Consider the following 115,864-nt stretch of genomic DNA (forward strand, 5'->3'; position numbering starts at 1 on the left):
AATAGCAAATATTCTCTGCACAGATACTCCTGTGCAATTCCACTAAAGGCAATTAGTTATGCTTGGGCTACCTCCCTGCACACAATGAGCTGGCCAGATATAATGGAGGGCATAATATGGCCAGTCAAAACTGTATCACTCCTTGGTGCATGGATCTTTCCGAGTGCAGTTTGAATTTGCAGGACCGGTGCTTATTCCTTCTAAATTGGACCCATTTGATCCCAGAAATCTATTGAGAGACAACAAATCGAAAAGCCCATCCCGTGTCATTTTGTAAAGTCGTTTTTCAGAGTAGAGTTGCACTTTAAGCTAAAGGAATTTGAAGGGAAGCAATCAAAGAAAAAACTGCCTCTCCTCCTTTCCTCCCTCCCTCCTCCATGCCATTTGTAGAGGTTCTCTTTCATAGTATGGACTATGTTGTAACAGAGAGCTTGTCTTTTGGACACTTCCCCTCCCATTTGTGATCACATGGACCTGCCTCTCGTTGGTGATTGCATTATCCCTGTAGCAACTTCAGAAAATTAATCTCTTTCTCTTTTCATCTGCTATGTGCTTTTAAAAAGAGAACCTCGCTGCCTACTTTTGCATTTTATTTCATCTGCCCTTTCCATCTGTTCTGTCCCTCTCCCTCCACTTCTCTGTGCATACTGCCTTGTGGCCTCATACTTCTCTCCCCCTACACATTGTGCCCTGCCACTTGGTTGCCCTCTCTCCTGAATATGCTGCCCTATTCCCATGCATGTTCACTCTGGTTTGTAAAGATGGCTTCTTGTCCTTTTACATAGAAGTGGCCCACAGCAGGGACAGCTAAACTGACTCCTCATTTTCAGGGACTTTTACAGGCTTCCAGGCACTTTGCAATGGAAACAAATTGATCTGGTGCCACGTGATCAGCCAATTCTCTGCAAACAATCGGCAAGTGGTCTCTAGCACCACATAAGAGAAGTATCATATAAGTACAGTTCCTTCCTAAAACTCTTTTCTAAGCATACACTGAATCACATGAAGAGTGGGTTATGCAGTCAGTAATTAATAAGATTCTCTCTTCAAGTTCTGGTAATTCAGTGACAAGATCACCAGTTGTGGAATATGCATAGATGTTCTCCCCACTTCCTATACATAAATAAATAATGCTTGTGTGTATAACTGTCCTTGTGCTGTGTAGGAAAGACAGCTGAATGGCATGCGTTCAGAAACTGTCCTTCAGTGATTGCTTCTTGAAGTAGTATGGCTCCTCTGTAAGAGGCGTGGGACTGCATCCAGCCAGCCCTGGGAGAGGATGCTGAGAGCATACTGAAAAGCTGTCTTCAGCCAGGGCTTGCCAGTTTAACAACTCAGTTCACTGTTCCTATTGCACACTAGGCTCTTTGACGCAACAGAAAAAGCTGCCTTTTTTTTCTTTTTGCTTCCTCTTAAATCTGCCTGGCCAATTTAAAGCTTGTGGATTCTTTCTTCCTCTCAGGGAAAGCTTATGTGAGGATTTTCTTTTTTAACAGTTCATTCCATGAAACCATTTTTTTCCCCTGTAGATTGTTTGCTGTCAGGAAACGTTGAAGCTGAAACAAGGCTTTCATTGCAGGTCAGTGGCTGAACTCCTGACCGAAGCATTTAACATTCAAGTGTTGTTTAGCAAGTACGATTGGTAGGGAGAGACAAGTTAGAAAAGTTGCATCGTTCCAGCCAATGTGAAGCTGCCTTTTTAGTGAAATTTAGTTTAGCTCTTCAGTGGTTTACAGGATTAGTTTGTCATCTTTGTCTTGGAGACAGATGAGTCAAATTGATGCCTGTTGTCACTCTATTGAGAACAGTGGTGTAACGCTAAGGATCACTCTGTCTCTGTGTTGTTAAGTGAATGAAGCCATACAGTAATTAAACATTTAGTAAGACCTACAAGGAATTTTCAGGACAACAATCTTCTGTTTCTCTTATTTTGTAAGAATTATATTTTTGAGTTATAATTTGTTCACTCACTTTTTGCTGGTGTTCCATCGACCGCCTATTACTATTTTGTACAGGCATTCTTCAGGTAAGGCAGTTATATGCAATTGTCTTTTGTATTTCCTTTTAGATTTCTATCGAAAGACCTAAAATTAGTTGTACCGGAAAGGAAGGATGTAGGTGTATCATTTATTGCCTCTTTCCAACCTGTAATTGAGGTAAGTCACTCATTCTTCTTTCCCTGTCTCTGAAATTAGTTTTTGAAATGGACTCGTTGCTCTTCTCTGTACTGTATTTATGGACATCCTCCTTTTATTTGCTATTTATTCATTTTTCCTCCAGTCTGATTAAAAACAGATGATTGATCAAGTCAGAATCATAAAACTGTTTAATTAAATCCTCTATTTGTTTATTTCAATACTATCTACTATACTAATAGTTAAATAGGAATGCACACTCACCCTGGGTAATTTTCCCCCCTCCCCCTCATTATCATCATGATAAAGAATGTGGGTTTGTGAATATTGTACTGGGTTGGTTAATTTTCACACCAACTTTGCCAAATGGAAAAGATTTTAACTCCAGTATGCAGCACTTTTCTCCTGTGGGAGTGTGTAAATTGAATTGGATTGTTTCACAATACATTGAATGCATTTCCTACCAGGCACATGGTTTGTTTGTTTGGTTTTTTTTTAATTTTTTTTTATGGCATTTTGAAGCTAAACAGGCAGCCCACAAAATAATAATTTCTGTCAGGCTGTGGATTTTCTTTCCCCTCAATATCCCCTGGGATTATGAAGAAATACATAACTTTCCAAAATATCAAGTCAATATTGATGGAGTCTAGTTCAGCTGACAAATGTTGTGGTGGCACTGGCTCTACAAAATTGTTGAAAATAAAATTGTAGGGAAGGCTGCTGTTAGTCTGAGTGATTATTATTGTCTGGGGAACTAAAGAATTGTTAACTTAGTTTTATTTTTCAAATGAGTTGTGCTGTGGTTAGCACTGTGGAGAGACTGATTGTTCTTCCAGAGTTAACATTGTAATAAGCTTCTTGTTGTTATGAGTCAGATTTTGATTTCATGACTGTTACATCAATTCATTGTGACCTGTATGTGGTACATCTTACCCAGGGAATATTTAGTTTAAGATGAACACTGTTGTGCTGAGATGGGGGTTGGGAGTGTGGGTCAAAATACTTTCAGTTTTGAAAACCCTTCTAACCCTTTCTTTTGGATCCTCAGACCTCTGAAATGGTTTGCTCAATGAATTCCAAACTAGTCTGACCTTACTCAGGAGAAGTGCTTTTTATTGTTTTGTGGGGGTTGAGGTGCAGTGAAGATTAGTGGAGGAATTACAAATAGAGCTGTTTTCAAATACATATATTAAAAACCTTTATTAACTTAAACATTTGTAATATCTCCACGAGTCATTTAAGAAAAAGATAGTTCTAAAATCTCTTGAGCCTTAGCTCTCTTCAACCAACACCAAGCCAAATCTTTGCAACCCACTCCATCATATATTTTGGAGGAAAAAAACTCTCATATCCTCTAACCCAGTGTTTCTCAATTGGTGTTCCGTGGAACCCTGGGGTTCCACGAGATGAATTTCAGGGTTCCGCGAAAAATTGAAATCGTGCCGCCGAAAACACCTGACAGCATGCGCCGCCGAAAACAGCTGACAGCGCGCACCGCCGAAAAGGGGAAGATGTCCTGGATTTTTCAGCGGAGGGTATCGCATGGCCCTGCAGAAGTTAAAAAGGGTTCTGCGGCCAAATGTAATTGAGAAACACTGCTCTAACCCAAAATATTACAAATTCTAAAAATGCACAATAAAGGATTGCAGGCAGTTCCCCAGTGACAAGTAACATCATATTCATTATTATTGCACCAACCAATTTCCAGTACACTCTTGACTTTTAACTTCGCCTTATTAAATCTTGAAACGCAACAATGTAATCAACTAGTGTCAAAATATAACACCCATTCTGTTGAAAATGCATTTCAGAAAAGGTGTATCATTCTCCAATGTATTACATCAGCCTGGAGCCATACGGGAGCAAGGATGCTAGGATACATCTCCTCCATGCAAGCAGCTTCAAACCGGGTCCCTATGCTGCCCGGCTTTGCGCTGCTTTGATCCCCGCTCAAGTGATTGCCAATTAGCATGGGAAAGTGACCTACAACAGGGGCAGAAACACAGCTGCTTTGCCCAGGTAGAGCAGAGAATCAGGGAGTACCTCCAAGGAAGTTTCCTAGAGGTCACACCGGAGGATACCCACGAAATATTCACGTGCATTAACATGCTTCTCAACTATACTGCCTAGATGCGCAAGGGAACAGGAAAGCACATGCAAACGCAGCCACTCCTGTGCATTTCTATCCCTTCAAGCACCTGCATGTTTTAGCCAAGCTAAGGACCCCCATGCCTCCAGCACACAAGCAGCATCAGCTTCCAAACACTTACCAGAGCTCCCCTCTCCTGCATCCTGAGCGCCTGAGCTGAAGGGCTGGGGCTGGCTGTAGCCTTCTGGGGTCGAGAACAGCTCCCGACTCCCAACCTCAGCACCAGACTGTTCCCCGGCTCCGGGTCATCCTCCAGCTCCACTTCCTCATCGATGACCTCTTCGTCAGGGTTCAGTCCAGTATCCAGTGGCCTCGGAGCTGCGGAGGTGTCTACAGGCCTCTTGGGGGTGGATGTGGGGTCACCACTGAGGATGGATTCCAGCTCTTTGTAGAAGCAGCAGCTCATTGGCTCCGTGCCAGAGCCTCGGTTTTAGCTGAGTACTGCAGCATGTCCTGCTTATAGCCCTTCTCCGCCATGGCATGAGAAATCTGACCGTAGGTATCAAAGTTCCTTTGGCTGGAGTGGAGCTGGGACTACACAGCAGACTCCCCCCAAATGCTGATCAGGTCCAGCAGCTCCAGTGTGCTCCAAGCAGGAAAGCGTTTGCTGCATGGAGCTGGCATGGTCAGCTGGGAATATGAGATGCAAGCTCTCCACGCCGACCGAGCAAGAAGTGGAATAAAAATTTCAATTTACCACCACTGCAAACGGGGAGGAGCGGGTGGCTGCAGAGCAGCGAAGTGCAAACGGATGTCCAGAGTGGTCATAATTGGCAATGTGGGACCTTTCTGGAGGTCTATTACTGTGACAAAAGCATAAAGCAGTGTCTACACTGACGATTTGTCGCTAAAAGTTTGTTGCAAAAAGCTCTACTTCTCCCATTGAGGTGGGTTTTTTTGTTGACAAAACAGGGCCCTTTTGTCAACAAAAGGGTCATTGCAGCGTGTACACCAGGATTGTTTCTCTAGTGAAGACCAGGCCCTAGGCTCAAGAGTAAAGATTTAGATGAAAATCCCATATGGTGAAAGACTTTTGATTTGTCATTCAACGAGCTAAGCCTCTCTACCAGCCTCCAGGGAGCTTGAGCAGTTCTGTGGCAATTGCCACTAGATTATCTGCTTCCAGAAGTGCCATGAGCTTGTTTGTTCAAGTTGAAGGAACTTTATTCACTGTGTTGTCTCGGCTACTGTGAAGTTTCTATGCATCAGTTAGAGGATTAATAGGGAAAAAAGTGTTCCTGGGAATCTTCATATCTTAGCCAGTCCATAATTTTAAGATTCCTCTCAGCAGTAATTAGTAACTGTCCAGGGGAGAGTAAGCCTGTCCTCAGTCTGGCCTCTGCCCTTAGAATTGTCTCCCTTCTCTTTTTCGTGCTGAAGTGTTAAAGTAACAACAGCAGCCTCTTTTTCCAGAGGTTGTGTTTGGAACTCCTGGCTATGGTGGCATTCCTAATACAGTGACTAGCTGATCCACGTGTGGTCATCTCAGACGCATTAGAGAAATTAATGAAGAAATTTTGGTAAAGGCTTTGCTGTTTTTTTTCTTTTTCTTCTTCCAAAAATACTAATTTTTGAGTCTCTTGTCTATAAAGTGAATTGCAAGTCAAGGATAAAATAATGTATTCGGATGCTGATCCTGCTCTCATTAGAACAGTGAGACTGACAGAGAGTTGTCATTATTACACAAAGTAATGGTGTATTTACCACAGTGGTAAATAGGTTGAGAAAAATAATGGTGTTTACATTTGTGGTAAATACCACGGCTCTGAACGGTTCTAGGGAGGAGATGTGATAATGACAAATGACAATATTCACACAAAGTACGGTACTACCGGTATGGCCCTGAGTGGGTTGAGAACCATTGAGTCAGAGCAATACCTGCTTTTTCTAGGGACAATATGTGTGTTGCTCTTTACTCTTGTTAGGCTTGCAAACCCAGAACAGCTACAATTTGAGTGAGTTGGATTTTGTTTCACTTTATGCATCATCAATAGAATTTGTTTACTGCAGGCCAGACTGGAATACTATGAGGCAAAGCTGCAGCTGGACCAAGGCTGCTTGCTCAATAGGTACAATGACTCCCCCCTCCAGCAGAGCCTGCCATGACTCATTGCCCAAACATGCTCCAGCAAATCAGCTGTATTAACTCATCCCTCAAGCAGGGCCTGAAGTGACTCAACCTTCAGGGATGGTGCAGCAACCTATCCATAGGTGTAGCCCTAATCAGATGACTCCAGGGCACAGGTATTTCACCCTCACCACCCACCTGATACATTGTGGTGGTACAGACTCCCTAGACTTCCAGCCAGCCCTTGATCCTCCCCCAGCCTTGTTCCAGCCTTGTCTGTGCTATATTCTGACCCTGCTCAAGCCTGTTCCTGATCTGTTCCAACTCGGCATCCGCCTCTTGACCCTCAGATTTTTGGATTGACTCCAGCCCCATTTCGATCTTTGGCTCGCTTCCGGACTCTGACTATGATCCTGATTTGGCTTGCCTATGGACTCTGACCCTGGTCCGATCCATAGCCTGTCCCTGGACCCCAGTTTCAGCTCTATCCTCAGCTAGGGTGACCAGATGTCCTGATTTTATAGGGCTGGTCCCAATATTCAGGGCTTTTTCTTATATAGGTGCCTATTATCCCCCCCATCCCATCCCAATTTTTCACACTTGCTATCTGGTCACCCTACCCTGGGCCCAGTTCCGACGCTGGGTCTGGCTTCAAAAATGCTCGAACTACCAGGACTGAATGCCTAGAACCCAGAGCATGACAGACAGCCTCACTCATACTGAATAGTGCTTTAGTCCATGGCATGTCCCACTGGTGTCAGTAGGACTATGCACAGAGTAAATGACTACTGAATGTGAATAAAGGTCCTAAATTTGAGTTGGCTACATCTGAGCACCCCATTAAGGGCCTGATCCGACTCTTGGTGAAAGCAGTGAGTCTTTCCATTGACTGAAGTGTGAGGTGGATCAGGCCCTAGGGAATGGGGTTGCATAGCAGGGTGCACTGGGATGTCCAGGGTATCTGATGTGGTGGGTTTTGGGTTTTTTGCCATGCAATATGTTCATTCTTATTGGTGGTGATGCGTGGGCTGGAAAGAGCTTATCCTGACTTTCTGATTCCATGCTGTGTGTACGAGACCGCCTGTTTACAAAAGCTGTCTTGCTCCATTTACAAACTGAAAGTTTGACATGGAGATTGTTAAGAAATAATAAAACTTGGCCATTTTTCTGAAGTCCCCTTTTCAGACCAGTGCTTAATGACAGTGTTAGTCTATGGAAGGGGCTCTCCAAGGGAAGTGTTGTGAGACCCATCACCAGAGACATTTAAAACTAGAGTGGGCAAAGCACCAGAAAATATTCTGCAGGGAGTGATCTGCCATTGTCAAGTGGGTAGCACAGATGATGTGATTCATTTATCTATAAATGTTTATGGTGTATTAATGGAATGGGCCATCCCTTCAATTAACTTTAATGCCTGTGGCCTTGAGAATACAGAAACATGATCCAATTACCTATGCACGTACATCTGCCCGGCATTCAGGCAGACAAGAATAACATGACTATAGCGGAAGCAACCTGGAATCCCTCTGAAATGAGACTTTTGAAATGAGACACCCCCTCCACATTCTGACTCCCCCCTGCTGTTTTAAAGCACAAAGAGAAAATTTTGGGAAGGAATCAGTCTACGGATGTGCCTCTCTCGGGTAGTCGTAAGCTGGCATAGCTGGTACTCCTAACAAGTAGTAGTGGGCATGCCACTGGCAGGAGGGGGCATGGCAGGAGCACAGTGAACCCTATCGATCCTGGAAGAGTGTTGGAGTGAACCTTTGGGACCATTTACAAGTTAGAGGAGCTGTGAGGGTCTAGCCTGTTGTGTCTCAGAAGTTGGTAATTTTTTTTCTTTTTTTTAAAGCTATGGCTATAGAGAGGTGACAATTTCTAAGCCAGGCTTTCTTTCTCTTCCTCTTTGTGTGGGAAAATATCCTTTGGACGTGATCTAAGATCTCTCTGTACTACCAAATGTGACCAAGCCTCGTTCCTTAACCATTAAAATGCAGGCCAAATTTCAGATAGTCCCCAAAGACGTTTGACGGGGAGGCAGATAAAGAAGAGAATATCCGTATAAAAGACCATATCAATCAGAAGTAATTCAGAGACAATCTTTGTCTCACAAGTTCCTAAGGCAAAGGGAAAGTATTCATCAGCTCCCATATTCCATTTGGAGGAATGAATCACTCATTCTTCCAGGAGATTATGTCAAAGCAGTGGTTGCTTTGGCTTATCACTTGGGTCCGATGTACATTTTCAGAGGTTTGCCCATCAGTAGGAGTTTAGTCCAGTCTCTGCGCAGAGACTGCTTTTTAACATACAGTGCAACAACTCCTTAAGATCAATGTGATGCCAGGGGCTAACTTGACCTTGGTCTTAGGTTACAAAGAAATGGACATTTTTCTCTAATTCTTAAATGCTGGCTTTTTAAAAAGAAATGGGTGAAGGCTGTGGCTCCACAGTTTACTCTCCAGTCAAACAAAAGTTATGGATCAAGATCTTCAGAAACAGAAGCCTATGGTTAGGGTATAAAGCCACCTTTAGGCCCTTAAATAAACAGCCTGATTTTCAAAAGCATTAAGCACCCAGCACTGTCCACTAATTGGATGGGAGTTCTTAGGTTCTCAACACTTTTGAAAGTCAGATCACTTCAGGGATCTGAGTAAGGATTTAGATATAAAATTTTCAAGAGCACCCGAGTGATTTAGGAACTTGATTACCTAACTCCTTTGAAAATAGGACTTAGGCTACTAAAATTTTGAAAATGTTACCTTAGGTTCCTAAGAAAATCTATTTTATTAAATCCTCTAGAAAATCTATTTTATTAAAATCTTGGCCATTGTGATTAGAGCATGATCAAAAAGTATTGTATGAACCTGATGTCTGTGTCAATCACTCAATACTGGAGAGAGGGATTAAAAAGTCATCAGTTCTGGAGGATGTCTTGTGTGGATTGATGCTGCTCTAATGTACATTGGGGACTGGACCAATCTCTAATCAATCCCAGAATAAGGTGGGCATACATGTGGTTTATATCCATCTTTGCTTCTATTCCCATCCTTCCATCCTGTCATTGCTATGCTGGGTGCAGCTTGGCCAGACCAGAAAATCTGGCCCTGTATCCTTAAAGGTTTGTCAGCATTAGGGATTTTTGCACTACACCAACGCACTTACTCAACACCGGAGGGGTGGTGAACATTCTAGTAGTGACATTTGGTGTAAAATTTCCTGATGCAGGTGAGCCCCTTTATGTTCGACTGTTGACTCCCCCACTGCTCCCATGCATTTTATTGAATAGTAATTGGAAGTATATATCTGCCCAACCCTCTTTTCAGTTTGGATGTTTTTGTTCATTTAAGAGAGTCTCCTGTGAAGAGCATGTTTTAAGTCTTTTTTATATATACATGATGAAAATGAAACCCTTGAACGTTCAGGGAAGCATTTTTAAGTGAAGTAGTGAATTATTGCAAAGTTTATACACCGATATTGACAAGCTACACAGTATTGTTCAGTGTGACATAAATTACCTACATAAAATTGTTTTTTCATAAATTGTCCTTAGATAAGGAGTTTCATAAGGGAATATATAACACACCTGAATAGTGCTTCAGGTGCTAGAGAATTAAAAATAAATAAAAATTTGAGATGAACCAATTTACCATGAAAATGGTGGTGGCTGGTTCAACGATATATAATAGGCTGGTTTTAGCCCATGGAGGCACAAAACAACCTAAAAAGAAAATATCACCCATCCTCCACCTTGTGTGACTGAAATGTGATTTTATTAGTGGTCAGGCTCTGTGGTTTCCTCACAATTAACCACATCAAAGAACCACATCCCTGTGAATGAACTGTCCCTCAAGTATCGCAGTTCTCTCAGACCATTTGTCAGAAAATGGAAAGCATTTATTTAATGCAAAAGGAATGAGAGAAAAGATTCTCAAAGCTCTAAGAGAGGGGAAGAAACAACCTTTCACTCTAAACCCCTCAACAATTAATGTTACTAAGCTACCAGTGTATTTTAACTACAAAATCTTAGTGCAGAAAGGTCTTTTACTAAATGCCTGTGGAAAACATCTCAAGTCGATGAACTATTATTGCATAAAGAAATTCTGGGCCCCTGGTCTTTAGCTGTGGCCAAGAAAGAGTTTACAATGGTGTGTGTATGTGTGTAGGTCTCTAAAGATGTATTTATAACCATTGTGCTCTCTTGATCTTGAAGCTGCTCTACATTCCTTGCACAATCATTTACCATGGTTGTCAAAGGTTTCCAGGGGCCAATACATTAGCCAGGAGTTGCTGGGGCCCATGGTATCCCTGAATATGCCCCTCACAGCAGCTGCAGGGATGGATTTGTGTAGCAGCCACTGTACCAGTTCTGTGCCACTGGAGGAATCCTCTAGGTGGAGTGATCATCCCCAGCTGTTTACATTGGTCTTAGGGCCACTCTTTACTAGTGGAGTAATACAAGGCAGCCCCGCCCCGGGAGCATGTGGCCCTGGGAATTTGATGTGTGATGTAGGTGTTTCTTCAGGTCATTCCCTGGATGTGGTGTCTGATGTTCTTTGCAGGTCACCATTTGGTTCATCTGGTGAGTCAGAGAGTCTAGGCCCATGTGGGGAAATTTTTTTATTGGCAGGATATAGCAGTGGTTCTCAACCAGGGGCACATGTACCCCTGGGGGTACTCAGAGGTCTATCATGGGGAACATCAACTCATCTAGATTAGTGTTTCTCAAACTGGGGGTTGCAGCCCCCAGTAGAGTCACAGGATGGATTTAGGGGGGGGTTGCAAGTGCAGAGCCAGCATTAGGAGATGGCAGGCAGGGCCACCCCCAATGCCACAGGATCCCCCCCACAAAGCTAAATTACATGCTTCAGCCCCGCTGCCGGGGGGCTCAGGCTTCAGACACGGTTCATAAGTACAAATCAGGCTTAAGTATCACACTGAAATGTAAGTACAATATTTATATTCCAATCAATTTATTTTATAATTATATGGTAAAAATGAGAAAGGAAGCAATTTCTCAGTAATAGTGTGCTGTGACACTTTTGTATTTTTATGTCTGATTTTGTAAGCAAGTTGTTTTTCAGTGAGGTGAAACTTGGGGTACGCAAGACAAATCCGACTCCACAGTAGTGTGGAAAGGTTGAGAACCATTGGGATGCAGTACAGTCTATTAGTTTCTTACATGCTGGGTTGAATTGCTGCTGACACTGGAGTGCGTAGAGCTTGGGCTGGTTGGTAAACTGATAATACCATGATTCTTTCCACACACACAATACTAAGTCTGGGTGATTTTTGTCACTAGATTTTGGAATTAGTGCTCATGTTCTGCTTCATTTCTAGGCTGAGAGCCTAGAGTGCCTGGCGGAGCCAAGTTTTAAAGAATGCTACTGCAGTCTTTCCTTTGGAGCCCTTGCGGATTTCAGTGATGGGCATGTTTTTACACTGATCCCTGATTTTAAGGTCTTTGAATTTCTCTGATAAATGCGATCTTACATGCAGATGAGTCTCATTTGCCTTTTTAACTGTGCCCTATATTTCTCTTTCTGCTTCTGGTACTTCACCACAGCACAGCTGAGGGCTTTTTCCTCAATATCTACGTTGGTATAAGATGAGTAAGATTCAAGTTTTAGAGGAGACTGATAAGTGGGAGGAGACATTGAGAGGGAAAAAAGGCTGAGTAACAGGAGTGGGTGTACAGATAGAAGCCTGTGTGGAGGTTGCACAGGTGTCACTGAGAACATAATTTGGAGACCATAGGGTGTAGAGACTGGTGTAGCTAAACTTCTAATACTCACCATGATGCATTTGATGGAAAAATCCAGCATTGCTCTCAGATCCCAGGGTGAGGTAGTCCAAAAACAACATCACTTTGCCTCTACAGTGCATGTTTGTTCAGGAAATCACTAAGAGATGATAAAAGATGGGGACCCACAATGCAATTCTTGAGTCACTTTTCAGAGTAGAACTGCACTTTAATATCTAGTTCCTTCTCTTGCAAGGGACTGTTCTGCATTTGTAGGATGATGGCCTCTATAATCTAAGAGGATTTTTCTGTCTCTAAATTCTGAGAGTCTATGGAAATGGAATCCCTCAGGAGGAGGATGGCATTACCCAGTGGAGTAGTCCTCTTGGTCCAGTATCAGTTGATCAGAATGCTTCTATATTCCAATTATCAATAACTCCCAGATGTTATTGCAGTTATTGGCAGACAGCTGTAATTTCCAGAACTCCTCCCTGTCATTTGGTCTGGCAAATGTCTTATGAGTTTCCTTTTAAACTTTTATAGAAACAGCACAGTCCTCAGGGAGGCTAAATTTTGGTAATTCCCTTCTTTCATTAGTATTTGAAGGCACCAGTGGCCTGCTCTTGCTCCCATTGAAGTCAACGGTAAAACTGCTGTTGGCCCATTGCAGGATCAAGCGCCAACCTTCCAGGAGGCTAGATTAGCAGTTTGTCAGGTGATATTGCTGCTGTCTCCTCCACTGAATTGTGCTCCCTTGAAAGAATCTTTTCACATTCAGGATGAGGTCATGTTTGGTTTTGTTTTAAATTTAACCTTAACTCTGAATTTTCTAGGGTTGTAATCCTTGGTTTTGGGGTAATTACAACATGCATGCAATATTTTTTTTAAACCCTTAATTTACTGATCTATACTAGAGCTGGTTGAAATGTCAGAATTTGGAAGGTTGCAAATTGTCAAATGTTGACCAAAAAAAAAGCGGGGGGGAGGGGGGGTGTTGAATGGGGCAGAATTTTCAAAAGTGCTTAATCCCCATTTTCAAAAGTGAACTAGACACACCGCGAACGGCCACACTGCAAGTGGAGGTATGACTGTAGCACATGCAGACATACCTGCATTAGCTTTAATCCAGCTAGCACAGGTAGTAATAGTAGCGAAGACATGGTGGCAGTGGCTTCAGCATGGTCTAGCAACCTGAGTACGTACCCAGGGCCCCTGGCAGGCTTGTATTCAGGTGGCTAGCCCAAGTACCAGGCCAGGCCACCACGTGAGATGTGACTGTGTCTAGCTGTGCTACAAACACATCTCTCTGCTGAAGTATCGTGCAAAGCCAATAGGACTTAAGTGCCTTTGAAACTATGATCCCAGATCTAATACGTACTCTCACCTTTAACACCACTTTGGTATAGCTTCTTGTCTGGGAATATTTCTAAAACCATGTGGAGCTGCTGAACTAGGAGATGTAAAGATCTTTCAATACATGCACAATGAAATTCTATTAAGTGCTGTTCGTGAAAGCTATTAGCACCCCCTCTCCACGTCTGCTCAGCCAGAGCAATGGGAGAAGGTGGAGGAGGAGAACTGGAGATGTTATACATAGGGAGATAGAAACGGGCCTGGTGAATCCCCCCGAACTGGTGCTTGCAAGTACCAGGTCCCATCTGCCACAGTGGGCAATCAGTGATGCTTCAGAGAAAGTCAGTCCTCACCTGCTTCATATTGCTTCTGCCCAGTTGTGCGCTGATGCATATTTCCTTATTGAGAACTTGCAGGCAATTAGTCTGAGATTTGATTGGTGGGATTGGCCAAACAGGTTGTTGAGTCTCCAGGGGGCCTTCACAGCTGTTCATCTCAATTTCACTAATAAAGGAAAGTGCTGCTTGCTTCAGGAAACCAAGGGGAAAGTAAGAGGCCATCCCCTGCCCTAGGGAAGCTCAGATTGGGAGTTCCTTCTTCATTTTAGGGGAGCTGGGTGAAGACAACTGGGCTGCCCCTTGCCATCAAGGGGATTGTAAAGTATGGACAAGCTTTCCCTGACAGTGACAAGAGGACTAAGGGAGACTGCTGAAGGAAGGCTTGGAGGGGAATTGTTCATAGAATAGCTGTGTCTTAAGCCTCTAGAGCGCGTCCCTTTCTCTTTGTTGAGGATTATGGGGTCAGCCAAACCACAAGCTTTGCATGACAACTTGGGTTCTTTTGTAGAACCCCTGGGACCAGATCCTCAGTTGGCATCCATTAATGTGGCTCTGTTGAAGCCAGTGTCACTATCCCAATGTACATCGGCTGAGAAGCTGGCCTGTTGATTGTCCAGGTTATGCCCATGATACACACAACAGAAAAGTCTTGCTAAGAGGTAGAGGGATTGTCTTCATTTTTCAAAGGGAGTCTGTTGTAAATTCAGAGGGATTAGGGCCAAGGCCTGGCTACAATTCCCCTTTTCTTACAATGTAGAACTATGGATGGTGGTGGTGGTATAATTATCTGGCTATTAAACAAAGCCAACTGCGATATTTGATTCTGATTTACTGTGGCAGGCTAAAGGCTTTAGTTATGATCTTATTGGCTTATGCTCATTCCACGGCAGCTGTAACAGGCAAATCTGGCTGCTGGTTCCAGACTTTCGTTGTGTCTGAGGCAGGGAAAATCTCTTGATATTGTGCTTGACAATATATTCAGTGGAAAAACTGCATTTTCTTTTTGGTATTTGGCATGACCATTGTGGAGATGCAGTGTCCAGCACATTAGTTTAGGCTCTGCATCTACCAGTTCATAATGCGAGTGAGAAATGGCTTGCACAGGCTAAATGATATTCTATTACTGAGGTTCGAGTCATATGCCATAATCGTTGCTGCTTTTCCCCTCATCTGCCAATTGATTTAAGCTGTCTTCCAGACCAGTTTGCTGACCTCATTTGCCCTGGAGGAAAGATTGAAATCTGTATGTGCTATCACAGCAGGTACAATTAATGCTTGTTAGCATTTCAGAAATGCTCTGACATTTTTCATCTCAATGCCAAGCAGCCAATTTATTTTTTCTCTCCTCTCTCGTGATGCACTCTTGATCTTCCCTACACTTCACCTACTGATAAGCATCTCCAGCCAAACTGTTTAGTGTGGTCAGTAGCAGATCTACATAAAAAATTTAGCTCTTCTAGGCTTGATTCAGCAAAGCATTTAATCACGTGTAAAACTTTAAGCAAGAAGGACAGTTGAAACCAATGGGATTATTTACATGCTTAAACTAGCACACCTCTTTAATTGCTTTGCTAGACGGAGCATCAGATACTAGTAGGTGAGCTTGGGACATGCTCATTTGGGAAATGCTAAAGTTTTTAAATGGGAAATATGAGGTGTGCTGGTGAGTAACTAGGGTTGCATCTGGCTTTTGCCTTTGACATGACCATAGAAGCTCACAAGATGAAAGAGTGACTTAGTTTACAAAAGAGAGAGAAGTGGAAAGTGCCTTCTGTATGACCCCACTAGATAACTCCCCCAGTTTGACAGCAAACCATTGATAACTTCTCTTTGGGCACGGTCTTTCCACCAGTTGTGCATCCACCTTGTAGTAACTTCATATTTCCCTAATTTGCTTATGAGAATGTCATGTGGGACTGTGTCAAAAGCCTTACGACAATCAAGATATATCACATCTACAGCTTCTCCCCCGCCCCCATCCACTAGGCCAGTAACTCTGTCCAAGAAGGAAATACAACAGGGCTTCTCAATGTTCCTAGTGTATGACAGACAGCGGCAGCACACTTACTCACAGGCCTCAGCAATAATGAGCATGTTATGCCCACGCTGTGTTCTTCACACCAACTGCTGGGAAAGAGGCAGATTGACTGTAAACTTCATGGTGTAGGCTCTGGCTGCATTCCATCCCTCTTGGAGACGGTTTGTTTCTGATGTGGCTCTGTGGACACCACCTAAGGTTGGCATGCCATTGTGTCTTTGTTGTGACGAGCCCCTAAAATCCATTTCAATCCATCTGAAGCACTTTAAACAGCTTTCTTCAATGGTATTTGGGAATGACCACTCTGCCATCATACTGGATTTATTGCCTCCCCCTCCCCTGCTTTTTCCTCCTCCTCTTATAGTGGAATTTCTGGTTTGACCCTTTTAAAATTCAGCCCTTTTAGTTGGTGGTGGCTGGTTTGGGGCTTGGAGGCAGGGAATATTTTCTACATAAATTTATGGCTAGTATCTTTGCTTCTGCACAGCTGCTCCTGTACAGTGGGACAGAAATTGATGCTCCAAAAAGTGGGTTTGTGCTTTGAGTGATGGGTCAGTTTTTCTATTATTCAAAGCAGTTCTCCCATCCCTCGTTAAAATAATCTTTTTTCCATCTTCCCTCATTGAGGCACAAGGTCCTTCAGAGCTGGCTATTAAAGGACACCAATGTTGAAAATCACATTTCCATCTGAAAATGTTGTAGCTGATATTGTTAGAAGCAATCCCCCAGAGTACCAGAACAAGGCACAGTACATGCTGTTAATATGTTTTTGTCCCATATGTTGGTGCATAGTAGCAATATGTGCAACGCTTTAATTAGTGGGAGTTGGATTAAGGGTTGGAAAACAAAACCACCTTCTATTTTTGTACAAATAAACTTACCTTTGCTTGGTTACTGGGCCAGATTCTCCCCAGCAGGTGTAAATTGGCATAGCTTAATTGAAGTCAATTGAAGCATTCACCTGATACTCTTTCCTTAACACAGAACAGCTTGTGTTGAGTTAAGCTTTCTAGCTGATTGAGTCCTTAACTTTCCTTTTTCTAAAAGTCTGTGGTGCTCCTTTTTTTTTTTTTTTTTTTTTAACCTGATCTTTTCACACCTTGCTACATTTTCCATGGAACAGATTAAAATCTACCTTTTCCTCCTTTTTGGCTGTCAAACCAATGTGACAAACTCGAGAAGGGAAGGAGAGAGGGGAGGAAATTTGGAAGTTCAACAGCTCAGAAGGCAATTTGCCAGATCAGAAAAATGCTGAAATATGGAGAAAGTTAAATAGAGAATGATTAAATATATAGGTGAAAAAGACAGACAGGGTCTCTGTACCAAGCACCTAAATCAGTGTTAGTCCCTAATTCTGCATTTGGATGTGCACAGGCTTCAGTCAGCTCCAATCAGTGAGTGGGTATCCTGAGCTAAAACCAGCGTGAAGATATTTTTTGCTTTCATCCAACACATAGGCCCATTGTTCCTCATAAGGAAACTGTTCCATACCCCAATCACTTCTGTTGCCCTTCTCTGTACTTTTTCCAGTTCTAAATATCTTTTTTGAGGTGGGGTGGCCAGCACCACATGCAGTATTCAAGGTGTGGGCATACCATGGATTTATATAGTGATATTATGATTTTTATTGTCTTATTATCTATCCCTTTCCTAATGGTTCCTAATATTTTGTTAGCTTGTTTGACTGCCACTGCACACTGAGTGGATGTTTTCAGAGAACTATCCACAAGGACTCCAAGATCTTTCTTGAGTGGTGACATCTAATTTAATTCCAACTATACATACAAAATGAGGGAGTCTATATTTTCCAAAGTGCATTGCTTTGCATTTATGAGCGCTGGATTTCATCTGACAGTTTGCTGTCCAATCACCCAATTTTGTTGGATCTCTTTGTAACTCTTCGCAAGGGGGGGTGTCATAGTTGCCCCTAAATATCCATTGTTTTTCGTGTATGATTGGAGAGATCTTAACTGGCCACTTCACATTGAATGATCCCTTGAAATATGTGTTAACTATTTATGCTAAACAATCCGTTCCACCTTGTATTTAGCTGTGACACTCCGAATTCCTTGCCCAGACCTGAAGAAGAGCTCTGTCAAAGCTTGGTCCAATAAAAGACATTACTTTACCCACCTTGTCTCTGTAATATCCCGGGACCGACACAGCTACAGCAACACTGCATGAACTTTCTGAAATGGAACCAAGTCTTTCTAATGAGCAAAACTGCCTCCTCTGAGCCATTCCAGCAGACTTATTGCTTACTTAGCATCCCAGGCAAAAGAGAAGATTCCATTTCTCTCTCTTTTTTTTTTTTAAAGCTTATCAAATGTTTGCCCAAAGCAGCAGGAATTATACAGCCCTATAGTTAATTGAGCACATTTTCCTCTTTTGCACCGTGTTTTGTAGGAACATGAATATTCCTTGTGTAAAATGGCAAAATACATTTATGAAACTAGTGTTAATTTCAGCAATTACTACCGTACCTCTGCAGTTTGGCAAGGAAAAGCAGGGCTGCTTCCACATCAGCAGAGGTCTGATATACATATTATGATTGCTTTTAATTTTGCCAGGCTGTGGTCAAGAAATGAAAAGCTCTTTCTCCACCCAGGATCAATTGCTCCTTATGCCTAGCTTCGTTTAGAACTTGGTCATTCACATATATTCATGAAAGAATCATTGTCCCTCCTTCGATTCCATTTTCATCTTGTCTCCCCCTGGATGCTCTGTAGCTTTGCTTAATACAAACAATTGTTTAATTTATGTCACAATACAGCCACTTTCTAAAGCTCCCATCCCACAGAGGGGATCGTGGGCCTTAATTTCCCAATGGCAGGCCTGCAGAACTCCTGCAGCTCTTAGGATTTTGACTCCTGCTGGCGGCGGTTGAAAGACTAAATGCAAACCGTAATCCTTACGGTATTTTGTGCATGTCTCCACCATATGTGTAAACTCTGCCCTCCCCATGTCCCAGTCAGTCTCCTCTTGACTGTCTTCAGCAAAGGCGCTCCCATGCTGCACTTCAGCCTGGTTCCAGCTCTTCACTGCATTGGTGTCCTTTCTGGCACCCTCCTTCCATTTGGTTCTGAGCTCTGTTGAAAATGTGAGGTATTTGCTGGTATTCAGCCTTCTTTTCTGCACCCCTTCAGCAGGTGTTGTTTGCTGCTCCAGCACTTTGGGTACTCCACATCCTCCAGCATCCCTTTGGCATATAATTGTTCTCTCTGCTTAGAGATTTTGCCTTTTGGGGCAAGTCTTTCCCTTTTTAAAAAAAAAAAAAAAAAAGAGGACAGCTTAGCTTCAAGCCACGTCCGTGCATCTGGACTATGTAACCAACGATCTCATCATTTGGCTAGGCGTTAGCCATGATGTGCAAGATGTGAAATTGGCATGTAGCTGTCACCCCATAAATGGTGAGTGAGGTAATATCTTTTATCAGACCAAACTGTTCAGAAGAGCTCTGTGTAAGCCCAAAAATTTGTCTCCTTCCCCAACGGAAGTTGGTCCAATAAAAGATATTACTCCCCCACCACATCTGTCTCATATCCTGGAACTAACATGGCTACGGCAACACGGCAAACAATGTATATTTAGCAATCAATCGTCAAGATTTTGTTCTGCTTCCTAGTAAAGCAGGCTATTTTATGGGATATGAATGTAAAGCAAGTTTGCCTCCTTCTGAGACTGCATTCAGATGTGCTTTTATGGTGTGTGCATTGATCTAAAGCCAATGGTGACCATGTGACATTTTAAAATCAAATAGATGAATCCAGGAGGAAAAGGTCTGGTTATAATAACTTCTGATAAAGCTTTGATATGGACCATCCTAAATAATGCTGACTCCTATCCCTGGCATCTTATTAAACTGTCTGCTGACCAATAATTACTCATTAATCTCAGTTGCTACCAGTGCAGTGGTACATAGGATTGACGTGACACCTTGCTGTTAACTGATGCCAAAAACCAGTGTGCGATTAGCTATTCAGAGCAGATGTGCTGCTTTGAATGGAGAATAGTCCTTTTTAATTTTCTTTTTCTTTAAAATGAAACTGACACCTACATGAAAGTCAATATGATTTTTAATAATAAAATGCCTTTTTTGTGTGTCTGTACATTGAGTGTGTACATTAGAATTGTGACTTTTTTCCAGGCTGATTGTCCACTGGGCAAAATCTTATTGAGCACTGATGTGTTTGCAGAAGAAACTAGCAAGAGATTGATGTGTTCCGCTTTAATGCACTCTTGCCATTCTGTGTGTGTTTGGTTTCATGCTGTACCTACCAAAGGTCTGGAATGTAAGTGCAAAGCATCAAGCACAGGTCCTAGAGTCTTTGAAGTCTATCAATACAACTGACCACTTATGTTTTTGGTGGGAAGCTGTAATTTTTAGAGGCTCTCTACTCGTGCTGACTACAGGTTGTTGGAAACAGTTTTGTACTTTTAGTTTTGTACTTTTGCCTGCATGCTTTCTTCACAAGCAATGCTCTGCTTCCTGTGATAGTTGTTAAATCATAGAAAGGTGGGACTGGAAGGGACTGCAAAAGGTCGTGACAGCAATTAGAACCACATGCAATATCTTTGGGGGCTATTGTATTACGTTTATCAGTGTTCTAGGGCCTGTATTCTACTGCTTGGAGGAGGGTACTAGAACTCCTCCAGGAACTAAAAAGAGTGATGGGTGGCTAATTTCTGCAGTCCCTGAGATTGTAAACTGCTCCAGAGAACTACCACTTCCTGGGGTGGTTTGCATATATTGGTTCATCTGGGTTTCTGGAGACACTGGAAACAAAACTTGGTGCATGAGGGACCACCCTGAACTGACAAAAGAGCCTTCCTTTTGATTCAACAAACGGATGTGACCTTTTGTCTGAGGGAAGGACCAGCCCTGTGGAAAGAGACCTGCTGGACTCCCCCACACGGATAATGGGCAACGTCTGGTATGTTTACAGTGCGTTTTTAGACAGTCTTAGAGTGTTACATGTTTTCCTGGTTAGCCTTTGGTCACCAAATAAGTGTACTCTGCTTTGGTAGAGCTGTGTGGACACTTGTAGCCACTGGCATTCCTTGGTCATTGCCCTTGCAGTGACAGCAAAGTGCGGGGCTGGACGTTAGTCAGACCTGCTGGGATAAACACACTGAATTGCAAGGGAACTGCAAGCCTAAGCCCCTGGTCAGAAGGAAGAGGGGTGCAGGTCGCCACCCAGAGAGAGGTGATGGCTTGAGGCCTGAGACCTGAGAGGGCATTCCTGGAGCAAATCATGAAGGATGTGTGTATTAGAGGTGCACAGGTATTTGTCTAACTTGTTCTTAAATACTTGTGGTGACTGGGATGCCACAACCTCCCTAGGTAACCTGTATCAGTGTTTCCCTGTCTTTTATGGAACGCTTCTGCCAGGTGATGGCAGCAGCAAAAAGGACTGGGTTCAATATTTAAGGGTTCCTCATAACGATACAAAACAGAACTGGCTCAAGTCCCCCACCCAGTAATCTGGGAAAATTTAACACACACCCCCAGGCACCTCTAAAAGGCAACACTTCCCCTCTCACAAGCAAAGTCTGTGTCTGAATAAAAGTTCTCGTTTTCTAAAGGGAAAGGTAACTCCGCATTCATTTGGGAAAACACCACAACCCCATTCAAAAGCATGTGACTATAAGGAAACCCCACCCCACAGTGTGCTGGGCAGTGTCCTTTGCTTCAGTTTCCCACCATGTGGTGAAGTCCAACGAGCAAATGTCCCTTTAACACATCACTCCCTTTTTCCTTGATCAGCGAAGATCCAGAGTTCAGAGAGCGCTGATGGAGATTCATCTCCCATCCCTGGGAGGGGGCATCAAGCAACGCCTGTGCTGCTGCCTCTGCAACTGGCTCACAGGCGGCACAGAACCCAGTCGCCGGAGGAAGACCCGGCACCGCAGAGTTTGCAGCGCAGAACCTGGTCGCCAGAGTCCGGCTCAGTTCTCAGAGTCCGGGGCAGCACCAACCTCAGTCACTGAAGATGTCTGCAGGGCTGCAAGGCAAGTGGCAGCAGAAATCATCGGCACCGGGACGATGCTACGGTACCTCTAGCTCTTTGGAGTGCACCCCCGCTCAGTGGCACCACTTGCAGTGACAGAGGCAGTCCTCATTGTCCTCCAGGGCAGAGGCGTCGAGAGGGCGGTCTCCTGCACGGAAGGGTGCCCGGGACCGAGGACGAACACGGCACCGCCAGTCTAGGGCCTCAGACGATGACAATGACTCGGGGTCTCCCAGGGGGGACAGTCAGCCCCGGGTTGGCCCCACGGACAATGGCCGCAACAATTGCCTTATTGGGCCCCATTGGGTATCCAGGTGGGGCCGGGGCCCCAATCCATTATGTTGTCAGGGGTGCAATCCATGCCTCCGGCACAGGAGAAGAACCATAGGCACCACTCCCCAGATGAGGAGTTGGACCCCCTGCAGGGAACCTCAGCGGGTACAAACCTTCGCCAGGAGGGGGCACACCCACAGGCTGCACCTCGGCAGTCCTCTTCCTCCTCACCTGACAGAGGCAGTCTCCTGGGACCACTCGGCACCACTGGAGGATTTCAGGGCACACCAGGAGCTGCTCATGAGGATGGCCTCCAACTTGGGGCTGGAGGTGAAGGAGTTAGAAGAGGCCGAAAATAGCTTCTTTAATGTACTGGCGACGGCTGCCTCAGTGCGAGTGGTCCTTCCAGTCCACGAAAGGGTCCTTAAGATTGTAAAGGCCCTGTGGCAAACCCCGTCCTCAGTCGCCCCACGTTAAAGGTGGCCGAGAAAAAATATTACATCCCGGCCAAGGGGATTGAGTATTTGTTTACTCATCCTACCCTGGGAACCCTGCTAGTAGACGTGGCTAACCAGCGAGACAGGTAAGGTCAGCCAGGGTCAACTCCCAAGAACAAGGACAATAAGAAGCTGGACTTGTTTGGGAGAAAGATTTATTCCACGGCAAGCCTGCAGTTCAGGCTCTCCTGTGCAGATATAATTTCAACCTGTAGGACTCCCTCAGGCAGTTTGCTGAGGCCCAGCCCCAGGACCAGGCTGCAGACTTTAATACTATCCTGGAGGAAGGAACCGCAGTAGCTAGGGCAGCGCTCCAGACATCTCTGTGATGCTGCTGACTCAGCGGGCAGGGCCGTAGCCTCCGCCATCTGTATGAGAAGGTGCTCACGGCTGCAATCCTCGGGCCTGTCCCAGGAGGTGCAGCAGTCTATTCAGTACCTCCCTTTTGATGGATCGTCCCTATTCTTGGACCAGATCGATGCAAAGTTGCATGGTCTGAAGGACTCCAGGCCACGCTTTGCTCCCTGGGCCTTTACACGCCCCAGTTTTCCAGGCGTCAGTCACGACCACAGGTGCAGCAGCAGCCGAGGCTTCCACCCAGGCCTTTCCACCCCTATAGGAATAAGGATAGGAATAGGGGGTTGAGAAGAAGAAATCTGGACTCCCTGCACCTCACGGCCTGGAGGCTCTGTGGCTGACGGAGGGAGAGAGAACCTGCTCAGCGCAGGTCCAGCAAGTCCTGCTTAGCAGCAGGAAGCCCTCTGCACAGGTCGTGTATCGGGCTAAGTGGAGGCGGTTTACCTGTTGGGCAGAGTCCCGGGGTATTCCGCCCAGCCTCTCACCCATATAGGCTATCCTGGAGTACCTGCTCCAGCTAAAGCTCCAGGATCTGGTGCTGGCCTCGTTGAAGGTTCACCTGGCAGCCATTTTGGCCTTCCATTTAGCTGCTAGAGGAGAGATCACTGTTCTCCCATCCCATGTCAGTCAGGTTCCTCAAGGGGATGGAGAAGCTTTATCCACAGGTCTGTGACCCGGTGCCTCCCTGGGATCTCAACCTGGTCCTCTCAAGACTCACGGCACCCCCCCCCCCCTTTGAACCCAGGGCTTCATGCCCTCTGCTCATACTTTCATGGAAGGTAGCCTTTCTGGTAGCCATTACCTCAGCCAGGAGGGTCTCCAAGATTAGGGCCTTGACCTTGGAGGCCCCTTATACAGTATTCTATAAGGACAAGGTCCCGCTGAGGCTGCATCCGGCCTTCCTACCCAAGGTGGTTTCCCAATTTCATTGTAATCAAGACATTTTTCTCCCCGTGTTTTTCCCAAACCTCATCGTTAGGAGGAGAAGAGATGGCATTCGCTGGGTGTGAGATGAGCCCTGACCTTTTACATCGAGCATACAAAGCCGTTCCGGAAATCGATGAACTCTTCGTTGCAGTGGCTGACCGGATGAAAGGCTCACCTGTCTCCACCCAGCGCATCTCCTCATGGATTACATCATGCATCAAGTTCTGCTATGAGCAGGCGAAGGTGCCACTTCTGGGAACCATCACCGCACACTCAACCAGAGCTCAAGCCTCATCTACAGCCTTCCTGGAGAGAGTGCCCCTGCAGGACATCTGCAAACTGCCACCTGGTCATCAGTGCACACCTTCACGTCCCACTACGCCATTGTCCAGCAGGCGAGAAAGGATGCAAGATTCGGCAGAGAGGTGCTGAGGGCAGCTCATTGGTAACTCTGACCCACCTCCAAAGGTATTAGTTATTAGTCACCTATAGTGGAATGGACATGAGCAAGCACTCGAAGAAGAAAACAAGGTTACTTACCAGTAACTGATGTTCTTTGAGATGTGTGGCTCATGTCCATTCCACAACTCACACCCTGTCCCCGCTGCTGGAGTTGGCAGAAAGAAGGGAGTGAGGGGGCATGGGGCCAGCAGCACCTCATATACCGCGGCATGTGCGTGGGGCTCCAGGGGGTGCTGGAGCCAGCCCTACGGGATCTGCTAAGGGGAAAAAAGTTCTGGGTAACTGTGCACGGAAGCGTGCACACATCTATAGTGGAATGAACATGAGCAACACATCTCAAAGAACATCAGTTACTGGTAAGTAACCTTGTTTTTTCACTAGCTCATAACTCTGGAAAATTTCCCCATTCAGGCTGAAATTTTCTAGGCTTGGTCTCTGCCAGAATGTGTGTTTTTTGGTTTTTTTTTAAATAGAGTGTTTGAACGGAACAGGTTGAGCTGTCTTTCTGTGTGGAGAGGAGGTTTTTTTCCAATTTTTTTATTTTATTTGATTAAATCTTTCAATTTTTTAACACCCTCCAGCCAAATTAGCTGCAATTTGTCATGTAACTAGTCGTTGTTTAGGAGCAGTGTATGACAGTGTTGCAAAGGAAACTGATTTTGATTTGGCTGAGGTATGACTGCTTGGGTAAATAAGATTCTGAGCATGAATGGTAGGATTTTTTTTTTTTTTTTTTTTTGCAAGTCATAAAGGGTGCTTCTAAGAAAGGATGGCCTACACATGCATGCATGGATAGTTTTAGGTTCTCAGTGTATGGGTCCTCACTTGAATTTGCCCTCAAGAAAGCTGCCTAAAACCAAATTGTTCCCTCCAGCGAGCTGTGTTTATGCCTTTTATCCCCTTTCTATGATTTGTTGCTGATTCGCTACATCGGGAGCCCCTCCTTCCAGGATTAGCAGGATTTGAGGCTGCTTTTTTGGGGGGTGAGGGAGTCTGTTAACCCCTTCCTGTCCTGGCTGATGTGAGTGCTATATACTAAATTCTCATAGCCCTTCTTTGCACTTTCTAAGAATAGAGGACAACATTTACAAACATGTCTGCCTATAGACGGCCACCTTTATCTATTTAGTTTGCAGCTCACGTTGAAGTCAACAGAAACTGTGGGTGCTTAGCACCTCTGCAAGTGAGACCATTTATTTAGATTCCCATGTCAGCCAGCAGATGAGCATGGAAGTTGCACCTGGAGTGTCTGTGTGTTGTGCATCCCTGGATCAGAACTCTGACACTCAGAGTGTGGCCTGCATGCTTGGCTGCTGGTGTCCAGGCTGTGCGCCACCCCAGCAGAGCATTTCAGGCACTTAGGGTTACAGGGCAGGCAGGGACACACACTTCTCACTGGTCTGGATTGTACCCAGAAGATGATAACTGGTAAGCCAATAGGGTCCCCACCCATCTCCCAGCAACAGCTGAGTACTCAGAGAATCAACAAATGACCACCCATAGGGTCTGATTTTTACTAAACAACAGGTGATTCTAAAATAACACTACATGACCCCCACCTAAGCCTTTCCCCAGGTCTGGTGCTCTAGGGTTCCTTCTCTCAAGGCCTGTCTGGTCCAGAAATCTGGACCTGTTAATAGTAGGAAAATCCTGCTTACATATCCAAAATATGAGTTTTGAAAAATGTCCTAAGTGCTCAACAGTGTCCCCAGTATTCTAGGGGAGGGTTAATCTAATCATCCTCTTCTTTGCACTGTTATAATGCCCCATTATTCATCCCTGTACTGTTCTCCTTGCTGTGGAAATTCTCACTTTCCTGGTATTGCTTATTATTATCCATGAAGTCCTTTAGCTCCACAAAGTAGGTGCCAGATTGTGCCACTCTACCACATTTCATCTAGTGCCTTAACCTGCAGGCATATCTAGTTTGAATACTCTCAGAGGAAGGTGTTACTCAACAAAAGTCAAGGAGGTAGAATCTGGAGTTAAATTTGAATTTTCTTTTGTCATTAGTTCTGCCCAAGTGCATGAGTTAAACTGCATGAGCATCCTATGACAATGAATTCCATTCGTTGCCATTTATTCATTCGCTTACTTCCCCCATCTATCTCTAGTCCTCCTTTTTGTCTGCCAACAGCCTCAGCTATATCAATTGTCCCCCCTATCATGGGATTATCTGTGACTATAACACTAAGCAATTTGTATCTGCTTCAAAATTAAGATGTCAGTTAAACTGGGTCTGGACACTTTTCCCTTTGATATTATTTGTGTTGTCTAAGACAATGCCTTATCACACAGCCTCATTTTAACATTACAGTGTTAGACCTTTAAAAGGGAAAATTTGAAATGAAGGACATTCAATTGCCCATTCTCTTGGTCTCTTTCCCACTCCCCCATCTCCTCTCTAGCACTATATTCCAAACCTTTCAGTCTACTCCTTCCCTCCTATCTCCATTTATTAGTAAACAGAGAATCTGTTTTTGCATTCATAGTGGAGGGTAAGTGGTATGACCAGTGACAACCTAGAACCTCGGTTGAAAGGTAAGTGAGCAAAAAGAAACCCTTGCTTGGAGTCTCTAAATTGAGTTTTACTGCCATCTTAAAAATTGTATGTTTGGGGGAATGAAAACCTCATGGGCTAGATTCTGATACCATAATTCACATTGAATAGAACTTTACTCCATGCTTCAGTGTATTTGTATTACAGCTTTACTGAGATTGGGGCCCCATTGTGCTAGGTGCTGTACAAACACAGAGAAATAGACAGTCCCTGCTTTAAAGAGTTTACAGTCTAAATAGACAAGACAGACATATTGTGGGAGGGAAGGCTCAGAGGTGAAATGACTTGCCGAAGGTCACAGTGCAGGTCCGTGACAGAGCCTGGGACACAGCCTAGTCTTCTGTCTCCATCCATAGACAATGCTGCCTTTCATTGAAGTTAGTGGAAACGTTAATTGAAGTTAATGGGAGCAAATGTGGCAGAATCTGTCCCTATACTTGTGCAGGGACAAGTTTAATTAAGCATCTGTTCATATTAGATTCTTTTATCTTTTGCTCTTTTATCCAAGATTGCTTTTACTGGAATATGCCATGAACTGCAGTTTTAACAACTTCTCAAAGTGGTTCTATTTTTAGCCATGTAATAATGGATAAATGTATGACTCTTCAACTAACAAGCTTCTTGTTAGCTTAGATTACTGTCTAATTTGAATGGAATATTACTTTATATATGGAATCAATTATAAATATTAACTTATGTATAAGGTTTAGGATGTAGCTGAGACAGGCTTATAAAATCAAATGGAGAAAAACTTTTTCCATTTCTTTAAACCTTTTCTTGTCTTAGCTACCCTCTCTTGTCTTTGTGTTTTTACCTCTAGTGAGTTATCCCTGCCTCAATGCCTCAATCTTCTGAACAAAACCACTGCTTATAGTTGCTGAAATACTGCATGTAACTTATTGCTACTGCTTTGTGTTGTGTTTGGGGGCTAGACAGCATCTTCAGGCACAACCCTGAGCAAGGAATAGTGTGTGAGCTGTGTCACCGCAGGCGTAGCCCTGGGAGGCGCTATGACTCACAGAAACCCTTCTGAGTCACCAGATTCCCTGTGCTCCTGGGGGGAATCATTTTGGGCTAGATTCACAAATGAATGTAGACGTCACAATGCTCAGCATCACCACATCTAACTTTTAGGTGGCTAGAAAATTGCTGGGATTCACAAAGCCTGAGTTCAGTGCTCCTTTATAACTTTTTAACCCAGTGGTTAGGGTGCTCATCTGGGATGTGTGAGACCCCTGAGTCAAATCCCCTCCTCTGCCACTTATTAGGTGAGTGCCCTAGCCACAGATCTATGACATGTTTTGATGCGGCCTCCCTCCCTATAAAGGTGTTACAAGCAAAGAAGAGATACATAATATCGATACACAGTGTATGAATTTGTGATTACATCTTGCCTCAGTGGATTTGCAATATCTACCCATGAAATACTCACTTTTATGTTCTTCCAGGTGCTTGATTATATTACTCATTTTTGAAAATAGGTGTTCTATTGTGCATGCCATCTTAGTTATTAGAGTGTAACTTCTGGCGTAACATTTTCAGGAGGAGCTGGAAGAAAGTGATTAAATAAAAAGAAACTAGGCACTAGGAGCAGATGGTAGAAACCTAAGGGCATGTCTACACTGCATATGGGAACAAGCCTCCCTGCCTGGGTCCATAGACTTTAGTTAGTGGGACTTGTGCTAGTGCTCTAAAAATAGCTTTATAGGACAGTACTTTGACCTTGCGGCTCAGGCTGGAGCTCAGTGTCTTGAGCCCCTCTCGCAGACTTCAGAGCCTGAACTTCAGCCCAAGTCGCAACAACTACTCAGCAAGTTTTAGAGTGCAAGTCTGTGGACCAGGGCTAGGCGGCTCCCTCCCAAATGCAGTGTAGACATGCCTGGAGTTTTGGGGGAGCTTAAGAGTGAAGTGTGAAGTAACAAAAATATTCAATCTCTCATTAAAATCTGCTGCTATACTGGAGGACTGGAAGGTGGCAAATGTATCAATCTTTAAAATGAGTGGTAGGGGTGATCTGATGAATTATTTACAGGAGGATTCAAAGAAGAATTATCCATTTACATAGATAACCTGAATATCCACCATTGTGCTACATAGGATAATTTTATTTGGGGTATTTTTGTTTGTTTTGTTTTTTAATAGTAGGGATACAAATCTTCATACTTCAGGGAATAAGCCAACCACTGACTGACAGGGATTAGGAAGAAACTTTCCTTATTTCATGAAATGACTTATCTAAAGGGAAAGTTTCTTCCTAATTGTTTGCTCCAGGAGTTCTTCCACCTTCCCTTGATGGTACTGGCTACTATCAGAGATAAGATACTTTACCAGATGGCTCACTGGTACAATCCAGTCTGGCAAATTTCTCTGTTCCAATATAAAGTCTCCTTCTTAACAAAGTATTGTGCATTCACTCAAAGGTAGATAGCAAGCAAATAAAAGGGTTAAACTAATAAAAGGCTTACCCAGATGGGTCTCACCTAAACCTTTTCCATTCCTTGCAAGTTTTGGCAAGTTCCACTTATCCCAGGTACCCCTATTTCTGGGCTGGGAGGGGCAGCTTCTCTCTCTCTCTCCACAGTGCCTCCCCCTGGGAAGCTGTTTCCCATACATCCCTCCCCTCCGCTTTCTCTCTTGGCAAGGATTTTTAACAGGTCATTGTGCTTTTGATTTTATGCCCCCAGCACTAGAAAAATAAACCTGTTAACCTGGCTAGAGCCAGGCAGATAGGTACTTCCCAATTCATGACACACCCACTGATCTCTTAAGGACCCTAGATGTATTTTCCACAGGGATCGCTCATCTTTAGCTATTGTTTTATTTCCTGCTTCCTCTTCCTAACCACCACTTTTGATTTAACTCCATGTGGTCAGACAGAATAATATCAAGCAGGTAAACTGATGTACATAAAAATTCATATAAAATAAGTATCTCTTTCACTCTTCACAATGTTACACTCAGAAATCTTTGTGCATTGATCAAAGATTGTATCCCTCAGGGGCCAGATTGGGGAGCCCTTATTCACACTCACTCATTAGGTGAGCACGTACTCATTCAATAATAGCACTATTGAAACCAGAAGGACTAATTGCAAGAGTAAGTGTTCCCTGATGTGAGCAAGGGCTCGAAGTGCTTGTTTTTATAATGAGTAAAATGCTGCTTAGCACTTATAAGCACCCCCAGAAGAACCAATGATGCAAATACGAGCATGGACTTTTTTAATAGGCTATAGAATCCAGTCACACTTTTTGCTTGCAGTTTAGAAAGCAGGCAGATCAGCGAGCAGATGAAATCCTTGAACTGATATGAAAAGAGAGCAGCTATTAGCTGTATCTTTCTCTGACTTAAATTGCTTTGGAAATGGGGTGATTTTACATTCTGCAGAAAGATTTTTCCCTGCTTTAATACAGTGTATCTCAGCATCATGGTGATCACTTCTTTTCAACTCCACTAGCATGCATAGCTGTGCCAGCACACATTCTAGCCAATCCTTGTTAAAATAAAAAACATGCTGTCATTCGCAGGCAGGTTTCCATATGAACAGAAACATAAACTTGCTAGCATAACCCACCACCTAAAGAAATCTCTTTCTCTCACCAGTTCTGGTAGGCAGTACTTATTTTTCTGCTTTTCATGTATATGTTTGAATTTGGAAATACTAATCCACGTATATTTTATTTCAGGAAACTATTTTTTAGAAGGACAACTGCTCTAAAAAGTTGGATTTGTGTCCACTTTGAGTCTGACTTGCTAAATAGAACCAAGCCAGGTATCTTTTATGGTGGAATTACAAATGCCATGGCATGGTGGCTTGTTATCGAAGTGTATGTTTGCAACTTTGCATTTAATGCTAAGCACACATTTTTGTTAGTAATTTAAAGTTGTGAGATGCTATTTTCTTAGAAACCTTTCAGGAACTGTTGATTGGTTGTCCTGTTTTGCACAGTTTAAAAAAAAAAAGAATCCATTTGTTACTAGAGAAGGGAAGCTGACTCTCTCTTCCTTTGGGCAAGGAAGCAAGATGTTATCTGGATGAACTAATGACATTTTAACTCAGATTCTAAGTTGAATAACTAACAGTTTCAGTAGCTTTTTAACATTCATTGTGTAAACTACAGTTATAGATTTGTTTTTTGTTTTAAATCTGGGGACTAATGAAAGCCAGTAATTCAGGGAATTACAAAATTCTTGATGCTCAGCTAGAGTATAAGACATTTATGTGACTATAAATTAGTACAGTAGGTTATGCATGTTTGATCTTGGGTGAAATTTTCAAAAGTGCCCAAGTGTCTTAGCAGCCTATGTCTCAATTTCAAAAATGACTTAAACACCTAGAGAAATCTAAATATCACAGACTTTCAGTGATACTTAGACTGAAAAGGATCAGATTTTTAGAGTTATTTAGGTGCCTAACTTCTATTTAAATCAATGGGAGTTATGTGCCTAAACACTTTTAAAAATGAGACTCTTAATGCCTAAGTCAGATTTAGGAGTGTAAGTCCCATTTTCAAAAGTAACTGGTTGAAAATATGCTACTGAAATGTTTTTCCACTGGAAAATGCCATTTTGTCAAAATTGAGATTTTCCATGGGAATATACTGATTTTGATTAAATTTGATTTAAAACAAATTGAAACAAAGCATTTAAATAATGTCAAAATGTTCCATTTTGACATCAGAATGGAACATTTTAATTTTTCATTTTGAAACAACTTTTAATTTAGAAATCTATTTTATATTATAAATTATAAAATAAAAAAGTTGAAATTGGAACAAAACGTTTTAATTAACCCAAAGCAAACTTTTTTGTAAATTGTTTTATGGGCAATTTTGAAATTGTTGGTTTTTCAATTCTTAATAAAACCAATTTTTGAAACATCTGAATTTCACATAGTGTGTAAATTTCAAGTTTTGACCAGTTATACTCTTAAGTCACTTACATGCTTTTGAAAATTTTACCCCAGTTAGCGTGACCCGATAGCAAATTGGAACAGAGGGTGGGGGGTAATAGGCACCTATATAAAACAAAGCCCTATATATCAGGACTGTCCCTATAAAATCGTGACATCTGATCACCCTAACCCCAGTCATGATCTGTGTTGGAAGTCAATTGTCAAAGATTATCTATATCTAAGTCTGTGCAGGGTGTGTGTGAGAGCGAAGGAATAGTTTCTTATATATAGGTAGAAGTGACAATATCCTTTTGGAACAAAAAAATAAAATGGACAGATACACACATACACGATTTTGAATGTAGAAAACTTCCCTTTCTCCTCCATACCAAGCTTTCCTGATAGGTATTCTCTGGCCACCACTGTGGTTCACCTATTCCTTTTTCCAGTAGTTACAAACTAGTTAGTACAGCTTTCCTGTTTTAGCATTGTCATTTAACTACCTGAAAGGGGGTTCCAGGGAGGATGGGGCTAGGCTGTTCTCGGTGGTGGCAGATGACAGAACAAGGAGCAACGGTCTCAAGTTGCAGGGCGGGAGGTCTAGGTTGGACATTAGGAAAAAGTTTTTCACTAGGAGGGTGGTGAAGCACTGGAATGGGTTACCTAGGGAGGTGGTGGAATCTCCATCCTTAGAGGTTTTTAAGCTGAGGCTTGACAAAGCCCTGGCTGGGATGATATAGCTGAGGTTAGTCCTGCTTTGAGCAGGGGGTTGGACTAGATGACCTCCTGAGGTCCCTTCCAACTCTAATATTCTATGATTCTATGAAAGTGAGCAGACAAGATCTGATTATTAGCTGAGCTTTAAAAATAATTTAGAAAAATGAACCAGATGTCTGAGAATCAGAGCAATCAAGAGAAACACTCTGCTGAGCTAAAGTAATGATAAGTAGTTACTAAAAGTCTGAACTTTTTATGGCTTCTGTCAAGGTTCATTGCCAGATTCTTTCTTGATCTCTCTCAAAAGAATAGTCCAAATGTATCTGAATAAATCAAACCTGGAGCAATGGACCATGCTGGGCTGTGATTTTTATAGTAGGGGTAACTTAACAGTGTTGACTCAGGCTTCCCTCCGTCAGTACTGACCAGAGAAACGAACATACCAAAAGGAGCTGACAGTCATGGAGTCTGCTATCTGATTTGACCACTGGAAAGGTCAGTTGTTTTAGAACTTGTGCAAGCTGTGGCAGTATTGCACAATGAAGGAAACAACCTCCTGATGCCTGGTCATGCCCTGAAGAATGAGAATTAGTTGTTTTTGTAATTTTGTCTGTGACTAAATGTTAGACCCATTCATGTGTCTCTAACCCTTTCCTGGAGAGTATTGCCTCATTACTATCCCAAGATAGGTTTTTCTTTTGTCCCCTTTTGCATTAGTTGCTTTTTTAAATTTCAGGTGCTGCCTTGTTCTAGGTGGCCCTACTTCTCCACAGCAGTCAGAAACAGCAAACGGTGGTAGACTTGGAGAGCTAGCTGCATCTCCTTAATCCCCGGCTGTTCCGCCCCACTGGAAACTGGAGCAGCAGGGATCAGACTTAATGGCGCACAGGTCTACCATGCCCTTACCCATCCCCGACACCTTCCCTGTCCTGCTTATGGTGTCAGTAATGCGGGCTGGCACCTGGTGTAGGAGACGGCTACACTGTCTCTAGTGACTTTGCACTCGCAGAGATTCCCACTACCCAGCAGGAATTCTACAGGGGGAATCTTTGGCTAGTTGAAGCATCCTGGAGAACCCAGCCCTGTGTCGCTATCCGAACTCCTCTTATTGTTCTTTAAGGACTGTTTATAAAAAGGATTTGTAATGAGTATCTAAGTAATATAGAATAATAATGTAAAACCTTTTTTCAAGATAGTTACTTTAATTCCCTGTCTTCAGTTCCAGCGAAATGTTGATATGGTGGCATATAATTGAGTGCTATCTGTCACTTCTCTCAACCCACTCTGAAAGTGTACACAGCATTCCACTCTAGGGATAGTTAGGTTTTCCTGCTTCTGGGCACAGCTTATGACATACAAGATCTATTCATTTTCCATGTACTGTACGTGCCTTGTATGCATGCCTTCCAAGTATGCAGAAAGGTTTACATCTATAATAACATCTTTCTTCTGTAGTTTATCTTCCATTCCAAAGTGCACTGAAGTCAATGGGAATGCTCACATGCTTAAAGTTATGTGCGTGCTTGAGTGTCTTGCTGAATCAAGGCCTAAACCCTGGCCTTATATGTATGCCCAGGATCTATATTTCATCCATGTTCTGGCACAGACCCTCGATCACTTAGCTTCTGGTACCTTATGATGTAGAGTTGGCAGAATCCCTAGTGCTGCTGGCATAAAATGTACTGACTCAGTATATGCAATGTTAAAAACAATTCTAATTTATTAGTAGTTACAAAAACACCCACTACAAAGACAAAATTTGGATAGAAGCCATGAACAACAAACCTGCTTCCCCAGATGGACTTTGTCCTTCATTTTCTACATAACCTACTTCTACCAGGGGGAGCTATTTCTGGTAAGATTAGTCATTATACTCTAAATACCATCATGCCTCGCTCTTAGAGGCCACAAATTTCTTTCCTTGATGGAGTACAGCCACTTTTTCCCTATGTGGAATCACACTATAGAGAAAAATAGAGTAGAACAGAATCAAAGAGCATTTGTGATTGATAGTTGGGTGGAAAAACCAAGCAGTGGCTGTGCCGTTCTCAAAGGAAAGGGCAACCACCCCATCAGAGACCAAACAAAAAAGATACCCCAAACCCAACCCAGGATGATTCCTTGCCTTAACCCACAGAGGTAAAATAATTTTGTCTTGTTTTTAAGGCATCTTAGCGCAGCCCCAGCCACAGTGACCATCCAAGTCATGTTAAAAACCGGTGTAGTCGGAACTGTGTGTTTAAATCCAATTTTAGCTTGACTTCAACCCCTTTGTAGATGGGTGGTCCCTGACTTGTGTCCCAAAAGGAACTAGATAACAACGTATTCTCTTTTAACAGAGCAAAAATGATGAATACCCATCTCTAACCCTCAGAGTTCTCAGTAAGCTCATTGATACGGTTGATGTTTTACAGGAATATTGCATGTGCTCTTCCTTTTATGGGATAGGGGCTACGTTGCACTGAGAGTTAAGCTCTTCTCCTTGGCACACACATGGGTTTGAGATGTCACTGTTGCATTGACACCCCATGTGATATCTAACAAACAGGTTGGCTCTGCAGTTTTCCAACAAGACTGATATCAGTCAGCCATATCAAACTGCAAATGATCAGCCAAATAGTTTAAATTTCACATCTGCCAGAGGTTTATTAATTTACTTTTGGAAAAACTTCAGCCAAGTTATTGGGCTAAATTCCAGGTCAGTCAAAACCTAGATTGTGAAAAGTTAAGATGATAAATAATGGTTCACAACAGTTTAGGAACAACCTATTTCTTAGAGTTTTGGCTGACAGGCTGTTAATCCTATACAGGCTATTTATAGAGAGGCACCATCATTGTTCCTTCCTAGATTTGCTAAGGGCTACAGCTTGAGAGGCATCTCAGAGTCAACCACCACACTTTTTATATGTTGTACACATCTTTTCCTTGGAGTTTGGTAGATGTGCTCTCACACATTGCATAGTGGAAACAGAATGAAGAAAGTGGCTGAAACTTCTTGAAAAAAACAGTGACAAGTGTGATGTAACAATATAATGCTACACTGGTTGGCTGTGAGTATTGAACTAGAGACCTTTGGATCTTAAGGCATGAGTCTTTACTGCCTGAACTAAAACAGTCCTCTGTATTAACCACTGCTGAAGGAGGCTTATCAGCTTCTATATGGGGCTCAGCCTCCTCATGAAGGGGACAGCGCATTTCATAGAGTGGGCTGTGTTGGGATTCTATGGTTTTCAGCTGCCCATGGCTTACCAGGTGGTAGGAAGCTGGGGGATGCTTAGTTTTTCCAGTGTGAGCAGTGTTCTTCGTAGTCTGTCCATGGTGCAAATACAGCTTGGAAGTGGTGCAAGTGCCAGATGATTCCTAAGAAACACCCTGGGGAAATTATGGGAGTTTCCGAAGGGATGGTGGGAGTTTGGCACCTTTCTCCCACAATTTTCTTAAAAGAATCTCACAATGCCTTTTGAAAATTTTCCAAAATGCAGCGACCCAAGGAGCTGTGCTGAGACTTGTGGGGACAGACCCAGTGGGCATTGAGGCTCAGTGAGTTTAGTAGAGTGATCATGTGGATGCCTGGGGAAAATCCAGGTGCCTTGATCACAGTTCAGTCTGATGAGTATGGATGCACCCAATTGTCTGTGCTTTGAACTGCGAAAAACAGCTGAGTCCTTTACAAATGGCAGTGTTCTGGGGTGGAGGGGGTCATTTGGAGAGTGTCATTACGATAAAATAATAGTTCATGTTGTAAAGTAACAGGCATGTTGAAAATTTTTGCGGGGGGACCACACACAGCATCTAAATGGAAAAACCTTCAGTTTTGGAGGGATATGGTTAAGAGTTAAATCATCTCCCCCTAAGCGTTTGTTTTTCTTAACCTTAATTTTGAATGTCTTGACTTTCAGACTTGTTATACCCTTGTGCTACTAATTTAATTGGTTTCCCATTAGTGAGATAACATTCTAATAATGTTATTTTATCCAAACTGAGTAAATTGCTGCAATCAATAATCTACCTAGACTGTAAGATCATTGGGGCAGAGACTGTCCTCTTTGTTAACTACCTGTACATTGCCTAGCACAAGGAGGGACTGATATTTCATTGAGATTCTGTAATAGAAAGAATACAAAGCTTTTTCCCCCCTGGGAAGAGTTTGCTTTTCTTGTGAAAAATGTTTTTGATATTAAAAACTGCTTGTTTGCTGAAGGACACCCAGGATGGTAGCACATTTTCCAGTTGCCCCTTTGCTGCCTGTGTTAGAGAACTGCTTCAAAAAACATTTAGGCTGAATCTAGTCTGAGCAGAATACACTCATGGCCCAGAACTATCATCTTTTCTGAAATCTGTAGCAGACAATGCAGTGGAGATAAAGTTACAGTCCTATCTCACTAATGGGAAACCAATTAAATTAGTAGCACAAGGATATAAAGAGTATTGATGGAAGGAAAAGCAGCCTCTTCTATGCTGACTTTGTGCCTCGCAGAATTAGAAACTTATTGCAGTATGTTGAATTTAAAACCACTGTCTTTACTTCCAATTTCCTGACTGGACAAAACCCCACAGTAATATATTTCATGGTCAGGGACACACTTGTGTGGATTTTTTGATTGTTTTTAAAACCACACTATATCTTTATTTGGGAGGAAAAGACCCGACTGTAACTGTTACTTACAGGAAGAAAACAATGTAATTGTCTCTCTGTGGGAGGAGTCAACTACAGAGCATTTTAACATACACGCACAAGCAGCGACTTCTCTTTCTCCTTGGGGTTACGAAGGGGAGAGCATAATTTGCTTTTGGTGAAGAACTCTGGCTCTAAAGATTAAGAAGACTCTATACAGTAAGTTTTTCTCTTTTCTCCAGAGGTATGCTATGTGCTATTTTATACTTCAGTTCTGGACAATTAATTTTCATAACAAGCCTTCATCTGCATATCAGTGCTCTGTTGATTCCAAACCAAGTGTGGTAGAGTTTGACGTGTCCAGGTGATCAGTGCTGCACGTTAATAAGAGATCAGTATTCTAGTGCATAATTTATTTTAGTAACTTTGTACCCTCATCTAACATCCTACTGCTTTGTGAATAGAGCAGTTTGCTTCCAGGGGCAAACTTCTCAGAAAAAAAATATGTGATAGAAAAGAAACTTCTTAATTTTTTTAATTATTGCCTTGAGTCAAAACAAAAAACAAAAAAGCTGGAACAACTGAGAGAACACTTTTAAAACGGTGTGGATGCACTTTCATTTTACATTTTGATGGCAAGTGTTATATGCTGTGTGTTCATGTTATGCAAACTAATGATATTATCTGTGCAGTTTCATAAATACACATGGAACTTCTATAGATTGTGCACAAGGAGAAAGGGCCACGGGTCCTCAGCCGAGATGAAGCTGTAGCTGGCAGATGTCAATGAAGCCATGCTGATTTACAGTAGCTGAGGATCTGTCCCTGTGCCAAAGTGCTTGCGTTGTAACTCAGACTAATAGAATTCATGGGAAAACAGTTCAAGAAGGAGAAGTTGCATAGATATTATAAATAAGGGGATCGATATACAAGGAGTCCCTTTGTAAGGAAGGATCTGAAGGAAGAGCATGAGGGTAGAGTAAATTTGTCAAAGGGATTTCTTCTTTCCCCTGCCTTCTGTTCAAATTCCGACCCTCACCTCTGCACATACAATTTAGACAAGGCAGACAAGAAAGACAGGACTCACTTGGCAGAGACGTGACGTGAGGGAAAATCCTTGGTCAGCTAGTTAGGAGAAGTGATTTTTCAGGAGGTTTTCTCACCCGGTGAAGGTATTTTTATGTTCTTTGCTCCCAGAGGGCCTGACCCCTTACTCATAGTGGGAAGCACCTCACTCCACATGTAGCTCCAGTGGCTGCATTTTACATGTGAGCACTGGGCATTGAACTGTTGCACTTTGTTAAAGTATTTAAAAGTTCAAGCAAAATGCCAAGTGCTTAAAGGTATAGGACAGTCCTAGCGCCTGGAGAGGTTTGGCTGAGTGAAATGAGCTGGGAGTGGGGGACATTATCACTTCCTTTGTGGTCTTTTACTCATAGATAATGATGCGTGCTGTTCATGGTAGAGGCCTCCCAAATGCCCCCACCCAGAATAATCACAGCTTCTCTTATCTTGTGCCCATTTTAAAAGGATTTCAGAAGCTTTAGGGGAATAAAGTGAGAGACTAGCAGCAGTCACTTGGGGCGATGGTGGAGCTGCCTGGGCCTAAGAGCTGTGACATGAGCAACAGCCACTGTAGGAATTACACTGCTGAACCTGTTAAAATATTTAGCGTTCTCTGTGTCCCGGTTGCTGGGAGTCTACTCTGCTCTGCAGATAGTGTTCCGTATGTCACTGGGTCTTCAGTGGAACAGCTAGAGTTTCACCGGCAGTATTTTCCTCTGGGCTGACTCAAAAGCTTTGCAGTGATAACACTAGATCATGCTGCAAATTAGTATTATGTATGCTGCAGTAGTGCCTGGAGAGCCTGATCAGGGTCCCTTGGTGCTAGGGGCTGCACACTTGTAATGAGAAGGAGATCTCTGCCCCAAAGAGCTCACAGTGCAAACTGAGGAGATCCTGCTCACTGGAGGGTATGACATGTACCCCAAATGTGTGGAATTAGAGGCATTTATTCCTTTCCTGGGAAAGGAGTTTGGGCCATTGTGGAGAGGGCGGGAGAGGTTGTGGCTAGTCCAGCCAATATATCTGCTGGGAAAACCATGCAGAATGGCACACCCCCAGCCCAGCCTGTTCCCAGGGATAGCCATCTGCTCTGTGTGGCCCCTTTCCCCTCTTTGGAGCTCTGCTGTAATTGTCTCTGTTCCATGCTCCTGAGACCCAGCTATCCTCTCTGGCTGTAAGTCCTGCTCAGATCTCCACTGGGAATCCGGGTTTCTGCAGAGGGAAGGAAGCCAGGCTGCCCTCCCATTTCCATCCCTAGAACACCCTTCCGAGCCACAGAGCCCCACCCCATGCAGAAGGTCCCTGCACTGGTTGGGGACAGCAGGACTGTGCCGCATTGCCCTCTCTCCCATGGACCGAAGGGCTCTTCTTCCAAACTTGGCTGCCCACCCTCCCCTATAGCAGAGGGCATCGCATGTAGCTTACAGTTTGTTGTTCTCTCTGTGATTCCGTGGTTGGTATTGGGAGCCAAATGGCATATCTGAAGTGCCTGGCTTGCCACATCATGTGTAACCTCCAGAGACCCACCCCTTGTCATTTGAAACATTTCCAAAACTCCAAATGCTGGGAAGAAGCAGCAGGGGGATGTGTGTTACCCATAATTCCATGCAAATAAAATGTGGCCCAGATTCCGCCTCTGAGTAGTGCCTTATGCTACTAACAGTCCAAATGGTTCTAGTGAGGTTAATCATCACATAAGGCCTTGCACACGTGAGGAAGGGTGGCAGCATCTGGCCCTATGCTGACAGTAGTGCTGTGCACTGCTCTCTGTATGGCACTCAAAGTCCATCAAAGTATGTGGAAAAACACCCGATAAACTGTGCTTGAACAGCCTCTTCCCAGTGTAGGCTAACAATGCAGAGTAACAGGGAAAACGGTTGTGCAGATGTAGGGTTTTTAAATTAAATTATAAGCATCAACACTTTCATTGACTAGTCGTGATCCGTGGGGTTTCATTCATGCTTCTTGCTGCAGATAGACTAATGCTACTGTCATGCTGTTTGGAGTGGCTCACCATTGTGAGTGCTGACCTCCGTGCAGACTGTCAGGAAACAGGACAGACATCCCAAACTGTTGGTGTATTCTATTATTAGATATCACCAAGCCAGTAACAAATGTGAACTCCTGCATCACTCTAACAGTCTTAGCACGGAGTCATAGACAGTCCCCTTAGTATCTCTGGTCTATTGTGCCACTCAGGCAAGCTGGATAATGTGAAAAACGGTTGCTTACACTGAAAATCACACCAGTCAGTTGCTCCCAGTCGCAAGAGACCAGTCACTTACCACAGATCAATTGATCTTACACCAAAGACAACATTGGCAGCCAATATAGTAAAGTAACTAAAGGTTTATTAGCTAAGAAAAGGTTAGGAGAGTCAGAGAGGTTAAAGCAGGTAAAATATATGTATACAGGTGAGTCATAGTCCATAATTCCAAATGGTAGCAGAGATGTAGTAGTCTGCCAGTTTCCCAAAAGTTTCTCAGGGCTATCTAGAATAACGCTGGGGATCTCCACCCTGGGGAGGACCGGCTACCCTGTGTGTTCCTCTTGTCCAGATGTGTGTGTTGTCACTGCATACATTGGAGACATTGCATCTCCCATTAGTGAGAGAGGGTCACTGTGTGTTCCCCAGTAGATTCCTGGGGGCTTTGATGCCTGCTGTCAGGATCACCGAGCTAGAGACTCTGCACGTTCTGTAATCTGCTATCAGGCTTGTCCCCCTGGAGATCCGCCCCACAAGCAGTTGTAGATCCACAGCTCCTGCTCTAAGCTTGAGGGCTGCTGCCCAGAAAATGGTACCCTGAAAAGTGGATGGACACTCATTTCATTTCCTGCTGCCAGCTATACAAGCAAGGCAGCAGAAATAGAGTTTGTGGCATGTAGCCCTGAACTGATCTCATGGGGCTGCTCAAGAAGTTGAGCTAATCAAGGGAGCTGATATATTTAAATGAGCAGATCTGACAGATTCTAGGCAGTTGAGGACAGTCCTGACTCCCAACTCCTCCCTTAACCCCCCAACTCTCCCCGACAGCGCAGGTCAGTGTGATACCATGACGGAGTTCCCACAGAATCCTTTTCTTTCCTGCTATTGGAGTGCTGGTTCAGCGAACAAAGTGGTTCAGACCATGTAATGTCCTTGAAGTGCATTTAAAGATTAATGTCTGACAAATGAGATTAAAATCCAAAAAAGGAGATGGAGGAGGAGGGGACCCCTAGACAAAGAGCTATAGGTTTGAGCAAGCATAGCTATAGATACATATTTCAGGGTCAACATTGGAAGAGCTCTTTCACCAAAGCCCTAGTCTGATGCCTCTTTCAGAACTAAAATGGTGTGTTTATCTAAGCCATGGAGATGTAATTTCAGTTCATGCTCTGTTAGCACAACTAATCCTTTCACTGACGTTTCAGTTTAGGCCAGTGCAGTCAATGGACTGATTGTGCGAAGTGAAACATACATGCACAGTAGTGTTTTATGTACTACATCCTACCACTTCCTGCCCTCACCTCACTGCCCACTCCCTTCTTGCAATCCTTTGGCCACATATGTCGTAGAGTTAAAAATGCCCAAATGAATTTCCGGGCCTTGAATAGCTCCCTTGCATTTCAGGAGACCTGTTTTCACAGCGCATCTGTAAGAAGCAGCTGTGCTACAGTCTTTTGCAGAACAAAAGGCAGATTGAAGAGGCAGGCAGTTGACAAATGTGAAAGGAATGAGGAGGTGTTACCATGTTGACAGCACCTAATACAATATGTGCCTTTCCAGTGTGGGTGATGGGAAGTTACTTAAAGAAGAGATGATTATGGCCAAGTAAGGATTAGCTGGAGCTGAGTCAGATGCTATTGAGAAAAGGCAAAGGACAGTTTGATCCACAAGCTCCTTTCTGCACTCTCTTCCTGCTGCTCTGAATATTTTCATCATTTGCAACCATTCTCCATTGAAATCACTGGCATTTTGTGGGAAATCTTATGAATATTTTATCAGCAGTTGAGTGTAACTGAAAAAATAGAGCAGTATTTTTATAACTTTCCCCAACCCTTTCCCCCAAAACAAACCTGCATGCCTAAGTGATACACACAGCTGTACAATACAGATAAAAACTAAAGGGCCAGTCATTTCACTGGAGAATTGCTGCTGCATAAGGCACCAGGAACAATAGAGAGATGGAAAACCAAGGTTCAGACCACACAAAGCTTTTGTGTATTTGCTTTGTGGCTGTGCTTGCAAGACAATTTTGCAACCTTCTCATTTGCTTTCTATCCAGGAATGATAATGTGGGAGATGGCTTGAGCAAACTATTCACAAACTCAGCCTGCTGAAATTCATCTTGAACCTACAAGCTTCTTCCTCCCATTATTTAAGAGAAGAATGTGTGTAACTAGCTCTTTTGGTTGACTGTAGCTAGGTAATTTGATTGGCAGGAGCCTTTTGGAGTTTTTTTCCCCCCACCTTTCTCTGCTGGCATCTTCCGGGCATATCACACTTGATCCATTCCCAATGTCCCCATGGGCACCTTGATCCCTCCTATTCTCTGTCTGTAGCAAACAGTTTAGTTTCCTGAGGACTGAAATGTTTTGGTCTAACTAAAGCTTAATACATAGGGATATCAGGATGAAAAGTAAATCAACTGTGATATGCAAGAAGTCAGACTAAATGATCTGATAGTCCCTTCAGTCTTCAACTCTGTGAGATTTGAAACTTGCGTTCACAGCTTTTTACTCATTGTCCCTTAAAGACTGTTCCTTCTTCCTTGTCCCGCCCCCCTCCATCGCATGTAGTAGCCTGATACCAAGCCTGTTGAAGTCGATAGAAAGAACCCCATTATTTACAATGGGCTTTGGGTCAAGACCTAGCAATGGCCCCAGAAGTTCTATGATTTTCATTGATTAAATGTATTTTTCTAAGGGCCTGTCATTGTGGGGATATTTGTAGCTGCTATACTGAAGCAGCTGCATGTAACTGAAGACCATGTCACAAGGCAGACATACAAGGGGTAGCGTTCAGGCTAACTTTGATTTAATAACTTCTAAGAGCTTAACAATGCAAATTTAGAGTGGAATTTTCAATAGCTCTGCTCCCAGGGAAGACAATGGTGAAATACTTCAGTAGGAGAAGAGTTGGGCCAACATTGAGTGATTTTGAAGGTCCCATCAATAATCTTCTCTTAACATAGTTTTTTGTATGGCATTTCCTAGGATTATGTTCTAAAAGAACAAAAAATAATCAAAAGATTCTTCCGTTATTTACCTAGACAGTTTTCTTTAGACATTACAGAATGCCAAAAGTGAAACTGGGGCTGCAAGCTATGCTGCTGAAAATGTTTATGTAACCTGCAGATAAAATCTGTCCATAAGTATCACAGTAGGGACTGCAGGGCTGAGTCCCTTTGAAAATGTTAATTAGGAACCTGTATGGGAGCTAAGCGTGCCGATTGTGGGTGCTGAGGACTTGAAAATCTGAGTTTGTGTTCTTTTGAAAATCTGGCCATGGGATGGCTACTGCAGACTTCCTCAAGTGTTTATAAGGTTTAGTAGACTTTTAAGCCCAGACCTGTTGTCCATAGTCAATGGGCTTGTCTACATGGCACAGCAGTGTGCACTACGGGGTGTGATTTTTAAAGAGGACCAACGCTTTGCACACTAACTGGCCTGTGCAGACCCTGGAAGCGTGCAGGAAAAATTCCCTAGTGTGCTTTAACTGGGACTACTCACATGCCTAAAGTTTCATAGAGATTAAAGCCAGAGTGATCTTATTAGCTCATCTACTCCGACCTCCTGCACATCACAGCCCATTACATTTCACCCTGCTAACCCTGTGTTGAGCCCCATGACTTCGGTTAAACTAAAGCATTTTAGTCTTCAGGAGACTGAATTGTTTGTGTGTCACAGACTGAGAACAGGAGAGACCAAGGTGCCACCAGTACCCAAGGCCCCTGTACAGCAGGGAACTCATTAGACCTACCCAGATAATCCTAGCAGGCCATCCGTGCCCCATGCTGCAGAGGAGGTGGGGGGAGGGGAAATCCCAAGATACCACATGGGTATGTGCTTTCTGGTGCCAGAGTTATAGCACCCTCCCCGATGAGGCATCCTCCAAAGCTGAAGAGTACTTCACAACATTCTACGCTGCTGAGGTAGCTCTAAAACGCATAGTAGGAAACGCCACTGCCCATGCATGCATTTACAACCCTCGTCACTTCTCGACCTCTGCCCAGATTGTGTGGAGTATGGATCCATAACTGGTCTTTGTCACTTGTCTTTCAGGTCACCCTTTGCCGACTGCCGCAAGCTGATCAGATAGCCATGGGAATGACTGTGGGGAGTGGCAGGTGTCCCTCAGCACACTGCTTCTCCTTTGTAGCTGGGTTCTTAGCACTGCCAAGTACGCGTGAGGCTGTGCCTGATGCCCGAGCTGGGCATGCACTTTAGAAGGAAACTGCGAGACCTGCTTGTGCACACACATGCGTCTGTTTAGGGGCCCAGTTCGCACACACACACTGATATAGGTGCTGACGTACCCACACCTGCTCCTGGAGGGATGATGGTTCGACGAGGACTGAGTGCCTGGCTCCCTCGGGTGGTTGTTCTGCTTGTAGTCCTCTGTTCTGCTGTGTCTGTCCTCTATATGCTGGCCTGTACACCTAAGGGCACCGATGAGCAGCTTGCATTCCCCAGGGCCAACAGCCCGACGGGAAAGGAGGGGTATCAGGCCATCCTGCAGGAGCAGGAGGAGCAGCACCGCAATTACATCAATAGCCTCAAGAAGCAAATTGCGCAGCTGAAGGACGAGCTGCAGGCGCGGAGCGAGCAGCTGAAGAGCCTGCAGGACCACTACACTGTCTCGCTGGGCCTGGGGCTGGAGCACAGCAGCCCAGAGAAGACCCGCACCGAGCTGCTGGAGTTCCTGCACGCCCAAATTGACAAAGCTGAGGTGCATGCCGGTGCCAAGTTACCCACGGAGTACGCAGCGGTGCCCTTTGAGAGCTTCACCCTGCAGAAGGTGTACCAGCTGGAGATGGGGCTGACGCGCCACCCAGAGGAGAAACCCGTGAGGAAGGACAAGCGGGACGAGTTGGCAGAGGCTATTGAGTTGGCACTGGAGACTTTAAACAGCCCCGGCAGTGACAGCAACACTCGTCATCCCATGTATGCAGCCTCTGACTTCATAGAAGGTTTGTACCTGTAGGAACAGGACTCCTTGTTAATGAAGGAGTTTGATGCTGGCGAAAGTCTCTGGTGTTACCATCTTGGTGTCTGCCCATCCTCTGTCTGTCCACAGAACACCTGTACTTCAGGCAGCTTAGACACTGCTTCCCAGTGCTATCCCCAGCCAAAGTGCCTCACCCCTGACCTGAAGGAGCTCCCTCTAGAGATCATGGGTAATGTAAAGGGCATTTCTACTAGGAAAGGTGACTTCATAAAAAGTGCACCTTTCTCCCCAATCACAGATCTGCGGGCTGTGTGCATGCACAGGCTTTTACTCCTGCTAGCACTTCAGAGCCAACGCAGCATGGGAGAGTGAGCTGGACTCTCCTGGCTTGTATGTAATCAGTAATGGATTGATGCCGTACAGGGGCCTCAGGTATTGGTGGCACTTTGGTCTCTCCTGTTCTCTCTCTCTGGCACACAAACAATTCAGTCTCATGAAGACTAAAATACGTTAGTTGAACCAAAGTCATTGGGCTCAACACAGGGTTAGTTTCAGAGTTCAAGGCCAGGAGGGACCACCAGATTCTCTAGCCTGACCTTCTGTACATCACAGGCCACCAGCACCTGCACAGTAAACCCAACAACTGAAAATGAGACCCACAGGAGTCTAGACTATTATGTGCCACAGGCAGAGAATAGGAGGGACCAAGATACACCAGTGCCCAAGGCCACATCTATGGCAGAGAATTAAGAGAGATATACCCTAATGGTCCTGGTGAGTGACCTGCACCCCACACGGCAATGGAAGGCAAAAATCCCCACCCAGAACCTTGCAACCTGACTACAAATGTCAGGTATGGGTGACAGTTCTCAGGAAACTCAGGACTGAGAGTCACCCTGTTAGTCACGGTCGAGTGTAAGTGATTGTTTCCCTCTATTCAGCATTGGTGAGACCACATCTGAAGTATTGTGTCCACTTTTGGGCCCCCCACTACAGAAAGGATGTGGACAAATTGGAAAGAGTCCAGCAGAGGGCAATGAAAATGATAAGGGGCTGGAGCACATGATTTATGAGGAGGGGCTGTGGGAACTGGGCTTCTTTAGTCTGCAGAAGAGAAGAATGAGGGGCGATTTCATAGCAGCCTTCAACTACCAGAAAGGGGGTTCCAGGGAGGATGGAACTAGTCTGTTCTCAGTGGTGGCAGATGACAGAACTAGGAGAAATGGTCTCAAGTTGCAGTGGGGGAGGTCTAGGTTGTGATATTAGGAAAAGTTTTTTCACTAGGAGGGAGGTGAAGCACTGAAGTGGGTTACCTAGGGAGGTGGTGGAACCTCCATCCTTAGAGGTTTTTAAGGTGCGGCTTGATGAAGCCCTGGTTGGGGTGCTTTAGTTGGGGTTGGTCCTGCTTTGAGCAGGGGGCTGGACTAGATGACCGCCTGAGGTCCCTCCCAACCCTAATATTCTATGATACCCTCTGCCTCTAGTGAGAGGGACTCTTGCATGTGCCTAGCTGGGTGTCACCACCCGCCATTCAGTTCTCAAGCACTCTTCTCTGGGCCGTGCCTGCTCTGTCATTCATTGCCTTACAGGTTAGCAATAGATGCATTCCAGTCCCTAAGTCCCTTTCAAGCATTCTCCAGCCCCGACACTGACTGCTCACAGAAATCCCAGGTTCTGTACCCCCAAAGGAGCAGTGTACCCGAGTTTACCAGTTTTACCTTAAATCCCTGGTCCTGTATAACATGCAGCACTTGTGGTGAAACAAAAGGGTTATTTAAGAAAGGATAGGGAGATAGTGATGGAAACTAAGAGTTGCAATACAGAACAAAATAATAAAATGTGAAGCTAGTTCTACTCTCTTTAATACTCATTCACCTTTTCTGTTGAATAAAGTAGGTTCTCCCCAAAGTTCATCTGTGGCAGAGCTCGCTGGTTTCACAAGAACCAGGATCCAATTTTTCATGAGAACACCCCCGCTCCTCAAACTGTCTCCTCAGTGAAAGGATAGAGTGCCTTCAGCCCTCTGTGTTATACTGAAGCAGTCTTTTGTCTTTATTCACAGACAGGGCCAACCCCTGTGTGTTATGTTCCTTTTTAACCTCCAAGAGTTTTGATTGTTTGCAGCTGTCTCTGCTATTTTTTCATTGACAGTCTTAAAATGGAGCAAGGCTAGACAACTGAGCCTTGCATTGCATCACCGTGTAAACAGGGAGGGGTGACAGCCCCCTCCTGCTCGAATGGGCCATCACTGAGACATATTATCCCTTTGTAACTAACTTCCACTCCAAGTCCATAAAGCATACTTTCCATATAGTTATATTGTTCCTTAATTTCATACATCTCATAATGATTATGATTTTGATAAGTCACAAACTTTCTGTAGATACCTTACATATTACTCTTTATGGGTAAATGTCATGCAAGGTGTAGCGAGTTTGTCAGGTCTGACGAGAGAGTTGTTTTGCAAAAAACAAGGGACCCTTTGCCCAGGATCCTCGGTGTCACACTCAGGTTGGCTGGGGAAACAACCAGACTCGTTCAGGTCGGGCGGGCTCTCATCCTTCTGCCTGTGGGGCAGTGGCTACGTGGCCTGCTCCCACTGGCCACTGTCACCTCGCTGTGCTCTGTGTGCTGTGGAGTGAGTGTGCCAAGGAGTCCCAGCTCTTCTCACTGTGCTGTTCACATGCAGCACAGCCACCACAGCGCTGACCCCCCAGGCAGGAGAAGGAGAGCAGAGTTGGAGTGATCCACCCCGTCTTCTGTGTTCTGGCTGTCAGAGATTTAGGGTTGCACCAAGCATGGGATTGTGTCCCATTCCATCTTGGTTAATATCCATTGATGGACCTATCTTCTATGAATATAACTAGTTCTTTTTTGAACCCAGTTATGCTTTTGGCCTTCACAATATCCTCTGGCAATGAGTTCAACAGGTTAACTGTACCTTGTGTGGAAAAGTACTTCCTCTTGTTTGTATTAAACCTACTGCCTTTTAATTTCATTGGGTGACCCCTATTTTTTGTATTGTGGGAAAGGATAAATAACACTTCTCTGTTCATTTTCCCACACCATTCATGAATTTATAGAAGGGCCCTGAAGGCAAATAAAAGATCTGTGGCTAATGTGCCAAGTCCATTCCCCAGCCATTAGGTTTGCTCTCTTGGGTCATTTAAAAATAGGGTGTGACTTTTGCAGCTGTGGTTTAATCTCAAGGATAGATACTGCTTATGGAGAGTGGGATCCAACTAGCATGACTAGACCTGGTCATTACTAGAAATTACTGGGCTCTATAGGTGTATTTTGACAGTATATAGAGATCCAACCAGTTTTTGCTGTAGTGAGTGCCTGCAGACAGCAACACACAGCACATGTAAACACACAGATGTCCTTGCATGTATTTGGGTTCTTTGTCAGACTCCTTTCTGTCTGTGCACAGTTGAACACTTTCCATCATCTGGAGTAACTCTACTTGGATACACTATCAATTTTCTTTTTTGATTGCATCTCTTTCTGTATTTTAGGATGGCATTTTAGGCCTCTCTACACTACAGACGCAGCCATGTGGGGGGAGCTGCTTGTAACTGGTCAGGTTACCCTGCAAAAGCATTATTCTGTTCTCCGATGCAGATGGCATCTAGTCAGTTTTGAGAATCAGGCTGAAGTGGGGGCCTGGGTAGGTCCCATCTACACTGAAAACCAGAACCCGGTTCTTACTCATGCTCTCCTTTCCTTCGTGCCAAATCCTAGTCTCTTATACACTGTCCCAAACTTGGAGTCACCCCATTGCAGTCAGTGGAGTTACTCCAGCTTTACACTGATGTAAGTGACAGCAGACTCTTGTCCCCTACTGATGAACTTTGCTGGAGCATGCGTGAATGTGTCAGAGGGGCGTGCAGAGCAGCCCCCGTTCCGTGGTGCACTCACCCAATTGGAAAGTCTATAGCAATAGCACAGCATATCTCAGTACAGGGAGTCTCACCTGTAAAGATCTAGAGCCATGTTCTAGGGTGTGCTGCAGCCAGCTGCGTGTCACTGTGTGTTATGTTGACCATGATATACAGTAGAAAAAAAAAAAAGAGTCGGCAGTGCTAGAAAGCAGCATCAACACTGGTAATACAATAGCCCTGGATTCACTTTATTCATGCGTCTGCATTCTGCTTTTTCTGTTTGATGCCAGCATCTGTAAAGGAGATTTAAGCTGCAAGACTAATTAATCCACCTGAATTTAAGATAAAGGAGGAAATTTGTCTCCTTGCTTTTCTGGTGTTTCTGCTGCAGCTGACGTTTGGAGAGAGTGCTCTATGCCTGCCTTTTCCAAAATGACCACTCTTATTCACTGCATCTTACAGGACAGTAATGCAAATTCAGGAGCAGCTTTGTGGGGTCCCTGCTTCTCTGCTGAATATCTTATGAACCCTGTAGCCTTTGGATATTAAGGGATGCTTTCTTCATCTGATATCAATTTACAAAGGCAGGGCTAACACATTCTTTGGGATGGTGGAGACAAAGCATCTGTGCTTTAGTCATTGGTCAGTCGCTACTTTCCTTCCATTGTGTCACTGGTGGTGATGATATAAAGAGTGGAAAGGGAGGCAATGGCACCTGACCAGAGCAAGAGCTCTCTTAGGCCTCACTGGTGGCATTTTGGCCCAGCCCATTGTAAAGGGCATTGAGGGGCTGCACGAACTTCTGGGGCAGAACTTATCACTAAGGCTGTGTCTACACTTACGATGGGATGTAGCATTACAGGCATTACATGCCGCAGTAAAAGAAGGCTGAGCCCATACTTATCACTGCGGTGTGTAGCTACATGTCACAGTGAAAGCCTCCGGTAGCAGGGAACCTTTCCCCACTGCAAGAACCTTTCCCTGCTGCCTCCCCACTGCTGGAGCCTTTCACCACTGCTGCGCTCCCCACCCCCCCAGCCAGAGCCTTTTCCCATTGCCAGTGTCTTCCACTGGAATGGGGAAAGACTCCAGGAGTGGGTAGGCAGCGAGATGCTACCCTGCTAAAAGCAACAGTGTAGATGTGGGAGGCACTGCTTGGGCATGTAGAGTACTGTGTAGGCTATATCCCCTGGAGTTCAAACATGTAGGTCACTCTGCTCTACTCTAGTTGCCTAAGCCATAAATCCCTGTCTACACTGCTATTTATACCCAGGCTAGCTGGGAGTGCAGTGTCTGTACTCTACATGCCGCTATACGTGTAGACGTACCTTGGGTTACTTGTTTCTCACCCTGTACCCTCCAGATCCCTAGCCTATTATTTTTATGATATAAAAATATATTATGATGATTTATTCTTTGTATAGGCATAATGCCTAGGAGCTCCAGCTATGGACCAGGATTCCACTGTGCTAGGTGCTGTATGAACAATCAATATGAACTATGTATGAACTATCAGTAATATGGTTCTTGCGTTGCACATGAGATAACATGTAGACAAAGAGAAACCAAGAGCCTTTGAACAGAAAAGAGCCCACAACATAAATCTCGGGATAGACTAGAACAAACCATCATGAAAATGTTTTGCCAAAAAGCACTATCGGAATAAAAATTCAGACTGGCCATTAGAGATAATCCAGGTACTGGGCCAGAGTCTCCACTGGTGTGAACAGGTGCAGCTCCACTCCGTCTTGGGAGCCAGACCCATGTGTGCCAGCTGAGGGTCAGTTTATGGCCATGTCACACCCCGAATTCCAGAGCGTGTGACAGCTGCAGGGGAGCTGCCCTGTGTTGGGGTGGGGGAGATGATTATTAATGATTTATTATTTATTTGTGTTACCAGAACACCCAGCAGTTCTAGGCCTGGGGCATGACCCCATCGTGCTATGCGCTATAGAAACACAGGACAAAGAGATGGTAGCGGCCACTGGCTCCCTGAAGTCACCTCAGTGGGTCAAGGACACTTCTGGAGTGTAAGTGAAACTCAGGCAGGCCTAGGCCTTGTGTTGGCTCCCTGCTTGCAGGGGGATTTCCCCCTGTGGGCAGTGTCATATTTGGTTGCTGAGGTTTTGCTTGGCTCCTATGCAGGCTGTGCAAGATCAGGGAGGCTCCCTCTTCTCCACTGCAGAAGGGCAGAGCAGACTCGAACCCATGGCAAGTAACAGGGGAGCACCTGTACTGGTAGCACCATTCATTGTCCTCTAAGCCATGAATGAGCCTATGGGGCAGACCATTTATCAGTGCCAGGAGCCGAGAGGTGAAAAACTTCCTCTTCTCCCATAAGTGCCTAGCAAGACAGCAGCATGCTTAGCTGCATCTACAGCACCAAATCACTGCTCCAGGTCAGTTCTGGCCTGGCTTGGCAGCACAAATAGAGCCCTCTGGGCTGATTGAGGAGCATGTTTGTATGCAGAACTACTTGGAAAGTCCCTGACATCTCATCTCTCTGGAGCTCTTGTTTTTTCATCATTTGAGAACGAAAAAAATGCAATTCAAGCCACCCAAAAATCAATGGTCCTAGATCTATTAAAGGGGAAGGGAAGGCGGGGACCTGGTGTGCCACTTTTCCATTTCAAGTGCCGATTGGAGTGCCTTGCTACAGAACTTGATTTGGAGGCAGCAGACCTTGCAGGTGCTGCAACCCACAGGAGACTTCCATAACCAGCTAGATTCACTGGTACATTCCCGCTGCCCTGTGCCACTCTGGCCGCACAAAGCAGGGGTAAACCCAGCTTAAGTGGCTTGTTAAATCGCTGCTTTGTGTCTGGAGCACTGCAAAGCAGCTGGAGCTTGCCAGTGAATCTGGCCCACTGTTGCACTGATAGTAACAACACTTAATGCTTCTCCTCTTCAAACTGCTTTAAAAACACCAAGGGGAATGGACCATCTCAACACCCTCTGGGGCAGGGTAGGTGGGGTTATTTTCCCTGTCTGACAGCTGGGCAAATGGAGGCAGAGTGTTCAACGTGCCCAAGGCAGCAAGGTGAATGGGTGTCATCTCCAGGAGTAGAATTCAGGAGTTCCTGAGTCTGACTTTTGCTCTCAGGCTTCTGGACACCACGAGTGAAATCCTGGCCCCATTGAAGTCACTGGGAATTTCGCCATTTGTTTCAGTAAGCTGGGATTTCACCCCTTGACTTTCTCTCTGGTTATGTAGGCCCAGATTCAGAAAAGCATATGCTTAAATCCTACTGACTTAGGTGCTTTGCTGAATCTGGGCCTTAACGACACATCAGAGGATCTAAAGAAACTTTGATTCATTGACTCTTCTTGGCTATTTTTACAGCTGGTATCTGTCACCTCTGTTGGCCACACGAGACCCAATCAACAATTTACAGCAATTGGTTGTCTTGTGCGGTGAATGGTGATAACTTCTTCAGGAAGTTTGTCCCTCACAGTTCATTCCATCTCCTCTCTTTCATATTTCACTTGCTGTTACTGAAGGAGGGCTTTTGTCCAAGCAGCTCATTAAATTACAGCATTTGAGGGAAATGTTTCTGCTGCATGACTTGGATGTTTTAAAATAAATGGACTACAGCCTCCTCCTCAGAGCCTAGACAGAACCTCTTGTGTTTGGAATCTGAATGCAACACTACATCCTCGTGTTTCTGGGTTAAACTCCTTCTCTGCAGCTTTGCTATAGCACGAGAATACTCTCCAAAATTCCAGACAGTTTAACTTCAGTAGCAATATTTGGCAGGGGTTGGAATTTTCCATTTTTCTTGTTCAAAAATGAAAGAGAGCCACACCTCCTCTCTTCTGCTACTAATTTAGCCCTGGTGTTGCTGTCTGCTAGACTCATCTTCTCACACAGGGACTCGTGCTGTCTGCTTATTATAATTCTCTTTTTCTCTTATGTTCATTCTTTTTCTGCCACGTTTTGGAATGCTAAGAGGCAACAGTGAAAGCTACTGTATGGATCATAAACCTTTAATGCGTGTCGCGTAAGTATGCAATGGCATCTTCCCATAGGGCCATTGTGAATCCAGTCAATATGAGTTAATGAGAAACCTATTGCTCAATACGGCAGGGCAAAATTCAGGGCAGTTTGTTAATTTGCGCAATGGGTAGTGAAGCTGAAAATATTTATAAAACATTCACCTTTCTGGAGAAAGCAGCTGAGAATAGCAATGACACCATCCTGAAACAGTGTGAGTGCTTTGGTCCAAAAGAAAAAGTACTAACTCACTGGACTTTTATCAAAGGGGGCAGAGACCCACAAACAGCCTGGCGCCCCTTAAAGATGCGCTTTCTGAACAAGCAGGGCATTGTGACTTTGGTCTCAGTCAGAAAGGACATAAGTGATAATTTTAGTAGTCGGGATTTTAAACAAGAAAGTCTCAGGCAAGTTAGATTAACATCTGAGTTCACTCTAGAACAAGTAGCATGGCAGTATGAGCTAATGAAAATGCATCACAAACACCCTGGAACTCTTATAAAGGAAAAGGAGTGAGTTTCTGCCTGAAGGGAGTGGAATCTTCGCTGACTAAGGCCTGGTCTATACTAGATACTTTTGTTGACCAAAGTCAGCTTTTTGCACAAAACAGTGGTGGTGTACACATTGCAATCCCCCCTCTCCCCCTCCCCCCCCCCCCCACTGGCCCAACTCCCCTCATTTTGTGACAAAATAAAACCAAACTTTTAGCGACATGGCAGTAAAGGGTAGGCTGGGTCTCCCAGGATCACTATGGGCATTTCAACATCCCACCATTGGAATCTTTTGGTCTGGAAAGAAAGTCCCTGCTTGCAGATTTCAGAACAGGCCAATGTTCCTGAATATGCGTGCATCATGCACCTTCCCTGACCAACCGGCACTGATGTCCGCGAAACACCCACAGTGATCCACAAGCACCTGAAATTCCTCAGAGAAGTACCTCTTTCTATTGATGTACTCAGTCGCAAGATGATCCAGGGCCAAAATTGGGATATGCGTGCCATCTATCACCCCACCACAGTTAGGGTATCGCATCACTGCGAAGCCATCCCCTGTTTCATGCACATTTCCAAGACTCTCCGTCCTTCGTAGCAGAATGCGATTAATGGGCTGCACATTTGTGATAACACAACTCCAACGGTGGACTTTCCAACTCCAAACTGATTAGCAACTGATCAATAGCAGTCTGGAGTTGGCAGCTTCCACATGGCAATCGCCATGTGCTTCTCCACTGAGAGGGCAGCTCTCATTCTGGTGTCCTTGCACCGCAGGACAGGTGTGAGCACCTCACAGAGTTCCATGAAGGTGGCTTTGTGCATTCGAAAGTTACGCAGCCATTGCTCATCATCCCAGACCTGCATAACGACAGGATCCCATCAGTGCTGTTTCATGCACCCTGAAGAGGCGGTGTACCGTGCGCAGATGCTTTGTGATGCAAACACAGCAGGTCAGGCGCCTCAGATTCCAATTCCGATTGGGAGCTCATGGTATTCTGCACAACGAGCTGCGATGTGTTCAGGACCCTGACAGCAACAGTGGAGCGCAGTGCAGGATCCATCCTTTCAGATAGAGATGCGGGCGCTCAGGAAACTGGGGCTGTTGAAAAATGCCACAAAACACAGTTGGAAACTCATGGAATGATGGGACGGAAATCACTGCATCATGGAACGTTGAGCCCACATCCATGATGCACTGCGATCCTCTCCATCTTCCCACAACTCCTAGGGGTACAAGGTGGCAAGTTGCACAGTGAGATAGCTGCCCACAGTGCACTGCTCTCACTGTCAATGCTAGAGCACCAACTGTGGATTTGCTTCGGCGATGCAATGAGTGCTGTGTGGATGGGAACAAGCATTGTAATTACAGCACTTTTTGATCATCGCTGTAACTTGTGTCGACAACACTCTGTAATGTAGACAAGACCTAACATTGAGGGAACATGTGAAGAATATATGTAAATTTATTATAAATTCTGAAAACATTTTGAGATAGTTGGACTAAAATGAAGTAGAAATGTATGCTACAACAAACCCAAGTATGGCTCTGAGGGCATGCAATAGTAAAAGGAGTAAGCGTAGGTCCAAAAAAAGGTAAAGCCACATTAACTTCCAGCACGTTTCCATTGACATCAGTAGGGCTTAAGCCTATTTTTAAGTGCTTTGTTGAACTGGGGCTATAATTTTCTTACACTGAAATTATTTCATTAGGATTTTGTGATTGCATTGTGGTTAGCCCTGTAAAGAAGGACCCTGACCATCATCTACTAGCACAAAAGCAAGAGCTGCAATTTCCGCAGAGTGTCAGCACAGTTAGTTCACATAAACTCTGATATTTTTCTTCACTGTCCTAGTTCTCACAATCCACTACTCCTATTTGTTTTTCATCTTTTCATCTGCTTCCCATTAGATTCCAATTTCTTTCCCTCCAGCTCCTGTTTGTCCAATCCAAACTAGGCTTCCAAGACTCTTTCCTGAGCCCCTATGTTTAACAAAGTGGCATATCTCTTGTCTTGAAAAACCTGGAACTAGTTTGCTCTGGCAGATTACTCCAAGCAGTCTGGCAAATCTGAAACATGCTGCTTTGGAAACAGTGGACATTCTGAAACTAGTTAATGTATTGACAGCAGTAAAAATAATGGATTAGCCTGTTCTGATATCCTAGCTCCTGTCTAAGTTTTACAAAACTTGGTACTTTCTTGGGAAAACTTTTAAAGCAATTTTTTTTTAGCAAGACTTGTTTGTGTGCACAGCTCATTTTCAGTAAATGCAAATGCATTTGACGTATGCTGTTGAGTCACATAACTTGTTTAAAAGGCTTTTGGTGATTTTAGGCATGGTGATGGCCATGAAGAAATTCTTCAGGGAATTCAAAGAGTCTCAGTACTGAAGCGGAAGGGTGTTCTTGTGGTTACGTCACTAGATGGTGACTCGAGAGGTAGATTCAATGCCAACACTGCCATAAATCCACTGTGTGACCTTGGGCAAATTACTTAATCTCCCTGTGACTCTGTTTCCCAGCTATAAAGTGGGAATAATATTTCCTTTGTCTATTTAGGCCCTATCCTGCAAAGCATTATGCATTATGGGCTTAATTTAATACACTGTGATTAGTGCCTTTGACTTGAACAGGACTACATTCATGCATAATTTTTTGCAGGATAGGAGAGTTTAGATTGTAAACTCCGTGATGGCAGGATGTGTTTTACTGTGTACAGCACCTGGCACGATGGGGCCATGGGCTCTGTTGGGGCCTGTCAGTTCTACTGTAATACAAGTCATAAACACCAGCAGTAGTGAGATGTGGAAATGGGCCTCTAGTTCCATGATAAACCACCCTTCTTTCCATATTAGTGAACTGCTTACCCAGGGAAAAGAAATAGCAAGCTACTCACTGTTTAGCTGAAGTAGAAAAGCATCCAAAGATCTAAAAGAAAATTTTAGATGGCTAAATTGTATTAAATTATCTAATTTAAGCTTCTTTGCTAGTAGAACAATTTATTAATTTTTTCAGATGTATGCAGTTTGCTTGGTGTCTCACTAGATGCAAACAAATCAAGATTAAAAAAACCCAAATTAATTAAATTAACAATGTTAAAAAACTAATGAAAAAAACACACACTAAAGGACCAGCTCCCCTCCTAGCCCTAATGAAAGCCTTCTCTCTCAAGCCACCCTTGCAGAAAAAGCTTAAATAAATAAATGCACCTTGCAGCATACTCAGAACATCAACAAACTCTTTGTCAGAATAAGGAAGGAAGGAAATTCCAGAACCCCAGAACCTCCATTGATTCCACTTGAATCCCACCACCAGATATATAAATGCAAGGACTATTAACTCAAGCCATGCAGGTGATCTCAGCTGGTCAGCTAAAGCACTGAGAGAGAGGCAGTTTCTAAGATAGCCAGGGCCCAAACTATACAAGACTATAAATCAAAAGCACACCTTGAAGTGATTAACTTAATGAAGAGGCTGAGCTGTTAACAAAAACATGCAATTTCTCATTGAAATCAGCTACTACCCTGGAGGGGAGCAAATGCTGAATCTCTTTATTTCTAAAAAGGGTCTGGGGTGTTCTAGGGTGTTACAGGCCAGTAAGTCATACTTCTGTACCCAGTAAACTAGTTAAAATGATAATTAAAATACAATGATAAAACACCTTGATGATGATGATGATGATACAGTGGGGCTAACTCAGCACAGCTCCTGCCACAGAAAATCACACCTCACTAATCTATTAGAATTCTCTGAACATGTCCATAAAATCACGGATAAAGGATAATCAATTACCGTCATTTATTAGAGCTTTTTAAAAAAACCTGTGACAAAGTCTCTCACAAGAGGGTATCAAGAAACTAAGAATTCATGGTGCGAGAAGCAAAAATACCATTTGTTTTGGATCAGACACTGGTTAGGAAACAGAAAGCAAAGAGTGTTAAGAAATGGTCTTCTGGATCAGGTCATTCTTACCAAAACCAAAAAAGAAGGAAACCCCTTTTCCTTGATCTCTTGCAGACATGTGTTTAACTTTGCTGATCCCTGGAGTTCCTGTGAAAGAGGCAGAGAAACCCAATTATACTCTCTGTATTACAGTTACAATTGCTAGGATATTTATTGTGGCTTTAAAACTAAATTTCAGAAGTGGGTCTGAAAGAGAATAATTAAAATGCTAATGAACCTGTATAGGGCAAAGTGGTTTACTCAAACACCCATGGTGGGGATGTCATTCTTAATGGATGAACTCTAAGGCCTATGGGCCACCTACAGCCCATAGATCCTTGGAACAGGGTATTGCATGGCTAATGGGCTTTGTGCTGGCTCCTCAGCACAGGCTTCACCCATAAAGTACATAAAAAGTAAGTTTCCTGCAGGAACCTAAGAATACACCCATGAGCATTGGGAAATTGCCATATAACGTACAGACACTGTTAGGAAAGAGACAGGTATTTTAACACCACACGTGTTCCATTGAGACACATCAAGTGAGGAATAAATTCAGCAGCACCACCCTGTGGTTCAGTAAAATTTACACTTGAACTTCATGAGTTTGGTGTTATCTGCCCCAGTGCATGGGGTAAAGACAGAAAATTCACCACAGCAAGCCAATGCAATCAAAGCCCCACAGTGGCATGTGGAGACCTACCCAAACTCACCCCCAGGAACCTGTCCTGAGGGCTCTAGGCCATTAACAGCCTCAGTGACATCCATATAGTAGCTAAACCCATGGAGCCCTGTCCAGACCTCTCTGCATTCGCCCATGGGACGTGACCTCCTATCAAACTCTGGCTCTTGGACTATCTCTTCAAGGGACCTAAGTTCTTCAGGGGCATGCTGCCTTTGATCCTGAAAAAATCCTGGCAGAAAAAGCCTTTTCTCCCTATTCCAGCCAAAGAGTCAAAGGCACTACCCCATTACAAGTAAGCTGAAATTTTCCAAGAAGCCTCAGAATATAAGAAACCCAGCTCTGGTGGCATTTCATTGGGGCTTGAGCTTCCAACTCCCCGAGGCTTCTTTCAAAACCCCAGCCATAATAAGTCTTGAAGGTACTTCATAGAAAACTAGGTGTTTTAGCTTTATCCTAGGTCTAAAGTGGCTCAAAGAGTTTCTGAATTAGCCTCAAGAAATTGTCTCTGAGATCAACACTGGCACCCCTCCACACCAAGAGATCTCCTGCCCTCCATTGTTTTGAAGGTCATTACTGTCATATCTGTTCAGTCATACCAGGAACATCTCAGATTCGCAACTGTACTTCAATGCACCGAGGCATATGCACCATGCATGTCCTCAGAAGCCAAAGTGGTGATCCCTGCACCTCTGTGACAACAAGGGGTCTTCATGATGACTTGCTTGGTCCCAAGCAATCTTTAGATGTCTGCTGCTCATAAGCAAAGGGCAAGGCTCCGTAACATCCTCACAGACCAACAGACATTACCACCATAGAGAGATAAACCTTCCATGTCTCTGGAAAGCATCTGGCTCCAAACTATGGAAGAGCTAGTCCACGTACTGATTTTTTTAGGGAAAAATATCTCATTTATTTGCTGCTAAGTCTAAGTTACAAAAAGCAATTGAATATTACAACTTCTTCCTGGGGAATCCAGCTTCATGCTAATGTTTCCCTTCTTTCATATTCTCCTAACAGGCATCTACCGAACAGAAAAAGACAAAGGCACACTGTATGAGTTGACTTTCAAAGGAGACAGACCACACACATTCAGACGAATCGTTTTATTCAGACCATTTGGTCCTATCATGAAAGTGAAGAATGAGAACCTCAACATGGCCAACACACTCATTAACATTGTAGTTCCATTAGCCAAGAGAGCCAGCAAGTTTCGACAATTTATGCAAAATTTCAGGTTTGTTTCTTTTTATGGATCTATAGCTATCTTTATATTTTATACAGTATGATGCAATTTCTGCAAATATCAAAGGATTTTCCTAGTGGAAATTTTTTTATTTTTACATAAAACCATCCATTTATCATTTAAAAAAAAATCCATATGCGTTTGCATGGATCAATGGATATTTCACATGAACAGCAATTAGCTTTAGCAATGGAGACCAAGGAAAAGGGTTATATTGTAGTCATCAGTGTTTCTAAAGTTGATGCAACATGTACTAAGTATTTCGTTCTATCTGAAACTTGCTCTTTATATTTTTGAGAGAACAGGTGCCAGAGCCACTTCAATGAATGTGTCTGTTTCACTCCCTAAGTAGCAGGAAAGTTTCTAGAAAATAAGAGTCATTGTATTATCCCTGTACTACTTGCTAAGCCCCTGGAGGAAAGGATAGATAGTGACAGAGCGGGAATAAAAAATGTGCTTGAACTCAAAAATGTTCTTTCCTTGTTACGTTTGATCAAGGCTCTTTCTTTATGACCTTTTTTGACAACATGGCTGTAGTTATTGCAGGAATGGATTTAATCAAGATGTAGTTCCCAGTCAGAACTAATGATAACCTGCTCAGTAGTGAGGCTTGCATTCTGATAAGAAAATTGTGAGATACCCAAATAACTTAGCTTTGTAGTTGCCCAAGAAGGATACATGTAGTTGCGCAAGAAGGGCTAATAGGTAGTGATCAACACTTGATGTCTAGTTGGCAGCTGGTAACAAGTGGAGTGCCCCAGGGTAGGGTGATGGGGCCAGTTTTGTTCAACATCTTCATTAATGATGTGGAGGATGGGGTGGATTGCACCCTCAGCAAGTTAGCAAGATGACACTAAGCTGGGGGGGAGTGGTAGATAATGCTGGAGAGTAGGGACAGGATACAGAGTAACCTAGGCAAATTGGAGGATTGGGCCAAAAAAAATCTGAGATTCAACAAGGACAAGTGCAGAGTCCTGCACGTAGGAAAGAAGAATCCCACACATTGCTATAGACTAGGGATCAACTGGCTAGGCAGCAGTTCTGCAGAAAAGGACCTGGGGGTTACAGTGGACAAGAAGCTGGATATGAGTCAGCAGTGTGCCCTTATTGCAAAAAAGGCAAACGGCACATTGGGCTGCATTAGTAGGAGTATTGCCAGCAGATCGAGGGAAATGATTGTTCCCCTCTATTTAGGGGGCTGGAGCTCATGGCTTATGAGGAGAGGTTTAGGGAACTAAGCTTGTTTAGTCTGCAAAAGAAAAGAATGAGGGGGGATTTGATAGCAGCCTTTAACTACCTGAAGGGAGGGATTCCAGGGTGGATGGAGCTAGATTGTTCTCAATGATGGCAGATGACAGAATAAGGAGCAATGGTCTCAAGTTGCAGTGGGGGAGGTCTAGGTTGGATATTAGGAAAAACTTTTTCACTAGGTATGTGGTGAAGCAGTGGAATGGGTTACCTAGGGAGGTGGTGGAATCTCCATCCGTATAGGTTTTTAAAGCCCTACTTGACAAAGCCCTGGCTGGGATGATTTAGTCAGGGTTGGTCCTGCTTTGAGCAGGGGCTTGGACTAGATACCTCCTGAGATCCCTTATCGTCTATGATTCTATGTCTTGACAGATGTACAGATTGTTAAGCTACATGATTTGTTCTCTCTTAGAGACACAAGGTGGGTGAAGCAATATATTTTATCGGACCAACTTCTGTTGGTTAGAGACAAGCTTTCTGGTTTACACAGAGCTCTTCTTCAGGTGTCTCTCTTGAGAGTTTAGTTTTAGTGGATACCCTTTACACAATTTCCAGGGACATAACTAGATATGATAGTACATAGAAGAAATAGAAATGAGGGTACAAAATTTTATTTCCCTCTTTGAATTCCCCCTTCTCTCACAGTCTCCTAGCTGCTGAGGCAGCACCTGCTGGCTTTTGTTGTTTGCCGCACAATTGCTGACTTTCCTGCACTGGCTTTCTCCCCATCATTCAGGTCACTGGATGAGCTATTCCGATAGCGCTCTGCTTTCATAACTCAGGTAACTACTAGATGACAATTAGCCTGGCTAATGCAGAGCTATAAAGTACCGTAGGCCCCACCCTGCAAACTCATTCAAATGGAGACAGTGTAGCTCTGCTTGGGTTCAAGGAACTCAATGAAGGGGTGCAAAGGTCTCACACTGGAGTGGTGCAAGGATCTCAATGGAGTGGTACCAGCAGAGAATTTGGCCTGCAGAGTCCAGCACCATCCTACCTTCCCAGTTAGAGATGGCAGGTGTGGTTTGGGAAAGCAAACTTCCCAGGGCAATTAATTACACAGTTTGTTGTCTGTTCTAGGGAAATGGGCATTGAGCAGGACGGGAGAATTCACCTCACTGTAGTTTACTTTGGAAAAGAACAAATGAACGAAGTCAAAGAGATACTTGAGAACACCTCCAAGTGAGTATGGCTCTCGATCGGTACCTAGCAATGTATGCTGCTCTCACACACGCTGACAGCCCCACAAGCCAGATTGCCTTTTCCTGGCACTGTCTAGTGCTAGCAGCCGGGTGCAAGGTCATCATCCCCTTCTTCATGCCAGTCAGAAATGACATTACCCTGCTGCTCCCTGATCTGCATTTGTGAATATTGATATTTAGATCCATGGACTTAGCCCAGCGTAACTTCCACTGTACATCTGTAACAATGATCAGGCCTGAATTCCTCTAGCCTTTGCATGAGCAGCTTCTGTCTGTTGGCACTGAAGCGTAACTTGGAGAGATGCATGTAGGCTGGGCTTTTCAATAGAGCCTCAGGGAGTTAGACATCTAAATCTCATTGAATTTCAAAGGGATTTGGAAATCCCAGTCTTAAATATTTCCTGCACATAGTGAATGGCCTCTTTCCTTTTCTCTATCTTTATTATGACATAACCTTTTCATAAGCAAATTAGGAAATGTGATATAGATTAAATTACTATCATGTAGGTGCACAGCTGGTTGAAAAAACTTAGAGTAGTTATCAATGGTTTGCTGTCAAACTGGAAGGAAGTGTCTATTGCGGGGAGCCTGATGGGGGTCTGTTCCTAGGTTCAGTACTATTCAACATTTTCATGAATGACTTGCATAATGGAGTAGAGAGTACATTTTTAAAATTTGCAGATGGCACCAAGCCAGGAGGGGTCTCTAGCGCTTTGGAGGACAGGATTAGAATACAAACTGACCTCCATAAATTAGAGAATTGGTCTGAAATCTACCAGATGAAATTCATTAAAGACATGTGCAAAGTACTACACTTGGAAGGAAAACCCAAATGCACAGCTTCAAAATGGGGAATTACTGGCTAGGAAGTAGTACTGCTGACAGGGATCTGGGGATTATAGTTGATCACACACTGAAAGAGTCAACGTGCGATGCTGTTGTGAAAAAAGCAAATGTCATTCCGGGCTACAGTAATTGGAGTGTCGTATCTAAGACATGGGAGGTAATTGTCCTGCTCTACTCAGCACTGGTGAGGCCTCAGCTGGAGTACTGTGATGGTTTTTAGGCACCACACTTTAAGAAAGATGGGAATAAATTGAAGAGAGGCCAGAAGAGAGCAACAAAAATAAGAGGTTTTAGAAAACAAGACCTAGGAGGAAAGTTTGAAAGAATTAGGCATGTTTAGTCTAGAAAAGGGACGACTGAGGGGAGTCTGTTGTATTAATTTAAATGAAAGAAATGGGCCCTAAGAGTCAAAGGGCTGTAACATGACCCTGTCACTATCCAACATTAAACAAGGTTTGGGATTGGATATACAGAGACCTCAGCCTGTTTAGTTCCATGGGAAACACACCATTAAACATTTTCAACCTTTTATTAAAATACAGAAAAGAAGGAACCCACTAAAGCATTTAAAATATAATGTATTAAGTGAGGTTTTCATTTTAACCATGTTCCATGTTCCTTTCCTTTTAGCAGGAGAGAGTTTTTAGAAGGTGAAAAAAGCCTTATTTGACAGTCTTTTAGAAGATAATGACTGTCGTATTTGGAGAAAAGAGATGACATTCACAGGAATGGGCTGGAGCTGTCCTTGATGCTGTTGTTGTTAAAGCCCCGTTCTATTTCTTAAAAGACAAAACAAGACAAACACACACAAGGGGAAGAGAAAAGAATAGCAAAGAAAATGCAGCTTTTATCTCTAGTGTTGACTCTCACTTGCACCTTGCTGCTGGAAAAACACAGGCACAGCACGTGGGCTGATCAGCCACTCTGAGACCTGGCAAACTTGTGCCAGCATTGGGCTGGTTAGGGCACTGCAGTTAGTTGCCTTTCTGATCACAGGTGTACAGCAGTGTTGCAGTCTTGGCTCGCTAAGCCAGATTCTTATTAGACAGAAAGGAAAAGGAAAGAGAGAGGAAAGAGAAGAAGAAATAAGGTAGGAAATGAAAAGGACATATGGTGGTGCAGGGAAGCAGAAAGGGGGAGACACAAAGTCTCAGATCCCAGGTGGTGGTCAGGATTTAGCTGGAGCCAGTAGAGGTGGCATTATCATCTGGTTCCCTCTCTCTGGCCTGGTTTGGTCAAGACATCTCTTGGGACAAAGAAAGTCCAGGCTTCCAGGAGATGGTAGGGGCAGTAGCCATGATGGTGAAGCTTTACCTCCTTTCAGTCAGCCAGGACCTCCTTTACCTTCTTTCAGTCAGCCAGTGTCACGGTAGTGAGCAATCCCTTCCAAAGTCTCTTCTTTTAAGGACCCTCAAAAAGGAGTGGTGAGTGGAATAGTCCATCCCTTCATTATTTTGTCCACCAATTGGGCCTAATTTCTGACAAACCAATTTTGGTTAATTGATTTCAGATCTCACACTTATTTGCCAGGTGTGAGCTTAACACACTCCTAGAGTTATTTCATTAGACCTTTTTGTTTGGACAAATTCAATCTTCCTGTCTCCCTTTTGCTTGTCCCTCCTTCCCCTCCAACATTTGTTATAGGTGATGGTGACATTTTGTGAACTATTACTCACTGTTCACATCTGAGCTCACAATGAGGGCAAAATTGTAGATCCTATTATCAGATCAGGACCTGAGAACAATCTTCAAATATGTAAAAGGCTATTATAAAGAGGACTGTGATCATGTCCATGGAGGATAGAACAAGAAGTAATCATCTTAGTTTGCAGCAAGGAAGATTTAGGTTGGATATTAGGAAAAGCTTTCTAACTAAAAGGATAGATAAGCACTGGAACAGGTTACCCAGAATGTTGTGGAATCCCTGTCATTGAAAGTTTTTAAGAACAGGTTGGAGAAACTTATCAGAGACGGTCTAGGTAAATTTAATCCTACCTCAGCATGGGAGGATGGACTAGATGTCCCATCAACACATTTTGACCAGCCCACTGCGTCCAGTGGCATTACAATTATGTGCGGCCCTTCATAACATAACGTAGGGGTCGGCATCCTTTCACAAGTGGCGTGCCAAGTCTTTGTTTCCCTCCCCTGGCCCTGCCCTTCTCCCACATGACGTGGGCCCAGCGCTCTGGCCAGGAGGAGCCGCTCCAGCCCACCATAAGAGCAAGACTGAGTGATGTGGCCCTGGCAGCTGAAAGTTTGGGGACCTCTGGACTAGATGGCCTCTTAAAGTCCCTTCCAGTGTTACATTTCTATGGTTCTATGATTATGAACTATAAGGAATTACAGAGAAGAAAAGTAGAGAGAGAGACTGCTGAACAAGGATCAAAGTTAAAATCTGTGGTGCTAGCCCAGCTCAGAGCTTTATGCTTCTGCATGCTGTTTCTGCTACTTGAATGAAACAGAGAAAACAAAATTATTGTGGCTTTTGGAAATCTCTCAGGAGAAGTCACAATGGGAGTTATAGGGAGCTGATGAAAATCTAGCCTTACCTAAGCAAACTGAGCAGCACAGCTGAGGGTACTGCCTGCCTACTGTTTCTGTTTTTCTCATGCTATAGATGCAATCAGTTAGTGCAGCTTTGGAAAATGCCATGCATGTGTACATGTATATAGTGTTATAGAGCATTTGTGAATTCTGTTCATTTTGCATTTGCAGTTCTAAGGAGAAAAAACATGTAAAGGCCTAACTTGAAAGTAATGTATCTATTACAATAACCTGCACTGTTGTCAAAGGGCAGTTTGGCAGTTGATTATTTCTCTGTTACTGTGTTGTTCTTATGCTCAAATGGCATGAAATGGAATTTTAGGAAAAGTTCGCAGAATCATCAGTTTGACTCCATCTCTTGCACTTTTCCACAGCTTCAGATGCACCTGATGGGGCAGCGAGATGAACATTTGTCTTCATTAGAAAATTAAGCTGCATGAGACATTGACCCTGAGGCATCATGTCAATGAACACCTTTGTGGTCCATGTAGGCAGGGACCGCTCCGTTGAACACTGTGTCAGTGGGTCATGGTGGTTAAAGCTGTTGTTGTTCCAACAGGTTTAACTATAGCCCAGATGACATGGTGGGAAACACAACGGTCCCTTTCTGTGCTTACAGTTGAGTTGTGTTTGCCATGGGGGTCTGTTACCACAACGCCTCGAGGCTAGGTTCCAATACAACCTGATTTTCTAGTGGTGACCCCAGCTCTGGGATTAAAGAGCTCTCTTTTAATCCCTCCTGCATGTGATGTGCATGGCTTTTCAGAGGGCAGCCAGGCCTTGGAAAATTCACCTCAGCGTTGCCTGCACTTGTAGGTTGTCACCTCCCTCACCAGGTGACTGTTTCTGAACAGAGGGTCAGGATTCCTAGAACAAGCCTGCCCAGAAAGTGGTACCCAAATGTACATGAGAGATGTTACTGGGGACAGAATTCGTATGGTCTCATGCAATAGAGGAGACCGTTAGGGGGACTGTGCACGCGAGGCTGGATGTAGCACACACACGAACCATGGAAAGGGCACACGCAGTGTGGCTGCAGTTGCCACTAAACTATCACTTGCATGGCCTGTCAGTATGCATAGAAGGAATGCGCCTCTGCTACTGTTAGCTGCAGCAGGATGACACCCTGGTGTGCATGGCTTCCTGCACAGATAGACTAGCCTGCAGGTTTGGGAGCAGCAGCAAAGGCAGGCTGAAGATGCCAGGCAATCTGAGTTGGGTAGAATTCATCAGTGGCACAGCCTGGGCTGCATTCTCCCGATTGGAAAGCTGCTCATGTGTCCCCAGGGGGCCAGCACTGCTGGACGGGAATCTGTGACTATCAGGTAATCTTTTCTTTTTCTCCTCTCCCCACCCCGAAGACAGGGCAGACCTGGCTTCAGGTCTTGTGGGTCCTGCAAGAAGCCTATGCCCAGGAACAACCTGCACTTTCCCTGCCTAAAGTGTCCAGGAGAGTCACATCTGCAGGGCCATTGTAACGTCTGCAGAGGCTTCTGTCCCAGAACCCAGAAAGAGCGAAGCCAGAGACATAAGTTTCTACTCATGGAATCCGCCCTTCGTTCCATGGAGGGCACCACGGAGCAGAGACCTTCGGCCTTGGTCAGGAGTGCGCTGGCATTGGTGAAGGAGGCACCCCTTAGAAAGGACTCCACGCCCCAGGAGCCTTGGCACGCTTCCCTGGCGCCGAAGGGCACGGCACCCAGACAGCCACGGCACTGCTTCTATTCCCCAGTGCCTCATAAAAAGAAGCAGGCAGACCGAGGCCACTCACCGACGCTGAATACTGTCCTCCTGGCATACCGAGATCAAGTGTGACCCGTATGAGGCCACTTGAGCCGTGGGCTTAAAGGCTCAGCGCTGTTGACTCCAGTCCCGGCAAGGGGTTCGTTGAGTCCATTCCCCGTGGCCTCCCTGCTGAGGGACACGCAGGAGGAGGAATTGCCGCTCCCCTCCACACCAGAGGCCTACAAAGTGGCAAGGGAGCTGATGGAGGACTTGGCCACGCCGCCGCCACCTCGCCGGGACCTTACCAAAGTGCTGGCACCAAGGAAATCTGCAGTGCCCTCTAAGGGCAAGCTGGCAGTGATGGCCAGGTCCCGATCCCCACAGCACCGATCTCTGCCACCACACCCCTGTGGTCTCCATGGAGCGAGCAGTTCTCCTGAGACGCTGAGGCAGATCTCATGTAATTGAGAAGGGATCGGCACCGCAGCAGACATCAGAAGGTGGAGGCAGCTCACCTCCTTGCGATGCCACGAGCCCGGCAGTGGCAGGTGCCCTCACAGTGGCCATCGTGGACTCCGTGGGCATTGCACCAAGCCCAGGGGTCCCAGTCAGGCAGGTCGCACTCCTTCATCTCATCTGAAGGACATGCCAGGAGCCCATGGCACTCTGCCAGAAGCATGCAGCACGGCACCACGGTAGATTTACCCCACGACTCCGGCTCAGAGCAGGGAGAGGTGGCACCGCGTGACCCGTCTGGGGCCAAGGGGCAGGATGTGTCAGCAACACTAATTAGAGCATCTTCATCTTCATCCCAGGATGAAGCCGCAGCAGCAGCAACGCCAGCACCGGGACTGGACGACACCAGGGCACACCAGGAGCTACTCCATAGGATAGCTTGGAATATGGGCCTGCTGGCGGAGGAAGTCGCAGAGGGCGCGGACCCCATGGTAAACATCCTAGCCCCAGAGGGTCTCTCTAGAGTAACACTACCGCTTATAAAAACCATCAGGAAGACCACAGAGACCTTGTGGCAAATCCCAGCCTCTCTACCTCCTACGGCAAAACAAGTCAAAAGGAAAACTTTGCCGGTACAAATGACCATGAACCTTTTTACATGCACTCCCCTGCAGGGTCACTCATGGCTGCTGCTGCAAACAAGCATGAGAGGCAGGGACAACAAGGCCCCATGCCAAAAGCTAAGGATGCCAAGAAGTTGAAGCTCTTTGGGCGGAAAGTGTACTCCACTGGAGAGCTCCAGTTTTGTATAGCGAATCAGCAGGCCATCCTTGGCAGGTACACCTTCAACTCCTGGCAGTCCATGGAGAAATTTGAGGAGTCAGTACCATCAAACTCCAAATCTGAGTTCTCCACCATGGTGAAAGAAGGTAAGCGGTATCAAAAGACACCGCTTCAGGTGGCCTTGCACACAGCAGACGCGGCAGCGTGGACAATGTCTTCCAGAGTGGCCATGAGACAAAGCTCCTGGCTCCAAGCCTCAGGCCTCCCTCATGAGGTCAGCTCACCATTCAGGACCTGCCATTGGAGGGTCCGAGCCCTATTTTCATCCCAAACAAACTCCAAACTTCACAGCTGGAAGGATTCTAGGACCACAGTGAAGTCCCTTGGGCTGCATACTCCGTCGACCCAGAGAAAGCTGTTCAAGTCACAGCCCATGCCACATTTTTATCAGAGTCAGCAGAGGCAGGATTCTAACCATCGGAGAGGCAGGAACAATAGAAGGAGGCCACCTCAATCCTCCAGCCAGGGCTCTGGTCAAACAAGGCAACCCCCCAGCCCTAAGCAAAACTTTTGAGGGTGCACCCGAGGGCAGCACACCAGTCATGATTCCAGATCCACCCTTCCTTTTGTTTTCAGATTATCTATTCCGCTTCTGCCATGCATGGTCCCAGATCATGTCAGATCAATGGGTTCTGCGCATGGTGAAACTGGGATATTCGCTCCAATTTTCACCTCACCCACATTCCCACCCTCCGATCCCTCTTCAGGGACCCCTCTCACAAGTAACTACTTGAACAAGAGGTGCAAGTGCTTCTCAGAGTGGGAGCAGTGGAAGAGGTGCCTCAGGAATTAAGTGGAAAAGGATTCTACTCCTGCAATGTCCTACTTCCAAAAGCCAAGGGAGGCCTTCATCCCATCCTCAACCTGCAGAACCTAAACAGATTCATGAAGAAACTGAGGTTCCACATGATATCTCTAGCCCTCATCATTCGCTCCCTGGATATGGGAGATTGGTATGCCGCCCTCAACCTAAAGGAGGCTTACTTCCATGTGGCTATCTACCCAAGCCACAGGAGGTTCCTCCGTTTTGTCGTCAATCAGGCCCACTACCAGTTCACGGTGTTTCCCTTCAGACTTTCCACGGCCCCCCAGGTATTCACCAAGTGTGTTTCGGTGGTCATGGCCTTTCTGAGAAAGACAGGAATACAAGTATACCCCTACTGTAGATGACTGATTGGTCAAGGACACAGGTGGAGGCAGAGGTGAGTCTGATATGGATTACCTTCGGCAGGTTGGGCGTTGTGCTCAACGAGCAGAAATCATTGGTCACACCCGCCCAGAGATTAGAGTTCATCGGGGCGGTGCTGGACTCTGCACAGGCCAGGGTGTCCCTCTTGTTTCCTGGCCCTGGAGGGCATAATAGAGGACTTAAGGTGCCACCCTCAGACAACAGCTCAGAATTGCCTAAAGCTGCTGGACCAAATGGCAGCCTGCACCTACGTTGTATGGCATGCAAGGCTACGACTCAGGCCACTGCAAGCATGACTCATCATCATCATCATTAGTTCGCCTAGACAGCAAAGGTCTGTTGCGACAATCCCCTGACACGTGCCATATTGGATTGTATGTCCCTAAATACTTCGCCACCTTGGGGCAGGGGGGACAGAAGCGCAGTGACTGAAGTTGTTTTCTTAACTATTAGTACTTCACCTTCAGCTGTATGGCCATCATTGCTGTTGACCTGAAGGGTTCATCTGCCATGGGGGATGAAGACTCTGCTGCTGTCCAGTCTTCACCAGAGCATGCATGCAAACATGACTGGCCTCAATTTACCACCCTGCTCAGGACGACATAGACAAGGTGGTCTCGCTTCCCCCCTCAGTTCTAGAGACCCTAGTTTGGTAGTGCAATCCTCGCATTGTATGCGCAGGAGTCCCCTTCTCACCACCCCGTCCCTCGCTATGTCTGGTAACTGATACATCAGTGATAGGTTGGGGAGCTCATCTGGGGGACCTCAAGACCCAAGGCCTCTGGTCCCAAGCAGAACTTTCACTTCATATCAATGTGAGAGAGTTGAGACCAGTGCATCTGGCATGTCAGGCCTTCCAAAGTCACCTGGAGTGCAAAGTAGTATCGGTCCTAACAGACAATACAACAGCAATGTTCTATATAAACAGACAGGGTGGCACTCGTTCCTCTCCCTGTGCCAGGAAGCCCTCAGACTGTGGAATTTCTGCATCGCTCATTTGATACACCTGGAGGCATCGTATCTGCCTGGGATTCAGGATATATTGGCCAACAACCTCAGCAGGTCCTTCTTTACCCATGAGCGGTCGATCCGTCCAGACATGTTGAGCAGTATTCCCCGTGTGAACTTATTCACCACAAAACTCAACAGCAAGTGCCTGCAGTTCTGCTCCTTCCAGAACCAACTCCCTGAGTCCAGCACATATACCTTTTTCATCCCATGGACGGGCCAACTGTTTTTCGCCTTCCCTCCGACCCCTCTCATCCACAGGGTTCTGGTAAAGATTAGGCAGGAGGATTCTGTGGTGATTCTGATAGCGTCTGCTTGGCCTCACCAGTACTGGTTTACTACAGACCTCGATTTCTCAGTGGACGTGTCTATCACTCTACCTCTGCTTCCGGACATGATCACCCAGAAACATGGCACCTTGCAGCACCCCAAACTCAAATCGCTACACTTTACAGCATGGAAGCTCCATGGCTGAACCCCATGGATCAGAAGGATATCCAACCCATGCTGGCGTCAATTCCATCAATTTTGGATTATTTACTGTACCTGAAACAACAGGGCATATCAGGGTCATCAGTTAAGGTCCATATGGCTGCTGTTTCTGCATTCCATCCGGGGCATCCGGACGCTTGGTCTTCACTAACCCCTTGGTTGCGTGTTTCCTGAAAGGATTGGACAGGCTGTACCCATCAACACGTTCACTGGTTGCCCAATGAGACCTCAGCCTCATTCTCTCAAGGCTGACGGGGCCTCTGTTTGAGCCTCTAGCGACCTGCTCATTTCTCTTCCTATCCTGGAAAGTGACCTTTTTCGTAACCATAACCTCTTCCAGGTTATGTCAGAACCTCTGTATACGACCTTCTTCAAAGATAAGGTCCAGCTTTGCCCTCATCCAGTATTCCTACCGAAGGTGTTTTTTCATTTCCATGCAAACCAGGACATGTTCCTCCTGGTTTTCTTCCCAAAACCACATGCTATTAGTAGGGAGCGTAGGCTGCATTCATTTAATGTCAGGGGGGCCTTGGCCTTCTACATTGAGAAAAACAAATCATTCAGAAGAACAACTCAGCTATTTGTAGCAGTTGCAGACAGAATGAAAGGGCTATCAGTATTTTCCCAATGTATTTCATCTTGGATCACTTCTTGTATCAAGGTATGTTATGACTTGGCAAACATACCCACCCGGGCGATAACGGCCCATTCCATGAGAGCTCAAGTGTCCTCCACAGTATTCCTGGCCCATGTGCCAGTCCAGAACATCTGTAGGGTGGCAATGTGGTCCTCAGTTCACACCTTTGCAGCCCACTATGCTATTACCCAGCAGGCCAGAGATGCTGCTGCTTTCAGTAGAATAGTGCTGCAATCAGAGGGTCTTTGGGCTCCGACCCTTCCTTCTATGGTCTGGGTTGGGAGTTGCCTACTTGGAATCGACATGAGCAAGCACTCGAAGAAGAAAAAATGGTTACTAGCCTTGTGTAACTGTTGTTCTTCAAGATGTGTTGCTCATGTACATTCCAAGACCACCTGCCTGCCTCTCTGTCAGAGCCAGCAGGCAAGAAGGAACTGAAGCAGTGGAGGGCTGGCAGAGTCCTATAATAGGGTACCATGGAGGCGCGACTCCATGGGGCTCCAAAGCCAACAGTATGGGTACCACTAGGAGAAAACTTTCCGTTGGACTGTGCATGTGACGTGCACACACCTACTTGGAATGGACATGAGCAACACATCTCGAAGAACAACAGTTACGGAAGGTTAATAACTGTTTTTTGTCTGCGTAGCTTGTGTAATTCCCGTCGACTGCCGCCGAATTTTCAGGTAAGTGTAGACCTGGCCTTAGTCTCTCAGCATTATTATCCTTGGCTAAGCACTTATTACCGAGCTCTCTGTTTGCCCATCACACACCTGTCCTCTTTTTCACATGCAAACTGTTGAAATAATCTGTTTTTCTGTACTAAGCCAAGGGCTATCGGACCACAAATGCTAAATCCATGCTAGGTTTCTCAAGATGGTTGGATTTAAGCTGGGAGCAATTTTAAGGAATACAGAGTATGTAAAAGTGCTGTGTTAATCCAAAACCTGATCCAGATCCATGGACAGCAGTGCAAGGACTCCCAATGACTTTCATGAGCTTTGGAGCATATTCTTTTGTGAGTTTTTTAATCCAGCTCTGTATATTTTATTTGATTTTAGGCAATGGTACTTAAAGAAGATTAATGCAAATACCATGGTATCTCTAAAAATATGAGAGAATATCTCTTTAAACAATTAGTTTTTAAATGTACAAATTAGACATATAAAATAGCTAAATGATTGTTTTATTAAAAATGGGCTAGAACTCATCGCTTACTGCTGTTTTCTGGCTTCCTTCACAGTTTATGGATATTATTAACCCAGAAATATTACAAAAGGCATTCTAAGTGTAAGATCAGAGTTACAGATTCCCTTCCCATATTCCTTAGTGTGTCATGGAAGTATAACCCCTATTTCTTTAAAATGTCGTTCAGTAACTACAATGACATTAATGGAGTTTACTACCCCTTTTGTCTCTTAAACCACGTCTCACATACTACTGCTCCTTCTAGATCAGCTAACTTCAAGAATTTCACCTTTATCCAGCTGAATGAAGAATTTTCAAGAGGGAAAGGATTAGACATAGGTGCTCGAGTTTGGAAAGGAAACAACGTCGTTCTCTTTTTTTGTGATGTAGATATATACTTCACAGCCGAATTCCTGAACACCTGTAGATTGAACACACAGCCAGGTATGGCTCCCCAGGACATTTACTCCTTTAAACACACTTCTCTTTATTGTATAATAATCTTCATCAATTTGTTCCTTCTTTCAGATGGGTAAGCAAGCTATTGTAAGGCATTCTTGACATTTAGATCACCTCAGGCTTGCATAAGAGTAAAGATTTATATTGTTGCTTGTCACATTTTAAACAGAGTGTAAAGAAAAACAAATTGTCAGCTTCCACTATGATTTGAATTATTGCCTTTGTCACCTGGTTTTCTGGAGCCCATCCAGGTCATTTTGTCCAACTACATCCCCATATTCACATTCTCCATCCAAACCACAACACTCTGGGTCTGTGGGCCTTATTTAAAACCCAGGGAAGGCAATGGATGTCTTTCTATGGACTTGAATATCATTTGGATCAAGCCCCATGTCTGTTTCCAGTATCAGAAAGAAGCTCAAGTTTAATCTAACAATTTATCAGTAATAACTTTCTTTTTTAATCCATTGTGATTTCTAGGGAAGAAAGTATTTTACCCAGTTCTTTTCAGCCAGTATAACCCAGGTATAATTTATGGGCACCATGGTTCCATTCCACCCTTAGAACAGCAGCTGGTAAGTAACTGGCTCTAAAAATGCATGCTTTTAACCATGCATAAGACTTCCCCTTCAGGAAGACGTCCGTGCTTGTGAAAAGAATTTCACTATCCTGTGTCCATTGAGATGCGGTGTGGAGAATACGTAACTTACTGTGTCCAGTGCGTTGCATGGCAATGCTTCACACTCAAGCAGCTTAGAGTACAGCTTTAGCTTAAAGGATATTTGACATTTACATTTGTAAATGAAGAATTTTAAATGCAGCCTGTTTGTCTGCCAGAAGCTACGTTATGTCAGCTAAATTCCACTTCAGGGAATGTACTGCTCTGGAGCTCATGAAACCCATCATTGCCTTAGCTTCCTCGTCTGTCTAAGGAAATAAGACTTCCTCGACCTCGTGTTTTGTGACGCCAAATGAGGTCCATAAAGGGTTTAGAGCTCCTCGGACTGATGGTGCAGGAAGGTAATTAATCATTGGAACAGATTCCCCAGGGCTATAGTGTGGATTCTCCATCACTTGAGGTTTGAATTGAAATTGGATGGCTTTTTAAAAGCTAGGCTCTAGCTCAACCACAAGATGTTGGACTCAGTGCAACAATCACTGGGTGAGGCTGTGTGGTTATGCAGGAGGTCAGAATAGGTGTGATCCTAATGGTTCCTTTTCCCCTTAAAATGTATGGACTAGAACCTCCACAGGTGTAAATCACTGTAGCGCCATTGACTTCAATCCAGCCCCATGGATCTATGAATAAGGATGAGTTGCTATTTCAAAATGCTGTAGTTAGGCATGCAGTGTTAGTTAAGGCAAAGCGGCCCTGGTGAGTCAAAGGGAAGATAATTTGGGAAGGAGCAGAGTGCAGGGGTCAGAGTGAATCCCCTCTACACACTTTGCTCAGGGTAGAAATGTTGCTTTGCAGCACTGGTGTGGAGTCAGGCAGCAGCGGGTCTGTCTCCTTTGTGCTCTTGCTCTGCTGTGTGCTGATGTTAAAGCAGGTGCTTGAGAATTTGCTCTATTTATATACAAAGTCACTGCACTCCTGCTTCTCTTAAAGACCCTGCTTACCCTACTGGATCTCCACCCTTGGGCCCACGCACCTTGGCACCGGCCTAAGGCAACCCCCAGTGCTCATAAAGGCTCAGAGTTGTAGAAACTAGGAATTAATGAGTCCTGGGGCCAGAGGTGCTCCTCTGCACAGGTCGTTTCTGACCACAGATGACCACAGAGGCCACTCCTGATTGCCAGAGCTCCTCCCACCTCTGTGTCAGGGTTCAGTGTGGCCTCCCCAGTGCCTGCTCTCATACAGTAATTATTTGAAGTGTTGTATCAATAAGAGCCCCACCAGAGTTATAAAGTGGGATTTTTCAAAAGGGCCTAAAGGCCAGATTTGTGAAGGTATGTAGGCGTTGCTACACTTGGTGTTGCACTGCCTAGTGGATTTAGGAGCCTAAATCTCATTTTTCAAACATGACTTAAGTACTCACAAGCCTAAATCCCATCAATGCAATGAGATTTTGCAGGCAGCAACACCTTCCCAAAACTGGGCCTAAGTAATTTAGGAGCACAAGGCCCATTAACTTTGCCTTCTGCAAATTCCACCTCAGGTGTTTAAAAAGCCTGTCCCACTATTACCAGACTTAACCTGTCAGACACGTTCTAAAGTGGCTGGCCACATTCATCTCATATAGAATCAGGAGACACTCCTATCAGATGAGGAAAAAAATACCAAATGGGGCTTATTTACAAAGCAGACTATTTGTATGGTGAACAGGAAAAAGCGTTTTCTTCGTTTACTGTGGGATCAGATATACAGACAACAGACTCTTGAAAGCATTCCATGTGAACTAGCCTCTTTATTATTAAAATGAGAGCTTGCAAAATCCTTTGATCTGTTTATTCCAAACAAAACCTTTCCTCATACCACTGCTGAATTCCTATTAGCTCTTAGCTTTCTGCTGTAGACTGACCAGAGAACCCCAAATTTGTCAACAGTTTGTATAGGAAAGGAAACAAAAATGTCATGATAAGACTAAAGTAAACACCACTGCTCACTCTGTCAGGACTGCACAGATATTTATAGCTAATATCAGAATTGTTAAATGTGATGCCTGCCTTGGAGAAGCTTCTTGATTTAAACCGGGACATTGCCAATGTAATTTTTATTTAGCTAATCATATTTTCAGTCCAGATTTCTTCCTGGGCAAACCTCCAGATCAGTGCCATTAAAACAAGAACACAGTTGGCTGCCCACGGCGCTGCTTGTGCAGCTGAGAAAGTAGCCTTCATAAAGCTTTGAAAGACATTGATTTGTGCTGTAGCTGCTAGTTCTAATGGGAAATTATCGTGCTAATGCATACAAATAACTTTCTGTAAAGCCACTGTGATAGAGATTTCCTGTTACAACACAGGCCTAACAGATGGCTTCTTAGTGCCTATTAATGGGCTTCCACTGTATGGCTTTTAAAAAGGGAAGAAAAAATGAGCTCAGAGATGGATGCAGTAGTGGCAGAAAAGTAAAGGGAGCGTGACTGAAATGAGAAAAGGCTAGCAATGACAATGGGTACGTGAAAAGAGCCAGAAGGGTGGTCAATGCGCTGCAGTGGGTCTAGCGATCAGGGTTTAATTCCCAGTTCCATCACAGATATCATATGTAACTTTGGGCAAGGCACTTAGGCCAAGATTTTCAAAAATTTATGCCTAATGCTAGGACCCTATACCCATATTTAGGTGGCCTGATTTTTGAAAAGTACTGAGCCCCTGGCAGCACCCTTGAAGTCAGTGGGTGCTGCTGGATGCTCAGCACTTGAGAAAAATCAGGTCACTTACTTAGACAACTCAATACAGACTTAGGATCATAACTTTAGAGCCCAATTTTTGAAGATCTTGGTCTTCATCTCATTGGGCCTCAATTTGCCATCTGTAAAATCAGAATGATAGTACTTCTTTTCTCTGTCTTATCAATGAACACTGTAACCTCCTTGGGCGCAGGGGCTTGTATATTACTATGTGTCTGTACAGTGCCTAGCACTATAACACCCTTAACTTAACTTCTGGTCACCGCTGTATTTCAAATAATATTTAAATGTCACCTGCTTTCCTAATTTTTTATGTCAATTTGTAGGAGGTTTTAAATTACTGTTCCACCAGTCAAATTGTGTTTGTAAACAGTGTCACATTAGTACAGTTGTTTTAGAAGAAACCTGAAGTCGTTTTGCTAAAGTAGCACTCTTGTAAACAGTAATCAAACGTTGCCACCCACCTGTCCCATGAGTGAGACTGGCTCACTTGATGTATTAATACAGTTCAAGACAGATTCAGATTCTGTGGAAACTAAGCTGTCATTTAGAATAACAACCTTCCTGGTTATGAAGATAATCTTCAGAAGGTGACTCTCATGACGCAACATTTTCCTGAGTCTGTAGTCAGCCAGCCTGAAACAATAGGTCTGAGAGGCATAGGCTGCTCCCATTCATCTCAATGGAATGTTAACTCTGATAACTAATCATAACATTTCTTGCAGTTAATTTTAGCAGAAACATTCAGCTGATATCTACCACTATTGAAGTCAGAGCTGGATGAGGCCTTTATCCATTGATAGGGTATAATGCAGTGTGGGCTATAACGAAGTAGGGTGGCTGCCCCCTTCCTGTAGTTCCTCTTTTGCTCACGTTACAAGTACTAGTGCACCCATATAAATATTCTTTTGGGTTTTTTTTTCTTTTTTGCCAGGTTATAAAAAAGGAAACTGGATTCTGGAGAGACTTTGGCTTTGGAATGACATGTCAGTACAGGTCTGATTTTATCAACATCGGTAAGAATGTGCACTTAAAAAAACCTGCTTTAGAGCTGCTGGCTCAGATTCTCTTTCCCAGTGCAGTCGCTTAGAAGGAGGTGTGGCCTGACCACTACTGGACTGTGGCTATTCTTAACTGCCATATGGGCCCCTGGGGGCACTGCAGCCAGTTAGCACAATTTAGAGCAGCCCCAAGGCTACCCTAAACTACTCCAGGGCCCGTTGGGCTCCCCAGCCAACCCTTGGTTGTGCCCAATAACTACTGGGCACAGCTAAGTCTGGAGACAAGTTCAGCTGCAGCATTCAGGGATAATTCAGACTGGGCATCAGAAATGTATTGTGATGAAATAGTTGTTTCCAATATATTCCTTTAAGAAGACTCTATTTAAAATGTCCCTCAGGCCTTTGCATTTGGAAGAGCTGAGGACAGACTAGTTGATGGAGAAATCTCACTAGGTAGCACAGATCTTCCCGCCTTGACATCTTCAAAGACGGATAATGATGAAACAGTGCCTGAGCTCACTCCTTTCTGCATTTTGCAGTCAGCGTGAGCTCCCAGTGCTTGGTTAAGGTGGGGGGCGGGGGTGGCTTCTGGAGAACACAGTCAATTGCTTATAATGAATAGTGGAACTCAGGGAATGTGCCTGGCCCTAGACCACAGCAGTGCAATCTCCATCAGATGGGAATTCAGACGCAGATGGTGAGAAGGTGAAGGTAGAAAGAGTTGTTATAATGAACACAGATGGTGTTTATACCTGTGAATGGCCCATGGGCCCACTGTTGAAGGCATGTACAGCAGGTACCCCACAGCCTGTCAGACCATTAACTTTACCCTGCCAACCACCAGCTGCCCCAGAGGACAAATCCCTCATCCAGCAACTGCAACAGCAAGACTTCTGTTGGTTTCAGAGGTGCGGGTTCCAGCCTTCAAGGCATAAACTCAGAAGCAACACATCTACCCAGTAACCCAGAGCTTTCCTTATAGACACGCCCCAGTCACCAAACTGAAACCAGTGCTGGTGCTGAGAGAGGAGCTGGGTCCTCACCCAGCTCTGATTGTGCAGACCCGTTTCAGAGTCCAGGGCTCTCCCAGTCCTTCCCTTCTCGTCTCCCACCCCAATTCATAAACCCAATTCATAAACTCTCCCACCTATAAACCCTGATCCTGAAACCAGCAGGGACAGGCTCAGAGATGTTAGAGGAGACAAGAGAGCCCATTAGCCGTGTCCGTGTGGAACAGGGCAGGACCGTAAGCCTGTGAACACTCCCCCTCCTACCCCAGGGCAGCGAGAGGTGTCTACTTCCTGCTCCTCCCCACACCCCCACCCCAGGACTCTTCCCCTTTCATCTTTCTTCTCTCCCCTTACCTCCAAATCTACCAAGTGCCAAACAGCAGCAGGGGCTGGGTGGCGTCAAGACTGCAGGATGGACTGCAGGATGGTTAGAGAATCAGCAGCCCCCAAAAACTCAAGTCTCAGGAGATGCCCAAGCTCCAGTTGCTCCAGACACTTCCTTCTGGGACCAAGAGCAACTCTGAAAGCCACCACGAAGAAGCAGAACTCCCTGAGAGCCTGGCTGTCAGAGTATAGGGGAGAGGGGGAGCACTGTGCCTGCCCTACAGGCAGCCCTTCCAGAATCACTCTCTGCAACCCCCTCAGCAAGGTCAGAGAACATGCCACAGCCCAGGAGCAGCAACAGAGGCAGAACTGGGCGATCGGAGAGTTGGGGCCAAATCAGGCATTCCAATCTGCTGGCTATTTTAATGGCTGAGAGCAGGCACCTGGAAATAAAAATGCAGGAGACTGGGGAGAGAAAAAATAGCATTAGATTCAAAGGGCTTCCTCCACTCATTTGTTTAGTATATTGCTTTGAATTTATGCACAAATAGCAAGGCATCAGCTCACCACAGCTCTAACATACTGTTACACTGATTAGAAGCTTCCTTCCCACCACCTGACAGCTAGCAGAACTAAACATCTCCCCCCTTCCCCGGCACAAAGCTAATCCCCCTCCTCCCAAGCACCCCACGCAAGCAGATGCACCTTACAGGGGACTCTGAAGGTCAATAGTTCAGCCCAGGTGGGGAAGCTTGTTCAACAGCCCTGCACAGAGGATGTTCTGCCCTTGACTGCAAGAGGAGCTTTTGAAAGTCAGAAATGCAAATCACAGGCAGTCATTTTTTTCTTGGCGTCCATGGCTGACTCGCTTTTTGACCCTGCTTTGCTTTGCCCCAGGCTTGCAGAGGTCAAGGCTTATAATGGAAATGCAATTGCAACCTTAAGTTGATCTCTCATTTAGGAAACTGAAGATGAATTTGAGTGCTGCTTGATGCAAACATGAAGCAGTTTGGTGTGGCGCGGGGGCAGGGGGGTGCAGCTCAAGGGAACCAGACTTCTAAAAAAAATCTAGGAATTTTTTATATTTCATTGCATTTGCAGAAGTTAATCTAACTGCAAAGAGGGCCCAAGTTGACAGATCACAGCGAAGAGCTGGGGTGTCAGACAGACAGTAGAATCCCAGTTTTACACACTAATTGGGGATGGAGACATTCATAACAATCAAAAAGTTCCTAAAATTGAACATCTCAACATTACAGTAGTTGCAGAGCATAAATTGCTGTAGCGTGCACTGCATTGCTTTCCTTTTGTCCTTCAAACAACCACTGCCATGTACATTCCAGGAGTACTGAAGGCATCAGACTGTGAAGGGCTGTCAACTTGTTCTTTGTTGACCTCACTTTCGTTATGTGATTTTTTTTTTTCCCCCGTCAGGAAAATGGTTCATGTAACTACTCATTTGTAAGACTGGTGTTCAAGGGTCTAGGTCATTTTAGGCTTACTAGGAGGGATGATTTTTTCCCAGATGAGGTTTCCTGCAGAGACCATCTATTTCTAGCATGAATTATTTCTAAGTTTCTTTGCACTAGGTGGATTTGATCTGGACATTAAAGGCTGGGGAGGAGAAGATGTGCATCTCTACCGCAAATACCTTCACAGCAACCTTATTGTGGTCAGGTCGCCTGTCCGGGGCCTCTTCCACCTCTGGCATGAAAAGCGCTGCCTGGACACGCTGGCCCCAGAACAGTACAAGATGTGCATGCAATCCAAAGCCATGAACGAGGCTTCTCATGGCCAGTTAGGGATGCTCGTCTTCAGGCATGAGATTGAGGCTCACCTGCGCAAGCAGAAAACCAGCAGCAAAAAGACATGAAGCCAGGACCAAAAACTAATTTTTTTGTATTTTCAAAAAATTCTAGCTGCTGAAAGAGAAGATGAGGGAGCTAGAGCTGCAGCAGAAAGGATGGAGCTGGCAGCCAAAGGAAGACAAAAGGAAATACTTGCATACTTTTTCTTCCTGAGCAGAGCTTTTGAACAGGCCATTGAGCCTGCTTTCCCACACTGGCTTATGCCATGGAGTAGAAGACAAGGGCAGAGTGAGAAAAAAGGTGGTAGAAACCAGGAGCTTGTGTTTGATACTCGTGAGCCCTATCCCAGGGTTTGTTTGTGTTTCATTGAAACATCAGTGTGTGACAACAGCTGCCTTGATCCTGCCAAGACTTATGGCCATCTTTCCTGTACTCCAGTGGGGTTGGTCACATACATAAGTGTTGGCAGGACTGCACCTATGGTAGCCTATGTTTTCAAAAGTGAGGAGTAATTGTAGGAGTCCACCTAGGGACACCTAAAAGGGGCCTGATTTTCAAAGGGCAAGTCCTCTGTGCTTTTTGAAAAACAGACTCCTTTAAACGTGGCTCACATAGACTATCCAAAAATCATGGGTCATGTTTGAAAATTTGGGCCTGTCTTTCATAGTTAGAGACACATTCACATTTAGTTTGTGTCTAAGAAAAGGCTTTCTAGACGCCAGAAAGCTAAAAGATCTAAGGAAAATATGAAATTCCAAAATGCTGGAACATGGTTTTATACTCCACTCTGTACTTTAAACCAAAAATGAAAAGCCATAGCTTGGAGCTTTTTCCAGACTAGTCTAATACAATGTGTTCAGTTGTTCTAGAGTACTTTAAATATCTGGGTTGGTTTGTTTTAAATTGAACATTGTCTTGTTTGTGAGTTATTTTGTGCATATGTAAATTTCCTACTTCAAGCCTTACTGAGAACTAACACAACATTCCTGCACATTTTGAAAATGGTTTGCCATTTAGAACATAGCTCCATAAATATATCCATTTCTCTCTCCAGTCAGGTCTCTGCCCTGAAACTGGTTAGCAGGTTGAAATGCAATGCCTTGTTTCTATTAGAGACACAGTGAAGAAAATTCACTTATCTGAAGAAGGAGGGCCCACGTACTGGAAATGAAAGAGAAATTTTTCTATTCCAGTAAAAAAAAGAACATAATCTGCAATCCTGATTTAATGATGGACTCTAAAAAATGAATAACGAGAATTCTGTAGCACTTTAAAGACTAACAGAATTCTCATTGTTTTTGCTGCATACAGACTAACACAGCTACCCCTCTGGAACGCTAAAAAATGAATGAAGTTCCTCTTTATACCAAAGTATTCAGTATAAACCAAATCTAGCATTTTACCTAATGCACAGTGGGGTGTTTTGTTTTGTTTTTTTAAAGTGCTATAAGAAATAGATTTCTATGAAGGATTAATTGGAGCCTCTAATTCTTGATACTCTGACAGTGTTCCTAAGTGCTTCCCAGAACTTGATCTGCTTTTTAATTTTAAGAGTTTTGTTTGACAGTTGCATCCAGCACTGGTCAAAACGTCTTATTTGCTATCATAAAATATTTTCTTTGAGTGCTGACTACTGTTTCTTCCATCATTTTAGATATTATTACCCAATAACAGATGCATGGGCTAGTTGTTTGCTTTCCTACCTTGAGTTCATTGTTCAATAATTTCAGATTCTTTCAAGCCATTGGGATACAAAATTGTATTGTCGTTATTTGTGCATTTACCGTCTGGAAAGCTGGGGAAGGACGAATGTAAGACAGCACTGTAACCATGATTAAAAACAGGCTTTGTATGGCTATTGTGCAGCAGGACAACTACCTAGCACCTCTTTGAAATTCTTTTGCAGGGGACACACTGAAAACACCTTATTGTAATTACCTTGTGTTCCTTGCCATTTTTAGTTACACAAAGCATGCTCTTTTTTTTTTTTTTTTAAACTTGGCAGAAATGAGCAATAGGTTCTGCGAGACAAGATCTCAGAACACGCAACTTGATTATACTGTAGGCCCCATTGAGTTAAAGGGATGCTGTTGAAATAGTTTAGCCCTAGAACCTCATCTGCCTTTAAAAATGTGCTGAGAAATATCTGATGGAGGGCTCTGGATTCTAAAAATATCTATTTTACAAAGGTAAATCACCAAAATGCTTAGAGGAAGAATTTCAAAGAAACTTTTGTAGGATCTACCAAAAATTTTTTCTAAGCATCCTAACTCTGCATGGCCAGCTCCTAACACATCCTGTTTTCAAATTTCTGATGATATGATAAACTAGTGCACCAATAGGAGAGAAATCAACAGGTTTATTTAAATCACATCCCCTTGTACATGGCAGATGGTGCTGCAGTCCCCGTAAACTCCCTTGAGACTAGGTGCAGGGTCTGAGATAAGGTGCCTCGTTGACATGCCTCACGTTTCTGTCCCCTAAAATGTGATTTGCCTGGCAATCCTACGCACTTGTGCCCTGTGTTTGTGATGGATCTGAGCCCCTTTAAGTCTTAATCTGTCCTTGCCATGTCAGTGTCTCCATCCAGCCCCTTTCAGGGCATTACAAACTGAGCTTTTAATGTCTGTGCTGTAATCCTTCTGCAGAAACACTGGTTCAACTACGCTGCTGCTCTCTGTGTTGGCTTACTGCCCCCTTAATGCAGAAGAAGTGTTGGAGAATGAGGACACTGAATTAATGAAGAAGTGAGGCAGCCAGCACGTAGAGACTGCGGTGTACTCTGGAAGTTGTGATTAATTATAGCAGCTGGCAATTGCGCTGGCCCAAGTTAGGTAAAGCTGGGTGGGGAAGGAGGAAGAGATAACAGCATCCTTGTTCATTGCACTCCCACGTCGGACATAGAACTGGCCCAACACAGAACTGCAACAGCTTCTCAGAGGAAGCTACAGGTAGATGCACTACCGAATACACTTACCCTACAATGCTAGCGCTGCCCTTCCTCCTGCTGGGCATGCCTGTCCTTGATCCCAAGGAGCTGACACTCTGACCCTTTCAATGAGGGGCAGCGCCATGTCAAAAACGAAGGAGCAGCAGCCACACTGATCCTGAGGGTCCCGCTAGCAGGTAGAGTCACTGTACTAGACACCAAACCTGTGTCCCTTGCCCCAGAAGGCCATGGTTATGGATACAATTGTGTCATGGTAAAATTTAGGCAAAATTCACAGAACAGTCATGGTAACAAATGTACAAAATCAGAGCAGAGTCATGGCAACAAAAAATGTGCAACAATTTAACCATGGAGTATTACCCTACTATTTACATGAAACAAAACAACACTAAATGCAATAGTTTTCATTTCCTGGTCAAAGAAAACCATTCTGAAATTATAAATGCATAGTGTACAATCTTTTTTCAAAACAAAAATAATGAAAAACTATAGAACCAGTAACATTCTTTTTGATAAAGGCCCTTTTGCAACCTGTTGCAATTCTGGTAGAACAAGTTATACATGGACTGATTATTTTTTATGTGGTGTCTATTATCCCCAAGCACATTTTTATGAGATGAGGAGGAGTGGTTGGTGTCCAGCCTGTTGCCTGGTACCGCTAAGCATCACAGGGCAACTACTGACAGAGGCTCGGACTCTGGCCCTCGTGCTTCTCCAGAACTGGAAAACATCCTGGGTTCCTCAATTCTTGAACTGCTCCACAGTTAACTTGATATTCTCCTTGTGCTGGAATATGGGCTTCAAGCAGTGGTATATTTTTAAATACCGTGGTCTCACACGTCAAGATGTTTTGCTTGATTTGGCTTAAATACATGGGCTGTCCTGAAGAAACTGGCAGCAAGTTGGTGAAAGCAGGCGGGTGCGTCAGTGTGCATGTGGGACTTTTTTTTTTTTTTGAGCTTTCCAAGAGTGCTGTTTTTGATGCTAGGTGTTGGCAAGTTTCAGAGTAGCTTTATGCCCACAACGCAAGATCATGCATGACATTCTTGACTTGATGAGCATGAACTGTGGGCTCTTCAGAAACTGTACGCGTGTTCATGATTCAGGGTACAAACTCTTTTAAAGCCTGGAGCTCTCCAATAACTGCTGAGGATTGGCAAAGATGAACAATCTCTTGAACAACTGCTACGACCATTCTCCACTGTAAAAAAAGAAAGGTACTCCTCAGTGTGCTCAATGTGATAGAGAGCTGCATTGAACCAGCTTTTCCACCTGGTTATTACAGGGGGTTGGTGGAATGGACGTTCTTTTCCCTCGTTCCATTAGCAATATGCAGAACTGGGCTTTTCGGGCAGGGCAGTCAGGGAAAGCAAGTTTTACATCCACAACTAATTCATTTACTTTCAAAAGTATCTTCCTCCTCAGACTGCCCACAAGGTTAAACACATGTACCATGCAGGTAAGGTGTACAGCATTTAAAAACAAAGGTTTCAAACCTCAGTCCCCAGCTTTCCCCATGTACATGGTATCATTGATCACAGAGTGATGAGATCAAATGGTATTATGTTTTTTTCAACAGTTTGTCATTTTGCTTTGCTGGCATTTTAAAATTGACTGCTTCCAAAACTTCACAATGTAACCAAAAAAATGTTAAGTACATACTGGTCTTCAACATCAGTAGTCTCATCTGCCACAATGAGAATTCCTTCACAGGATGGGAACTTTTCCTTCCATGTGACAGTCAAATACTCTGGATAGGCAAAGCTTTCTCAGTTGATCTGCACTTGGTATCACACCTACCTTGTTCTATAGAAGCCCTCTCAGCTTTGAGTATGCAGAGGTATATTTGCTGCAGAGAAGGCTTCTGTTAATTTGAACACTTCATTTCTCCTGTAAAGCTACTCCTCAGTCTTGGTATTAAACAGCTCTGAACCAATTTCCTGCCTTTTTTTTAAAAAGGTCTATCTTTGTCCATTTTTAAATGCCTCATTCGCTTATGTGTGGCACTTTCAAGATGCTGATCACAGGTAGCCGTGCTGGTAAAATCAACGGGTATGTTGTTGCATGACGCACAAAACAATGTTCCTCGCTTTCATGGAATGTTTTAGAGTACTGCTCAGCACTTAATGTTGCCACTTTGCTCATTTTTTTGTTTGCTGTTGTTTTCCTAGTTTTATTTCCAATTAATCACCATAACACCTTTTTTTACAAGATGCATAACTCTCAGGTGTGAAATTTGATGAAGGCCATATGATGTAACATCCTTAGTTGCTGTTGCTAAGCTATTGACGGTAAACAAAGTGAGCAACGAGTGAATGCAAACATGTTAGCGAGTTTATTTAATTTCTTCATTTTGTATATATACTTCTAGTTCTTACAAATAAAAATATTTAAACAGTTTTATGGGGAAGGAATGGTGCATTTCAAGGCCTTCTTGCTGTTTTCACAATCAAACTGAAATAAATGGCAAAATTCACAGATTCCATGTCAGTGGGACCAAAGTGACAATCATATCCATAGTCATGGTGTATATAGACAGTAAAGGCATGTAGGAAAAGAATTGTGTCTAGCAATTTGTCTCTCCAAACAGCTTGACCACTTCATCAAACTCAGCTCAAAGAGAAGCAAAAACATAGCAAGACCCAGCAGCTCCTGCTGCAATTTACCCACTGTAAGAAACCCTGTGAGGAGGCAGATTCTACAGGAAGAACATCATGGAGGCCCAGATCCTCAGCTGGCGTACAGCAGCCTAGCTCCACTAATTTCAGTGAAGCCATGTTGATTTGAAGCAGAGGATCTGCCCCAGGATGTCTCTACTATCCTGCTGTGTCACTGATATTGCCCCTCCCCCCACTGTCACTCATTGAGCACAGGGGTGTGAATGTGCTCCTGCTAAAGTATTACCCCAGGCTTCTCTTCTTGTGTCCTCATACTGCTTCCCGCCACCTCCATGTACATGCCATTTGGCTGATAGAAGAGATGGGAAAGGCAGGATTTTTGCTGGCTGCCTCCTTTGGGAAATGAAGGTTCCCTGAGACATCACAGACACGTAGTAGGGGATGGAAAAACTGAAAATAGATATTCTGCGTCAGAGCCTAAACTAATGAAATCAATGGAGCTGTGCTGATTGACTGTAGTGTTCCCCAATGTACTGCTTATGCAACAAGTCTAAAGATCAGACTTGACGATAATCTCTTTTAAAAATAAGTGAGCCTGCGTCATTACTGCCCCAAGTATACAAAGCACTGAAAAATTATTCCCTATCACGATCTGGCAGACACAGGAGACATGCAGCTCGCTACACCAGTGATCTGTTTTGTATCTAAAGAACTCTGGACACCATTTCATCCTAGCCAGATTTTTGAAAATTTGGCCACTTCACTATGTTACCTAAAGGGGAGTTGAACTCATCTGAAAAATCCACCCTCCAATAGAGAGCGCTGAGCATTTTTGATAATCTGGCCCATAATTGGTATTGCCCCCAACATACAGAAGTATTGGCAGAAAGTTAGGCCTCCCCAAAATATGAACTATTAAGGCAGTGTTATGAATAGACAACACTGAAACGGTGATTGCAAGCCACCCGATGCCAAGTTGTTGAGTCTTATAATTGTTTATGCCAGGGCCTCTTTCCACTGACAGACTGGTAGGAAGAGGCATTAGGTTGGGTGCAGAAATAATGGCACCTTCACACTGCAAAGTGGGGGATGGAGGGGGTGCGTAGTGAAAATGACAATGAGGTCTATTTCTAGGAAGGAAACCTGCTATAGTAGCAGCTCGGAAGCAGTCTCCCCGCTACCTTGGGGCAACTGGTTATGCAGCATATACATTTTTAAGACCAGAAGTGCCCATTGGGATCATCTAATTTGACCTCCTGCTTAGCACAGGGCATAAAACTTCACCCAGTCATTCCTGCATCGAGCCCATCTCTTGTTGCAGACAAGACAATATTATTTTATAAAAGACGTCTTATCTTGCTTTGAAGACTTCAAGCGATAGAGACTCCACCACATTCCAAAGGGCACAGAATGGAAGTAAGATGTCGGATACTCTTTTAAAAATAACCATCAACCCAAAGTTCTTCAGTTTTTCTTCTGTTGGGCAGAACAAGCCCAAGCCACATGGGAGAAATGGACAGGTAATTTAAACCAAAACTGGACTGATTTTTGTTCACTATTGTGAAGATCAGAACTTGCAAGTATCATATCATGAGTGGAATGGACGGAGATAGTTCGTCTGATTTTCATAACGTGCACCACCCATCCTGTTACTGACAATAGGACACGTTTGTTATTTTAGCATCTCTTTGAGTCCATGCCTTGATATCTGATATCCTGAATTTTGTACTGCAGCTCTCCACGACAAACACAAAGCTCAGATGTTATGTTAAAGAAAAATAGAAGTCCCAGATAACTGCTCATGCTGAATGTATCTGGGTAACGTGTGTTAGCGTGGTTGGCATGAGATGTATGGACAGGACTTCAATAAACAGTTACATTATGGAAAAGAGACAGGGCACTTTATTGGCAGATACATCTTATCATTCATGTCCACATTAGACTAGAGTAATACTGACTATTAACTGTAAGGCTGTCCAAGAGGCTAGATGTAAAATAGCCCAGGCACAGTGTGCAAGAGTTAAACAAACCTGGAATCTTGCTGAGAAGCTTTAACAAACCCGCTGTTTCCCTCCTGTCTCCAAAGGACATCGTTGTCCTCCTGCCACCTTGTGCAGAGGGGCCCGCCCAAAGCTTAGACACTGAGTAAATCCCACTGAAGCCCTATATTCAGGGACTATGTGGGTTCTTGAGATGTGCAGGTCTTGTGCTGGCCCCTCTGTAAGGGGTAGATTTTACAGTGGGCACAATCCTGCAGCATGTTGAGAGTCCTCTACTCCCACTAACTCCTGAGGGCTCAGCTTCTTGCAGGATTGATCTGCAGTTATGCAATTTAGCACATGGGGCCAAGTCCCCTCCTTGTGGTGTCTCCACCCCCTTTGAATGGAGGTGACCCCTGAGTTTAAAATACTAATTTCACTTCACTTCTGGCAAACATTCCACATCACCACATTTAATGGTAATTTATGCTGCAATCTTAGTGTGCAATAACTGAAGGCAAAATGCAGCTTAATGAGAGACAGCCCAGAGTCATTTACACAAACAATAGTTGTACCACATGGCAGTGTCTTCCTTCACTCCAGGTTCTTTCCTTATCTAATCCTACTCCATTAAGGTTGAAGCCTCTAAAGCTCCTTCATGACTTGCTAGGCAGAGAAACACTGCAGCCAGATGCTGCTAACAGAGAGCACCCAATAGTGATTGCCCTTTCACTGCTTTGCTGTTAAACATATTTTCAAACAAAGGTACTTGTGTGGAGGATTTCACTTGATCGGCGCTGGCTCTGCGTTAGGGGGTCAGTCTCTTGGATAACAGTTCATCTGTTCATTCAAGGGAAGGCACAGGTGTGCGTCACAAAGTGGGCATGGAGGCTTTCACTCAAAGAGATCAAGGTAGTCAGGTTCTGGGCCCTGTTGGCCACATGGGTAAAGCAGCAGCTCCTTTCCCAAGGAAGTGATAGGCTCTTCCTGTTGGCAAAAGGTCATTGGTTAGACTCCACCATCTGAAACGAACACAGATGCACTCAGGTGCCGACTGAAAACCTGTTGGGGTCTATGTCTTTCCATGGACTTGGGCTTTGATCTGAGCCCTAAAAATGTAAATGAAAGATGATGGGGTTAAGTCACAATTGTGCTGACTTCAAGTCAACGGAAAGGCTCCCATAGACTCCAATGGGCTTTGGGTCTGGCCCTTAGAGCAGCTGTACTGCCTTGGCTGTGCATCACATCACACATCCAAACTGTTTAAATAACAAAAATCCAACACCCTGACACGGAGAGGTGCTTTAACACTTCGCTCTGCATCTCTCTTGGCAGCAGCCTCCTGACAGATGGTCACCACTTTAGAGAAAGGACCGGCTTTTCCCTCTGCCGCGACCGAGGTAACTGCAAGGCAACAAGCCAGCCATGATTGACCTCCACTTTCTTGCTCACTTTTGTATCTGCTGGTTATCTAACCCAATTAATCTGCCACCTTAAATAACACGACAGTTCTCAAAAAGACGCTCCCACTAGCAAATGGATTCTCATCTGTTAAAGCTTCGTGTTTGGGGGTGGAAATCCAAAGACAGAGACATTTCTCTTTGCGAGTGGGAGTTTCTTTTTCAGAACTGTCGTGTTATTTAAGGGACTGGCAGACACATCTTATTTAATGGGGGGGTGTGTGTGGGGGGGGGGGTGTGTGAAATTCAGGATGAGGCCTAAGCAGCGTTTAACTGCCCTGTTCTGGGAATGTACGTGGAACTCTAAGCACGTGGGCTTTGTGCCAGCTCTCTGCCCAGCGGTGAGCTTTCCCCGAACACCAAAAACATTATTTCTTGCTGAAACGGGTTTGAAAACAAGTTTAAATACAATCAGTGAACTGGCGCCACAGCCTCCTGTTAGCAGAAGCTGTACTCTCCCCAAGTGATACTGGCAACATGGGAGTCCACTAGAAACAAGATCTGCTTCCATTCTTGCTTTAAATACCCGGAGAATGAATGGCTTTACGGGTTGGCTGTCCTGTCAGACTATCACAAGCTGACAGCTAGACTGCAGTGCCAAGGAAACACCTTCTCAGAGCAGCTGAATGTTTTAGAAGAAGTTCTCAGATGGTGAAATTCAGTCCTGTGCCGATGCACCAGCACAAGGCCAGGTACCTATGCCTTCACCCTAGGGCTGATGCGATGTGATCCTGCCCCAGGGAATCCCCACTCCAAACACACATGCCTTCCAACGGCCCTCGGCTGACCACAAATGACCTTCACTATCTCCACAAACTGATCTCCTCTATCATTGCTGTGCTACATGAGAGATGCTGACTCCTGAATCAGAAGCGAGGGGAAGCTATGTCAGAGAGAGGCCCAGCCTGCTTCACCACTCTGCTCTGCGCTGCCTTTGTTGCAGACAGTGCCTTGCTTTTATCAGATGGAAAGGCAAGTTGTGGCTCTGTAACTCTACAGTTACCGGTGTATAGTTTATTCATACAAGGGAAAAACTGTAGGGACAATCCCAGCTCCTATAACAAGGCTACCAGAAAAGCTAGTTATTGATAAACTTGCCTCTGCCTGCTGGTGATTATCATTTGCATTATGGTTGCATGTGCTAGGTTCTGTACAAACATAAAGAGACAGCCTGTGCCCCGAAGAGCTTTAGGCCAATTGCAAAGATGAACGGTTACTACAAGCATTGAGAGGGACTCACCTTGTGGTAGTCGACAAGGTCAGCCAGTGTTGAATGCTGCAGCTGGTCCACTCCAAGGAAGCTGTAGGAGTTGCTGGAGGCATCTATTAGAAAGTGTTTACAACCCTCTGGAGACAGATAGGAGAGTGCGTAGCCTTTGATCTTTTCACTGACCCGGATCAGAAAGCTCCCAGGCACCGATTTGCTCAGAAGCTCCTCTGCTTTCATGAGGGTTAGGATACCTGTCCAAAACCCAACCAAATAGCTTACAGGAGAAAAGCAGGTGGGAGGCTGAATATAACAATGCTAATAAGGATTCTGTTTTAACCCTCTAAACTAATGCTTAGCATTTACATCATCTGTACATCTTAGAAGCACTTCACAAACTAATCACATACTCTAAGCCAGATCATGTCCCAGCTCACATGGCTGGGCTAGGAGGGGCTGCAGAGCAGTCTAGCTGGCGTGGCAAGGCAACGGGGTGGAAGTAGGGTGACCAGATAGCAAGTGTGAAAAATCAGGACAGGGGACAGGGGGACAATAGGCATCTATGTAAGAAAAAACCCTGAATATCAAGACTGACCCTATAAAATCAGGACATCTGGTCACCCTAAGGGAGGCAGGTAAGTACCTTATCTAGCTAGATAAGGCTGCTATTAAAGTCTCAGCATACTGAAGGGCATTGTAGGCTTTTGTAATTCCACTTTCCTATTGTTTATAGTTTCTTTTTAACTGCTTATTGCTCCCCAGGAAAAGCTCTCACAAGCCAGGACAGCGACAATCAAAGTAAAGAGACAGAATACACTGGCAGAGGAGATGATCGTGCCCATTCAGTTTTGTTCAGAGCTCATATGTATAACATTCTTGTTGCACCTTCAGTGCCTTTCATTGCACTTTAGTTGTTCCTGTTAGCACTGGCTGTCTCATCAGCCTAGAGAACAACTCCACTCACACCCATGTGCTGGCAGTGCACAACGTGTGGGATCTGCAAAGAAATCTAATTGCAGCTGGGGCAGGTATACCCCTGCTAGCTTTAATCTAGCTAGCATGACTAAAAATAGCAGTGAAGTCACAGCAGTGCAGGTCACGAGCAGGTACCCAGGGTTCCAGCACTGCTATTTTTAGCCACACTAGCTAGACTACAGCTAGTGCAGGTATGGCTGCCCGAGTGCAGTGTAAACGTACTCTTAGGTGCAAAGTACATTAGTATTACAACATGATTGCAGATGCACTCGTTTTTCACACCAAGTAAATACTCTTCACTAAAGTGCTCAATAAAGGGAATCAATTAGATGAACGTTTTTACATTTTGTTTCTTTTGCTGGGTCTAGAATTTTTGGATCAGCTTCTCCATGACCCCCATCACCTGCCTCGTTAAGCCAGGACACATGCACATGCAAGGACCTTACTTGTTCCCCTACTAATATAGCAAAACACAACACTTGGCTCTTTTCACTTGCAGTTCTCAAAGCAGTTGATGAAGAATGGCCAGGATCACTAACCCTTTTTTTTTTTTTTTTTTTTTTACTGGTGAGAGAGACAGAGGCAAAGAGAGAAGTCACTTCCCCGAGAAGTCACTTCCCTGAGGTCATCCCACAGGCCAGTGACCGAAGAATGGAACCCAGACCTGTTGAGTCCCACACTAGAACCCTATTCTCGACAGCACGGCCACCCGTGAGGCAGGCTGCTGCTGCTGCTGAGCTTGGAAAGCAGTGCCTCACGTACAGCACATGGAAGGGTAGGCCAGTAAGGAGCCAGAAGTATCAAGCTGTGATTTACATTTGCTGTTTGTGCACAAGTTTCCATCCAGAAGAGTGGACTAACTGGGAATGCCCTCCTAGTGGGGTGGGAGAAATGCCCCCTCCTTTCCTGATCAGCTAAATCTCCTTGCTTGGCCTTATCCCATTAGCAGGGGTGGAGGTGCAGACCCACAGAGCTGGTGTGATTGACACAACATTTACCAATCAGTTGGCCAGGCCTGACATTCTTGGTTTGAAATCATTTCCTTCTCCTACCTGGATTGCCTGCCATGGCTGACTAGCCCCACCTGCCCGGCGAGAGGGGGAAGTGGCTTGGTCAAGGCCCTCCAGCGGGTCTCTGGCAGAGCCAGGAATAGACTGCAGGGCTCCTGAGGGCCAGTCCTGCACTGCACCATGCTGCCCCCTCCCCGCCAGCTAAAGTCTGCTTGCTGAGGTGGGAATATTAGCAAAGCATTATACAGTCACTTTCTTCAATGGAGCAGAAGAGGTTGCCCCTATTTGTTCCTACATGTTCTGGGTCATCGCTCTGCCTAGCATACCCCTTGCCTAGTGTGCCTTGACACAGTCTTTCCTTGTATTGTGGTAGGGCCTAAATGCCCCAGTTGTGGACCACTACACCATTGCACGAGGTGCTATGCAAACAAAGTACTAGCAGACAGTCTGCTAAATAAATGTCAGATAAATGTTCTGTTAGGCCCTGATCCAGCGAGGCACTTAACATGTGGCTTTAAAGACGTAGCTGCCCCACAGCCTTCAAGTGCAGTTGAGGCTCTGGCTGAAGATTTCCCAGTAGTGGGAGGCTAGCATGGTGCTCACAGGTGAAGGGAAAGGTGTGAGCCAGGCTATGTGGCAGCAGAGACTGGCAGAGAAGATTTGGTCAAGGGACACTCAAGATACAAAATGCAGCTCACACGGTATGTGCTCAGCGTGGGTTGTGCTGTTGGGGCACACGCTGTCTGGAGATGTTTCTCATGCTGGGGATGGACCTGACCTGTGGTGGCTTTCCACTGACAAGGTCACTACCATTTTCCTATGGGCAGAAGAGAGGTGGGGAGGTTGCAGTGCTTACCATGGAACCAGGGCGCTATCCTGTCCGTGGATTTCTCATAACCAGCCCGAAGAGGAAACTGCTCCTCTTGAAACCACCTGATGATGCTCTCCTGGGTGGAAGTGGAGATGGTCCTCTGCACGCCCTGCCTTCTGTCATTCCAAGAGACTCATGGTTTGTACAGGGAGATCACACCCCAGAATTCAAGTTCTGTTCACTATAGGTTCTTCTACTGTTCTCCTCACTCTAGTATCTGAGGCCCAGATGCTCGAAGGCAAATAACTCCCATCAAAACCAATGGCAGTCAGGCATCTAAATACCTTTGAGTCTGGGCCTAAGCACGTAAGTTTGTTTTGACAAAGAGCAGCTGCTTAGATTTGGGGATTTGATGCTGTCTTGTTACATTGATTAAAGCTAGCCTAATACAGATCTTATACGAGGGGTAATCTGTAATCGTATTATCCCAGGCTTACACACATCCATTGAGTGGGACACTTCTGCCTGGCCCTAGCAGCACATTGACAAATCTTAAATATACAGCTGGGACACAAACCTGCAAGTAGGAGCCGGCTAGGAGAGGATTTATTCCCTCTCCCCTGGGGAAAACAATGATGAACACATAAATGTGCTAGAATTTCTATTTGAAATTCCCCAGATTTGTGTCAAACCCCAGAGATTTTTTCTTTGGGGGGGGGGGGGCAGGGAGGGGGAATCAAACTGAAAAACTGATCAAAATGGAGGGGAAAATTGTGAAGATTTCCACCTCGTCACAAAGCCATTTTCCACAGAGGAAAAATAAGCTGACGGATACCCTCACTCTCCATTGTTAATCAACATGCCCACAGCAGCCAGAAGCAAAACAAACTAGATCTGCCCCCCAAGCCAGCGCACTCTCACAGCATGGAGAGCATCGCATGGCCGGCTGGTCAGAAATTGGGGCTATTTCAAACCAAGGGGAGGACAAGTTCCCAAACCCAGGGGCTCAGGGACGGCACCCTGCCAGCTCTTGTAGCTCCCCAGCAGATCTCATCTAGGAGGGGGACTTCTCAGAAGAGATGGTCCCAGGCTTTAAAGATTAAAACCAACAACTTAAATTCTGCCAGTGCAGACCCAGGAGCCCCTGGATCACATGCTCCCATAACAAACGAGCAGCCGAATTCTGTACCCGCTGCAGTTTCCAGGTAGGTTCCAGCTGTAGCCCTGGGCAGGGAACATTGCAGTAGCACATCACCTGGGAGTCCTGACACTGTCAGGAGAGCACGCGCACTTCTGTGCAGCCCCGAAACAAATCCCTCATCAGGAGAGCAACTGCTAACCCAGCGCTTCATGCCGGCGGCAGGTGAGCTTACTGAGAGGGAGAGGGTCATGGTGCAGTATTTCCCTCCAAATGGAACATAGGGGGAGCAGAAGCAAGGCACAGAGGTCCCAGCCGAGCAGTCCTCAATGCAATTGGAGGCTGCCCATTTCAAGTAAGAAGTAGTGCAGGGCTGGATTTCAGAACAAAAAAAGAACCCAGACAGATGGTTCTCTCAATGGCGTAGGGTCCCAGAATCCTGTGGCATTTTGGTCCCAATTCCTGAAGTCAACGATCCTTTCAGTTGACTGGACTGCCGTGTATGGAGATAAGCCACCATACACAAGCAGAGGATCTCCCCACAAAATCTGGGGCTGGCTGCTGATCTGAATACACTGGAGTCACTTCAGGAGAATATTGTAAGGGGTACCCAAAACAGGTTTTAATGAGACAGGGGCTGCTGGCAGCAGCTGACACTGATTTGTATCCTTCATTAAATATTTCAAAGAGATGAAGTCTGGATGAATCATCAGCTTCTCTAGGAAGGAGCAGATATACCATGTCCATAGCACCCTGCCCTAGAAGGTGCAGTGTAGACAGAGCATGTCGGATGAAGGGCATCGTGGTAGTGTATGAAGGTTCATAATCTCTAAGGTCTAGGAGCACCCCTACCACCTGCGTCCCACACCAGAATGATCCCAGACAATTCCTTCACCCAGGGCAGCTCTTACCTGTTGGGTCTTCCATTGGCTACCTCAGAGTTTAGGGTTTTAGGCTTCGGTGGAAGGGGCGGACGAGGGGGCAAGGCTTGCTCCCTGCTCCCAAAATTCTTGGAAACTTCGGCCACCTTCCCTTTGCGGATCCCTTGCAGCGACAGCCTGTTGTAGTCATCCCTGGCCTGCTTTGCAATGGAGCGCCGCCTCTCGTCTGCGGCTTTGGATTTCCTCACTGGAACAGAAGGGGAGGATTGCCCATCAGCTCCTGCAGGGAGGCTTTGAAACCCACTCTCCCTTTAAACACCCCCAGGCTCGCTGCAGCTAAGTAGTTGCCTATTTCACATGGGCTAGACTGAGGTGAGCCCTGAGGACGAGGTGGTGTGTAAGCGGTATCACCCTGGAAGGCTCCGTGACTCAGACCCAATTCCCTACTTGCTTCCATTTGCTATAGAGGGTGGCTATGAGGAAAGCATCTACAGCTGCCTAAACCAACCACCCTTTCTACCCCCATAGGCCTGTGCCAGCTCAGCTACCTTAGCCTGCAAGCAGGGGCAGGGAAGCCAAAGCTCTGCCCACTCCTACGGGCAGGGCATAAGAAGGCAGGGGTTTTGCTTGCTGCTCTGCACCTGGACTCCAGCAGCGAGGAGAAGACACAGGGGTGTTAGGAGAGTTCCAGCTCCCTAGCACGGGGGGCAGAGTCCAAACCAGCTTCTGCCCCTTGGCAATGAAGGCATAGGTACTTAATGAATGAAAGCAAGACTGCCACATGTCTGTGGAGGGCGAAAGCCTCGGGTCATAGCCCCATCCGAACGAGGCACGGTCACATTCCCATGTAAGCCATCAGCACAGGGATAGCAGAGCCAAAGACACCCACCTGCCCTACCGCTGGCACTGGTGCCACGTAACTGGATCTGCGATTTACTCCTGAAGCTGGGTCTGTTGCATTTGCCAAGTCCTCCCCTGATAAGGTTGTTCCCAAAGCCATGGGAACGGTGGCAGCGAGGATACCTTCTCACTGCACCTTTCGTCCCGATGGATCTTAGCATGAGGGCAAGACAAGCGTCTGTGCTATCAGCTAGGAAAGGAATCAATCCATCTCTCACTGATGTGCAGCCACTTCTGGTGTGAAACACAGCAACTGCTCAAAGGGACACTTGCATCTTAAAAGCCACCCATCTGGTCAAACCCTTGACCTACCTGTCGAGGTTAACTGGGTCACTCAGTGTTAAAGTTGGAGCCATGGTTAACTCCTTCCTTACATCCTGTTTAGTTAGTGGAGGGTTTTCCCCCAACTCTGTATGTAATTGAACAAAACAGCATGCTCCCTGCCTGCAGCGCTGCAAGTCTAGTCTTTCTTGTGCACCAAGCAGCCCCTTTACAAGGCCACCAGTGTTACAAGTAGCATAACTTGCAACTGAACAAGATGGGAGGGGTGGGTCTCCCAGTTTCAGTGTACTTTGTCTGTTCAACAGCAGGGCATGTGCAGTTACCTTTCATTGTCTCTCCGTCGAGTAAGCCCCCCTAGTTGTGTGGGTCTTTCATACAGAAACAGGAGGGATAAAAATTCACCAGAGGACAAGAAAAGGGGATTGTGAAATCAGCAAGGGATTTAGGGGCTGTTGTAGGACCTCAAACTACTTTTAAAACGGACTGGTTTCCAAGGTGACAATGATCTTTTGTAAGCACTTGGTAATGTGGCACTGTTGTTTAGGGATGGATCCAGAGGTCGTGGAACATGGGATGCAAGTCACCAAGGCTGGCATTACATGACCCAGCATAAGACTGAGGTTAGTGGGTATGACAGGGGGCAGGTTGAGAGACAGGGCGGGTGCAATCTAGTAGTAGGTACAGTGTGGCGTCTATTCAGTCACTTAGGTAACTGGCGTGATTTTCACAAATACTACGCACCCACTAGCTCGCATTGAAGTCTGTGGGAGCTGCTGGATGCTCCGTGTTTTGAAAATCAGGCCAGTTACTTAGTTGCCTGGGTATGGCCTAACTTTAGGGATCTCTTTTAAAAAATCCTAGCATGAAATGAGATGTATTTGTGACACACCATCACCATCTCCTGGACACCAATGGAGGCAGCTCAAATTCAAAGAACGCATTTGGCCCTCAACCAATAACTGCAGGGCAATCCTACCTCCCCGCTCCCAAGACACAGCAGATGACACCTGCCCCAGGGCAAAAGGCAGAGTTCTGACACCCATTGCATTGGAAATGCAAACCTGGACAGCAGGGGCAGTTCTGCCTTGCCTGTGAGAGCCAGAGACCCGAGACACACAGCTGGGCTGAAAGTCTCTAAGCACTTTCCCATTCAAAACTTTTCAGAATTTTTTGTTCCATGATATTTTTTTTTTTTTTTTTGGTGACAATTTGTCCTTCTCCAATTAGGAAGGGAAATGGATTTCAAAACCATGAGAATTTCATACAGCACAAGCCCCCCCCCCCATTTCCCAGCCAGCTCTAGTCTTCATACTGCAGAGCCGTGTGACAGTCTGGTTGTCTTAGCGATCTAGTGACGTTGCATTAACCAAGAGCAAGCCCCATACCTCAGCCAAGCGATCGGCTCCGATTCCACAGAAGACTCCTACCAATTAAAGGAAGGGGAGAATAGAAAAAAGGGCAAGACCATGGTCTCTTACAGGATTCCTGCCACTCGGGATCGTCATTGTCCGATTTCTGCGTGGATTCCTGGGCCTCCTTCTGGTCTGTGTGAATCTGCAGTGTCTTCTCTGCTGATGCTCTGATCCCTCCTGGCCTCTTCCTTGCTATATCCTTCCCCTGTTAGGGGACAACATGTTCAGTGCCTGGTGTCAGGCTTTGTTTCTGCTGGCTGCCTTTAGCAGTCTCTGGACACCAGGGATTTGTTTCTTTAGTGGCTCCTGTGAAATAAACTGAGGTTCCCCAAGACATTGACCCTCCCTCCTCCCCTGTACCTGGAAGCCCAGCTGCATTAGGGCTTCTGGGGTCCATCCATGAGCACAGGCTCCTTGGGTCATCAGCCCAGGGCAGGTTGGGCTTGAGGGGCAGGAAGTGATGTTAAATGACTCTAAAGGCCAGATCCTGAGTCGTGGCCATGAAGCACTTGGGGAGGAAGGGAGGGGTGTTAGCGCAGCCCAGTCCTCCACACAGACCAGAGCAGCTGCCAAAGACCTGCAAAGCCCCCTTCTGGGGCTCAATGGGATCTTATAATACCCTATTGATTCTTGTTTCACTAACACCCAATATAGCAAGCCCCTCTTCCATTGCTAGCTTTGCTTTAAGAGCCTCCTGCACAAGGTTCAGAGCTGTTTATGGAAGAGAGTTTGGAGTCAACCTGAAAAAGCTCTTTGGCTATATCTGCCCCGTGCACAGCTGCACGCAGGAAATCTATGAGGCGTGAATATTCTGAAATGGCTTGGTGTTGGACAATGGTGCATCCTCTGCTCGAGTCTGAAGTCCCAGGGCGGGTTACTTCCACTTACAAGAGGGATATAAGCAGAGATCGGAAAGGGCCAGAGAAAGGCAAAAGCTACTTTAGAGTGAGCGTCGGGCAAAACTGCAGTATTGCCCCAACTAGGGTTATGTAGTTTGGAGAGGAGAAGAGTCAGAGGGGACGAAGATGAGATGAAGGGTGTGGTGAAAAAGGGCCAGCCCCTCCTTTGCTAGCGGCAGTGTGAGGCCAGCGATTTTAGGATAAACAGGCACATCAGTGAAGTGCAGCAGCAGCAGGTGGAATTCACTGCTGCAGGATGGCACCGAATTCAATCCTGGGGTAAGATTTTTCAATGGGCTGCTTATTTTTTAGCCACCATGGGGAGCTACACAAGTGAAGACAGAAGGGTGGTGTTCTGATTAAGGCACTGGACAGGTCTGCTATGGATTCCCCGGGTAACCCTGCAGGCCACTTCATCTCCCCTCAGTTGTGGGTGTGAAACACAGGTACTGCCTTTGTCAGTCTTGTCTAGTTAGACTGTGAGCTCTCCTTTGGGGCAGGGACTGTGTCCCCTGGGTGTGTGCACAGTGATAACCACAGTGGGGTTTCAATCAAGGTGGGGACCTCTTGGTGCTATTGTGCTACCTTAGTCGGTGCCCCGCGTGGTGGGGCTGCTACGCAGAGTCTAGCCCCCTGAGTAGCTGTGTTAAAAGCAGAGGGCCCACTGCTTACCTGCTGCAAGCCATACTGCCTCGTCTGAGCCTTGGAATCTGCCAACATCTGGTGCACACCTCTGTCTTTTCTGGGGGGATCCTAGACGTTCAACGGCAAACAAACCCAGCGTTAGCACCAGAGCTCACTGCTGAGCAGCCCACTTTCAGGACAGACACCTGGCCCCTAGCCACTCCCACCAGAAACGCTGGGGACCAAGAGCCCTGCCAGCCACCCAGGGCAGCACTGGCCAGAGGAAGGGCTCAGATCCTGGCTGAGATTAACCCTCAGCTCCCCTGGCTTCAAGGGGAGCTGCTGGGTTCTCAGCACTTCTGAAAGTCTGGTCACTGACACATGGGTCAAAGTATGGCTTTAGGAGCCTGACTTGCTGAACTCGGCACATCTCAGGAATGGGGGCAAACTGGCTTTAAAAGCTACCAATTGGGCCCCTGAATTTTACAGGGCAGGGAGACTGGTGTAAGTTAGAGCAGCCCCAGGGATGCTCTAAGTTGTGCTCAGCTGCATCCGCTCCCAAGGAGCCATTCAGGGGTCAAGAATACGCAGAGCACAGAGAGCTCCTGACATGCCTCTATGCCAGGAGTATTCTTGAGTGTGGGTTCAGAGAGGATAATCCCTCCTCAAGCTCTCTTAGGACTGCACAGATACTCCTCTATCTGCAGCCAGTGCAGGGTTGGAATCATGACTCTCCCCCCCTCCCCCCCCCCAATCCTCTACGCATACTTGGACATGGCTAGTGACCCAGGAAGCGCTAGGAGCCAGCAGCCCATGCTCTGGGGAGCGCAGGGACTATGTGATGAACCCTAAGCAGTGGGGACGGAGCACAAGGGACAGAGAGGATCCTTGCACACCTGCATGAGGTTTATACTCACACCTCTGCCACCTAAAGAAACAGTGCTGTGCACTGCTCACCTTCCCCATTTCCTGCACTGCTCAGCGAGTGGTTCCGCTTCCCCTGCTCCAGCAACCCCGACCCATCCGCTATGTTCCTTCTACGCATCAGACCGCTTCTGGTTCCTGGGTTGAACCATCATGCTGGAGGTTTCATTTAATAATTACACTCTTTTTAATCTCTCCAGACGGTCAGAATGGGGTGGCCCTTTTAATGCCAGTCTCATGGCAGGCCCCTGGGTGCACTGCTCCCTCCTTCCGAATCTCTCACGCTTCGTTTATTCCAGACCCTGCAGCTTATTGTCAAATGGGTTTTTTTGCTTTCTATTGACTTTCCTAATTGTGTGTATCTCTCTCTCCTGCTTGATTAAAGGATGTATTATAGTAGTGCCTAGAGGTCCCCAATCAAGACCAAGGCCTGATTGTGCTAGGTGCTGTACAAAATGAGTTTACAGTCTAAGGAGACAAGACAGGCAAAGGGTGGCTGAAATAAAGTACCATCACTTCCATCTCAGAGAGGAGGAATTGAGGCATGCAGATTATGTGACTTGCCCTAGGACACACAGGGAGTCTGTGGCAAGGACAGACACTGACCCCAGCTCTCTTGAGCCCCTCTCCAGGGCCTGAACCCCGAGCCCATCCTTCCTTTCTACTGCATCTCATCAGTGAGACCAGAGTGATCCTTTGTCCCTACACCACTATCACAGGAGGTGGGGGTTTGAGGACCGCACAGCTTCAGAGCCTTGGGCACCCCTGACCTCAGCGTTGGAGAGATAAGGATGAAGGGACTGCTCTAGCCTAGAAAAGCTTTGTATGTATTTGAATGAATCATTTTCTACATCCTACAGCCCTCACCTCTGAATACAACTCTCCTTCAATGGTCTCCATAACCAAGCCCCAGGACACAGAGGCAGTGGTAATCCTCCCCATGTCAAGGCCTGGCCCCCCTAAAAAGGCAGTGGCTGAATGGAAAAGAAGAAAGGTCTAGTGGTTAGACTTGGGAGACCTTGGTTCAAGTGTCTGCTCTGCCACAGACTCCCTGTGCCAGCTTGGACAATTCACTTAGACTCTCTGTGCCTCAGTTCCCCATCTATGCAATGGAATAACAACTGTGCCCTACCTCACAAGCTACCATGAGGATAAGTATGTTAAAGAGTGTGAGGTGCTCGGATCCTACAGTGATAGCAGCCATGCAAGTACCACACATAGATAATCAGAAACCATGGTCTCTGCTTGCTGAGAGAGTGCGCCAGCTGCCAGAATCCCAGTTAGCGAGCTCCTTGCATGTGGATTTCTTGTACTTTGAGACAAAAACAGCTGGGCTGATCTCTGAACCCTCCCACACTGACCTCCACATTCAGTTCTCCCTCGGTGTGGGCAATAATGCTTTTCCTGAACGCCACTGTGTGCCTTTGTTTGTATCTCCTAACTACACTAACACAGGCATACCTCCCTGCTCTGCTCAGACAGATGTGGAAATGGAAGTCATTCACCTTCTTTCCCAGATGAAAAAAACCAAACTCACTCTTTGCTCAGATGCAGTTAAGGTTTTAAATAGTTCTCAAGCCAGTTGTTAGAACGGAGGTGTAAAACAGGTCAAGCCTTCGAAAACACAATGCCCATTCCCAGATCTTGGCCTATGTCTCATCTCAGGATTGAGAGTCTCAGGAATTCAAAAAAAAAAAAAAAAAAAAAAAAAATGGAAGGGTCTGAAAAATCATGAGAGTGACTTAGAAATAATGAGATTTTAAAAAAATTCGGGGGAGGATTCTTTACCTTCTGGTTTTTGAACTTTTAGTGTCCGTGTTTTAAAGCTTCTCTCTGCAACAGTGAGGACTAGAAACTTCCTTCAAAGAGATAATAAAACTGAGATACTCACCTAATCCCATGATTCCAGGAGATGCAGCTTTATGAAAACCACCACATTTTGGGAGACTCGCAATAAAAGCCACGTCTTGCTGTCATCAGCCTCAATGTGGCCAAAACCAAGCTTCAAGTTACCTTGCTTTTGTATATTGATGACAGAGCTACATGTGGTTTAGACACACACTTGTGGTTCAATACAGTAGTAACAACTAAGGGCCTAACCCAAATGCCACTGGACTCAATGGAAGTCTTTCCATTAACTTCAATGGCCTTTGGCTCAGGCTTTAAGCATGTCAGTGGTATGTGTGGTACTGTAGATATTTAGCCAGAGGTCTGGTTCTATTTCCTTCATAAATAATAAGTGGTTGATAATCAATCAATTCTCTCTATTAATCTCTAATCAGTTTCACTCCAATCACTTTACAATAATTTATTTGTAACCCCAAGGTAAAAATATTGCCAGAGAAAAACAGTCTCAACAAAAAGTTTGAGCCAAGCAGTGTAACATCCATCTTTCCCAGGTTTTGAAGAGAATACAATAGTTTTTAACTTTACAGAAATACATGCATGCACTTTAAAAATGCCAGGAGCTGATGTTGACCTCACATGCTTATTTAGCACCTGCGTGCGGAGGACTAAAATCCAACTTTGAATACATTCATCCCCAACTAATTTTAGTCTTAATATAAAACATCCCTCAGAAACTATGTAACATCAGGGATCATTCTGATTGCAACAGATGACTGCCTCTTTAGGTTCGTTTATTTACCAGAATAAAATCAGTGGCCCAAATTCAACTGTCAGTTCCATTAGTGGAAATCTACAGGAATTCCAATGAAGTCATCAGAATTCGGCCCAGAGTTATTAGTGGTGTCTACTCTAGTTTGGTGGAGGGACTATAATGACAGACATAGAAAACATTTAAATTGTTATGGAAGCTGAAATGTTGCTTTTACTTTGGATAGTGCCTCCTCCTTCAAAGTAACATTTCAGATGCCTTAAAGATGATGCCTGATACCTCAGAAACAATGCAATGTCGGGGTTTCATTTTGATCTCATCAGACGACTGCCTCTTTAGGTTTATTTATTGTTATTACAATAGCACCAGGAGAGCTAGACTATAACCAGTGCCCCATTGTGCCAGGAAGTGCATACACACGTAAACACACGTGAGCTATGAGAGATAGTCCCTGCCCCGAAGAGCTCACAGTCTGTCTCTTTAGACTGACAAAGGGTCAGAAAAGAAATATTATAATCCATATTCTGTAGCTAGAGAGCTAAGGCACAGAAAAATGAAGCAACTTGCTCATTGCTATGGAGAGAGAGGATGGTACAGCTTGGAACAGAACCCAGATCCTCCACATACCACACTTGTATTTTAGTCACATGACTATCCTTCCTTTCTTGTGAACGTTGCTCTATTGAGGTGCCTGGCTTTTCCAAAACACAGACAAAAGGAGTCTTTAAAAATCAAATGGCTTTTTCCATTTCATGTTTCAACGTATCAGACACTGGCCCCATTCAGCTCAGAGCCTTTGCAACCCCAGCTTGTGAAATGATGCATTTCTGAGCAGTGTCAGGAGAACAGAAAACAAGTACCTGAGCATGATCCCCACTTCTCTCCTTTCTGGCAGCTGTTATTGCTTCTTCCTTCTCCCTCACTCCAGTTTTCTCTTCCTCTCTTTCGGCATGTGCCCTACCCAGGGCTCCTATCTGAGAATGCAGAGACCATGGTACAGAAGGTTCAAGGAATGCTTGACTTCCTCTGTGAAGACAAAAAGCAGGTATTTTGGAACAGAATCAGTAGCTTTCAGCCTGCTGCCTTCCAAACTACTGAAAGGAAATTACATGGGAATGAAGCAATTCCATGGCCCAGCAGCAGCTCAGAGAGACAAACACTATGTCAGCACCAGAAGCACAAATAATTAAAGTCATCAAGTTAATTGTGCCCTAGCCCACACACACACACAGACACCTGTTGGCAATATAAATCACTCCCTAACATCAGATGCTGTGATATCAGGGACCCTGCCCATCCCCGATTTCACAGGACCATCCCAGAGCACTGTAAAGAGATACTGTTCAAAGGCCGTATTTTCAGGAGCACCAGGGTTAGGGTCTCATGTCGATGTGCATGTGGCAGCAGGGCTAAGAGTGTCTCCTGCATGCTGGAGGCAGGAGACACCTGGAGACCCTCTGTACTCTCTTGTCTGCATCCTCTGCCATCTGCAAATGGCCTGGGACATTCCAGCTGCCCATGGAACCCCCTGCCCCGACTGCTGTGTGAGAGCAGGTAAAACAAACCAACCTGCTCCTTTCCCCAGCACTAAATCCGCCCTTTATTTAAACTGATGTTCAGAGTCATCCGCAAATCATTTGTTAATATGCAAATTCACTCTCAGGGTTGGCATACAATCTTAGCAACCAAGCTTCCCCATTCCCCCCGCCCCAAGGCGCCAGCCCTATACAAAGATCACTTGGGCAGCCTCAAAGCCAGCACAGGCCGCATCTCATCAGGGAGACGACCCTGCAGCCTGCTTGGGAGCTGACAGCCAAGGCCAGCACCTTCAGGAGGCAGCCCAGCCGCATGGCCATGTGGAGGAAGGTACAGCTGGTGACGGAGGGCAGCAGCCCGGCCAAGGGATTCTCAAGAAGCTGCTCTTTGGGGCCTGTGAGCCAGTCGGCAACCTCCCTGGGCAGGCAAAATAAAGCTCCCAGTGACATATTGGTCCAAGACGCATTCCCCAGGGCTGCTTTATTTACAAATACAAGCAAAGGCACTCAAACCACTGGCGGCCACCCACCTAGGACTTTCCCAGCTTCCAACAGCGAAGAGGGGAGGGATACACCCTTCCCAAACAGTGCCCCACCCCGTCCACACTGGCACTCCTGGCCCCAGATGCAGGAAGCTTTATATCTGGCTCCCTGGAGGTTGCTCCCAGTCATGTGCCCTGCAACTCCAGCTCCCAGTTTTAGGGCCCAAGCCCAGATCTTCCTGGCTATATTGGTGCCTACCTCCTCTTGAAACCAGTGGAAATGAGGGCCTAATTACTGGTGAGGATCTAGGCTTAAGTGCCTAGAAGGCACCCTGAGTTAAACAATCGCACCCAAGGCTCAATGCCTCTCTCTGGAGATAGTGTGAGTAGAGGGAGAAGGTAGAAATCCCTTCAGATCACAAAGTACTTTTTCCATGCCAGCTCTTCCTTTTACCTTGCACTGATTACCATCTATAAAAAGCACCTTCCTCCTTATCCACCAGTGCAGCAACCACATGAGTAACTGCAAACCTGTCCAACCGGCTCCTGGGACTGCCTTACCTTGCTTCCTCCACTTCCTTTTGCTGTGCCCTCCATGAGAGGATTTCCTCGCAGATCACATCATAAGGCTTATCCAGCACATGCTCGCCCATGACCCAGACCCAGACTTCACTATCCGTGCCGAGCTTCCAGCTCACCGACTTTCCGTGTGCTGTAAGACAAACGCTCATGGCACTGGCCACAGAAGCTCCTGTGCAGCTCATGTACCCTGCCCCGTGACCGAATGCACCCTTGCATTCACACCCCACACACCACTGTAATAATTTTAGTTTTCAAACGATACATCACAAGCTGTATTTGGTACAAATAATTCCCTGATCAATAACAGGGTGAAATCTGTGTAGCAACATTACATGTAGAGTTAGGAACATAAGCTGAAATCATCATGATGGAACTATTTACCAGACAAGTCTGGGGAGGGGGTAGTAAAGCAGTTTCTCAAAGACAAAGGACAAGCTCATGCCTCTAGCCAGGTGTCATCAAATGATTGACAATCACCAGTCAAATGCCATTCTTTGGCGGGGGAGGGGGGGGAAGCCACAGGAACAGATCGATCTGCACTTTAACAAATGACATGGAACTTTTTTCACCAGGAGACCCATGTCTCATCCTCACAGCTGGAAGGAAGTTTATCTAGGGGTAACCCTCAGGAAAATGCATTTCAACAGGTGAATGGACTATACAAGTGAGGGTACCCCCAGACCCCTGAGGTATTCTCTTTCTTTCTCTCCCTCTCTCTCTTTCACCTAAGATGACAAAGAAACCAGCCTTTGGACTTTAGGAGGTGTCCTGACCTGAGAATTTGGTCAGACGTGTTGCTGGGAACATATGGTAAGGATTTCACCTGGAACCAAGGCTAGTTGGTTAAGTTTAGTTTCTAGAAAGTGTTTCACTTAACATCTATTTCCTTGTAGTTAAATAAACTGGTTTTATTTGTTAATCAAAACTAATCCAGCATTGTGTGTAAACAGAATTGTTTCGTAACTCCAGTTGAAATACCAAGCTGTTGTACATTGACCCCTTAACAGGGGCAAGTGACCTTTAATACCTGAACTGCCCAGGAGACAGTTGGGCAGTGCAGAACACATGTTTTGGGGACTGGTAGTGTGCAGGGGTCACTCTGCAAGTAGTAAATAAGGCTGCTGGAAGCTGGAATGTGGAGTATGTGACTGGCAGGCTGCAGCTATACACAGACACTCAGAGTGTGTGACCTGCATGCTGTGTGTGAGGGGTCAGGATGGAAGCTACATCAGCAAAGCACTTTGAGGCACCCCCAGGCCGCAGGGCAGGTGGTGACACAGCTCCTCACTAGTCTGGATTGCACCCCAGAATGTGACATCCCCGGCCCTTGGCGGGACCTGAGGGATAATGCCTAGTCATGGACTCCTCCCTTCCATGCTCTCTTCTGTGAATTCTCCCCCACCCCGTTAATGTCCCCTTCTCCGGGGGTCTCCGTGAGGCTGCCCAGCAGCCTGCCCGCTCTGAGGAGCTCCCTGTGGGCTCCTCAAAGTCTTATTCCCCCCACCTGTTAACTGCAGCAGAGCCCCTGGCTGGGGATTCCAGCAGCCTGGAACAACAGAGCTGCCTTCTCAGCAGCAAAGGCCCATCTTGGCTGCCCCCGGCCACCCTGAGGTGTATGGGGAGCGGGAAGGGAGTGGCAGGGAAGAGTTTTTCTAAAGGATGGTTGCTGCAAATGCAAATCCCAAGGCAACTCGCTAACACTGGCAGTGCTCTGTGCCCCTGTAACAGGCATGCTGCTACCACTGAGCTAGCTAGTGCAGGCAGCACCTGGCCCGTACTGGCACCCAGTTAATTATTTCTCTTACAGGAGAACTAGAGGCTCCGTTGTGCACAGTGGCATACCAGAGTGGGCGTGGGGGGGGCATGCCCCCGGGCGTCAGCCGAACCTGGGGCGGGTGCCAGCAGAGCCCTCGGAGGAGGAGCTGCCCCCCTGAAAGTGGCCAGGGCCCTGCAGCTGCGCCGACCCCAGCTCAGGCCTGTCGGTGGAAAGGGCGCCCGCTGCAGGGGGAGCAAGTGTCCTCCTGGCCCCACCGCCGGGCAGAGCGAGGGTGGGGACAAGAGCCCGTCATGCCCCCCCTGCCACTGCCCATCTCTCCCACTCCCAGCCGCACTCCCCACCCCCATAGTGTGTGGGGGACAATGGGAAACAGGCCTGCAGAGACAACCCCCCCCTGCAGGGCGCTGCCGCAGACGAGGGTGGGGGTGGGAAACAGGCCCGCCGACCCTCCCCACAAGGAGACCTGCCGCCACCGGCCGGGGGTGAGAGGGGAAAAATGTAAATATTGGCCCCACGGGTGCTGGAGACCTCCATACGCCACTTGTTGTGCAGGACCCTGCTCCAAAGAGCTCGCAGTCTAAGCAGACAAAGGAAAGTGACATTTGACAGGCAGCAAAATTAAGGGATTTGCCCAAGGTTATTGAGCGACTCTGTATCAATGGTAGGACCTGGATCCCTCTGCTAGGCGGCGGCACAGTGCTGTACTTGACCCCCTCTCCCCCGCCCCTCTTGGTCCTGTCATTAGCCACCGCCTCTTAGAAGGATTCGTCCCTGCAGTAACCCTTGCACCCCCTTGAGCTGGAATCGCTTTTCCCCCAACAGCAGAATGTTTGTAACCTGCTGCTCGTAAACCCAGCCTAATGGCTGCATTTACCAGGCAGCGAGCCAATTGCTCCGGAACGACTTACCTTTCCTCAGGGGGGCTTTCTTCGCCGAGTTCTTGTCTTCAGCAGTTTCTCTCTCCTTCCATCGTCTGACCTGCTCCTGCCTCATCTTGAAGAAGAGGATCTGTTTTTGCTCCTCACTGAGCTCTGCCAGCAGCTCAGGATCGATGTACATGTCTGCCAAGATCTGTTGCAGCATGGCTGCAGCTCTCGCACATTAGCACTTGTGGCAACAATCCTTAAGGACAGGATTCTCCTTCCTAAACTCAGGTATGGCCTCATCAACACCAAAAAAAATCTCTCCACACCCAAAGCACGCAGCAGGAACACAGACTCACCATGGCAATTATACACCCATCTCTCCACCTATTTTAGCTCAGACTTCCTGCACAGACTGAAAAAGTAAATAAGCAGCTTAGAACCTCTGATTATGATTCACTGAAATAATAGGAGACCTTCACTTCCCTGCAGAGCTTAAAGAAAAGCAAAGCAGTGTCCTTGATCTTCCAGGGACAAATTGCTAAGATTTACAGTGAGAAAATTCCATTTTAGCCTCAGGAAATTCCACTGATACTGGGAACTCTTCCACACAGTATCACAAAAATCAGAGGTGTGGCTTACTTTTAGCTAGGCAAACATGCCATTGCCTAGTCGAGAAGGCGATGACCCAATGAATCTACAGCCAGAAAACGCCCTCCCCCACACCTTTTACAAAGAAACTACTTTAGGAATTTACTGGTTCACTCCATTTTGCCTAATACAGAATGGGAGGGACATGGTGGTTTGAGGAGCCCTCCTGGCCCACAAAATCTCCAGTTACAGAAACTTCTTCCAGCTAGACAGGCACAAGCAGCGCAGCTAGTCATTCTAAGGCAATGGGCTACTGGTCCCCCCGGCTCTCACAAGGGTTGAGCAGCTACAGGGTGATATGCCACTCATCACCCCTGCATGATGCCCCCGGCAATGGAAGCAGACAGGAAGGAGGGGGCAATGTTCCCCCACGACAAGGCTGTCGCCAGCCAGCCAGCCTGAAGTGGTGAGCTATGGCAGGGACAGAGGAACAAGCTAGCTGAGCCTCAGTGGGCATGAAAGGGTTTCCTCCAGAGGTTTGTGAATGCTACGTTTGATCTTTGAAAGCTCTGAGGGCTCTCTCCTCTGCACTCCTGCTTTCCCTGCGGCCCCCGCCAGGACTCGCTTCCTACCCCCTACCTCAATGGTTCAAATAAAAGGCAGCATTGGAGCCCTTCGGAGAAGCTGGCATGCTGCTTCCTGCTTTGTGGCCCCCAGAGTTTGTGAGCACGCACAAATCGTCGTCTCCTGAAAGGTATCTTGTGTTTGCAATCCAGACAAGCGCCCAGCACAAACCCGATCCACCCTCTTGTGCCAGACACCCATGGCACAGGCTCTGCTTCCAGCACTGCTGGGAGTTAGGCCCCATTTGGGCGTCAGATGCATTTGTTGAAAGATCCCTTTTTGAATGCATTTGTTGAAAGGTTTTTAACACCTGCCAGAAGTGAGAAGGAAACAAACCCTTTACCTTTCACAGCCACCTTGGGAGCTACCCGGGATTTGAAGGTGGGCTTCCTGGCCTTGTGAGCAGGAGATATATCCCAAGTAGGCATGAGATGACACCTCAAAGGCTGGACAGCACCCTGTGTGTTTCAAGCAGGTCAAATCTCCTGGAAGCCCTGCAGGTGGAAGTGAAAATTATCTCAGCTGTAATGTTTTTATTTTAGCAACAAGGCACTGGTCAGACCTCACCTGGAGGCTTATGTCCAGTTCTGGTCACCCATGTTTGCCGAAACAGGCACAGAGAAGGGCTTCGAGGCTACTCAGGGGAATGCAGAGCCTGAGGTGAAGAACACAGCTTGGTTTGTTCAGACTAGCAAAACGCAGGCCGGGGGCAGCTAATTGCTCTCTACAAACACAGCTGGGGGGTAAACCCCAGGGAGGGAGAAGAGCTGTTGAATATAAAGGACAATATTGGCACAAGGACAAGTGGGAGAAATTGGCCATAAATAAATGTCGGCTGGCAACGAGCAGAAGATTTCTAACCACCAGAGGAATGAGGGGCTGGAACAACCTCACCATCGGAGCAGTGGGGCAAACAACCCCACTAGCTTTAGGACGAAGCTCACTAAATCTTTGAAGGGGATTTATGATGGGGCTGCCTGTGATAGCAGGGGACTGAACTCAATGGGCCAGGAGATCCCACGCACTCCTATGCCCTTGTGATGAGGTGCCTGCCCCCCACAGGTGGTGAACCCACCCAGTAGCTGCTGGAGGGTCTAATTAATGATAAAACCCAGTAGGGGGTGGCTGGATATGCTACAAGCAGAGGATGTTTATAGCACCAGGGTGGCAGGGAGAAACCCTGCAGTCACTCTCCTGATAGCAGGGAGTGAGGAGACTTGTAGGAATGGGGAGATAACTGCAGGGAGAGAAGAAAGCCCAGGAAAAGGCTCAGTGGGAAGGAGTCTATTGGTGGAGTGAACCATGCCTGCCTGCCTGCCTGCCCACCCACCCTATGGTTGCTTGATGTGATCCTAGCGTAGACAGAGGACCTGGGTTCTGCTACCAGCCACTGGGAAGGTGGTGTAACAGGCCCTCATCGGGGGATATGGACTGCTGGGCCCAGAATCGAGGACAGCAGCCCAGCCGGAGGGATTGGACATTTGTTTTCACTAGACTTTCTGTTACCCCGCAAGGAGTGGGACTAATCGTGCCCTGGCCAGAAAACTAAGTCTCAAGAAGAGGCACCTTATGTGCCCCTTCGCTGCTGGGCCATTCTTCCCCCAACTTGGTCGACTGGGCCTCCTCTGGGGCAAAGTGCTTCTGTGGGGCTGGCGTCCACCAGTCCGGTGTCCCCCTCCCACTGCGACCTCACATCAGACATGGTGAGCTGCTGAATTTAACCCTATTAGTCAGTGGAGAAAAAGAAACTAACCAGGAGATCCTCAGTAACGGCGAGTGAAGAAGGAAGAGTCTGGTGCCAAATTCTCATCCCATTGTGGGGGGGTGGGGGGAAGGGACGCGCAGGAAATGTGGCATACAGAATACCTACTCCCGGGTGCCAATCTTCAGGGCCCCAAGTCCCTCTGTTACAGGAACAGCCCAGGGACAGCGTGAGGCTGGTGGCAGCCCCCAGCATGCCAGGACTGGGTCTTCTTGGAGTCGGGATGCTTGAGAATGCAGCCAAAAGTGGATGGTAAACTCCACCTAAGGCTAAGTTCTGGGGCCTGGTCTAACCTAAAATAATAGGTCTGTATAACTAGGTCACTCAAGCGTGTGAAAAATCCACCCCACTGAGTGACAGTTAACCCCCAGTGTAGACAACACTAGGTCAATGGGAGAATTCTCCCATCAAGCGAGCTCCCACGGACAGGAGAACCACGCCTGTCGGTGTAGGTAGTGTCCTCACTAAAGCACTACAGGGGTGCAGCAGCTGCGTCTTAAGTGTAGACGAGCCCTGACACAAGATAGATAGTTCACAAGTGTAAGGGAAAGTTGAAAAGAACTTTGAAGCGAGAGTTCAAGAGGGCATGAAACCCTTAAGAAGTAAATGGGTGGGGTCCGCACAGTGCACCCATGGTGTGCCCTAACAGACCCTGGGCTGGCTGGGACGACCTGGTGGGCAGGGGCTTGCTGCTTCCTGGTGATGGGTGTTAAAGCCCTCAGGCCGCAGATCTCACTGCATCCCAGGGCCGAAGGAGATGACTGTTGCCCCCCTTTGTAGGGTTAGTGTGGGGGCTGAAGGAGGGCAGTTCTCCATGCTCACACTGTGACTATCAGCCAGGGTGGACTGTCTTCAGTGAGCCCTGACTGTCCCCCTCCTGGAAGGGGAGGGCCATGCCAGGTGCCAGGCCCTGCAACAAGGTCAGCCAACCACCTGAGCCCTCTTGAAACAAGGACCAAGGAATCTAACACGTGCATGAGTCAGGCTCAGATGAAAGCCCAATGGCACAATGAAGATGAGGGCCGGTGTGCGCCAGCCGGGGTGGGGTCCTGAGTCCACCGATTCATGGAGGGCGCAGGACCAGCCATCTTGTCAGGGAGATGGAGCATCAGCCAACGTGAGGACCTGAAAGATGCTGAACGACGCCTGGGCAGCGGGAAGCCACGGGAAGCTCTGGTGGAGCTCCATAACAGTCCTGACATGCAAATCAGTCATCTGAGCCAGGGATAGCGGCAAAAGACTAATCGAACCATCGAGTAGCTGGTTCCCTCAGGATAGCTGGCACTCATCTGTACTCACAGTTTTACCTGGTAAAACAAATGATTAGAGGTCTTGAGACTGAAACAATCAGAACCTATTCTCAAACTTTGAGAGTGGAAGAAGGCCATTGGCGCGGAGCCTGGCGTGGAATGCAAGTGCCTAGTGGGCCACTTTTTGTAGCAGAACTAGCACTACGGGTTGAACCAGCACCTCATGGGCCAAAACTCATCGGACCCTAGAAAAGGAGCTGGCTGATACAGACGGCAGGAGAGTGCCCATGGAAATTTGAATCTGCTAAGAAGTGGATAACAACTCCTCTGCTGAATCAGCTAGCCCTGAAAATGGATGGTGCTGGAGCGTTGGGCCTATAGCTGGCAAGGGGAGCTGTGGGGGCTACGCTGCGAAGAGGAGGGCTGCTGCAGTAGTTGGAGAGCCTTCCTGAGCCAAACCCTATCTCTAGGCCAGTGGGCACCCCTCTTTGTAACTGTAGGCCAGGAGACCTGCTGACCCCAACCCTAACCCTTGGCGAAATGGCCCCATCCTAAATTAGCCATGAAACCCTACCCTTTGTAACACTAAAACTAGGCTGAGGAACCCAACCAGCACCCTAGGCCAGGGAGCCTTCTATTTCCAACTCTATCACTGGGCTGGGAAGCCTCTCTTTTAAAAGCCTAACCTAGATTGGAGAGCAATCCTAACCCTAGGCCAGGAAGCCCCACTTGTCAGGTGTTGCCTCCTGGTAGTCATGCCTTGTGGTTAGAGCAGAGATCAAAGCCAGACTTAAGGTCAGGAATGGGTCAAGGATGGCACTGGAATCGAGATCCAGGAAGAGACCAGGGTGAGAACCAAGATCAGAGTCCATAGACAAGCCAGAATCAGTAGCATAGCCAGAGTCCAGGTGCAAGCCAAGGGTTGAAGCTGGGTGGTCAGAAGCCAGGGACAAGCCAAGTCAACACTGTAGCCGGGTCCCAGCTACAAAACAAAAGTCAAAGCTGGATGGACAGAGTCTGAGGGTCAGGGATAGGAGGCAAGGCTGGAGTGGGACAGTAACAGGGCTGGAGCGAGATAAGGGTAGGGCAAGAACAAGACTGAAACAGGACTTGGGCAAGGCTGGTACAGAGGCAGGCTGGGAATCTTGATAGTATGATAGACTGCGTGTGTGCAGGAGGGTTCCTGGCAGGGTAGCGCTGTTGCACAAACCGATCTGTAGCTCTGGTGGAGCTGGGGAAATACAAGGGCCTGGGGGTCATCTGACTCAGGTTCTTCTCCCAGATAGACTGCTGCTACATGCCTGAGAGCTGAGTCACTGCAGGCTCTGTGGGAAGGGTAAGTGAGCATAGCTGGGTTGCTGTTGTATGCCTGAGTGGTGACTCACCGCCGCTCTGTTGGAGGGGCACCTATTGAAGCATTGGGGATGGGTGGGTGTGGGCCCACCCCTTACTAAAGTTCCCCCTCCACCTTCCCCAGCTTAAGGGGAGAAGCCACTAGATCCAGGCATCAACTAATCATGAGAGACCGCAAATGAAAAAAATGGGGACAGGAGTAAAGGTCACAGGGATAAAATCAGGGCTCCAGAGGGGCACATTGAGCAGAGAACCCCAGAGAGCACCCACTGCTCCTTTAAGGTACCCAGAGAGGCAGTAGACAGAGCCCAGAGAAACTCTGATTGGAGACTTGACTTCACAAGGCATCAGAAATAGTCCCAGTAGCAGAGTATCCCCCTCCCCAACATCCAGCTTCCCTCTTCCTGCTAAGGTGGATGGCCACCGGGGCCAGTGCCAGGCGGAGGCTGAGGAGGAGGGTCCTGCGACTTTCTGGGGCCACGGATAGGGTGTGCGTAAAGGGAGAAGTGCAGCCAAAATCTCAGGAGGAGGTTCTGGAAGAGATGGAAGAGGGGCTGCAATCTGGCCCACTCTATATAAATGTACACCAGGGTCTCCCTCTTGTCACAGAAGGGGCAGGTGGTGAACTGCACCAGCTGCACACCCATGCACACGGCCCCGTGAAGGAACTGCCAACTAATAATCCCAGCGGGCCATAGCACCAGAGTGGAAAAAGGACTGGCACAACAGGGATCCTCGCCCTCCTGCAGTGGTAAAAGGTACCACTATTTGGTGTCAGGGTGGGACACAAAAGCAAGGAAATGAAGGGTTTGGAGCACAAGCGCATACATATGTTTTCCGGGTGCAGTTTGGAGGTGATATGAGTTACAAGGTAAGTAGTTAGCTTTCTGTGGATTTCCCAAAAGAGGCTTTCCCTGCAGATCAGAATTTAGATAGGAAGAGGAGGAACCTTTCCCTCAATTCTCTTCTGTCTGCTAGACAACTGTATATTTGTCTCACTGCTCCTGGACTGGTCACAATACAAAGTGCAAACAGAAATGAGATGAAGGAGTTCCTGTAGAGAAGTTTCCTCATAGAGAAGTACTTGTAATATGCAAGGGCAATGGGCAATATAAATAAGAACTAGTTCCTCCTAACATATGGAAATCAAACAAAATATATATTTTTCTAGCAGAAATTCAAAGGGTACAAAATTTAACCCTTGGATGAAATTTCTTACCAATTGGCCACCTACTTTTAAAGAAAAACAGGAATTTATGTCTTAATTTAGAACCCAACTATAATTATGGAGCCTCCATAATTCTACATTAATATAACGTATAGAGGACGGAACCAAGATCAGATGCCCATGAGGAAAAAGATACTATTATCCCCACTTTACCCCTAAGGAGCAGAGGCACAGAAAATGTCTTGCCCAGGGTTTACACGGAGACTGACAA

General features: G+C 45.7%; 2 protein-coding genes across 6 annotated transcripts; one reads left to right on the forward strand and one right to left on the reverse strand.

Annotated features, from left to right (window-relative positions):
- The first annotated feature begins 2,095 nt into the window (after positions 1-2,095).
- CSGALNACT1 (chondroitin sulfate N-acetylgalactosaminyltransferase 1) lies at positions 2,096-86,197 on the forward strand. 5 transcript variants are annotated; one of them, XM_067556953.1, is made up of 8 exons: positions 2,096-2,156; positions 44,461-45,368; positions 59,361-59,577; positions 61,915-62,016; positions 73,233-73,411; positions 73,907-74,001; positions 77,711-77,792; positions 80,701-86,197. In XM_067556953.1, the coding sequence occupies exons 2-8, from the start codon at positions 44,735-44,737 to the stop codon at positions 80,982-80,984; spliced, it is 1,593 nt and encodes a 530-aa protein (XP_067413054.1). In that variant the 5' UTR covers positions 2,096-2,156; positions 44,461-44,734; the 3' UTR covers positions 80,985-86,197. The 5 variants fall into 5 exon arrangements, with proteins under 5 accessions (XP_067413054.1, XP_067413053.1, XP_067413055.1 ...); XM_067556952.1 differs by lacking the exon at positions 2,096-2,156 and adding an exon at positions 37,226-37,350; XM_067556954.1 differs by lacking the exon at positions 2,096-2,156 and adding an exon at positions 37,226-37,350 and having other exon boundaries at positions 80,687-80,788.
- A 1,750-nt stretch (positions 86,198-87,947) lies between these two features.
- On the reverse strand, positions 87,948-109,428 carry SH2D4A (SH2 domain containing 4A). Its single transcript, XM_067556958.1, has 9 exons — positions 108,891-109,428; positions 106,185-106,335; positions 104,467-104,632; positions 100,114-100,194; positions 98,609-98,747; positions 95,979-96,195; positions 93,975-94,105; positions 91,167-91,387; positions 87,948-89,453 (listed from the first exon to the last, which is right to left on the reverse strand). The coding sequence occupies exons 1-9, from the start codon at positions 109,063-109,065 to the stop codon at positions 89,361-89,363; spliced, it is 1,374 nt and encodes a 457-aa protein (XP_067413059.1). The 5' UTR covers positions 109,066-109,428; the 3' UTR covers positions 87,948-89,360.
- Positions 109,429-115,864: the final 6,436 nt, after the last annotated feature.

This window comes from Emydura macquarii, unplaced genomic scaffold (genome assembly GCF_026122565.2).
Source record: "Emydura macquarii macquarii isolate MOO-44397 ecotype Brisbane River unplaced genomic scaffold, CSIRO-AGI_Emac_v2 contig_1790, whole genome shotgun sequence".
Lineage (NCBI taxonomy): Eukaryota > Metazoa > Chordata > Testudines > Chelidae > Emydura > Emydura macquarii.

What these genes read in the sequence shown, in the direction of transcription:
- CSGALNACT1 (XM_067556953.1), top strand. Translation starts at nt 44,735, where the DNA reads ATGATGGTTCGACGAGGACTGAGTGCCTGGCTCCCTCGGGTGGTTGTT. An exon ending in ATACTTGAGAACACCTCCAA is followed by an intron (nt 62,017 to 73,232) that starts GTGAGTATGGCT and finishes TGCTCCTTCTAG; the next exon opens with ATCAGCTAACTTCAAGAATT. An exon ending in GTCTGATTTTATCAACATCG is followed by an intron (nt 77,793 to 80,700) that starts GTAAGAATGTGC and finishes TCTTTGCACTAG; the next exon opens with GTGGATTTGATCTGGACATT.
- SH2D4A (XM_067556958.1), bottom strand. Translation starts at nt 109,065, where the DNA reads ATGCTGCAACAGATCTTGGCAGACATGTACATCGATCCTGAGCTGCTG. An exon ending in GGCAGTATGGCTTGCAGCAG is followed by an intron (nt 98,748 to 100,113) that starts GTAAGCAGTGGG and finishes GTCCCCTAACAG; the next exon opens with GGGAAGGATATAGCAAGGAA. An exon ending in GCCAATGGAAGACCCAACAG is followed by an intron (nt 94,106 to 95,978) that starts GTAAGAGCTGCC and finishes TTGGAATGACAG; the next exon opens with AAGGCAGGGCGTGCAGAGGA.